Source organism: Prinia subflava, chromosome 2 (genome assembly GCF_021018805.1).
Source record: "Prinia subflava isolate CZ2003 ecotype Zambia chromosome 2, Cam_Psub_1.2, whole genome shotgun sequence".
Taxonomy (NCBI): domain Eukaryota; kingdom Metazoa; phylum Chordata; class Aves; order Passeriformes; family Cisticolidae; genus Prinia; species Prinia subflava.
Window position 1 is genome coordinate 3,161,400 of NC_086248.1, and position 137,402 is coordinate 3,298,801.

Here is a 137,402-nt window from a genome sequence, read left to right on the forward strand (position 1 = left end):
ATATATATATTTTTTTTTCCTAGGGGGATCTCCCAAAATCTCTTACAAACCCCAGTGAAATTGTCTCCCTGGAGCAGGGACCATCCTTTCCATTAAAAGATCCAGGTCTATTCACTTGTGTGAGTCTCCAAGGGTGTCATGAACAGGGAAAGAGTGAAAAACCCCAACCCTGCTCATTGTTTATGGTCACTGCTCCTTTCTGGGTCCTGAGCCAGGTTGGTACAACCAGCAGGAGCCAGGACACCTCAGCCCCCTCCCTGACTCCACCACTGACTCACTGTGCAGCCCTGGGCAAGTCCCTTCACTTATTTTCATAAAATAATGTGGGTTGGAAGGGACTTTTTAGAGGTTTTACTTCTTTCTCAGTGAAGTCTCTGTCCTGATTACAGAGTCTGTCAGTTTTAAGGGAGCGGGATTGGTTGGTCCAGCACCAAACACAACTCATCACCTCCTGCTTCCAGCTCTTCATGCCAGGGTGAAGCAATGCTGGTGCTTAATTAGGGTAGCACTTAACTAAGAATCACCTTTTATCCTTGGATTTTTCACCAGAAGAGTCTTGTCCCAGTGTCAGTCAGTTTTATCCAGTTTTCCTCTAGGTCCTGCCTTGTTCCAAACTTCTGCCACCCTCCATGCTTGAGTGTCCCAAAATTTGCAATGGAGTTGGCTCTGCCAAGAGCTGCACTTCTCACTGAAGCCAGCTTTATCAGGGCTGCATTTCCACGGGGTGACATGCCTGTTCCCAAAATTCCCAGCACACTTCCAGGCACAGACGCCTTTAGAGCCCATTAAACCAAATTAGCCACTCTCCATTGTGCTCACATGCAAGTTTTTTTACATTTACCCCGAATTCAGGGGCTCTGGCAGCCCAACTCCCTGCAGCACGCTGCTGTCTCTCACAGCATCAAACACAAAACACCCCCCAAAAAGATCTTTTCTCTCTGGAGGGGGACATCCTCCCAGGAAGGGCCCTGCTTTGTGGTCAGCTGGGAATTGCAGCAATCTTTCGAAGAGAAGGCTCCAGGGAAACCTCAGAGCCCCTTCCAAAGCCTAAAGGGGCTCCAGGAGAGCTGGAGAGGGACTGGGGACAAGGGATGGAGGGACAGGACACAGGGAATGGCTTCCCACTGCCAGAGGGCTGGGAGTGATTGAATATTCTGCTTGTCCTCCCAGCCTCTTCTCTCACCTCCTGGCACTTTTTAGTAAAGTCTCCTGCTTTGATTTCTCCCCCTATAAAACCCAAGGGAAATCTGCTTCCCCTGAGACTGTAGTGAAAAGGGATTGTCAGCATCATGAAATTATGGTTCCTGGATGGACGTGCCTCTTCCCACTTGGAACAGATACAGATCTGGCCCAAAAATTCCACAAAAGAAGCCTGAATATCTTTAATGCACTGATCTGATTTAAAAAGAAACAGAAACCTGGAGTCAAAAAGCAGGTGGGTTTTATCACCTCTTTCATTATTTAATTTGGCTGGAATGTCCTTTTCTTTTAAGATGAATGAACCTTCTTGCTGACAGCAACTCCCTTACTTTTTGCTTACAAAGTGAAATTGATGAGATTTTAGGGGATTTTCTGCTAGGAAAAAATAAAACACCTTCCTCATTGGAAAGTGTGTTCACCTGTGGTCATGGAAAGCTCTGGAAAACCAGAATACCCCTCTAGGGAAGTTACAGCATGGAGAGAAGGATCATGGAATGGGTTGGGCTGGAAAAGAGCTTAAAGATCATCTTGTTCCAATCTCCTGCCATGGGCAGGGACAAGTTCCACTAGACCAGGTTCCTCAGAACTCCACCTAAAATGGCCTTGAACACTTCCAGGGATGGGGCAGCCACAGCCCAGGACATTCCTGGTGTCTCCTGCCCAAGGTTTGGATAGCCATTCCTCCATTGTCCACATAAATTGGGCCATGATAACGATGGTTTCAGAGGTCCTGAGATCAGGTGAGCATCCCTGCAGCTACATCAGGGCTTGGACCTCTTTAAAGTTCTGATGGGTCAGAGTTTGGGCACTTTAGTCAGTGCCACCCAAGCGTGCATGAACCCCATGTTGGATCATCATAAGCATCACCTCAGTGACAGCTGAGCAGGGATTAACCTCTGGATTCCTGGTATCTCCTCAGTAAAATTCTTTTTTAAGCAGGAAATTTGTGGCTTAACCTCTACACAAATATCCTTCCAAGAAAATGTGTGAGGGCTCAAAGTCCCCCATCCAGCACAGCATAAGCTGGAGATCTTCAGAACTTTCCAGAACAACCTTAGATTTTTTTTTTAATTCAAAAATAAAATTTGAATTTCTTCTAGTTCATCAAATGGGCCTGAATAAAACATACAGAAGCCAGCTACATATTTTCTTTAGACAAGGCTTATCCCAGACAACTGGAGCCTGGACTTTGCTTTTTTCCCATCCTGTGCATTATGAAGGTTTTTTCTTGCTCCAGAAACAGCCTGTGTTTGCTAGAAGCCACCTCTGCATTTCATGGGCTCTGCCAAGTGTACAGGAAATTAATGAAGATTAAATGAAGAGCTGCTCCCTCTTCCAGCTGTCTGATCCTTTCTTTTGATTCATTAAAACCCTGGCAGAGGACTCCTGATCTAATCACGGGAGCTTGCACTTGGTGATCCAATTACTGCCAAGTTTCTGGACTTTGGTTTCTCCTCTGAGGAGAATATTTAAAGGTGTGAAGTTTCGAGGGGCTGGCTGACTGGCTGTCTCTGGGATCTCATTTGGGAAAGGCAGGAATAAAATGCTGTGATTTCCTGCAGATTTGAACGTCTTCAGCCAGAGTCTGGGAATCCTGATAGCCAATGCTCATTTCTGCTCTTACCTACAGGTCTCCACCCCTCTGCCAAGCCTGGCTTGAACAGATTAGTCCATGCAAATGTCATCTGGAGGGACGTGCAGCCAGCACATTCACCCAACCTCGTTTTTAGAAGGTAGGCTGCAGACAGATAGCACATAGACTCTTTTCCAAAAGCCTTCTCCAGCCCAGATGTGCACAAGTTTACAAGAAGCAGTGGCCATAAACTAAAATACAAGAAGTTCCACCTCAATATGAGGAAGAAATTCTTCATGTTGAGGGTGGGAGAGCACAGAAACCTCTGCCCAGGGAGGGCGTGGGGTCTCCCTCTCTGGACACGTTCCTGTGTCGCCTGCTCCAGGTGACCCTGCCTTGGCTGGGGTGTTGGACGAGTGATCTCCAGAGGTCCCTTCCAGCCCTAGGAATTCTGTGATTCTGTGGAAGCTGGGCTGAGAACTGATGACTTCACTTCATGAGAGAGTGCAGGATTTCAGCTCTGGACACTGATTTTCCAGCACTGTTGCCCAAACACTGTCACGCTGTACCCTCAGTCTTTCACGTCCGCAGGCTGCCGCAGCCACCGATCCCACCACGTAGGGGAAAGAGGCTCCCAGGGTCTGCCCTGCGAGATAACATCACCCCAGTGACTCCCAGAGCCTTTCTTGAGGTGCTGCTGCCCAGTGTTTGCTCCTGTGCTCGCATTGTCCCCGGCCCTGATAACTGCTCTGGTCAAGGCTATCAGCTCATCAGCCCCCCACGTTTGGCAGGGAGGACACCAAGCCCCCTCTGCTGATAGACTTATCCCTAATCCCATTCAGGACCCTTTTGATCAATGGACAAATCTCTCTTTGTGTGGCCAGATCCCCTCCTGCCTCATCTGAGGGCTGGGTGTGGGGACAAATGTCCTCAATGTCCCCCTCGGCTCGTGCCATCCCAGGTCCTGACGATGTGGAGAGCACGTTGCAGTCAAGGATTAACCCCGTGGGGCTTTATTGCCTTTATTTGAGCAGATGAGCAGCTGAGGTCCCAAAAAGGGCGCTGTGGCCTCTGCAGAATCCCAGGACAATTTAAAATTGAGCTGGGAATTCCCAAACCTTAAGGACATCCTTCCCTTCCAACAGCACCACACCAGCTCAGGGTGTTTTTGTGCTGACAGCTGAACAGAGAAGCCTTGGCCAGAGACACTTTCCCATCTCAATTCTCAATATCTTTTGGAAGACGTGACCATTTGCTAAGCTTTATTTACCCAGCAACCCTCTTCCAGTCAATGGGGAGGAGATAAGGACATCTAGATATCTTGATCAGGTCAGGACCCACCTGACAGGACAACAATGAGGTGGAGCAGAAGAAAGAACAAAAAGTAAAAATAAAAGCTCTTGATGATGCAGGCTCCAAGAGAGGCCAGATCTGAAGGGAAGAGTTCTCCCCTAAATAATTATCTTTTATTTCTTTCACAAATGTCAGTATAAGGCATTTGGGCTCCAGCACCAAACCAGCAGCAAAAAGAAAAAAATTAGAAAAGCGGGAAAGAGAAATCAGAAAAAAAAAAAAAAAAAAAAAAAGAGAGAGAGAGAGAAATTGGATAACAGCTCTATATCTATTCCTTCCTTTTTTTTTTTTTTTCCCTCCCCAACATGAAAAATATGGAACTGGCACAGAATTATGAAAAAAAAAATCCCATCACCAACAGATGTTTTCACCACATGGTCAGTACTGATGGTCAATGACAAGGGAAGGAAATAAAGAGCATTTCACAAAAGGTTCTGCCCTGGAGGCTCAGCTGGACCCTCTTCAGGTGCTTCTCAGTGGTGTCCAAATTATTGTCAGTAACTGGAGGAGAGGGACAATCCTTGGAGGTTTCCAAGGCATGGTTGGCTGTGGCACTCAGTGCTCTGGGCTGGGTGACAAGAGGGGGATTGTTCACAGGTTGGACTCAATGATCTCTGAGGCTTTTTCCAACTCAATGATTCTGTGATTCTGAGATTCTCTGATGTGATCTCAAGGCATCTTAACTCCCATCACCTCTGCTCTGGTGATGGAATCCCAAGGACAGGCAAAGGGCAGGAAATGAGGCAGGCACGGATGAGGCCCAAAGATGTTCCTCACAAAACCAGCCCCTGGGAAATGGCAGATTCTGGGGTGCCATCAAAAATATCTGTGGTTCAATCCAAATGGGACATGACCAGTGGAACTCAAAAAACCATAGAACCATGAAATTACAGAATGGTCTGGGTTGGAAGGGACCTCAAAGCTCACCCAGTGCCACCCCCAGCCATAGGCAGGGACACCTTCCACCAGCCCAGGCTGCTCCCATCCAGCCTGGCCTCGGACACTTCCAGGGAGCAAATCCCCAACCTCAAGGACAGGAACAGTGAGACCCCTCTGTAACGCTGAGATTTGCATAAAGGAGAGGTGAGTACAAGAAACCTCTGCAGGGGGTGATGGTAGAAACAGGATTCTGATGCCAAAATAAAATTAAAAAAAAAAACCAAAAAGAAAACACCAAAACCAAAACAAAAACCAAAACCAACCAACCAACCAAAAAAACCCCCAAAAATAAAAAACCCCAAAAACAAACAAACAAACAAAAAAAACCCCAAAAACAAACAAAAAACCAAAACAACAACAACAAAAAAAACCCACCCCCCCACACACACACACAAAAACCCCAAAAAAACAAAAAACCAAAAAAAAAACCCCACAAAACAAACAAAAAACCAAAACCACCTTTGGGGACTTCTTATATATCCTGGTATTTGTGGTTCTCACATTTTTAATTTTCCATGTAAGAGGAAAGCAAAGAAGAAACAGTTAAACAGGAACAGCCCCCTTGTTTTCTGGCGCTTTTTTTCCCCTTTCTGTGTTTTGGTTTTGCTTGCAGTTATATAAAATGTAACAACTTTTGCCCCTGCTGTTGTTTTCCCACTGCGCACTGTGAACAGTCAAGGCTTTTTTACTGCAGTAAGAAGGTTGAATTCTGAAAATGTTCTTTATTCTTTATATGAGCCACCCTCCCCCAAAACGAGAAGGAAAAGAATTCAGATTTTTTTCATCTATAATTAGAAAAAATATTACAAACATTTAAGCTTCTTGCTTAGAGCAGTTCAGGCCCAGCTTTTCTTTTTATTGAGTTTAAACAGCAATTAATCCAGAAAGGTCTTAGAATTTTCTTAAAACAAGCAAACCAACCAAAACCAAACAAAAAAATCCCAAAGTAAAAGTAAAATTATTTTAAATTAAAAAGAAAATTGGAAAACAACAACAACAACAACAAAAACAAAACAAAACAAAAAAAACCAACACCAAACCAACCAAACAAACAAAAAAACAAAACCAAAAAACACCAAACCAAACAAAACAAAAAAAAACAAACAAAAAAACCCCACCTCACCAACTATTAAACTTAGGAGTTTTGTACAGCCAGAAACAACAAATATTGAATGTTCTAGTTTGCAGTTTTTGTATTTCCACCTCTTCCAGGTGGAACACAAATGACATTTTTCTTGATTTTGGGAGGATTTTCCACTTAAAAAAAAAAAACAACCAAACAACAAAAACAAAAAAAAGAACAAACAAAAAACCACAAACAAAAAACCAAAACAAACAAAAAACCCACACAAAACCCCACAAAAACCTAACAAAAAACCCACTAAAAAACCAAAAAAAAAAAAAAAAAAAAAAAAAAACAAACCTAAAAAACCCACAAAAAAAACCCCAAACGAAAACAAACCCAAAAGTGTTCCTTAATGAGTTCTACTTCTTTCATGTGTATTTTCCTGGAGTGAACATTACATGTGCAGTTTTACCACAGACTGCATGAAAAGGTGCTAAAAATGAACCTTTTTTTAATTGTCAGAAAAAGACACCTAATCAAGAGCAGGTATTTTGGGAAGGAGCCCTCCGTGGGGTGCCCACATTTCTCCGTGCTGGTTTAGGTATCTTTGGGTGTTAAAAACTGGAATATGCTCCGGTGCCTCGGGTATCCCGCTGGAATTACAGTGAGATTTCACAGCTGTTCTGCCAAAAATCCACAATCCTGTGAAAAGGCACAGGACTAAGTGCCCTGGGAGAGATGGGCGCTGTCCTGGATCTGCTGTCCCCCCAAAAAGGCGTTTATTCCCCTTCCCCTTGTCTTCCCAGATAATAAGATTCACCCACCCTGCAGTGTTGTTGGGAGGCTCAACGTGGTAATCTTTATAAAGTGCCATGGGATCTTTTGGAAAAGAGAAAAGAAAAAGAAAAGAAAAAAAGAAGAAAAATGTGAGATTCAGCCTGATTTTGGTGTCACATGGGCAAGGAGTGACTCCCAGGGAGATACAGATGATGTACAAGTTCCCCTCCAACCCAAAGCACTCTGTGATTCCGTGATTTTGTGATTTTGTGACAAAGACAAGCCCAACATCAGCTCTGTCTGTTCCAATCCTCACTGCAGAGCCCACCCTTCACTTGAGCTCCTGGGTGCCAGCGAGGGTGACACTGCAGTGACATTTTCCAGCCCATGGAAAGAACCTGTCCCTTTGAGATCTTTGCCTTTCTGTACTGAATCAAATCTTTGTCCACCTTGTCCCTGGCAGGTAGGACAAGATGGGGCTGGGGCTGAGCTGCTCTGTCGTGCAAGTCAAAAGCCAATTTCTGCAGAAGGGAATTCTCTGGGCAGATCTAAGAGTCCCTTCCAGTGCCTAAAGGGCTCCAGGAGAGCTGGAGAGGAACTGGGGACAAGGGATGGAGGGATAGGACACAGGGAAGGGCTTCCCACTGCCAGAGGGCAGGGATAGATGGGATATTGGGAAGAAATTCTTTCCTGTGAGGGTGGTGAGGCCCTGGCACAGGTTTCCCAGAGAAGCTGTGGCTGCCCCTGAATCCCTGGAAGTGTCCAAGGCCAGGCTGGATGGGGCTTGGAGCAACCTGGGATAGTGGAAGTTGTCCCTGCCCATGGCAAGGGGGTGGAACAGGATGATTTTTAAGATCCGTCCCAACCCAAACCTTTCCATGGTTCCCTGATTCTGTACAACAGCCAGAACTACACATTCAAGCCCAGCATTCTCCTGTCTCTGACTGGTTTGATGGGATTTTTGTTCATTTCAACTAAAAACCTCCAAAACTCAAACCATTGTCTGGGATTCCAGCTCTCTCCTGCTACACTGTAAGTCTTGGGAATCACATCATTCCTGACCTGACCAGTGCATGAAAACTCAGAGGTGCATCAGTTGTCCAGCAGATACCACAGTTTATTAATAATATCAACAATAATGATTGTTATAATGCAATAATGATCTAAGAACAGCATCTAATTACACATAAATTTGGCAACACACCTGAGTATTCTTTCCCCATGCGCTGCACTGGAGTTCTGCCTGATGATAACAATATCATTTCCTGATAAAACCAACTTTCATCTCATTGTGCCTTTTGCAATTACCTGTGTCATTATTTTCTTGCTTTTCCCCATGGATGACAAAATGCCACCTCCACCCAGGGTTTCCCATCCTGGACAGCATTCCTAGGTGGGTGTGAAGCTGCAGGATGGCTCCAAAAGCCAAAGGCAGGCTGGATTTTAGCAGATTTAAGGGAATATCAACTCTGCTTCTCTCTGGTAACACTGTTGCATGAAAAACATTACATCAGTGATATTTTTATTTACAAACCAAAAGAGGAGAAGAAGAAGGAGTAGGATATTCCTGATGGTAGAAGGAAACTGGGATCTTTATTGTGCAGCCATAAGAATCTCAGTGGCCTAGTCTGAATTCCTGATGCCCTGAGTGACTCTGGGGAAGGCTGCAGTGTTCACTTGGCTGGAGAACAGCAGTGCAAGGGAGATTTTGGTGGGATATTTCTGGAAATTTGTGTGGATGTTAATTAGGAAATTTAAAAAATCCTATGCTGCTGCCCCAGCTCCAGAAATTGTTGTGTAGATGGCATGGAAATTAAATATAATCAAAAGGAACACTGGCAGCTCTTAATAGAACTATGGAATTGCTTAGGTCGGAAAAGCCCTCTGAGATCACTGAGTCAAAAAATTCCCCCAAAACTGCCAAGGCCACCACTGAACCCTGTCCCAAAGTTCCACACCCACACATCTTTTAAATCCCTCCAGGGATGGGAATGCCACCACTGGCAGCTGTGCCAAGGCTGGACAATCCTCTGGGCTCTCCTTTCTTTTCCAAAGTTGAGGCCAAGGGAGCTGAGAGAGGCTGAGCTCCAGCCCAGTGTCTGAAGTTCAGGGAATTCATCTTTTCAGGGAACTCAACCATTTGCAAATCTAGGTGAAGAGAAAAATATTCCCAGAAATTCCCATTGTCCCTTGCTGGAGGACATTGCCAACCTCAGATCACAAATTCACCCTGCACCAGGGAGTTTTTGCCTTTTTGGAAAAGATCAGGCATTTTTTCCATTTTTTTTTCAAATTTTCCTTTTTTTAAAATTGTCAATATTTTGTGGTTTTTTTGACTGGCATCTTGTCCAAGGTGAAATCATCTTCTTGCATTACCACGCAGTCCTGCCAGCACTGCCTGCACATGAAACCTTTCTTGTCCTTTGCTCATGTGAGTGCATTTCACATGGGTTTGGGCTTGGAAGTTCAGTGCTTGGGATTTTTGGAGCATGAAGAACTATTTTGGCTTTGTGGCTTTGCTTTTATGTGAAATTTGCCTCTTGTCTTTTTTGCTCTCCTCTCCAGAATAAGTGGATTAACTCAACCACCAACACATCAGTGCAGAGAGAAAAACAATTTTTTCCAGCCCAGAACGACCTCAGCCACAAAACCTCTATCCTGACCCAGGGGCGGAGGATTCGGGTCAGGACCGGCTTTATTTTTTTCATCGCCACATCCAACCTCGGCGCTGCATCCTCCCCGCACCCGGTGCGCGATGCTCGGAGGGAGCTCAGGGGCATCGCCTCGGGGTCCGGAGCTGCAGCCCTTCCCTTCCCTTCCCGGCGGCGGCGGCGGCGCTGCCCGGGGCGCTGACCCCAGCGCCGGGGAGTCTGGAGCGGAGCCGGCGGCCGCCGCTCGCCGCCGTCAGCCCACACCTCATCAATAGGGGCTGACAGCCCCGGCCCCGCCGCCCCGACGGCACCGCCGCCCGCACGGCACGGCTTGGCACGGCCCGGAGCAGGGAGAGCCCCGGAGGTGGGGATGGAGGCAGCGCCGTCCATCCGGGATGGGGCTGGGGAGAGAAGAGGAGGAGTCGGGGTGCAGGGAACCCCACGAGGGTCAGGCTGCGGGTAAAGCCACAGGGATCCGGGGATCCTGGAATTCCTGCAGGCAGCAGCTCCAGCATCACTGTGAGGGGCTACGAACATCCCAGTGGGGCAGACTGGGGGCTCAAGGGGGCTGGAAGGGGGTACAGGGGTGTAGGGGACCCCGCAGTGACAGGTAAGGACACACAGCGAGCAGGAAGGTAAGACGGGGTGAGAGAGGTATAGACGCAAGGATAAATACGTGGATAAATAAATCGATGTTCTGGCAAAGTAGATGGGCACAAAAAAAAAACCAAAAAAAAAAAAAAAAAAAAAAAAAAAAAAAAAAAAAAAAAAGGCAAATAAGACATGGGAACGAGTAGGGCCTTATGGAGATGTAGGAATATATTATCCATATTATATTATCCAATATATTATCCATCATCTGGCCATATATCCATAGGAATATATGGCCAGATGATGGATAAATGCATAAATGGATAGATGCACAGATGGATAAATGGATATATGGCTAGATGATGGGTAGATGTATATATGGATAGATAATGGATACAGGGATATATGGCTAGATGATGGATAAATGGATAGATGGATAGATGGATAGATGGATAGATGATTAATAGATGGATATATGGATAGATAATGGATAGATGGATAGATGGATAGATGATGGACATAGGGATATATGGCTAGATTATTGATAAATGGATAGATGGATAGCTGGATATATGGATACATGATGGATAGCTGGATATATGGATACATGATGGATAGCTGGATATATGGATATATGGATAGATGATGGGTGTTGATACTGACTGAGGCTCCGCATCCCCAGGCATTTCCAGGCAGGGCAGCCTTCCCCGCCCGATGCGCGGGGCTTTTCCAGCCTCTCCGGGAATGGGAAGGGGTTTTCCATCGCCGCTGCCGTTCCTACCAGACACGAGGGGCTCTGCCGGGGCCGGTCAGTGCCCGGCAGCCGGGATGTCACAGCAGGGCTGTTCCACGCGGGTGGTTTCGGTGCCACCGCGCCAAAGGGCGGTGACAGCGATGACAGCAGAGCCACACGTGTGCAGGGAGTGGCGAGTGGGCGACAGGAGCCGGGCTGCTGAGGCACCCCCTGCATCCCCAGCGGGTTCCCCCCACCGCAGGGGATGTTCACCCACTCGTCCCCGTGCTGGTGGCCCCGGGAAACATCCCATCCACGGGTGACCTGACCTGTGAATCTGTCCACAGATGCCACGCAGGCATTGGTCACAGCCGGGGGAAGGTCCCTCTGAGCTGGGCTTTCGCATCTTCCCACCAATCCAGAGAATTCCAGCCCGGGAAATTCAGAGCCCTGACGTTTTAGGCTCAATTCTCTCGATTTTGGCAGTAAAGCAGCGCATCGATCCACGATGCATTTTCAGTGTTCTCTGGGACACACAGTGGCATAGACACGCAGGGCATCACAACTCCTGTGCTTCCCGTTTCCTAGAGATCCCCGTTCCCTAAAAATGCCCCTTCCAGGTGGGGTTTGGGTTTTGCCTGTCCCCGGATTGCCTCGGCTCTGACCCTCACTTCTCAGCCTCTCCCCTCCTGCTGCATCAGAGCACGGATCGCTGCTCCACGCACCTCTGCACCCCGTGGACTTGTCCCTGAGGAATTCACTTGTACTTTCCACTGGGGTAAAAAAAAAAAAAAAAAAAAAAAAAAAAAAAAAAAAAAAAGGAAAAAAAAGGGGAAAGCAATAATGTCATATTTGGGGGTAGAGGAGGTGGTCGGAAATGCTTTAGAAATTCCCCTGAAGCTCCGTTGAGCCGTGATGCTGCCTGGCCACCCTTCTGCCCAGGGCAGTACCTGGCCTTTGGGGTGGCGGTGGAGGCGGGGGGTTGGTGGCATTTTAGGGCCACTGCCGTCCTGTAAACAGACGTGACGTTTGTTTGGGAAAGAATCTCTCAAGGGGTGACAAGAGCCTTTGGTTGCGCCGGGCCGGGGGTGGCAGCCACAGCGGTGTCCCCTGTGAGCGGCTCACGGTCCCTCTGTGGCGGGGGGGCTGTCCCGCTGTCCCCTCCACCTTTGTCCCCCACAGTGTCCCGTGGGTTTCCCTGGGACAGGGGTGTCCTGTGTCTGTGGGCAGCGGGTGCAGGGGGGTCCCAGAGAGGCTCCCCAGAGAGGAGGGTCCAGGATGTGTCCCCCAGGAGGGCGGAGGGTTCATCCTCCCCCCGCCCGGCTCCAGCAGGGGTTGGCGCTCGGGATTTCGCCGCTTTTGCTGGACCAGGGGAGGGCTGGAGGGGCAGGGCGGGGGCAGCACCCCCCTGTCCATCCCCGGAGCCCCAGACGGGTGGGAAGGGGGCGGGAGGAGGCGATGCCGTCCCGAGACGTCTCCTGGCTCGCAGGGAGCCTCGTCCGCACTCCCGGGCATCCCCCATTCCCAAACCACCCCAGTCCGCCAAAAAAATCGGGGGTGCAGCCGTGCAAGGACCGGCTTGGGACCCCCCTTCCCCTCCTCAGTAGCTCTGGCTGCTCAAACACAAGCCAGGAACAGCCTAGAGAAGCCCATAAATAAATCCCTATAGAGAGGTACCTATGGATAGGTACCTATAGCTGATCCATACCGCCCGCAGATGCCACCCAGCCAAAGACATCGGATTTTTTGGAGCCGATTTCTCCCCTCTCCGCTGCCCCGGGGTGGCCGATCCCCTCCCACAGTTTGCAACTCTCAGATTCCCCCCAGCCCCCTTCTCCCGACCCTTCCCGGCTGCAGCCAAAGCAAGGAATAAATTTAAAAATTAACGTAATATTGATAAAACCCCCAAATACTCCCAAATGCCCAAAACGCAGCAGCCGCCGGCCGCATTTATCTGATTTTTTCCCCTATTTTTAACCGTTTTTCTTCATATTTTTTATTCAATTTTTAGCACAGATAAAAAATTTAATTAACTTTCTCCCCTTTCCCCCCCTCTTTCTCAGTTCCTAGAGTGGTTTTGAGTGATTTTTTTGGTTTTTGTGGGGGGAGGATTGGGGGTTTTTTTTCTATACATCAACACTCAGAACTTTAACTCTAAAACCACCGCGGAACTAAGTTCGATATGGGGAGGGGAAAAAAGACAAAACAAACCAAACCCTAAAAAATAGGCATCGTATGGATTTTTTTTTTCCCTCTTGGGCAGAACTGGAGGCTGGAAAGGAGAGAGGCCAAAGTTTGTTCCCCTGGGTTATTTTCACATAGATTTCGTTAATCGCAAGGAAATAAAAATAAATATTTTTTTAAAAAACTCCACCACTTGCAGAACGGAGTTTTGTGTTTGGTTTGGGGACTTTTTTGTCGCATCACTTTGCTGTGTCCCATCTGCTTTTTCCGGGAGGAACTGTGTCCCAAATCCGTCCTCTCCGTGCCGGTGTTGGATTGCGCCAGGCTGGGCTCGGTGCGGTTCCTCACCTCCCCGATTTTCGGGATTCCCGGCTCCACTGACCGAGAATTCCCCGCAGAAAGAGACTGAGCCCGGCCACACGCGAAACAACCCACGGGAATTGGTTTTGTACCTTTTTTCCTGGAAGCAGAAAAGCCAAAACGAGTCCTTGAAATCTTCTCTGCTCCTGGTATTGCTGCCTGGGCGGGTTTAATCAGTTTAATTTTTTTAAAAAAAAATTTGTCTTTTTTCTTAAAAAAAAAGTAAATAAAAAAGCAAAGAGCTGCTTTTCTGTAAGAATTCAACGAATCTTTAAGAAATCGCTGCTTTGAGAGAGAAAGCCAGGGATTTTGCAAAGGACGGAAAGATGAGTGTCCCAAACCTGGCACATCTGGACCGGCAGCTGGTTCGGAGAAGGGATATAAAAAGAGACATCGATATATTAAATTCTCCTTTCTTTCCCTGTGTGCTGAAAGCCCCGTGTTCATAAGCATATTTTTATATATACATGTATTCATGCATATTTTTAAATATACGCATTTACATGCTCAGAAATGATATATGAATTATTAGACATTATAGTTTATATGTTACATATCTATTTTTATATATTTCATCATTTACATAAATATAAAAACAATACCACAGAGCGTTATAAATTATAACCAATTAATTATTTCGGTATGACAGGACATCTATGTTTGCATGTAACACACATTCCTGTGAATTAAAGCATACATAAAGTCCCGTCTATACTTAATTTTGTACCGATCTCTATAAAATTAGACACCTTTTATTAACTGCATATTTCCCCCCGTGTGCTGAAAGTACAGATACACACAGTGACACCGTTGCTGATGTTTATTTATTATGTATTTCTGTGCTTATAATTTTTATTTCTATACGGGACTAGAATTATTTTAATCACGATATTTGGGGTTATGTCCAACTGCGTTTTCCCACTTTTTGGGGTCTGGGGAGTCTCTGTGGCCCCTGGGTATTCCAGAATAACGTGAGGGCAGAGGATGAGGGGATCCCACATCCCCGGGGACTCATTCCCAACCCTGGAGCACTCCCCAAGTCCTCTCCTCACCTTCCATCCCTTTTCAATAAATCGCTTTCCCCATCCCCTCTTTCCCACCATCCCGTCTCTTTCACACGGAGATTTGAAATTTTAGTTCAATATTTTTATTTCCAAGCACCAAAATCCGCTGACATCTCCCCCCCGCTACCCCCTCCACAGACTTGGAGTAGGAACCCCAAATTTCCACAGGAACCTCCAGAATGTGGGAAATATTAATTGTGTGAGAGTTATTCCCGGGAAATAGGGCAGTGGGACCCCCCCGATATCTGGAGAGACTCCAGGGTGAAATGAGCCCCTGGGAGAGGGGGGGGCTGAGGATGGGGGGCTGAACTCCACGTGAGATTTGGACCCCAAATTTCAGAGGGGTGCAGCACCCCAGCTGCACTTCATCATTAACCTTTAAACCCCTCAGAGCATGGAAGGACAGGAAATGGGTGTCCAGTTTGGGGGGAGCACCCCCAAAGTGGCTGGGATAGAGAGGAGACCAGCTGCCACCTCCTCACTCTGTAATTTGGGATCACGATTTGGGGCAGAAGCACGGGAAAATCTCCTCTGTGCAATATCGCAAACGAAAGGGGGTTGACTCCAACGGGATTGGGGGACTGGGTCTGCACCCCTCAGAAAATCCCCGATTTTTTTATGGGATCCGGGCACGAGAATCCCTGGGGTGCACAGGGATGCGAGGCTGCCCAGCTGGTGGGGCCATGCCCTTGGGGCTGGCTTGATTTCATGATTTTATTTTATTATTTTTTTCCCTTTTTTTCCCCCCTCTCTTCTCCACAGCCATGAAACCTGGCGCCCGGCTGATGGTGCAACAGATACCGGCCACCCCCTTCACCCCCCCTTCCCTCCCATCGCCGCCCACTTCCACGTGACGTGGGAAAACCAGTCAGCGAGTGGGACTGGGCAGCCTGGCCATACTGGGGAGCCGGGAGGGGCGCAGCGCTGCCCCCAGTCCCCCCAAGGAAGCAGGAGCCGGGCATCTCTGAGCCCTCTGCCTTCCCCACAGCCAGGAGGGGGTGGTCCCTGCCCCACGGCCTCGCCCCCCTCCACCCCTGTGCCCCCCAGCACTGAAGGTGGGTAGCGCTTCTCTGTCCCCTGCTCCTCTTCCTCGCTGTCATGCCGGGACCCCAGAGAGCCCCTTCCTCGAGGCCTCCCCGAAAGCTTCCTCCTATTGTCTCCCCGGGCTTGAAAAGTGACTCGATTTTCCTTTTTCTTTTTGCTTGATTTTTTTTATTACTACCACTACTATTCGAGAGGGGAACTCGCTCCTTGTTCCCCTCCTGTGAATCCTGCTCCTCTTTAGGGAATCCTGTGGAAACGTCCCGTCCTAGGCCGGTTACACACCAACCATTCCCTGGGGGTCGGGGGGACACAAATCTCCCTTCAAGCCCCTTCTTCCCGCCTCACTTCCATCCTTACCCCTTCCAACGCTGCCTCCGGCTTCTCTCCCCTTCCTCGGCCGCCAGCCCGTCTCCCTCTGTCCTCCCAGGGTATCAGCCCTTATCTGCTGGTTATCTCTTCTGCTGCTAAATTCAGCCCGGCGGAGGGGTTCGGCCGGGGGGATCTGTTGGTTAAACCTAAAGCAGTCCCCAGAGTTATCTCTCCGGCCATAATTCCCCCCGAGCCCCATCCAACCCTTCTCCCGCTGGGAGGTGGTTTTCATGGAATCCTACAATTCCAGAATGGTTTGGGTTGGAAAGGTCCTAAAGGCCCATCCCGTCCCGATCCCCCTGCCGTGGGCAGGGACACCTTTCTCACCAGACCAGGTTGTTCAAGCCCCGTCCAAGAGGCTGCACCCGTGATTTACAGAGAAAACAGCACCTCAGCCCATCTCAGCCCCTTCCCGCAGCCTCCCTGGGAAAGGGGCTTCATCCCGACCCCTTTCCACAGCTGGGTTTTGGGGTCTTGCCATTGCAAGCCACCCGCAAGGCCCCGATGACATCCCAAGGCCCAAACCCACCCCAAATTCCCCCAAATTTTCCCAAATTCAAAACCAACCCCACACGAGGTAAAGCACGCCTTTCTCCCATCCTGTCCCACCACTCTGGGACATTCGTCCCCATCCAGACCCGCGGCATTCCCGGTCCCCACTGGGTCACCCCACTGTGCTTCCAGCTTCTCCCAGCTCCGCACACGGGAAAAACGGGGGAGAGGGATAAAAAAGCACCCGGGAGCGGGAGTTTCGTGGGGTCTGCTCCCCACTTTGGGCAGCACTCATGCGGCTGCAGTGGGTAATGTCCCCCCCTCTCCTTTAAGCCCCCTCGGCCAGGCGTGGCCGGGCTTTAGGAGGTGCGGACACGCGTGGGGCAGGCGCGGGGTGGGACGGTCGAGCCATCCTTGTCCTTTCCCTCCTTGCCCCCTACTTTTCCCTAATTTAACTCCCCCCCACCCCAGCCCTCCTCAGCCGCCTCCCGCCGCCCACATCAAACGCCGGCCCCGGGGGCCATTAACAACTTAAAGCACCGATCGTACCTGCGGGACAAAGGTTTTTGCTCCGGGCCAGAGGAGAGAGCATCGCTGTCTCTCACCTTCCCGGCTGTGTCCCCCCTCCTTTCACCTCCCCCCTTCTCTAACCTCCTTATCTCCCCGCCCGGGGGGGTCCCGGCCCGGCCGCCGCCGCGTCCCGCATCCCGGCAGCATCTCCCCCTGCTCCCCCGGGGGTGCTGGAAGGGGCGGGCGGGGGGAGGGAGGAGGAGACTGACCGAGGGTTTTAAACAGCCCAGCCTCATGGTGGAGGGCGGGGGGGTGGGGGGGCGGGAGGTGATGGATGGAGCCCGGTGGGAGCAGCTAAATCCAGGCGGGAGCTAAATTTCCCCTCCGGAGGGACCTGGACTTCTTGCTTGGGGTCTGGAAGAGGCGGCGGGACCTGCTGAAGGTGGGGAAGGCGGGCGGTGGGGAAGTGGGGGGGTCCGGAGGAAAATCGCATCGCTGGTGGTGTTTTGGTTTTGGCTGGAAGGCTGAGCCCACGCGAGACCGCTCCGGGGAAAAGTGGAGCCGAGGGTCGCTCCGGACCGCGGCCGGGGAGCCGGCTGGGCTTTGGGGAGGCCCCGCACGAGATGTACCAGAGCTTAGCCATGGCAGCAAACCCCGGGCCTCCGGCGTACGAGGGGACAGGTGGCTTCATGCACAGCGCGGCCGCAGCGTCCCCGGTCTATGTGCCCACCACGAGGGTCACGTCCATGCTCCCCAGCCTGCCGTACCTGCAGAGCACCGGCTCTTCCCAGCAAGGCAGCCCCGTCTCCAGCCACTCCATCTGGACTCAGCCCGGAGCCGAAAGCGCCGCTTACAACCCTGGATCTTCTCACCCTCCCGTGTCTCCTCGGTTCTCCTTCTCCACCAGCACCCCCATCCCGGTCACCTCTTCCCGGGAAGCGGCGGCGGCTTACAGCAGCTCCTTGAACCTTTCTGCTAACGGGAGGGAGCAGTACAGCAGGGGCTTCGGCAGCTCCTATTCCAGCCCCTACCCGGCCTACATGAGCCCCGAAATGGCCACGACCTGGACTTCCTCGCCCTTCGACAGCCCCATGCTGCACAACCTGCAGAGCCGAGGGACGCCCGCAGCCGCCCGCCACGCCAACATCGGTGAGCACGGGGCTGGGACACGGGCGGGAAGTTTCACCCCGTTACCCCCCAGATTTTGGGGCACGAACCCCTCTGTGTGCCCTGCAAAGGGCAGGAGGGAGGAATTTGGGGTATTGGGGTTGGCGCTGTCTGAGCGGCCTCTCTGGCTGGAAAACATTGCGGTCCTTATTCTTACTTATTCTGCAAAATCATCATTCCAAAAACATCCTCAAGGGCAACAGCTTCCAAAAAGTAAATGAAATTTAGGGAAGGCCCGGAGCGGCAAGGAATGATGAGCCGAGCTCTGGAGCGAGGGCCTGCCTGCTCCTCAAACAGCTCGGAGGGGATTTAGGGGCTGTGATGGGGATGACTGCGGGGTGCAGGACGGCGATGTTCCATGCCCATTCCTGAGCTGCCTTTAGATGTAAAACCGGGAGCATTAAGAAATCAAAGTTGGGTCCATGAATCCCAAATCTTCCCTTCGGGCTGTTTTACGTTCTGGTCTTTTAAAAACAAAAATTTTGGAAAGGTTAGTTGGGCTACAAAAAGAGAGAGCAAAGAGAAATTTAGAGCTGAGGGGAGAGATGATGGAGAAGGATTAGAAGAAATGCACCCACGTTTATAAGGGTGTTTTTTTGGGGAATTCGGGCACATCTGAACAACACAACCCTGGTGTTTCAGAGTCTCCTTACCCCAAAAAACCTCACCCCGTTCTCTTGCGCCAAGTCCAGTCTCGGAGGCTTTAATTTCATTAAATCTCTCTGGTCCCTACGATGAAGAATTGGTCCAAATGGCTTTAAATACTGCTTTTATATTTCATGGAGTGGAAGAGGGACAAAAGGGGGAAGAAATGCAGGCATATCTTTGCATTGTGGTTTCATAAACCCTTTTTTCCTTCCCGCCTCGTCTCCGTGAAGGTATTTCTGTCGGCTTTGGGGTCGGAGTTAACAAAGAAAACACCTCAAATTTGTCTGCAGATCTATTTTACAATTGTGTTTTCTGACTCGAATTTTGGAGCGTGATTTGTTCCATCGTGTCCAGCAGGATTTGCGTTGTATTTAGCATTATTTTAAGATGTTAAAAGAAGGAAAGTTGGGCGTTGGTGAAGGCTTGGCCTTGCCAACATCTTGTGCTTTTTCTTTAGGTGCTGTAAAATTTCTCAAAACGAGGAACAGACTAAAGATAAAATTTTAGCCAATCTGACAATGTTTTTTGGGAAGCAACGAGAAGGCAGATCATAGAGGAAAATTCAGGATGAATTAAACGATCAAATAGTAATTGACTATCAGTAAGCACATATGAATATTTGTATTTTACCATGGTGCCCATGGTTTCCTTGGGAAAAAAAAAAATCAACTTTTTGCGGTGGTTGCAGAAGGGCTCTTAATAATAAAAATAACCTAACCCCAAAACAATGCAAATGAAGAATTGCAGTTGCAGAAACACCCATCAGCTTTTAAAGTGGCAGGGGCTGAGCGCGGGGATTTGGGGGTTTTGAGCTTGGTGGTTTGTGCTGCATTTTGATGGCAAAAAAATAGGGGTTTAAACAGCACTGGGAAGAAGGGATGAGTTGAACCAGTCCAGAAAATGGTTTCTAATGAAGGGAGAAGGAGCCGGGACTCCTCTTCAGGGCCAGGTCCTGCCTCGGGTGCCGGATTCTCGGCAGCGCGGCCGAATCTGAGCGGTTCATTAGCATGGGGCTAATTACGCCTCTGCCTTGGATATGGAAAAGCACTCGCATTTCAAAACAGAAGTGCTTGAGTTTTGGTTAAAAAAAAAAAAAAGAAGAAAAAGAAAATGAACTGCCTGAGAGTTAGTGAGAGTTTTAAATGGATTTTTGGAAGACAGCTCCGGGAAGCAGTTTAAGGTCCTGTCCCGTCCCCACTTCTCCCTGAGTCGGGCGCGGCTGCTGCCGGGTCCCTCCTTGAAGCCGAGCGATGCTTTGGGCATCGAGAGGGTTAGTGAAGCATTTAGAGGCTGGCTGCGGGGTTCTGAGCTGGAAAAGGGTTTATTTTAATGATTTTGAGTGTAGAAAACTCTGAAAAACTGAAGGCACTGAAAGGTGTAGTGGGGGGAGACCATTGTGGATTGCTCCCATCACAGACCCACTTCAATCCCACATCCGAGCCTGGTCAGCACCTGAGAAATCCCTGGCATGGAGGAGTTGACTCCTTCTTTGCCTTTTCTTACGGTTAAAAGTAATTTTATTCTCTGCACAGCGAGGAATCTCAAGGTGAAAACGCAATCCTTTTAAATCGAGTGGTATTTGCCGCGCTCTCATTTTCTTTTTCCAGAGAAATAACCACCACGTTTGGGTACTGCTAAATGCTTAGCAGCCCTGGGTTCATTAAAATTCTAATTATTATCACTTTTTTAAAAAATAAAGATAAGTATAGGCTATATACTTATATACTATAGGTATAGCTGAATATCCAGACACGAATTCAGTCTATGCAATTGGGCATGACTTCCCCCCCCTGTTTTCTAGAAATATATCCCTGTAACAATAAAGCAGCACACGGGGAAAAGAAGATTAGTGAAAATGTATTCGAAGAAAATAACACTAAGAGAAATACAAATCTTCTAGGTTTTTTTTCCCTAAATTGAGAATTTTTGGCTCGGGTTAACCCGTTGTTTAAAGGACTGGGAAGGATGGGTAAAACACACGTCCCGTTTGTAGAACTTTCCCTGGTGCGAGTTCAAAATGCCAAATTTGGGCTTTTCAGGGTACGTTTGGTGACTGATTTCATTATCCTGAAGAGCAGGATCAGAGCCCGTGGTCGAGGCAGTGAACTTGCCCCAGGCATTGCCTGGGATGGAGTTACTGTGAATTCCCGACTTAATGAGGCATGAAAAGGACCAGCTGCAGAATCTCCTCTCAAAAGACTTCCCCGCCAGCACCAAAAATCTCTTGAAATCGCTCCCAAAATTACCCTGGATGGGCAGTTTGGCTCTTGCCCCTTCCCCGGGCAGAGGGGAGCGGAGACAGAGGGTCCGAGCGCATCCATCCCACAGCCCCTCGCAGCCTCCTGGACCTTTCCAGGCTGGGGAAGGGCGCCCAGATCCCAGATTTCCATCCCCGTTCCCTTTTATTTTGCTCACAGCGGGGATTTTACTTTCGCTGTGGCATCGCGGAGGTTGGCGTGGTTGGGGATAAATCGGGGCTGTGGGCATTCCTAGTGAGTGGTTTTTGGATTTATATATATATATATATATATATATATATATATATATATATATAAATTTTTTTTTTGCTAAATCGAAGTCAGGGCTCCTCAAACAGGCGCTGCTGGAACACAGCAACAGCATCTGGGGAGATCAAAGCCTGGAGCAGACACTGGGTTGGAAAATGTCCTTTCTGCTGCTGGTGGGGGAGAGATTGGGAACCAGATCTTAAGCTTTCCCACTGGGATGCTAAGAGATCTGCCCTGTCGCATCCCGGGGCTGACATTCCCAGTGATTCATTGGCATTTGTTACAACCCTCTGCCCTGCGAGCAGCCCCTGACCTTCCCCACGCACCGAGGGACAAGGTGGCCGGTCCCTGTGGGGTGCCAGGCGATGAGGGGGACCCAGCATCGTCCTGTCCCTGATCCTGGAGGGATGGGACCTTAGGACGGAGGGATGGGGCCATAGGATAGAGGGATGTGAGCGTAGGATGGCAGAAAAGGCTGTGGGACCGCGGGAAGGGGCTGTAGGACACTGAGAAGGGGCTGTGGGACATCGGGATGGGACTGTAAGACATTGAGAAGAGCTGTAGGACACCGGGAAGGAGCTGTAGGACATCGGGATGGGGCTGTAGGACATCGGGATGGGGCTATAGGACATCGGGATGGGGCTGTAGGACACTGAGAAGGGGCTGTAGGACACCGGGATGGGGCTATAGGACATCGGGAAGGAGCTGTAGGACACCGGGATGGGGCTGTTGGACGCGTCTGCATTTTCCTCCATCCCCCGTTTCGCAAGCGGCCGCATTTCTCACCTCAGCCCCGCCGGCGGGGAAGGTTCGCCCAGGGCTTTGTTCCCCCCTCTGGGTTTGAATCCATCTTCTGCTCTCCTTCCTAATTTAATTGTCACCCGTCAGTCTGGGATTTGGGATGAAACCAGCAGAATCGGGGTTTCTAATCTCTGAGCTAGATCAAGCTTGAACACACAAGTGTTTATTCCCCTCTCCAAGCCCCCAAGCAGTAGAATTTAAATTGTAAATAAATCAATGATAATAATAAAAATAACACCATCACCCCTATTAATAATTCAATTTCTTACTTCAAAATTGCACTGTATTACCAAACACAACTTATGTTGCACAGAATAGCCATGTGGTAGTATATAATATAAATGTCCACAAATTTTTGTAGAGCAGTAAAACTTAAGGCAGTGGATGGTGGTGCTTAATCTAAAACTTTATTAAACCAGGATTAATTATTTTTCACCCATCTGTGTGCATTTCTTGACCCCTGCAACAATAACAGCAATACGTATTTTTTAAGAGACAGCTTATATTTTGCTCTCTACATAATTTTTGCCAGAAATTTTAAAGAAAAGAGGCAAAATTCTTGGAAACAGATGAAGGTTTACCAGGCAGAGCATTACAAAGGAAACCAGGCCCAATCCTCACACCTTTGTGCCCTTCTGATGATGGGAAAATCTTGGCTTGGCCGACAGAAAGGGGCTCCCCAAAACTGGTTCTCCCAAATGCAGAGGGGTATTTTAAATGGACAAACCATTTCATTCTGCAAATTTAAGAATGTATGGAAAAAACACCAACAAAGCACCCAACAGCAAATAAAATTCCAAGTTGGTTGAAAAAGTGGCATTTTATGTGCCTGAAGGTATGCAGCCTGTTATTTCTGGGGGAGGATATTTGCAGGGGCTATTAAAATAAAGGTGGGATTTTAAGGAAAATTCAGTTTTTAAAAAAATGCTTGTCTTGTCCCAAAACCTTCAGAAGTTTTGTTTCTGACCGGCGCAGCGCTCTGGGCTGGAACTTTTGCTCCTTGAGCCCTACGGAGCTTTGCAAGCTTAAGGAAAAAAAGGGAATGCAAATATATCAACTTTGAGAGGTTTTATTCCCAAATCTGCACACCAGCCCGGCGTGTCCTTCCCTCTCTGCAGTTTCTTTATTGAAAAGGAGGTGCAAAATAGGATTTTCAGGAATCTTCCCATGTTCAGTGATTCTCCTGGGGGTTCACGGGACAGAGGAAGCCGAAATCTTGGGTCCTTCAAGGCTTTTGCAACCCAACTATAAAAAAATTAACAAAGAGTTTGCTCCCCCTTTCAGGCTCATTTGCTGCCTGCAAAACCAGGGGGATTCTACCTCAAGAGCTCCGTCCATCGGCTTAGAAAATAAAGTTTTGCTGATGCTGGGAAGGAAAGGCAGAAATGCAGATTTTTGCTGAGCCTGCCACATGTTTCGGGGATGTGTGATCCAAAAAACGCGATTATGCCGCCAAAACCCTTCAGTTGTAATGGCCAGGTTGGGTTGTCACAGGTCTGAGTTGCTTGGGAGTGGGGAATGTGTGTAATTATGCCTGCAGGATTGCAAAACGGGAGATGGGAATATCTGGAAATGCCAAATATTCACCTTGTCGGCGGGTCGGAATCCGCGCTGCCGTCTGGCAGGAAGGTGTAAATTTGCCTTTGGTGTGCGAGTGCGAAACGCTGCTTAAATAACTAAGGAAATAGGTGAGAATTTGCTCTGACCTCCCAAATTAACTCAAATTATAGAAGCAAATTTCATTATAAGGTGGGATTGAGGGTTTTGGGTTTTTTGATTTTAAGAAAAACTGGTCTTTCTCCTTCTTGGGACAGAGCTCTTGCAGCTGTCTACAATCACATCCCACATTATGGCAAAATATGAAAACCTCTCCCGCCTTTCCAAATCTTCCCCACATCATCGGTCACGGTGACCGGGCTTGAGCTGTAAATACATCTGTAATGACAAATTAAACCCAATTATCTGCCAGGCCTGAGCACTGAGGTCTTTTCACACACGGGCGCTTGCACTTGTGTGACAGCCCTCGAAAATAATTCCAGCACCGTTGGCACGAGTGGCATTAGAGGCTCTTTTGAAACGCCTGCGTTTTCAGACCTATTCCAAAAATGTTGGGTTTTTTCCATTTCTTTTCCTTTTTTTCCTTTTTTTTTTCTCCTTTTTTTCCATTTTTCCAGGAGCTCCTTGCTGCGGGGTACGTTGAGTGCGCAGCGCTCCCCACGCTCCTGCACCTTTTTAAACGCTCGCGGCTCTCAGCGGCGATTTCTTTTTCAATACGATAAGCTCGGGCTGGATTTTCTCATCCCCCCATAAAAAGAACTGGCGGGCGCTGGGTCTGCTCCAAAAGAAGAGCCAGGCAGAAATTTTTCAAGCTGGATGCAGATCTGACCCCACCATCAGCACTGAAACGTTTCAGCTTTGGGGATTTGGCAAGACCTGGGTTTTAAAGCTGAATTTGGGGCAGCGTCAACTGCAAGCAAAAATAATTCTTTCTTTTCCAAGAAGTGCCCAGTGATTAATTTTTTTTCTCAATAATTTGCTGGCACAGAGGGGTTTTTTGCTTAACGAGGTAGATACCTAATTGTACAATGAAGTATTTGCTTGAAGGGAGCAGGCTGGGTATTTCCAATGTCTCGTTGCTTTCTCTGTCTTTCTAAGGCCAAACCTGCTCAGGTTTTTAGGATCAGCCATCCCCTAAAAGACAGATTCTGTATGGACTGTGACAAAGGAAAAAACAACCTCAAAAATACCCACGTTCCTTCCTCAGAGCTGAAGCCTTCCCCGATTTAAAGCACAGGGTGGTTCAGTGGAAGCTGGTGTGGGATCAGGCTTATGCAAATAGATTCCATAGGGAAGAAACTCAGCCCACTGCAAATTACGTGGGAATTTACATGTGTTTTCAGGGAGGTGAAACCCCAAAATCCAGTGGGACCTTCCTTTTTTTCCTGAGAAGTGGCCACTTCGTTTATATGCTGCAGCATGAAGGATTTCATGATGTTTTTTAAATTATTTTTAGTCACCCCTAAAGCTTCTGAGACTCTTATCAGAGCCAGCTGGGCTCGAACCACTCACACCAGCCTTGGGAGAGACTCAGAAATTAATTTTGTTTGTGAAAGAGGAAAAGAAATAACTCCTGGAAAGCCAAAAATTAATAATTTTTCCAGCAGAGGTGGGGTGAGGGCAGCCGGATGAGCGATCCCGCAGGGCTGACCTCCCGTCTCCACCAGGGACTGGTACTGGATTGCTTCTGAATCTGGGATAACAAAATTGCTGCCTGGAAATGCTTCCTCCTAATCCCTGGGAATTAAGTTGGTGTCTGCCGGGGGAGCATTTCAGGAGAGGTCCCGTGGTGGGACCGCTCCCTGCTCCTGCTCTCCTTCCCAGAGCTCAGCCCTTTTCCGCTTCCAGCACCGTGGATTTACAGGGGGCTGGGATGGAGCTGGGTTCCCATTGCCATCAGACTCTCCTAAAAGTTTAAAACCCAAATTTGGGGGCAGAGATGAAGCAGGGAGAGAGAAGGAGACCACGCCAGTCTCTCCAAGCAAGGTTTTGCCAATTCTTCCTGGTCTTTCCCCAGGGAGCTCCCTGTGTCCATAATATTTAAGCAAATTCCAGGTTGTCCTCTGACCTCGAGGGCCTCCTTTGGCTCTGCAAACACCTCCAGACAGTTCAGGAGACATCTCCCTCTTGCTGGATTCCCAGCTACTCACCCCTGGCTGTTGCCAGCCCTTGTACTTTGGTGTACCTCAATTTTCCTTCAAGCTCCAGCTTCTGGAGTCCTGTTATCATATGTCAGGCTCTGCTCTTTCAGAAAGGGAAAGAACAGCTTTCCTGGACACGGGAGAGGCTGGAAAACCCTGATCCCTTCATGCTGAAATCCTAGACGAGGCAAAAAAAAACAAACCCTAATATTTATTATTTAAACTCCTATGAGTTTCCAAGCCAGACTCTTGGATTTGCACGCCAGGGAGCCACCATTATTCAACATCCAGGGCTCGCAGTGCTGGAGCTGTAAAAAAAAAAATCAGTGAGGGCCTGAGCCCCAGACATCAGGACTCCTCCGAATGACGTGAGGTCCCAGATGTCTGAGATTATTTTGGGAAGGGAGTGCTGGCCCCAGGGGCTGCCTGCCCGAGGGGCTGGCTGCTGGGAAGGACTCTGGGTTGGGACATGCCTGGGTGATGTGGAGCATGAGAGGGACAGCTGGTTGAGGGGGGGGGATGTCTCTTCCACACATTCCCCTGGGTTGGGATGATGCTCTGGATCCTGGGCATGACTTCTCCCATGTTTTCATCCTTCATTACTTCCCTGGGACAGATGAGGGATGCTGTAATTTATCCCGCCCCTCTGGACATGAAGATCTGGGCTTGAGGGTCTTTTCACTTCCCCAAATAAGTAGGACCACGAGGAGGAGGGTGAAATCCCTCTCGCACCCCCTTCCCTTTGCCTCAAGCCAGGGAAGGGTCCCTGCTCTCCCCGAGCACTTCTCTCCCCAAACCCACATCCCAGGCAGGCTGTGCCACCTCCCTCCACACCAATCGATAACAACGGGTGAGCAGGTTAATTATAATCACAGAATAAACGCCGCGGTCTCAAAGTTCACCCAACTTCAGCAGCGTTTCAAAACGAGCGGACGGCGCCAAGAAACTTTCATTGATTCCTCTGGGGCAGGTGTGGGAGTTTGAACCTGTCCCCAGGCTGATCTTGATTCGAGGCCTACTCAATTTTCCTCCTTATCTCGACTTTCGCCTATCTTATAATGCCTGTTATTTTAGATAAAAAGTCCAATCAATTGGGTTAGAAAAACTGCAAGTTATATGTGGCCCTGATAAGTTCGGTACCTGCCGTTTTATTGGCCTGGGCTGCGAAGTGACCTTTGCAGATGCTTTATCATCCCCTCCTCCCGCCCCGCTCGGGGGCTGAGTTGACTTAACGTCCAGAATAACTAATAAAAGAGGAAAAGAGAAGGGCCAGGGGTTAGACAAACTCGCTGTCCCCTCTAACGTGATGAGCCGTAGTAAACACCTTTTTGTTTGTCTCTGGCTGGAGTCCTGCTGGGAGGCCGGGATCTGGCCTGGCTTGTGCTGGTGCAGATCCTCTGAGTGGGATTTATCAGTGGGACAGCTCTGAATTGGAGGCAGAGCCTGGGTCTAAATCACAGAAATTAGAACAGAACTGGGACAGCAGTTTGGATATGTCAGTCTTGGTCAGTGCTGTCACGCTCAGGGAGGGATTGGACTTGTAGAGCAGTCCTACATATTCCATATATTCCTACACATGGTATAGACATGTCTTATAAAGTGAGGGAGTTTAACAGTTTAATACATCATATATGCTTTACACATATAAAATGAGTTTTTAAAAGCATGTATGTGTGTGCATTTGTGCACATATATATGTATATGTATATGCACACACCATTCTATATAGTTAAGTTTTACACAGTCACAGAATAATAATAATAATTTTAATAGCAAAACCAGGAAGAATTGATTGGAGATGATTCCTAACTTGCTACAATGGCATTCTCAAGGACATCCCAGGCATCCCTTCCTATGGGAGAGGGTCTGGAACTAAATGATATTTAAGATCCTTTCCAACCCAAACCATTCTGTGATTCTAGGACATGCTGTGTATATATATATACAAATATGTGTGGTTTTATATATATATACCACACACACATAGAGATATAATAACAATAATACAATTGACTGTATTTCTACAAGAAAGATTTTGTCCGTTTGCTTTGGATAAATGTCTGTCCTCTTGATCTGGGAAAAAAAATCCAAACAAACAAAACAAAACACCACAATAAAACCAAAAAGCGACAACAACAAAAAAAGCCCCAACCAACCAACCAAACAAACAAAAACAAACAAACAAACAAACCTTTGAGTTTCTGGAGTTGTAGGATTGTAGAAATGCATGTTTTAAGATCCCTAGCAGGACAACCACCCCAGCAGTGGCTGAGAGCACATGGATGAATGGGACGAAGCTTTGTAATGCCCAAGGATGGTCATTCCCCCGTCTCCTAATGAAAACCCAACAGACCAGAATCTTCAATCACTGGTGAAGAATCACCTTGGGGTTGTCCTGTGCAGAGGCAGGAGTTGGCCTCAATGCTCCTTTTAGCTCAGAATATTCTGTGTTTGTGAGATAATTGTTAGCCCCTGGCATGGCCCAAGCACAGACCACCTCAGCCTGAGTCCAGAACCTCCTGGTGCAGCACCTGGGAAGAAGTTTGGATGTGATTGGGGTCTCGGAACATTTAACCATGGCCAGACTCTGCTGGCTGGGCTTAGGGTGAGGCTTCACCACTTACCCAGTTACTGGCCCTGGCTCACCAGGTGCCCACAGCCATAAGGCCAATTCCCATGGCTCAGCGATGGAGCAGCAGCTTGGCAGGACTCCACAACACACCTGCTTGTGGTTCCCTGTGGGGACACCAGGAACAGCTGCACATGATCCATTACCTGTCCCCAACTCAGAAACAGCTGCCCAGGAGGGATCATGACACTGTAAATCCCCAAGCCTTTCTGATCCTCTTCACTTTTTCCTCACTGTCCCTTCCCTGTGGCCATCAAAAAGAATCTCTTGACCGGCACATCTACTTGGAGATGGGCCAGATTTCAAGCAGGGCAAGGCTGTAGCTCTTTTTTTCTTTGTCAAAAGAGAGAAAGACCATTTCCAGGTGCCTCCTGCCAAGCAGATCCCAGGCTGTGGCTGACTCCATCTTGCCCATTCCCTGGGCTCTCCGTGCTAATCTGAGATTTGTTAAAAAATATTTGGACAGTCGATAAGCGGAGGAATCTCCTGTTTATCAGAGGAGCCTCAGATATTTACAAGTGTAAGAACTGCAAGGAGAAGTAAGGAAGGGGAGGTCACCTTGGTGGGTGGGAGTTCACTCAGGCACAACTTGACAGTCAGCAGAAGCTGCTTTTGGACACCAGGTCATTCTCAAAGAGGTGGCCAGGAGGCTCCCACCAAAAGACCCTTAGGGATGTCTGCATTCCTGTCTCCTTCAGGGCAGGCTGTGCACCTTTGGGATGTGGGACATGGTAGTTCAATGTATGTGTGGACTGTCTCTCCACTAAACTTTGGGACAACCACAGGGCTGGATATTTTGGGCCGTGGTGGTTTTGGTGTGCTGGAGAACCATCAGTGCTTTTCCAAGCAACCAGGTCAGCCATTCCCCCAGCTCCTGCCTTTCCCAAAATACTGTTTAGATGTGATTTAGAGGAATCCAGCTTGTTTCCACCCACCCTTCTTCCATCCATTTCTTGTCTCCAGCTGTGCCTTTTGAGAGTTGTCCTCTTGGCCCCCTCCAGTGTCACTCCTTGTCATGGGGAAAGGACAGTGTCACCACGAGACGAAAAGCCTTGCTCAAGGGCATCTTGTTGCAGAGCCAAGACTGAACTCTAATCCAGGCCCAGAATTTGCCCAACCTTCTCATCGTGGCCCTCCTGCACATGATCTCAGCTGGTCCTTTGGCTGCTTCCAGCTCCACCGTCCTTCAAAGCACAGAAAACATATCCATGAAGGAAAGGAGTATTCCTGGCTGCTGGCAATGGTGTGTGCCACAGACCTTGGCTTGCTGCAGGCAGAGCAGGGAGTGCTGCAGGGGAGGGACACAATGTTCCCTTTGCCTTGACGTGAAACATTTGGCCTGGGAAGGGTTGCACGGGAAATGTCTCGCCGTGGTGTTCCGTGAAGACGAGGAAAATGCAGATTTCTTTGCCTTTTGGAAAGTCAGGCTGCAGGGTGAATGTCTCCTCAGCAATAAGTAGGGTCTTTATGTTTTCAGAGGGAAAACTGTCCGGCCCAGGCAGCTAACTGGGTACACAGCCATTTTCTCCACCACAGATATGTCAGATAAACCCTAAAACTTTCTGGAATGGCATCAAGCCATTTCTGTGAGGCTGTACAATGATGTTTTTTGCTTGAAACCCTGTTTCTGGCTAAGCGTGGGGAATTTACCTGGTTCCCCACTTCCTGCAGATCCTCAATCACACGGGTGATGCCTTCTGTTAGTCCAGCCCAGGGGAGAGCAGGGAGCCGCATTCCCATAGCACCCAGCCCAGTGAGGGGCACTGCTCGGACAGGCACTGTCCCACTCCCCCTGTGTTTAGATCCCATTAATCTCTAAAACCCTGGGTGAATTTTCCCCAAATTCTGTTTGAGGGGAAACAGGAAGAGAAGAGAGAGCAGAGAGGGAAACGCCAATGAGCAAACCCTGTTTTTACAGAAACACCTTTGGCTCCATTAGCTCCATCCTCACTTTCTGATCCCAGCCTGTGTGCCAAGCTGGTGTTGTCCCTATGGACAAAGAAAAGGCTCACTGACAGCTTTCCTTTGGCTACAGAGCTCCCCAATGCATAAATTTGGGCTTTTAAAATATGCAGTCACTCCCTGCTCATTCCTCTTTTGTCTCTCCTTTTTTATTTTATTTTTTTTTCCTGCCACAATCCTGGACCAACCAGCACTTTTAACTGGGCTGTGATCTGACCAGAAACCTTTTGGTGGGTTTTTCCCCTTGAAACCTCAGCTTCTGGAATCATGCAATTCATGGAGACACCTCCACCCATTCCAAAGAAACAGAAGATGTGACTTTCAGCTCCTCTATCTGCAGCAAAATGTTGGTTTAAAGGACCCCAAAAAGAGTAGGAAGGATTTCCAAACTGCCACTTTTTAATGGGAACAGTTTTGGGATTTGGGACGAAGTGTCTGGGAATGGTAAATCCTGTTTCCCCTGCCGTGCTGTTGTGGCTGTCCCCTGAAGCAGAAGGTGAGGGTTTCCTGGGTGGGATTCCAGGGTGTCCACGTCCTTTGCCTCAGCTGTGAGTGCCCCTGAGAGTCCATTTGGGGTTTGTGTATACACAGGATCGTGGCTCTCACCTCTTATCATAACAAATTGTTTTAGGAAACTGCTTCTCTGCTGGGAAAACTGCTCTCAGGCTCTGTTTAGAGCCTGTAAGTGGCCTGGCTGTGTTTGAAGGACAGTTCCTCCTTTGCTGAGTTGCTTCATTGGGTTGAGATGACACTTCTGCAGGGGGAACTGTTGATATCAAATATCTCTCCAGCTATAAACAAAACTCCAGTGCTATATTAATGGAAGTCTCTTTCCATTCAGAGAGGGTGAAGGCGGGAGGGGGCTGGAGGGAAGCAGAAGACAACCTCGTTGTTTCTCATGCAGGAGGGTCTGACCCAAACCAGGGCAGGGAGGGCTCTTTGTCCCCTTCCACAGGATGGTCTGGGAAGAGAAATTCATAAACTGCATGCTGGCTCTGAACTGAAGGATTCAAAATTCTTCCTTTTTCTGTTATCATTCCTTAGAGTCCTGATCCATCAGGTTTATGCATTCAAGACGATCTCTCCAATGCAAACAGTTTTAATCACAGAACCACAGAATGGTTTGGGTTGGAAGGAACATTAAAGTTCATCCAGTTCCACACCTGCCATGGGCAGGGACATCTTCCACTATCCCAGGTTGCTCCAAGCCCCATCCAACCCGGCCTTGGACACTTCCAGGGATGTGTTGCTAAAGAAAAGCCCAGAGGTCTGGACTTAGGGATGGATGTAGTGCCAGGCTGGCAGAGTTGGGGTTTGCAGAGATGGTGGAAAGAAGTCACTTCAAGCCACTCTCCAGGCTCGAGCCTTGGGTTGAGTTGCAAGTGAATGGTTCTCCTGTTTGGAAGGCAAAATTCCTCAGACCTTTGGTGAGCCAGAGGTGCTGGAGGTGTGGGCTGGCAGGGCAAGCTCCAATCTGCTTTTTTGATGACCCCAGCATTGTCCATACAAGTTGATCTCAGTGGATGTGAAGGACGCCTCCCACCGACCAAGTGTCACAAAGAGTCACATCCAAGAATTCTTTACTCCCTACCAGACCCCTGTGCCCCGCTCAGGAGTCACTGCTGGCTCCCTGGGAACTGGATATCCCATTGTGGAAAGTATTTCTGACAGGAGCGTACTCAAGGCCTCACCCAAGATTACGAGGCAGTTGTGCAACACACAAGTGACATTTCCTGGCCTGGCGACCTTGCAGTGATCATAAACAGTAGATGTGAAGGGAAAAATAGTCTCATTATACACAGCAAGTTGATGACCAGGATAGGGATGAGACACAATGCATCCTCTCCACTGGTCATCCAGTGAGATTTCATGATCTGCTTTCATGTGAGAAGCTCCTTCATTGACTAAAGGCAGGGTTTTATGAAGAATTAAGTAGAAGGCCATCAGGATTAGTCAACACCAGGGACCCAGCCCATAAAAAGGACTGAATGATCCCAAGATACAAGATAAGGGCTTGGCAAAGGCACGTGGGGAAGCTGAACATTCAAAGAGGGAGATGAGGCCACTCAGCACACACGAGGCTCCCCCAGCCATGGGCTGACGTCCTTCTCAGCCTGATCAGCAAATCCTTTCCTCAACCCTGTCCCAGTGCTGGCCGTACCTGGCTTCGGGAGAGGGTGTAAATCTTTCCAGCAGAAAGGCCATTGCAGAGGTCACCGGATGGACCCATAAATCTCCATTATCAGGCAGCGGCTCCTGTGCCACAGAACGGAAATTATTGCCCTGAGTGGGACTGGGGGAGCCTTTCCTTCCCCCCTCATTGTTCAGGGCCCTCCGGGAGCCGCTCGGGCCATTTGCTGCCTGAATAAACGTTTCCTTTCCCGGCTGCAAAGTACAAGGAGTAAGTGTCAGGGGATCTCATAATGCCAGGATTTAGAGCTCCAGCCCTGAGCCAGAAGCCAAGGAAACACTTTGCTGCTTTTTCCTGGGGAGTCTCCTTAATCCCCATTATTAATAACAGTGACAAATTAAACAATTAGTGCATTTGAAGCCCGGTGACCTCTGTGCCCAATTTAGCTCAGCCTGATGGTGGATCCTGGGTCCTGTGGGCTCTGAGCTCTGGGAACATTTTGGTTTCCTGGGTTCTGGACACCCACCCACATCGAACTGCACATGCTGCAGGTCTTCAGGTGATACTTTCTCATTATTTTGTAGATCTTTAGGGTTTTTCAGACCAGGGGGATGTGTGGCCAGAAGGACAGCTCAGAAAGCTCCCCTCGGCAACTTCATCCTGGAGCTGAGGGATGCTGTGAAAATTTATATATACATTCATCGTGTATATACAAAATAATAATTATAAAAATATAATTTATTCTAGAAAGAAATCCAGTCCCTTGTTTCACACTTCCTTAGGGCCCAAACACCTTTTATTCAATAAATGACATGCACTAAGCCCATATCATCATATCTAAGCCAACATCCAGTAGCTCCTAAGACACCTCCTGTGCCATCCCAAAGCATTCTTTGAAGCAGGTGAGGATATATCTCCTCCAGGTGATATCCCCTGGGTCAAGGAGTTCTCCCTGCTCTGTCAGGGCTGCAGGAATGTTTTTAATGAGGTTGCACTCTGCCGGTGTCATCTGACTCAGCGCTGGGTGGTGCCCAGCGGGGACACACCCATCTGATACGGGCTGTGATACGGGAGAGCCGCCCATGGCGTGGAGCCTGGGTGTCCCCTGGGAACAAAGTCTGTCCCTTCCCATCTCAAACACCAATGATTCCCATTTATGAACGTTCACAAGGATCACCTTTGCCTACACAGCTGAGAGGGGAAAGTCTCACAAATGTTATTGCCATGGAAGAGGAAGGGGACTTTCGGAAACTTCAACTAGTGAAAGTTTGGATGGGGCTTGGAGCAACTTGGGTTAGTTTAAGGTGTCCCTGCCCATGGCAGGGGGCTGGAATGAGATGGGCTTTAAGGTCTCTTCCTACCCAAGTCATTCCGTGATTCTATGGAAGTCCCTCGAGAGAGACATTCCTGTCCAAATCCCATGGAAACTGGGGAAAAAACCCAAAGCCCAACCCAAAGGTGCCAAAGAAATAGCGAAGAGTATTAGTCAAATGCAGATGGAAAAGGGGAGCAGGTCTCAAGGCAGGTTTGCACTGGTCTTTTGCATGTCGATGAGAAACCAGCACTGAAAATAACGTGGCACTGGAGCTGGGTGTCCCACTCCTGGGAAATAACACTCAACATTTGGCAATACATTATTTATTGCCAGAAGATAGGAGACTTACATTTTTCTAAATTCAGAAATAGATCCATACTTGAAATTTTTTCCAGGGACCTTCTTATTCAATAACTATTAAATTCTTAATATTTCTGAGGGACTGTCAGGAATTTCCTCCTTTATCTGCGCTGAAAAGCTTTCATATTTTGGTTTCCTGGTGGAAAAATCTCCAAGAAAGATCATATTTTGTAATTAGTCACAGGCACAACTTAAATCACTCAAGTTTTAACTGTCACCTTTTGATTACTCTGCTTTGCTAAATTCTCCCTGAATTATGTCCACAACTCTTTACTGAATTATTTTCTAAGAAGAATGGATTTTTTACAAGGAAAAAAAATTACTGTGAAAATACTTTGGCTTTTTCTTTGGAAAATTACAATCAAAACCCTCAACAACTTCTAAGATGAAAAAAAAAAAAGTGAAATGTTTTCCTTTCTTGAGATTTTTCAAGGAAACGAGTCCTTTCCTGACCAGCTGTTTCAATCCCTTCTCTTTTTAAGGAAGTTTATTTGATCTAGATTTTGGCTGTAACTCAGTTGTCATTTTAAGGGAGAAAGTGAGGGTTGTTGTATCACTCAATCCTTGTGGACAACAATCGCCTGGAGGGATTCCCATCTTTTTGAAACCACCCAAATTGCTTCAGGGTAATGAGATTTCCCTAAACTGCTGGGAAGATACTGGATTCCTGCTTTTCTGGCTCCAGAGCTGCTTGGGTACAATAAATTACTGCTCTCTACCATTTCCCCATGGGCACAAGGTGTAATCTCCTGCCATTTTTAGCCATATTTTCTAGGGAGAATTAGGCTTATGTGAATATTTGTCTCTGTTAACTGGCGCCACTTCATTAATTTTTTTTGTCCTTTGGCCACTCCATGGTTATGCAGTTTCCTGCAGATTTTCCAAAAATAGTCTGGGGAAAAGAGAAAATAAGGCCACGTCTGAACATAACCCTTACTAGACATCAGAGAATCCACATGGGATTGAGGCACAGCTCAGCAAGAAGCCAAATTTTGTTGGTTTGCTCCTTGGGGAGCAATTGTCTTCCAGCAGGAAGCAGAGATTTTTGTGTAAAAAGCAGGTGGACAAGCAAAAAAATACAGTGAAGTTCTTGGTTTCTGGAAGGGTTTGTATGGAACAGGGAGTGAGTTGTGTCTTTCCAAAGGATGATGCAGTCGAGCTGTGTTGTGCTGACCTTTGAACCTCCTGGTCCTGCCACAGCCAGAGGGACTGGACTGGCCCAGCCCAGGGCAGGGCAGAGAGTGACAGAATGGTTTGAGTTGGAAGGGACCTTGAAGATGAACCATTTCCAACCCCCTTCCATTGGGCAGGGGATCTTCATGTTGTACGTGGGGATTCCTGTAACTCAGGAGATGTTTTCTGTGCAGAGAATGGGGTGAAGGCACACCAGCCTCCCCTTGGGTCTCTGCAGCCATTCCCCCCAGCAGAGGGGCTGGGTGAGGAGCATTCCCATGGGGAGCAGGGAACATGGAAGGGTTTTCCCTGCCCAGCTGAGATGCCAGACCTCTGGGCAGTTCTGCTCTGTGGGGTTTGTGTTTATCCCTGGTCTCAGGAATCTGCCTTGATTGCGGCCAGGGTTGTTTGCCTGCCCCGATCTGCTGGCCCTGGCTATGGCCAGTCTCAAAAATTGGATAACGTCAGAGCAGAAGGGAAAGGTTTCTATTTCTGTCTCCTGGTGTCTGTGTCCCAGCACATCCCTGCTGCCACAGAAGTGCCTGCATGGCAGGGAAGGGAGTCCCTCTTCCCAATAATCCCAAGGGGGGCTTCCTTGGGGAAGGGTGTTTCTTGCAACCCATAAAATCTGAATATTTGTGATTTCTTGGAATGTTCCTTCTGTGCTAAACTGAGAAGCAGAGCAGCAACTAAAGGTACAGCCACCTGATTAACTGAGTCTTCTCCCTTCTCTCCCATCCTGGCAGCAGAATTTTTTGATGATTATTCCGAGGGGCGAGAATGTGTCAACTGTGGGGCCATGTCCACCCCGCTGTGGAGGAGGGACGGCACGGGGCACTACCTCTGCAACGCCTGCGGGCTCTACCACAAGATGAACGGCATCAACCGGCCCCTGTTCAAACCCCAGAGGAGGCTGGTAAGTCAGGATCACACACGTGGAGCGAGGAGGAGGCAAAGAAATCTCGGAGATGCTGGGGTGTTTCAACTCTATCTACCCAGACGTTCAAAATAAGCCAGATTTGCTCATGCTTGGGACACTCCAAGACCTTGCAGTGCCCAGAGCAGTTCTCCAAACATTCAGCCGGGCAGTGGAAGGGGCTGTAGGACACAGGGTGATTTTGGGATTTGTGGTGTCAGCTCAGCAAAGCCAGTGTTTGATTTAGTATCACTGCAGGTATATTTGGAGGAATGGCAACTCTTTCCAGGTCCAGCACAGTGCCAGTCCATACTCTCTTATCCACAGGGATCCCTGGTCACTGCTGGGTGAGCCCCTCACTTCATGGTGACTTTTCTGGATACTTTTTTGGATACTCTGCTCCCATATCTGTTGGGTGAGGTGAAGCCCCCACTGTAGGGCAGGTCAGGGAATCCCAAAGCCTGCGGGGTCAGGGTGGGGTATGCACAAGGAACCTGGGGGACAGGATTGTTCAGCCTGGAAAAGAGAAGGCTTTGGATTGACCTAATTGCAGCTTTTGTGAAGGAAGCCCATAGGAAAGATGAAGAGAGATATTTACAAGGATGAAGGATAAACGGGAATGGTTTCAAACTGACAGAGCAGGTTTAGATAGGACATTAGGAAGAAATCCTTCCCTGTGAGGGTGGTGAGGCCCTGGCACAGGGTGCCCAGAGAAGCTGTGGCTGCCTCTGGATCCCTGGAAATGTCCAAGGCCAGTTTGAACGGGGCTTGGAGCAACCTGGGATAGTGGAAGGTGTCCCTGCCCATGGCAGGGGGTGAAAATTGATGATCTTTAAGGTCCCTCCCAAACCAAACCATTCCATGATTCTGTGAACTCATTGTTGATAACCTGCTGCTCCCTGCATGTTTTGGTGAGGGGTTTTGGGAAGGTCTCTGTGTCCCCAATGACAAGAGTCCATCAGGACAGGCTGAGAAATTTGGGACTGTTCAGCCTGGAGAAGAGAAGGTCTTGTGGAGAGCTCAGAGCCCCCTCCAGTATCGGAAGGGTCACACAGGGAAGCCGTGACTCTTAATCAGGAACTGGAGTGGCAGGAAAGGAGCAGTGGGTACAGTTTTAAAGAGGGGAAATTTATGTTAGGTATTAGGAGGAAGTTTTTACTGTGAGGGTGGTGAGACTCTGGAATAGGTTACTCAGGGAGGCCGTGGATTCTCCAACTCTGAGAGTCTTCAAAGCCAGGCTGGATAAGGCCTTGAGCAACCCGGTCTAGTGAAGAAGCGAAGACGTCCCTGCCCACGGCAGGGGAGTGGGATGAGATGATCTTTAAGATCCCTTCTAACCCCTTAAAATTCTATGATCCTACAACATTCTACAATTCCATAAAGTTCCAAGATCACGAACCCAAGCTAAAAGGAGCCACCTGAAAGCCAGGTTTCCACACTCCTTGTTTTCCACGAGGCTCCATCCCCACCCTGTCCTGCCCTGTGCATCGCTCAGCCCTGTCTGTGCCCAAACCCAGCCGTCCCCTGCGAGTGACAGAAGTGACAGCGGCAGCCTGGGCGCTGCCAGCAGCCGCAGGCACCGAGCGCCCTCTTGTGAGACGCCTCTCCAGACACGGAGTGATCCAGGCAGGCTTGACCCGGCACAAAGCACCTTCCCTCTCATTTACTGCCCTCTAAGCCCTGAGCTTTGAAGGGCTGTGGGAAGAGTCAGGCAGGTGTGGAGGATGTGGCTTCTTCTTCCTCTGCCTCCCACTCTGCTTCCCAGCTCAAAAGTTGTGGGGTTTTTTTGGCTTCAAGCCTGTTGCTTTCTCCTGTTGCTTTCTGAGCCTCACTAAACCTGTTCACCCAGAAAAAGAACTTCATGTCTGCTCCCTGCACTGATTCATTAGTGAAACTTCCTATTAATTATCCCTCTTTATCAAGAGGAGGAAAACGCTGCTGGGAGCGTCTCTTTTTTTTATCTTCCCCTTGAGCTCCATGAGCAACACAGCACAAAGCCAGCAAGGAATATGTAACATTTATGGTATTGGTAACATTTTCTTGGAATAGCCATGATGCCTGGAAGGTTTGGGAGCTGGAAAAGGCAGGATGGCTTGAGATCCAGACAATTTAGTGTAGGTGTGTACACGTGCAGGGGGTTTCTAAGCTGCTACTACAGCTGCTGGAGATCTGGGGCTCTGTCCAGCTGATGTGGGATTCTGGAGAAAGGAGGCTCAGTGGGGACCTTCTGGCCCTCCACAACTCCCTGACAGGAAGGGGTTGGGCTCTGCTGCCAGGAAACAGGGACAGGATGAGAGGACAGAACCTCAAGCTGTGCCTGGAGAGGTTCATGTTGGACATGAAGAAGAATTTCTTCACTGAAACAGTGGTCAGGCACTGGCAGGGACTGCCCAGGGAGGTGGTGGAGTCTCCATCCCTGGAGGTGTCCAAGGAACGACTGGACGTGGCACTCAGTGCTCTGATCTGGTTGACGAGGTGGTGTTTGGTCACAGATTGGACTCAATGGTCTTGGAGATCTTTTCCAGCCTTAAGGACTCTATTTCATGTCTCTGGTGCCATCTGAGATGGCCCAGGAGAACTGAGACCTCCTGGAGCCAGTGGAAAGGCAAGAGGGGCAGAAAGAGGCAGTTGGACAACTGCAAAGGGGCAAAAAGAGAAAAAGCCAGAGAAATAAGAGAGGCAAGAGGAGAAGGAACACTTGAGGCGTGGTGGAGCGAGCTGGTTGGGATGTGGGGCACTGCTGGTGAGGGCACTGCAGGGCTGACGTGTTTCCTTGCTCTGTTGTCCCCACAGTCAGCATCCCGCCGTGTTGGACTCTCCTGTGCCAACTGCCACACGACCACCACCACGCTCTGGCGCAGGAACGCCGAGGGGGAGCCCGTCTGCAACGCCTGCGGGCTCTACATGAAGCTCCACGGGGTAAATCCTCACTGTGGGAGGGTGCTCATGGCACCAGGCTGGGGGATGGCTTCTTTACACACCTCTGTGCTCTCCTGGAGCTGTTTTTCCTGCTGTCCTGTTAGGTTTAGTCCCCCTCAAGGTTACGTCATGTTTATACCTGCGAGGGGGTGTGCATGCTGGGTATTTCTCACATACTAATTAGGTCCCCTTTGCAAATAAGTCCTAAAACCTAATAAAACCAGATCTAGATTCTTCCCACATAAATTCTGGCACCTTGGTTAAAAAAGCCAGGCCAGAAGCACAAACAGATGAGCTGTAGTTCGTTTCTGGCCCTAAAACACTCAATACCATGGTGTGATCTGCCTTCTTATTCCCATTTGGATGCACATCTGGAATCTCTTGACCAGGGAATTTGGGCTCCATCTTGTTGCTTTCAATTAAACCAGCTTGACCACAAGTTAGAACTGGAATCGTGTTCTCTTAGATGACCTTAAGGACATTCAGAAACCAGTGTGCTTTTCTGTTTGGATCCACAGGTTCCAAGGCCTTTAGCCATGAGAAAAGAGGGAATTCAGACGAGGAAACGCAAGCCTAAGAACCTTAACAAAACAAAGGCACCCGCAGGTGAGTGTTGAATGAAGGAATTTATTTTATTATGTGTATTTGTGTGTGCACTTGTATTTCTGACCACAGTGCCCTCGAATTAGAGATCCAATAACAAAACAGGCCAATTTATGAACAATGGGGGATGTCTAAATACCTGAATACACTTCTAACTATTTTAAAATTTGTTTTTACCACCCTAACTTCTGGGTGAGGGGGCACAGCTCTGTGCTGAAAGGTCTTTGGAAAGAGCCTGTTTTACCCTCTGGTTTCTCCCAGGCCCATCCAGCAGCGAGAGTCTTACCCCGACCACCAGCTCCACCAGCAGCAGCAGCAGCAGCACCACGACCACCGAGGAAATGCGCCCCATCAAAACAGAACCCGGGCTCTCATCTCACTATGGGCACCCCAGCCCTGTTTCTCAGGTACAAAGGGGAAAAAATAAAAGAGAAATAGGATGGTAGACATGGGGAGAACATCCTCAAAACTTTACATTTTCAAGTACTTGAAGACAAGTGCCTGAAGGGAGGCTGCAAAAAAAGATGGAGAGAGGCTATTTACAAGGGTCTGCAGTGACTGGACAAAGGGGAATGGCTTCAAACTGAAAGAGAGCAGGTTTAGATTTGATATTGGGAAGCAATTCTTCCCTGTGAGGGTGGTGAGGCCCGGGCACAGGTTGCTCAGAGAAGCTGTGGCTGCTCCATCCCTGGAAGAGTCGAAAGTCAGACTGGATGGGGCTTGGAGCAACCTGGGATAGTAGAGGGTGTCCCTGCCCATGGCAGGGGGTGTGAACAAGATGATCTTTAAGGTTTCTTCAAACCCAAATTGTTCTGTGTTTCTAGAATTAAAGGGAAAGGGAGGGAGGAGGAAAGAGCCTGTCCAAAGCATCCCACATAGGCTGCAGTCTCCAGCACTTAAGGAAATCTAGACATATTTTTACAACAGCACCAGCCTCACTAAAGGGGTTCACATGGTCCTCTCAGGTTTGAAGCTTTTTTCACAGCATTCTCCTTTCTCCATAGGCATTCTCAGTCTCTGCCATGTCCGGACATGGATCATCCATTCACCCTGCGATCTCAGCTCTGAAGCTCTCCCCCCAGGCTTACCAGTCAGCCATGAGCCAGTCTCCTCAAACCAGCTCCAAACAGGACTCCTGGAACAGCCTGGTGCTGGCTGAGAACCACGGGGACATCATAACTGCATAACCTGGCCCTTGCCCCATGAACTCCAGGCTGATATGCTTGAGAGATGAAGAAGATGCCACAAAATCAAGTCAATGTCGTCTCCACCTCCCCTGCTCTCCTGCCTTCTCTCCCCTTGTGAGATGTTCCAGCAAAGAGGTAAAGAGAACTTATCTGAGGTGGAGGGGAGCTCCTATAAAATGAACAGAGAAGACTCAAATCTCAGAGTGACTCAAGGATTTGAAGCCTATTTTCCCCACTTTAAATGAGCCTGTCTATTTGACTGTCACCACTTATTATGAAACAGCCAGAAACACAGAGATGGACACAGTTCTTGAGTTTTATTTAACAAAATCTGGCATTTTAAGACTCAGGCAGTGGTGGAGCAGAGACACTTCTTCTGTCACCACCCACTCTTTTCCTGAACAGAAGAAAATGCCATTGTCTTCTCATGACCCAAATTCAGTGATCTTCCACCAAACGGAGGCAGTTCCAGTTTGCTGAACAGACTTCACTAGAGATTCTTTAGTGGCTTTAGTGGATTTGATATGATGTAGGGCAGAGAAAAAAAGAGACATCCCCATTCCTCCTCAGCTCACACATGTAGAGCATTGTCTTCATTTTCCTAGATGGTCTGGAAAGCTCATGAATGTCCGTATTTAATAGTAACTCCTTTCCTATTTATCACCACGAAATCGTGGGACTGTGTTTTTAGAAGGTTGTTGGCTGAGCCTGGAGTAGGTCTGTCCAAAGTCAAAGAGGGATTTTGGAGGAAGGAACCTTCTGGAAGAAGGTAGATGAGACCCATGCTGGTCATCAAACCCTGGAGAAAATGGCTGGGCTCTTCCCTGATGGATAGCGACAAGCCAGGCTTAGAGATGATTCAAGAGCACAGCAAGTGAAAGATGCTCTTCTAATGCTGCTGTGCCATTGCTTTTCAGACAGATAATTTAATTATTTTGCCTATTTTATGTTGGTTTGGGTGCCACTGGTGAAATCTGACTGTCACTTATTTTCGGGTGTACTGTGAGTGCCCACTTTCCCCCTAACAGCTGGCTCCTGATCATTTCCCACATCTAGTCCTTTAGGATTTCACTTTTTGCAGCAAGCAGTGGCTTCAGCCCCTACTGGAGGTGGCAGGGGCAGTTTTCTTTATCAAGCCTGCAAGAGAAGCACAACTCCATTAAACAAGACTCGACTGTTTGCTTGCCTATAAGGCTCTCAGCTACCAGAGAATCCTGGCAAATGGAGTTGGAAGAGATGCTAAGAGCCCACTGACTCATTCCCTTTTTCCAAAGGGATCAGTCCTGCCTAATCCAGCCCTGACTGCTCTGCCTCTGGTTTAACAAACTCAAACTCCAGCACCACAGATGCCACAGCTCCCCTGGGCAGTCCAAGTGCTTCACCAGATGCTTCCCGTGACATTTGCATCAACATTTCCAAGGAAGGACAGCTTTGCCTGTCCATGCAGAGAGTTCCTGGGAGACCTCATCCTGCAAGATTCTTCACTCTTGTTTCTGTCTGCTCCCAAGCTCTGTTACTCTTCTTGCCTTCCCAGCTCCTCTCTTTTCCTCCCCGCATTGAGTACAGAAATACCAAGTGAAAAATCTCTGTGGGGGATTGTGCAGCCCTCCCAAATGTGCCATCCTCTGTCTCCCACTGTTTAACATTCCCACAGGGAGTGTTCTTCCACACAAACTAAGGCACATGGCTTGGTGAAGACGAGAGCCATGGACAGGTTTGAAACAAAAGAATGGCACTGTGTTGTCTTTGTTTGAAGTCACCCTTTTCCTCCCGGTGGTGTAAAAGCTTCTCTAAGGAGAAGGATTCAACTGGACTGGTCGTGACTGGAGAGTCCTGGACCCTCTCACATTCCTCGTTCTCTCCATAGCTCAGATTTGCAAGGTTTTGGAGGGGTGACAGAGCCTCCACACTCCCTAGAGAAAAACACCATGGCAATGATGCCATGGGAACAGGGGGGTGGTGATTGCACCAGCTCCCACTCTGTCTTGCCGAGCTAATGCAGTGTTTAGCCTCATTAGTGCTAATTACAGATGAGGGAAGGACATTCATGAAACATGAATAAAAAGAAATGAAATTCTGTGATTTTGTTCAGACCTGCTAGGCTTTAGAGAAGAGGCCATAAATAGCACTGAAAAATAAGAATTTGAGGTGAAAACACAAAGGTGTTCCTCCATTGGCAGGAAGATCTTTAACCAAACTCCTTCTTGAAGTAAATCCCTTTGTAAATGGCAGTCGAGGTCTCCCGGGATCTGGCTGTGAATTCCTGGCCATAACACAGCAGCCTGCACCACAAAATGCCACATGGCTCATGCCAGCTTTTGAGATATTCAGAACTACCTGGGAAAGCCCAAGAGGGAGAGGAGCCTCCTGGAGAGGATTAAAAGTCCAGACCAACCACATGCAAGTCTCTTTTTCCATCTGGAGGCTCACAGTGGTTCTGTCTACCTTCCCCTCCCTATTGCTGTGCTCCTCCTCCTTCCTTCAAGGCCAAATTCCCCAGTGGAATTTTTCTCCTGCCCTTAGAACCCACTCAGAGATGCCAGAAAGAACTCTGCTCATAATACCAGAAGGAAAAATCCCTGCAGAATATATCTGCCTTATGTCCCCTTGGTAGAGATTTATGAATTGGATTTTAGCCTTCCTCAAAGCCTGAAAACAATTCTTGAATCAGTGAGGAGCATTTGCAGATCCCTGCTAACAGAACAAGGCATCTGCTTTCAAAAGGTGAAGCTCTGGGTGCTTTAGGGGTAGAGGACAACTCTTTAGGGATAGAAATTAGCTTTTTTGTCCCCCTTTCTGACCCAGGAGCAGAAGTTTGGATACACCAGGTTCTGTGGTTCTTTTCAATCACCCAAAACTGTTGTAGAGCTGCTGTTGGCCCAAGAGATTTTGTCTTTTTCAGGCCAACGCTGATATCAGGATGGTGAGAGACTGACCTCAGATGCAGCATCATAATTTCAGATGGGGTACAAACACATCATAATTGATGGATCCCCTTCTTTAGAGCTTCTAATGATCAAATTACAGAGTAATTAACTCAGAAGGGATGAGATCAGGTCTCTCAAGGCCCTGTTCGGGCAACTTTTGAATATTCCCAAGGATGGAAATCCCACCGCCTCTCTGGGTTCCCTTTCCAGTGTGTGCTGGTTTTGCATTGATTGAAGAAAGCTGTGGCAAAAACCAGTTAGTGATGAGGAGCACTGAAACAACAAGCAGGTAGATCAGGCTGCAAAGATAGAGGTGTCAAAGATAGACTTGGGTTGGCAAACTTGAAACCACTACAGAGTGTTTGACCACCCTCATGCTGGAAATGTTCTTCCAAGAATCACTGGCAAATTCATTGCTCACAGTTTGGGATTCCCACGTGAGGAGTCATTGTGAGAGGCTGACAGTGGTCTCCAAGCCCAGGAATCACTCAGAGCCACGTCTTGCAGGTAGGAGCTGGGATGGCCAATGCAGGATAGCAACTGCAGAAGTGACAGACCAAGGGACACTCACAGGAGAAGAGGATTAAAGTGCTGCCACTTTCAGGACACTCAGCTCCTTCCAGCAAGAGGAGCCAATTACAAAGTTCCAGGTTCCACCTGAGCTCTGCTTTCCTGCTTGTGGTGGGGGAGGTAATGAATTATATCCATTTATTAGAGACCCATTAAGGCAAAGTAATTATTGGTTTTATTATTGCTTTTATTGCTGGAGAACCTAGTGAGATCCATATCAGGTCCTACACAAATACAGGACTGAGAACTATCCCTTCCCTGAGGAGCAAGAGGGAAGGGTCCACTCCTCAGAACTCCTCAACACACTTAAAAATGCATTTGTGGGATTTGTTCCCCTTGAGATTATTCCTAATCAGGAAAATTTTGACACTGAAGGGTTATTAGCACAAAGTTTGGTTGTGCCAAACCAGACCTTGGCATCGGCCCAGTGGCCACCAAAGTGAGATGGGCAGATGAGAACCAGGACAGGGAGGCAAAAAGGTCATTTAACCATTTCTAAATGTCTTTGCTCTTTGTGGAAGTGCAGTATGTTGATCCACTTCTGTTATTCTTTGTAAATTGATCAGACAAGATCCACAGATCACTTGCAATCTTATGGGCTTGGATGGAGAGGGTGCAATCAGGAGGAGCTCAGGAATATTGCAAGGGAGCTTTAAAACCAATCAAGAACTCCAAATGTAACATTGAAGCTGTGACTATGTCAGGGGTGGTGTTTTGTTTTGCCTTTTTTTCTCCCCATGTATAAAGTTTGAAGCTTCCCAGGTGATCTGGGAAGGTCTCATGGAAACAGACACTTATTTGTAAAGGGGAGAGGGAAACCAACCAACTGAACAAGCTGTAATTATTTAAAGATGTAAAAAAATATCTATTATGAAGTAGTATGGCTACCAATCCACGTAACTTCTACACCTTTAGAACTAATGGAAATAAAACAATGATAATAAAACCAGAAAGTTTCTGCTTGATTCATTCTACCCTCATAGGCTTCTTGGGGGGGTAAATGGTGAAATACTGAAAACATGAAATGCACCTGGAGAAGAAATGGTGAAGTGGGTCCTGTCCCAGAGAGCTCACAATGAAAGAATTACAGGGACTTTTAAGTAAGAAAACATGAGATCAGGATTCTCAGAGCCCTGTTCAGTTAAGTTTTGAACATACCCCAAGATGGAAATCCCACCACCTCTCTGCGTTCCTGTTCAGTGTGTGATCACCCTCATGGTGGAAATGTTTTTCAAATCATAGAATGTTAAGGGGTTGGAAGGGACCTTAAAGCTCATCTAGTCCCACCCCCTGCCATGGGCAGGAACACCTTCCACTAGACCAGGCTGCTCAAGGCCTTATTGAACCTGGCCTTTGACACTTCCAGGGATCCAGGGGCAGTCACAACCACCTTGGGCAACCTGTTTCAGAGTCTCACCACCCTCAAAGTTAATAATTTCTTCCTAATATCTAATCTAAATTTCCCCTCCTTAAACTTGCACCCATTACTCCTTGTCCTATATAATATTCCTATATAATAAATATTAGATTATTAATGAGAACCAAAATATTTGGTACATTAATTGCCTAGACCTGGGAATTCCCAAGCAATGAGACATTGCAGGAGAATCAAGTTGCCTCCAAGCCCCAGAGCCACATAGACCCCCCCTCCTACATGTAGGATTTGGGATGGCCAACACAGGATGAAAAACTCAGAGGTGACAGACCCAGCTGGGAGCAACTCAAAGCCAGGCTGGACAGGGCTTGGAGCAGCCTGGTCTAGTAGAAGGTGTCCCTGCCCATGGCAGAGAGGTGGAACTGGATGATCTCTAAGGTCCCTCCCAACCCAAAACAGTCTATGACTAAGATTTTAATATCAATGAAGAAAAGCCCCAGTATTGGTAACAGCCTGAACAGAGCAGGGAAGGGAAAAGTCCTTGGGGACACTTAAAAACCATTATGACAAAGCTTTTCGGTCTTCTCACTGAGTTTTACTCAGCAGTCTTTGTTCAGCCTGAATGCTTCCAGCTGAACTCAGAGACAACACCTTCGAGCCGAAATCAGGCTGTCAGCGAGGGCTGTGTCCTCACAGAGTGGGAGGCGGCTGGGCACAGTCCTCCTTTAAGCACCCAATCGCCCTGCCAGGAACTGCCCAGCTTCCTTCCCAGTCCAACCAGTTTACAGACCGGTACAGCTGGTGAGGTGAGTGAGGCCAGCGCCTGGAACCCGCCCCATTCCCTCCCCAGCAGCCAACTGGGGAGCTCCCCTGCCATTTGGGGAGGGCGGATCTTCCTCCCGTATAAAAGGAGGTGGGTGGAAGGGGTTTGGCTGTAGGAGGTCCTGTTGTGGGTGGGTAGAGGTCCTGTGGGCAGGGGAAGGGCTGTGAGGAGTAGAGGGGAGGCTGCCCAGCCTGCTCCCCAGATTGATGCACAGGGTGAGCCTGGGAAGAGCAGTGGATGAGAGCTGGATGCAGGAATGTGGGGCTTGGGGGAAAAGCAGTGAGTGCCTTCACTGCCCTGGGGCGATGTGGGTGAGAATGGGGTGGGAACTCAGCGCCTGTTTTCTTAGGATGGCTGCAAATTGCTGCTTGGCTGAACGTGAGAAGATGGAGAGCTCTGCACCCCCCTGACTGCATGTGGAGGGTCAGAGCTGTGCCTTCAGGTCCCTGCAGGAGCCTTGCCCAGGGGTGTAAGGTCACAGGGGGCCTTCCTGCAGTCGCTGGGTGCAGGATGGCACTGTGGGAGTGCAGGCAGAGCTGGAGTGAGCTGCATGAGCCTTGTCCTTGCTCTGTTCTGCTGTGGGTGCTGGGTTTTTGCCTGGGAATGAGCCCATACAGGGGGAGGGATTTGTCCTGGAGGCCTGGCACCTGCCCCTGGCCTGCAAAGGTAGCAGCTCAGGTGGTCATGCTCATGGTGAGATGGGTATCATGGCCTTGCAGAGGGCTGGGGGTGGTTTTCCTCCTCTTCCTCCTTGGAGAGGGAAGTGCTTTGGATGAGACTGAAGTGGGTCTAGAGTGAAAGCATGAAATAAGGAGGTACATGGAGATAAGGGAATCAGGTGCATGGGATAAGGATGGCAGATGCTGGTGGTTCTGATGTGCTGGGGAACAGAGCAGCCTTCCCTCTTGAGGAGGAGTGTTCCTTTGCTGACAGACAGGTTAAAGCTGCAGGAGTGTGAGCATTAATGCCTTACAGAGCTCCCAACACTTCCAGTCTCTCACAAGGAGAATGGACTTAGCAGCAGTCAGAGCTCTGCAGATGATTAACTTCCCCAGATGTGAGCTGTGGGTGGTGTGAGCTGTCCTGGGGCTCAATCCATGCTGCCTGACATGAACCCAGTGCCTGGATAGTCAGGGCAGACTCCTTGGATGACCTGTGCTCAGCTGTTTCCAGGGATCCAAACTGTTGCTGGTGCCTTCGGCAGCAGGAGCATCTCTTTAGCTGTCTCTTAAGATAATATGCAGAGTTTTGGATAAAACTGGAGCAGGCTTGTGAATAATCATCACATGCCCTTGAAGGCAGAGAACTAAAGCTCATTCTTTTACCCTTGCTAAATCTAGTTTCGATGACCACTTAATATCTGTACCTGGATCTAAGACATTAAATTAATGTTCCCTAACATGTTTTTCTCTTGAGCCCTTCCAAAAGGGATTTGGCTTGTGCTGCAGCACAGGAATGGCTCTTCTGGTGGGGCACCCCAGGATTGCTATTGATTTTCTCATCAAGCTGTCTCAGAGCTGTGCCAGGTGCCTCAGAGCCCTGTACTGAGTGCTGTGGAGCTTGAAGCTGAGCCTCTGATCAGTGCTGGTCTCTGGGATTAGTCTGCAGGGAGAACTGGTGCTGTGGGATGAAAGCCAAGCTGAGCTTTCCTTGTACACCCACAGCCAGCAGAAGTCCTCAGAAGAACTGCAAGTGACTGGGGCTTCATGCCAGAAATAACTGCTTATGTATTGGTGTGACTTCCTGAAAGGAACTGCAGGATGGTGCTGCTCCATCTCCCCCTCATGCAGAGCCTTCTGCTCCCAGATGCTGTTAGCAGAGTGTAGGAATGCGCCCCAACTGGTTCCACGCCACTGCAGTCAGTGGGGCAAGCAGTGGGTAAAGCAAGGGGTGGAGATGTTCTAATTCCAGGGCTGATCTTTCCATGGGAGCAGCACTTCCCTTGGTGCATTGGGAAAAAGATGAGTCACTGGCCTGTGCTGCTTCTGGGTCACTAATAAAATCACAGAATGGAATGGGTTGAAGGGACCTTAAAGATCATCTACTTCCAACCCCCCTGATGTGAGCAGGGAACCTGCCACTACCCCAGGAAAAAAGGACTTTGGGATATTCCCCAGGCCAAATTCCCCCTTGCAGTATGAAAACTGCTATTGGAATTATGTTGTTCAGGGCTGTGTTGCATTAAATTATATATATGAGCTAGGATGGAAACTCCTCCACTTCCTTGGTCCTATTTATCTTCATGGACTTTGCCACAGGAACTTAAGGAGAATGTTTTGTGTATTTCTGAGTTGCAGCTTCCCTTCAAATCTAGGGCAGAGTGTGACAAGGACCTGCTAATCCCTCCGCAGCTGCTGGAGATGCCAGAGGGCCCGTCAGTGAGGAAGTTCCAGCTGCTGACCTCCCCTTTTATGGGACAAGTGGTGGCCAAGGTGGGGGGAAGCAGCAGGAAGCTCAATGTGAACGATCTGAATGCCCTGAGGCTCCAGGACTCCCAGGTGAGCTGTGCTACAGTTGAATTTACAGATCCATGACAAGTCTGAGGGAAGTCACCATTGTCCCGCACCTGGGTGACTGAAGGTGCAGAACCTGTGAATGTCCCCTGAGGGTGTCACCTGGCTAAGTTGAGGTGTCTGTGCTGTGGGTACTTGTCAGAAGTCATACTGGGATCCTGCTGGGACTTCACACGCCTGATGCCCCCAGATGATGATTTGGACCTGACTGGCCAAACCCTGGTGCAGCCTCACCTCTGATTAAAGGTGGGGAGCAAAATGAAAAGCACAAAATGCACCCAGCACAAAGTGGGAAGATGAATCAGAAGCGATGATGACAAATTTCAAACCCCTGAGTGTGTGTCCTGGTGGGCCTGATGGGAGCCCCTGTGAGGGATTTAGAATTGAGTGGCATCTGAAAACCTTGTGCTTCAGGCGAGCAGAGAAAAGAATCTGCAAGGATCACCCCAGCTCTGATGAGAATGGTTTGGATGCTGATGAATCCCATGTTCAGGGCGGGCTGATGTGTCCTCTAGTAGAGGTTGTAGAAAGTAAGTCACTTGTAGGGAAGCAGCCAGAGGTTTTATCCCTGGAAGTGTTCAAAGTCAGGTTGGATGAGGGCTGAACAACCTGGTCTAGTGGAGATTGTCCGTGCCTATGGCTGGGGGCTTGGAATGAGATGAACTTTAAGGTCCATTCTAACCCAAGTCTTTCTAGTCTTTGACCCAAGTCTTTGATCCTTTATGAATCATCAGCACATCCCACCTCTCTTCTCAGGTTCATGGGAAGAACTTGTACCTGGCATTTGTGGCAGCTGAAGGTCCCTTTGGACCAACTGCAGAAGAGACAGCGCTGCAAAGAGAGGCTGCTTGTGGGGCACACTGTCCTGCCCAGGAACAGCAAGGACATCCCAGTTCCCAGGATGAGGAGCTGCAGGAGCCCCAGCACTCAAGATCTGAAGCCTCAGAGGCAGCAGAGGGTCGTGGCAATTGGCTGCGCATCCACTTTGGCATGTTCGGCAGCGTCCGGGCAAACGAGTTCTCAAGGGCCAACAGAGCCAATAAAAGGGGGGACTGGAAGGATCCTGTGCCCAGGTATTTCCTCATCTCTTTTCTCCCAAACCAAATGTGTGGGGAAATGCTCTTAGCCTTGATTTTTCTCTGATAATTTCTAAGGAATGAGAGAATGTGGGGTGTGTTCAACCAGAGAATCTGCAGTGGAATTGTAAGATGCAATTGCCTGACAATTATAGTACCAGCTCCGCTAAAAGTTTTATTTTGAAGACAGAAGTTTTAGCATGCCAGGCTGAATCATGCCCTAAAAATGCCAGTTTCTCCCAGTTATGTATTTTTGAAAAAGCCTTGGATAAATAGCAAATGTCTCATACACCTGGAGTCACAGGCTGGAGTGATGCTGTTGAAGGCAGCAGTGAATTGAAAACATGGCTATGGTTTGTGTCCTGTGTCCCACTGGAATTGTACAGAGCAAGGGGAACAGCTTCCCAGAGAAGCTGTGGCTGCCCCCTCCCTGGAAGTGTCCAAGGCCAGGTTGGACAGGGCCTGGGGCAACCTGAGGTAGAGAAAGGTGTCCCCGCCCATGGCAGAGGGTGACCCAAGATGATCTTTGGGTTCTCTTCCAACCCAAACCATTCTGTGATTATTTGAAGGATGATTTTATTTCTATACAAATATCTTTAGACAGTTTTTTGTGCTACTTTTAACATTAATTTCTCTTATTTGTGGACTGTGGTGCTGGAGGCTTGGTCATCCAGGGTCACAGGGCAGCAGAAGAGAAAACTCTCCACCAGTTGTGTGGGTTCACACCAAGCTTCATGGGGCAATCATGAAAGATGTCACCGTGCCCTAAGGCAGTGTCCAGCTGCGGAGTATAACAAGTAGTTCAGAGATGTTTCTGATGAGAGTCTCCAACTTCCCTGCTTCTCCCAGGCTGGTTCTGCACTTCGAGAGCGGAGGCTTCCTTGTTTTCTACAACTGCCGGATGCTCTGGTGCTCCTCTCCGAGGACTGATCCTGCTTCTGACATCCTGTCTCTGGAATTCCACCGTGGCCGGGCGCTGCGTGCCCTCTGTGCACCCAATCCCATCTGCTATACCCTCCTAGACCAAAGATATTTCTCAGGGCTGGGTGAGTTCCAGGGAATAGGGGCAGGAGGAGGAATGGAGGAAGGTGGGTGGGATGTGTGCAGATGCAGAAGTGCATGTCTGGGCAGTTTTCTCTTTAGTCTAAGAGCTTTTGGTTGATCCAGCTGAGGGCATGTGGTCATCTTCAAGGTCTGTAACAATGGTAGAGGGAAGAGAACCTCTTCCAGTCCAATCCCAGCTCCAAGTCTACTCTTTGGATGCCACCTCTGGAACAGGGAATGGTGTTGCTGGCTGGGAATCTTGAGGCAGAAATCATGGGTTGGAGCCAGCAGCCTGCATTACCTTCATTAGGAATATTCTTACTGTCTCCTTGTTTCTGACCCCTTCCAGGGAACATCATTAAGAACGAGATCTTGTACCTGGCCAGGATCCACCCGTTAACACCAGGCTCTCTCTTGGCTCTCCCAGATCTGGAGCGTCTGCTGGACTGCGCCGTTCAGTTCAGCTCTGAGTGGCTGCACAACAAACTGCGTGGCCAAGGGCTGCACCCCCAGGTGTACCAGAAGGAGCAGTGTCCCCTGGGCCACCCGCTGATGAAGGGCACTTTTGGACCCTCGGGTGGCTTCAAGAGACTTACGTGGTGGTGCCCACAGTGCCAGCCTGCGGTGCTGCCAGGGGCTGGGGACCCTTCCCCAGTCACTGAGTGACCTGTCCTGCAGGATGCTGGCTGCTCTCTGATCCATGCTCTTTGTTGTCCTAGAAGGTCTCTGTGGTTTCTTTGAGGCTGTTGAGTTTGGCCCTTAAGGAGCTGGCACAGTTCAGTGCTCAGTGGAGGTCCCAGGTCCCCTGAGTGGCTGCAGAAAGGAAAAAGTGGCTGTCCATGTTTTTTTGTCACAGTGGCACAGCAGTTTAAAGAGTTTGAGTTCTGAGGTGTTTTGGTTGTCCTGTTCAGGTGGCAGTGGATGGGAAGTGTAAAGGGTCGAGCAGGGGATTGCTGTGGTCTGCAGTGACCTTGTCCCTTGACCCTGGAGGAGTCAGCAAAACAGAGGATATCCCTCTGCCTAAACAGCTTGACTAATTAGGAATTAAATAATCCTGCCTCTGTCTGGAGCTGTATACTTGCGTGCTGGGCTGTGACTGGGCGTGGTTAAACATGAGGGGCTGTTCCCTGTGTCAGATCTGACAGGAACAGCTCCCTCCTTCCATGTCAACATATACAAAATATACGTCAGCAGTGCTTGGGTGGAGCTCACCTCTACACCCACAGGTTTCAGCTTTGTGGCAAACTGCCAATTCCAGATGTCACTTGTAAAAACAAAAAAAAGGAAATACAGTGTGTGACAGTGTTGCATAAAACTCAGGATCTCCAAGGAAACCTGAAAGCAGAAAGGTTTGGAAATAGAGCTGTGTCTCTATACACTAGGTGGGAAGTGCTGCTGTCCTCTCTCTCCCTGGATTTGAGTTTATTTTAATATTAAGTTGTTGACTTGAGCAAAAACATTAAAGCTGGAATTAGGATTGGTGATACTCACCTGAAGTGTGTCCTTTCTGGCAGTTTCTTGGTTAAAAACTGGGCTGTACATGGAAATTTGAGCTGCCTGGAGTTGGTTAATAGCTACCTCTTTGGTGCTGCCTGTGGTACCTGTGACTTTCCTTAGCTGTGTGTTCTCATTAATGGGAGCTGGATGTAAAGATGGATTGCAAATCAGCTGGGAATGCTGGAGGTAAACACCTCCGCTGTAGGCAGCTATTCCTAGGCAAGACTTGCACAGCCTCTCCCCTGTGAACTGCAACGCCTTTGAGTGGTTGCAGAGTATGAGATTGCTGAATAAACCAATTAATGGGGTTATGGGGCCAAAGAAGGTGGTTAATGTCCCTTCTGCAGGGTGTTGGCAAAGTCTTTCTGAAACAGAGAATCACACAATATCCTGTGTTGGAAGGGACCCACAATGATGATCAAAGCCCAGCTCCTGGAAGAAGACCACTCACAAAAAAGAACCCCAGAAGCTGAATCTTGTGCTTTGAACAAGGAGGATGGAGCTGGCTATGTTTTGGGTTCTTAGCACAGGAGGGATGTGGACTGTTGGAGCAAGTCCAAGGAGGCCATGGAGATACTCTGAGGGCTGGAGCACCTCTGCTATGGAGACAGGCTCGGAGCTGGGGGTGTCCAGGGTGGAGAAGGCTCCAAGGGAGGCCTTAGAACCCCTTTAGGCACTAAAGGGGCTAAAGAAGGCTGGAGCGGGGCTTTGGGCAAGGGAGAATGGCTTCCTACTGCCAGAGCAAAGGGATAGATGGGCTACGGGGAAGGAATTCTTCCCTGTTGGGGGCGGGGGGGAGGAGCTGGGATGGGATTCCCAGAGCAGCTGTGGCTGCCCCTGGATCGCTGGAAGTCTCCAGTACAGGGCTTGGAGTAGACTGGGACAGTGTAAAGTGTCCCTGCCCGAGGCAGGGGGACGGAACTGGAAGGTCTTCAAGCTCCCTTCCAACCCCAACCCTCCCGCGACTCCATGGCGGCGCCGCTCCCCTCACGCTCACACGAGCGGCTTCGGGGCCGCCGACTCCTTCCCGCTCCGCCTGTGGCGACGCGCGCCTCCGCCAATCAGCGCCCGCCGCCGGCCGTCACACCAGCCGCGCAGCCTTCCTATTGGCTGGCGCTGCCCTGGTGCGAGCGTGCGTTCGCCAATCGGCTCCGCGCCCGCCCCACCGAGCGATGTTCCGAGCGCTGTGATTGGCTGCGGGGCGGGGCTGGCGCGGCCCCGCCCGTGCCCGGTTAAGCGGCGGATTGGGGGGGCGGTGGGAGCGCGCGGCGGCGGCGGTGGGCTCTGAGCGCGGCCCCCATGGAGCTGCTACGGAAATGGCTGGGCCACCCCGAGGACATCTACAACCTGCTGCGCTTCAAGATGGGCGGCTACCGCGCCGTCATGCCGCGGATGGACCCGGTGAGCGGCGAGGGATGCGCGGGCGGCGGGATGCGCTTCGCTGTCGCCGGTGCGCGGTGCTCCCGGTGGGGAGCGGGGTACGGGAGGAGGAGGAAGTGGGGGGCACTGTCATGTCCGGGCGCGGATACGGTGTTGCCATGGGTGACCATCCCATATCCAGCGTGTATAGGACCTGACCGCCTTTGTGCGCCTTGTGTGCTCCTCGGTGCTTCCCGGTTGCACCGGCTCCGGGCATCCTATTGCATTTCTCGTACCCTGCGTGCATCCCGCCGGTTCCGGGCATTGCACCGGTTCCGGGCATGCTGTGCATTGGTGCTTCCCACCGGTTCCGGGCATCCTGTGCGTCAGTGCATCCCACCGGCTCCAAGCATCCCTGCATCGCTCGGTGCCGGTACCGTGCGTGGAACGCACTGGCACTGGGCATCGCACAATGCCGGTGCTTCCCGAGCATCCCACCGGCTCCGAGCATCCCACCGGCTCCAAGCATCCCTGTATTGCTCGGTGGCGGTACCCTGCGAGCATCCCACCAGCTCCGGCCATCCCACTGTATCCAAGCATCCCTTGCATTGCTCCGTGCCGGTACCAGTGCCGGACATCGCAGAGTCCCGGAGGTACCCGAGCATCCCGCGGCCCCGGGCATCCATCGCATTGCTCGGTGCCGGTATCCTGCGAGCATCCCACTGACTCCGAGCATCCCCCTGGCTTCAGGCTTCCCCTGCACAGCTCGGTGCCGCTGCCCGCATGCATCCCGCCGGTTCCGAGCATCCCTTGCGTTGCTCGGTGACGGTGCCCTGCGCGCATCCCCGGGGCTCCGGCTATGGCACGGCCCCGGCGCTGTCCGTACATGGCAGCGTCTCCGGGCACGGCATGGGGCGGGTTAAGGGGCGGGTTTCGGGCCGGGGCGGAGCGGCCGCAGCCCCCCGCCGCCGCCGCGCCCCCATGGCGGCCGGCTGCCGGGCCGTGTCCGTGCTCCGGCGGACCCTGACCCTGTCCCCTCCGCGGAGCGCCCCGCGGGCAGCGGCCCGGCGGCGGGGACAGCAGCACTGCGGAGCCCCCGCGGCGCCCCCGGCCCCGCCGCCCGCCGCCCCCCGCCTCCAACCCGCGCCCCGCGCCCCGCTCTGCCCGCAGGACTCGCTGGGATGTGGCCTCCGCACCTGCTACCGCTACCTCAACCAGACCAGCCGCAGCTTCGCCGCCGTCATCCAGGCCCTGGACGGAGAGCTGCGGTGAGCGGGGGAGCCCTGCGGCCCATTGGGGGTCTTTGGGAGGTGCAGGTGGGGTGCTACCCCAACTCTGGGGATCCTCGGGAGGGGCTGAGTGCAGCTTTTCCCCCTGGCACCGGGAATCCCCTGGAGATGGTGGGGGAATTCTCCTCCCTGGGAGGTGGTGGGTACAGCCACCCCAACACATCGGGATCCTTGGGAATTTAGTGGGTGCAGTGGCCCCCCGGTTTCAGGTCTCCCCACAGGAGCTGGTGGGTGTGGTACCCCTCTATACCAGAGCTGGGCCCATGCAGTGCCCCCAAACACCATTTTTCTCCTTACCATCTGCTCTGGATGCAGATTTGGGGTTAAACAAGTGTTTTAACTGTGCTGGGTTCTGGAATTACTGCTGATTCTTCCCTGGGCATGGTGTCCTTGTGAGAGGTGCCTCTGGGATGGCATTCCAGGTTCTGCTCTGCCTTTCTTGGTGGCTCCTGGGAGCGGGTTGGAGCCTGGAGCACTGCTGGGACACGCTCCCTCTCCCATCAGGAGCTGTCTGGACTGGCTCAGCTCAGCCCCACCCCGTACAGCAGGACGTGGGGATTTTCACGTCCCATCTGGCTGTACCACATGCCCCCTCTGCACCGCATCCTCCCCCCAGACTGGGTCTCTGGGCTGAGCCTCCTGGCCAGCAGAGTGTTCAACACAGGTCCTGGCAGTGTGCCGTGTGTGACACCCTGCAAATGTGTCCTGGCACAAAGGCTGGAGGGAGGAGGTGAGGAAAAACCTGGGGCTGACCAAGCTCCTGTGCCTTGCCTGGGGAGGGCTTTTGGAAGCAGCTGCCTCCAAACCTGCGCAGTTGTCACAGTTTGGTTTGTTGCACGCTCGTTTTTTGCTGTGCAGATTTTGCTGCCCCGTGCAGAAAAGCTTCAGATAGGAATAGTAACAGAGGATGTAAAGCTCAGCTGGCCAGGGGCCCTTACGCCATTTAATCATTCTCCATATGATTCCTTACATTCATTTGACAATTACTGATCTCAGTTTTTAAATGCCCAGTTAATCCTGAGGTGGGTTGATGATCAAATTTAGGGGTTCTGGAAGTTGTTCCAAACACATCTGATGGCTCTGCTGAGCAGTTGCAGGCACCACCCCGAACACTGGGTGATCTGTGGGGTTTCTGAGGCCTGGGTTGGCATTTTGGATGGTGCCCCATAGCTGTGTCCAGTGTTTATGAAGTGATGTTTGCAACCTGGTTGACAGGAAAGGCAGAGAGTTCGTTCAGTGGTTTGGCTGGAATTGCGTGGAAAAGTACGAGTGGGGCCAAGAATTAAGCTTTTTATTTTCCATGCTTTTTCTGTGCAGGAATTAAGAAAAAAGATTAAGAAAACACTATGAAACCTGTTAGCAATGTGCCTGCCTTGTGCTTGCCTCTGTTTGTCTGTTTTTTGTTCTTTAATCCTTGCCCTGCAGCCTGCTGGGATCGGGATCACCCTTCAGGGCACAGAAACTTCTGCCTGGCATCTTAAAAATGCTCTTGCCTGATCTTTGCAACCCACAGTTGGGCAGGGATGGTGTTTGGATTACAGCTAGTGGCTCAGGAGAGACTCATATTCAAAACCCAGGAGCTCCATTGAAGAATTTAGGGACAAACAAGGAAAAAACAAAATAGGAAGGATAGAGAAATAGGCAAAGCCACAGCCCTACAGAGGGAATTAATTTTGCTGGATCAAACAAGTTCTTGCATTGATGTTGACCCCATCAGGGAGTTCAGCTGAGGCCCTGTGGCATCCCAGAAGGGCTGCTGGAAAATAGGGAATTTCTGGAGGAGTGCTTGGAGCAATGCTTCCCTGGCCAGACAGGGTATTGGTAGTTGAGCTGAAATGTCTGATTCCTCCTTTCTTGTTTTTTTTGGCCCCATAAACCACCTATTTTGCTGGCCAGAGCCGTGTCCAGCTCGTTGCTCCATGGTTAGGGCATTTTCTGGGAAGGTGGGAGGCTCAAAACTGCAGTTTCATCCACGGCTGAGCCAACAGTGTACTAAGTGCTGGTGGTGGAAGAGAGTTATGATCCAAGCTCACAGCTCCTCTCCTGGTGATGGAGAGGAGCAGAGGGATGCTTCTGCCTCTCTGCTGCCAGTTCCATGATCCTGCCAGTCTCTGGAACTCTTCAGGATCTGTTTCTGAAGGTTCAGCAGAGGCTGCATGTCCTGGCAAGGAGAAAGGAGCAGGAGGGAGCTGCACCCAGGTCAGGGCTGGAGCTCGAGCTCTGGAAGATCCACACTTGTTCTGGGTGCTTCCATTTGTGCCCTGTCCAGCCTGACCCTGAATGTTTCCAGGGATGGGGCATCCACCACCTCCATGGACAACCTGTGCCACAGCAAAGAATTTCTCACAGCAAAGAATTTCTTCCTTTGATTTGCCAAAATTGCCAAGGATCTAAATTCAGCATGCGATGGAAGTTAGGGAGGCAAGCAAGCTCTGGATGCAGAATTGGGGTTAAATAAGTGTTTTAACTGTGCTGGGTTCTGGAATTACTGCTGGTTCTTCCCTGGGCATGGTGCCCTTGTGAGAGGTGCCTCTGGGATGGCATTCCAGGTTCTGCTCTGCCTTTCTTGGTGGCTCCTGGAAGCGGGTTGGAGCCTTGGGCATTTGCATCCTGTTGGATGAATGTTTGCAGCCTGGCTGGAATGGAAAAACTCAGTCATGCAAAGGAACAGGAGCACGAGAGAGCTGCTCATGTGGTTTGACAGAGGTGTTAAATACCCTTCTAATCAAGGAAAAAACACCAAATTTAACACTATTGGCTCTAAGAGCAAGTCAGTTTTCCCTGAATGCTTAATCACTGCTTGCACATTGTCATTCCCAGAGTACAACACTGTCACCTGGTAATTAACATTTAAGCAGACCAAGCTACCTTCCATTTGTTAAGCAATTAATAAATGCCTCATCTCCTTGGCAAATATCCCTGTGCTCATGGAGATCTGGGGATTATTTTATATAAATCCTGGAGTTGCAAACAGCATTTCTTGCCATGAGGACTTGTTTTTAGGGTGGTGGTGTTTTTTGTTTTTTTTTTTTTTTCCTTCAGCTGCAGAAATGTGGAGGCAGGGATAGGGAGGAAAGCAGGGATGGTGGAGGCAGGGATAGGGAAGGCAGGGGTGGTGGGAGCAGGAGGGGAGGTGGCTCTGTAGCAGCTTCCTGCTGGGATGCTGGGACAGATGGGCTGCCTCCAGTGTCTTGTTCCTGAACATATAAAATACAGTGTTATTTTGGCTCTTCCTGCTAGTCCTAATGTTCCTGTTGCACAGTGTGACCCCTTTATTCACCCCCAGCAGGGTAAAATGGTTGCAGAGAAGAGGGAGTGATTTTTTTTTCCCCTTCCCTAGTTTCCATCTGCTTTTCCCAATAAGCTGACCTTGGGCTCTGTCCTCTGGGTCTGGGTGAGCCCTGGCCTTGCTTGCAGGGTTGGATCTTCCCTGCTCAGGGAGCTCACAGGCCTGACCCTTCCCTGATACACACCTTAGGAAGCCCCAAATCATGCTGTAGTTCTCCTCATGAGGGAAAATCCTGAATTCCTAGCCTGGCCAGTGTCTTCCAAAGACACCAAGGACCTGGCAGTGCAGTGTGTGACGTGCTGAGCTCCAGGTTCCTCTGCTGAGGGCTCTGTGGTTGATCCCAGCTGTTTGTCCTGCCTCATAGGCACTCCCAAATAAAGGATTCCTCTTTTTTCTCCCCTCCCAGACATGCAGTGTGTATATTCTACCTAGTTCTCCGTGCCCTGGACACTGTAGAGGATGACATGAGCATCCCCTTGGACGTCAAGGTCCCGATGCTACACGAGTTCCACTCCCATCTCTACCAGCCAGACTGGAAGTACACAGAGAGCAAGGAGAAGGACAGGCAGGTGCTGGAAGACTTCCCCACGGTAAGGCAGCCTCCTCCTCGCTCCTCATGGCACCTCTGGGTGCCTGGTTGTCTCCATGTGGTGCCTGCAGAGCTTGCTCAGTCCCACAGATCTTCCCAAGGGTCCATCACCTCCTTGTGGTGACAAACCCAAGCACCTGTGCAAAACTGAGCCAGCCAGAGGGGATCTGTGGGAATGTGCCAGCCCTGGAAAGTGGCTTTTTGGCTCCTCTGCTGGAAGAGCAGGTGACCATTGTCTTGTGGACAGAGATTTGGGGTTGTTACCCCACAGGGTGCATTGCCTGTGTGCACAGCAGGAATGTCCCTGCCTGTGGCAGAGGGAGGAATGAGATGAGCTTTAAGGTCCCTTCCCACTCAAACCATTCCAGGATTCCATGATAGAAGACAAAAAGCACTCTCACTGTTATTAGTAACAATATTGCATTGATCTTTTTATTATTGAGTTGAATTTTTAGAATTTTTTCTTCACTCTGTTTAAGAAAAAATATAATAGTTCTGGTGAGGAGCATCTCATTTTCTGAGGATGTTCTGTTTTCTTCAAGTTTTTACCATTTCTAATTTATTCTACCCTTTTCAGGCTTTCCCTAGCAGTGGGAATGGGGTAATTGTTTGGAGAGCTGAGGTGTGTTGTGAGTTTTGATGCTCAGGTTTGGGGTGACTGTGGCCGTGGCCTGTCAGAGGGTGGAGTGTTACAGGGGATGTCTGTATTGGGATTCTGGGGTGTAGGCATACAGAAGGTATGAAAGTGGCTTTAGAAGAGCTTTTGAGAAGGTGTTTGTGGCACTTTGCTGTTCTCTCTTGGTGTATATGTTATTTATTTGAGACAGTCCATGCTCAGGTGTGATTTTAATAATCACAGAATTGTAGAACAATGGAATTGTTGGGTTGGTAGGGACCATAAAGCTCATCCCATTCCACCCCCTGCCATGGCAGGGACACCTTCCACTTGACCAGGTTGCTCCAAGCTCTGTCCAGCCTGATCCTGAATTTTCTGGGGGGCATTCACAGCTTCTCTGGGCATCCTCTGCCAGTGCCTCACCACCCTAATAGTAAAAACTTCTAATAATATTTCCTAGAGGTGCGTTTGCAGGCTGTTCTGCTCTGTGTAGGGGACTGAAGCCACAGAGACAGAAGCAGAGTGGATACATTTATTTTACAGATGAACCCTTATTGCACACAAACCCTGGGCTGGCTGCATCACTCACTGATGGAGAATAAAGCCTAGCACAGTAAAACATGATGCTCCACAGTTTTGGAAAAGGGAAGATGCCCTTTTTAATATTTTTTTTCAGTGTGAGAGCAATTGAGACACTGCAGGTGTCCCTGCCAATAGCAGGGGAGTTGGAACTAGAAAATCTTCAAGATCCCTTCCAACCCACCCCACTCTGTGATTCCATGATCACGTTACTGGACATGCAGTAGGATTCCACACTTCCCTCACTGCTTGGTGCCTTTCCAGTTGTGCCAAATGTGCCCTGTGAAGCCAGAGCTGGAGAGGGCTGGGGAGAACAGAGCACCAGAAACCTCCCACGGGTCTTTTCCCGTGGCTGGTGTGATGGAATGCTCTCAAATTACAGAGGAAAACAGCTCTGTGCACCAAGTGCAGTCAGTTTTGTCCTGCAGCTCCCAGATGATACCAGTCCAAGGCCACAGAGCCTTCCCAAAGATTTTGCTGTGTCTGATCTCCTGCCAGAGACCATCCAGTTTAGACTGGGAACAGGCTGAGCCTGAGCTCCAAGGACCTTGAAACAGCTCAGGTTGGGGGAGTTGTCCCAGATCTCCAGCCAGGGCAGGACTAGAGCCTGGTAAACAGTATTTTTCTGTTTTCTTAATAAATGTTGAGCTCTGCTGCTTTTTTTTGTATTATTCCTGAGCATTCTCTTTCTGTTTTACCGTGCTGCAGATCTCCATGGAGTTCAGAAACCTGTCCAAAGTCTACCAGGATGTGATTTCGGATATTTGCCACAAGATGGGTGTTGGGATGGCAGAGTTCCTGGAGAAAAAGGTGGATTCTCAGCATGAGTGGGATAAGGTGAGTAGACCCTGACAGAGGAATGGACTGAGCATGACTAAGGTCATGGAGTTAAGGTTGAAAAAGCCCTCAAAGATCATCAAGTCCAGCTATTCCATCAGCACTGCCAAGGCCACCACAGAACCATGTCCCCAAATTCCACATCCACAGGTTTTTTGAACACTTCCAAGTAGGGTCCACCTTGGAAGCAGGAGACAGAGCATCCCTGTTTGGGAAAAAGTGTTTATTTTCAACAAAAAAATAAACTTAAAAAAAAAATAAAGCTTTGGGAAAGCTGAGACATCCCAGGGAGTGCCATGAGAACTCGTATCAAATAAACTGTCAATTGCTTTTTGTAAAACTCACTGTGGCAAACAGGCAGCTCTTTGTAACTGCTCCTTTTATCTTGTTTTTCTCCCCCTTTCCCAACTTGGCACCTCCTTGGCAGTATTGTCACTACGTTGCTGGGCTGGTGGGGATTGGCCTTTCCCGTCTCTTCTCTGCATCAGAGCTGGAAGATCCCATCGTGGGGCAGGACACAGACCTGGCAAACTCCATGGGCCTCTTCCTACAGAAAACCAACATCATCCGTGACTATCTGGAGGACCAGCTGGAGGGAAGGGAGTTCTGGCCCAGAGAGGTGAGGAAAAACCTCATAAAATCGCTGCTGTTGGCTCTACATCTTCTTGGTAATAGCAGTTCTGATGACAGCTGTCTGCAGCTCTCTGGGTGCAGATGTGGGGACAAGGTGATGTCACCACACACTGCCAAGAACTACTCTGGCAGCATTTTCTCCTCTCTGCTAGGTTTTCTCTAGGAATGAGGGAGGATAAGACTGGCTGAGATCCCAGGAGGGTACCTGGTCTGCTCCCAAAAGCAGGATCAGCTCTGCCTGTGCCTGACATGATGTCCATAAATTTTTCTCCTCCTTTTCCATGTGGCTTGGCTGTCTCACAGGGCGTTTCTTGATGTGTGACTCACCTTTTCCTTGCCCTGCCTAGGAAAGGTGTGGAGATCAGTTGTACCCTCCATCTCTTTGTGTGCTCCAAGGCCACTGTCACATCTCCACAGCCTGCCCTTCCTGCTTTTCTTGATCCCAGCGATGCTCCAAGGCTCTTCTGTGGGGGATTTTGGTGGTCCTTGTTGCTCTCCCAGACCTGGTGTCCCTGTGCTGACATCAGTGCACCCTCCAACTCATGAGCACTTCCCTTGGTGTTCAGGTTTGGAGCAGATACGCAGAGAAGCTCTCAGACCTTGCCAAGCCAGAGAACATCAACGTGGCCGTGCAGTGCCTCAACGAGCTCATCACCAACGCCCTCCACCACGTCCCCGACGTCCTCACCTACCTGTCCCGCCTCAAAAACCAAAGTGTCTTCAACTTCTGCGCCATCCCCCAGGTGAGCTGAGCTTCCAGGTGGTTCCTCATCCTCTACAGCCCAGCTGGTGAGGAGCTGGAGGTGGTTCTGTTGGCTTTTTGCTGATTTCTTGGATTCTGTCGTTCCTGCTCTTGTGGAGGTTGTGTCTCCACTCCGTGTATGTCACTGTGGATGAGGTGATCCCGTGGCCAGTTCCTTGCAGTGCAGTAAAGGCTGTTCCTGCCTCTCCTCAGGTGATGGCCATTGCCACGCTGGCTGCCTGCTACAACAACCAGCAGGTGTTCAGGGGGGTGGTGAAGATCCGCAAGGGCCAGGCCGTCACCCTCATGATGGATGCCACCAACATACAAGCTGTCAAAGCCATCATGTACCAGTATGTGGAAGAGGTAGGCCCAGCAGTTTGCTTTGAGTCATTTCTGGCTCTTCCTGTCCCTGTTCTTGGGGTGGAACTGGGACTGCACGGTGATCTGTTCATTTTGTCCTTGGCTCGGCGGTGGTGGGGAGTGGTGACCCTGAGAAGGGAACAGAGCTGGGGAAGGGTCTGGAGCACCAGGAGTGGCTGAGGGAGCTGGGGAGGGGCTCAGCCTGGAGAAAAGGAGCCTTAGGGGGGACCTTATGACTTCCTCCTGACTTCGGGGTCCTGTGGAGATTAAAAGTTTATGTGGAGAGTCAACTGGTGGGTGGTTTTGTGGGGGGAAAAAAAAGCACCTCCCTCCCTAAAACCCAATTCCTGTGAGGGCTATTAAATAAAAAGACTTCACTTCGGCAGCAGGGAGACACCAAACCATGTGTTATTAATTAGATAATAACCCTTGTGAACTGGCTGATCCCATGGCAAGGGACAGTGACACTTTAACCCAGGAGAGGGTCTCTGCTTGTGCCACCTTGCTCAGACTCCTGCAGATGAGTACCTCAGAGGCCATGAAAGGAGAACCCCAAATGCCACAGAATCAGGAGATGATGTGGCTGTTTCCAGGCAGGAGCATTCCCACTGGTTTGAGGAGGGCTGTACAGGGAGTGAGGATTGCAGGGTGAGAAGTCCTGGTCCTAGTGACACCACTGGTCCCAGTAACACCACTGGGGGTTGAGGGATCGTGCCCAAGACCGTGTGGTCCGTGTCCCATCACGGGCTGCCCTCAAGAGGCAGCCTGGCTTAGTGCACCTCCCAGGGGAGACAGCCCTGGACTCGTCCAGCTGTCCCTTCCTTCATGGCACTCCAACACTGAGGTGGCCCTGAAAACTTCAACCTCTCACTGTTTTCCTCCTCCTAAACCTCCTATGGGAGCTGTAACTCCTTGTAGGGGAGTTGTGGCTGGTTGATGAGAGATCTCTGGAATCTGGGCAGCTCTTGAAATGTGGTTTATTGCATAGGGTTGTGAGTACAAGAGCTCTGCTTAAAGCTGCCACCCACAGCTAGAAGCGTGCCCAAGAGAGAGCAAAAGAGAACAAGAGAGGACCAGCAAAGAGGCCTGAGTTCTTGTTACATTACATCTCTTTTTGTCTTGAGTATGCTAATTTACAATCATCCAACCAGCACAAGATACAAACCCTATAGAATTTACATACAGCCTATAAGAATTACTACATTACCATATTGTATTATGTGGGGTTTCAACATTAAAAGCTAGTTTCTAGATCCTTTTTGCTCTTCCCTACAACATTGGCAGGGTCTCTCTGACCCTTGGACCCTTGGCATCCCTTTATTTGCCAAGGATATTGTTCAATCAAGGGGGATTCCCCTTCAGCTGGCTAAAGCATTGTTTCCTGGTTTTTCAGTAACTAACAGCTCGGCATCTTACACTTCAAAGCTCGCCTTCATTTCTACTTTGCTTATAGATTTCACACTCTCAAAATGCTTTGCCAAGCAATCATATTCATCAGGCTTTCCTGTTTCCCAACATCTCCTCCTCCCTCCTCCTTCAGATCTACCAGAAGATCCCGAGCACAGACCCCTCGTCCAACAAGACTCAGCAGGTGGTGGCCTCCATCCGCGCCGCCAGCTTGCCCGGTGGCCCCATGGCCTCCCGCCACCACTACTCGCCCATCTACCTGTCCTGTGCCATGCTGCTGGCTGCCCTCAGCTGGCAGTACCTCAGCACTCTCTCCAAGGCCACCGAGGAGTACCTGCCAGCAGGGGACAACTGAAGGGCCGGCTGGGGGGACAGGCGGTGGCAGACAGGCAGCAGGGCCTCCTGCTCCCTTGCCCTGGGGGTGGCCCGGCGCTGGGCACTGGGACGGTGACAAGGAGGGGACACCGGGGAGCTGCAGCCCCGGGGTGATGGTGTGGCAGTGCTGGGCTCCGTCCTCACCGCCCTTGTTGTCTGCTTGGATGGCTGCAAATGCTGATTGGAGTCTTAGTGTTTGGGGTGGAGTATTGTTTTTTTCCCATTTTTTCCTGTTTACCTGAATATTTTGGGTTGTTGGGTTTTTTTGGTCATTTTTTGGTTTTTTTCCCCTTTTCTTTTTTTTCCGTTAGGATGGTTTGAAATAGAAACTCCAGTTGTTTCTTTTCTTCCTTGAGATGTGAGGCATCTTTCCAGCTCAGAGCTGAGCTAAACCCTGAGGGTTTTGCCTCCGTTTCTTAGGCAGCCTCTTCGCCCTCACCTCTGGTGCCTGCTCTGTGCTGGAAGGATGTTGCTTCAGCTGGGAGAGGAACGTGCTCCCTTATCCAAGGAAAAAGCTCTGGCCACTTTCTGGCCCTCAGTGATTGATATCCTGCAGCCTGGAAACAGGCAGAGGCCACAGTCACGTTTCTGTTACGCTGAAGGATGCTGAAATGAGCCCTTTAAATATTAAATATATGGGAGGTGAGGTACTGTGTCCACCTGAACGTGCCCCTAGCTGAAAGGCAGCTGTGCAGCTCCCTGCCTGGGGACAGGTGGCCCCTGCAGTGACACAGCTCTTGTTTCAGCACTGGGGAGGTGGCAAGAATGAGCAGGGACCTGCCAGCACAGCCCTGAGCTCATAACCCCAGGCCTGGCTCCACAGCAGGCTCTGGGCTCTGCGCTGGCTCAGCCCCAGGGGATGGGTGGTCGTGGCAGAGCAAGGCAGGGGAGTGAGAGTTTGCACGCTGCTGTCCCTCGTGGGATGCTTTTTTAGGGGGGCACTGATCACCCTGGAAGGCAGAAAGGATCCCTGCCATGAGCTGGGAAGGCTGGAGCCACCGAGGGCTGACCAGGGCAGGTTTCCCTGGCCCACTTGGCTCTGGTTTTGGGTCAGACTGAGCTGCAAGAGGCTCCCACTGCTGTCCTCAAACGCATCAAGCTGGACTTACAAGAGGAAACAACACTCTAAAGGCAAGTCCTGTTCTCCTAGGGTGGATTGTTGTTTTCAAGTCCCTGCCCACCCCCTTCAAAGCTGCTTTGTTGTTGTGAAGGGAAGGAGAGCCCATGTCCTGGTCCAGGACAGAGGTACCAGGTGCAGGGTGGTGGCCTTGGCAAGGCCAAGCCCTGTGGCCAGGCTGTTACTCAGAAGGAGAGCCCCTGCTCCACAGTTCCTGGTGTAGATAGTTTTAAGCTGTTGTTCTCAAGAAACTCGCGGTAGCTCTCTTTGTGCAGCTTCCCGTCTTGTTGAAATTAAAAGTTTTCTTTGGGAAAAAAAATTTATTAAAGTGCTGGATCATCTTTGTATTTTTTTTTAATTTGCAGCTGTCTTGTCTTTTACATCACTAATTTCCCCACAAGTAACAAGCCCTCAGCTCATGAAATTCCCGTGCTCCCTTGGTGCCAACTCTGGGTATCAAACTACAGCCCCATGTGCCAGACCTGGAAGAATTTTAACCACAGGGACAGCTGAGGGTCTGTAAATTCACTTTGAAAGGAGCAGTGGCACAGCCCTGGGCTGCTGGCATGTGCTCCAGGGCCCTGGTGCCTCCTCAGGGATGCTGGGGACAAGTCCTGGCTGCTCTCAGCTCGGGGTGGAAGCACCTTCCCCACCAGCAGCACACACCCCAGGGGTGGCTGTCACCAGCAGGGCCACAGGACAGGGCTGGCAGTGACCACACTTGCACAAGGGAGGGCATTCTGCCCCTCTGCCCCCTCAGGTGAGACCCCACTGCAGAGCTGCTTCCAGCCGTGGGGCCAACAGCAGAAGGACGTGGAGCTGCTGGAGCAAGTCCAGAGGAAGCCACAGAGTTGCTCTGAGGGCTGGAGCTCCTGGAGCCAGGCTGAGAGAGCTGGAGAAGAGAAGGATCCAGGGAGAGCTCAGAGCCCCTTCCAGTGCCTAAAAGAGCTCAGGGAGAGCTGGAGAGAGACTTGGGATAAGGGATGGAGGGACAGGACACAGGGAATGGCTTCCCACTGCCAGAGGGCAGGGTTAGATGGGATATTGGGAAGGAATTCTTGGCTAGGAGGGTCAGAGGCCCTGGCACAGGGTGCCCAGAGCTGTGGCTGCCTCTGGATCCCTGGAAGTGTCCAAGGCCAGGCTGGATGGGGCTTGGATCAACCTGGGATAGTGGAAGGTGTCCCTGCCCATGGCAGGGGGTGGGACTGGATGAGCTTTAGGTCCCTTCCAACCCAAACCATTCTCTGAAGACAGAAGGGTCTCACTTGGCTTCCACTCCAGACAACCATCTGAGGTGGCAAAAGCCAAGCAGAAGCAACCAAGAGCCAGGAGCCAAGACTCTGGAGAAATCATTTATTGGCACAGGTGTTCCAGCCAAGTACAGCACAGCTCTGCCTCACTGGTGCCTGAGCAAGCAGAGGTAAAGGGGCTATTTTACAGTGCATGGAGAGCCTGCTTCACACATTTCAGACCCATAGCCTCAGCTCAGTAATATATTTTGAGTTTTTAAATCAAAAAAAAAGCTCTTTGCTATATTAGTGTTGGCAAATCACGATTCCTCCTTTACACAACCTATTACACCTCCCCCCAGTAACAAAAATAAGGTTTTTTACCTTCCTTAATGCCTGTGGCTCAAGAAAAAAAAGCTTTAATCGTGTCCAAGTTAGTGAGACACCTCCAAGCATCTACTTGAGCTCCCTGCAGCAGACTAGGGAACCATCCCTCAGCTCAGCCCTCAGCACCTGCAGCCCTAAAGCACCCCAAATTTGGCTGCTGCACCTTTGCCCAGGCATGACCTGCACACATGAAGCTGCTCAGCCACAGAGAAAAAGGCTTTGCTCTTCCCAGCACCCTCCCAGATGCTTGCAGGATATTTGACCAAAGGCTCATGGAGCTTCAGGCAGGCCCTTCCCCAGCATCAATAACCCTAGACTACAGCAGATAAAAAAAGCCAGTGAAGAGTTGAGGAAGAAGTGGTTTAAAAAGCCAGAAGGATGGAGCAGAGCAGGCAATGCACAAAGGATGTGGTGCAGGCATCTCTGGTCAGAACCACCCTCACATCAAGTTCAACAGTATTTTGACGTTAATAGGTCTAATTGTAGCTGATTCAAGGCACACACTCACAGGAAATTCTTCCCTGCTCGTTCTGGGTGCTAACAGTCAGATCAACCCATCTGGGGGTGCACAAATCACCCCTGGCCATGGCTTTCCAGCAGCATCCACCTCTGCTACCCCACCAAGTCCCTAATTCCTCACAAAGTTCCTGTTTCCTGCCCTCCCAGTAGCAGCCCGAGCTGGAAGGGGTCCAGGCTAACCAAATTCCAAGAGGCCAGTGAGCTCTCCAGCAGTCCTCTGAGCAGGGAATGCCCCAATGTCCTGCTGTGACCCACCAGAAGCAGGAGGCTGGCAGAGAGCAGTTCCACCTCCAGCTCCACCGTACAATTTAAAAACCAAAAACAAACCCAAAAATTAAAAAAAAAAAAAAAACAAAAAATGGGGAAAAAAAGAAAAGATAAAAAGCTTTAATAAAGTAACCTGAACTAGAGTCTCTTTTAGAAGGGGGGGGTCTCTGCACCCAACCCGCTATCAGTTAAAATCATCAGGGACTCAGGATTATTTGTGGTTTGATCAGAGTTACATCCTCTTCCAGTACTGCTCTGTCCTGGGGATGCCGGCCACGACCTCGGACTCGATGCCACAGTGGTCGTCTCCTCGCAGGATTTTGAAGAAGCCTGGGAGAACACCAAGAGCCAAAAACAAGTCACCCTCTCCATCCATCTGAGGGGAACAGGGTGGGGAAATGGGGTGGGGATTGCCCTTGGTGCTCACCGTTCTCCCCCCAGTCGGTGTTCCAGGAGTTGGCCACCAGCCAGTAGGGAGTGTCGTTCTCCACGCCCCAGCCCAGGATGCGGATGGCGTGGCCTCCCACCTGCTCCCCAGACACGTGCTGGTAGACCCCTGCAAGGGAAGAACGCCCCAAAATGTCAGCAGGCAGCTCCTGTCTATCCCACAGAGCGCTCACAGCCTGGGGGCCACCCGCTGTCACAGCCCCCAGAGTGGCTGAGGAGGGGTTTTTGGTTAAATGGGAAACTGAAGCTTGGTGCAGAGTCTGGAGGAGGGAGTTCTACACGGGGACATGGTGACAGGACAGAAGGGAAAGGTTTTAAACTCAAAAGTGGGAGATTTAGGCTGGGTGTTAGGAGGAAATTGTTCCCTGTGAGGGTGGGGAGCCCCTGGCACAGGGTGCCCAGAGAAGCTGTGGCTGCCCCTGGAAGCATCCAAGGCCAGGCTGGACTGGGCTGGGATCAACCTGGGATTGTGGAAGGGATCCCATGGCAGGGATTGGAATGAGATGATTTCTTAGTTATTATCTCCCCATCCAAACCACTCCACGATCCTGCCACCGATGCTCAGCACCAGCTGAGCACCCAGAGACATTCCCCAAGGGACTCAAAGGCAGTTCAGAACAAGAGTTTTGAGGTCCTAAAATCGGAGCTGTTGTTGTCAGCTGGAATTTGGGGTGCTCCCCGTTAGGGCTGCTTCCCTGATCCAGTCCCAAGAACGATTACTCCTGCTATGGATACAGGAGATGGCATCTGCCTGTGTCCTCACCACGCCAGACACCCCAGTGTGAGGCTGAGATCTCCGAAAAGACAGACCAGCCCCACAAAAGAGGGATCCTATGGATGAAGCAGGGAACAGGGCTCCCCCCACAGCCCCGCTGCTGCTGCTCACCGGATTTGTACATCAGGAAATCCTCGTAGACAATGAAGGCTCCTTCCACTGGGCCATTCTTGTAGATCTCAGCCATGATTTCCTTCTCACTGCGAGGGACTCCGTAGGATGTGATGCCTAAAAGGGAAAGAATCGCCACCATTAGGGTGGCACAGTCAGGCCACCAAGCCTGCTCAGTGTGAGCCTGCAGGAGGCCTTTTGCACTTTAATTCAGGTTAAATCCAAACCCAGCAGCTCCAGAGGGGCTGATACAGCCAGGCAGGAAAAGTTTATTTTATTTATCAGAGGGAATTATTTAATCTGAGTCCTACTCTGTACCCAAAGATCTATTCCAGACAGCTTTAGTGGGAAGGGACATTTTTCCCTTGCACATTCTCCTTTTTAACACCCCAAAGACTCAAGATGAAGATAAATCTCCAAGAAACAGCCAGATTATCCTAAATGTACAGAGCTGGCTGCTGCCAAGGAGATTTGGAGGTGGCTTTGACACCAGAGGGGGCTCAGCACCCCACTCTTCAAGCAAACCACGTGCACCACGAGGACTCAAACCAGTTCCACCAGTTCCCCCTTCCCAGCTGAGTCTCAGCAAACACAAACTGTGCATCTGCCACACTCAGGTTTGCTCCAGGACCATCCCCTCCAGGGATGGGGCACAGGACAAAAAAAACCCACCAGGAATGGGTTCCATCCTGCCAACACCTCCCAGCTGCCACGAGGAGCAGCTCTGGGGCTGCTTTGGAGGCCACCTCCCTTACCATAGTGCTTGTCCTCCTTGTATGAGGGTGAGTACCCAGGCTCGCAGTGGCGGCTGCACCTCGGGGTGCCCCCTCCCTCCCCGGTGCAGGGGGGGCGGCTGCCGTTGACGTGGTGCTCGCAGGGTGGGATGGAGTAGGGCCGGCAGCCTGTCCAGGACAGAGGTGACATCAGCTGGCTGTCCCCAAAGATCCCAACAGCCACGCTGGAGAAAGCACTAGATGCCCCAAGAAAGAACCTTTCTGCCCCAGGAGCCCCACAGAGCAGTGGGGCTTCCCCTGCCAGGTGGGCAATCCCTCCATGAGAAACGTGTCTCCCACCAGACCTGCCTCCCAACATCTCCCTCTCCAAATGGCGATGGAAAAGGTGGAAACATGACCCAACTGATGGTCATGACAGGGGGAGGCAGAGGGTTCCAGTCTGGAAGTTATTTTTTGAGGGGGAAACACGTCAGGAAGACTCCTGACCTTATCCAAAGTGTAGCAAACTGGTTGAAAACCAGCAAAACCACAAAATTCACAGCCTGATTCGCTCCTGCTATGGAAGCAGGAGCCTCAGGGGGGTGTTGAGGGCTCCTGGCTCCCTTCCCAGATGGGTCTCCTGCCTCTGGGTGCAGCTCAGGGACCTTTGTCCCAAAGGAGTGACTAGAAGGAGCCACAGGGGCAGGGGCAGGGGCAGCAGAGGTGCTCGAGCTGAAGGAGGGAGCAGCCCCAAGGATGCAGACCAGGAGAGAAGCAACCCAAGAAACATGAACCTTAACCAAGCAGAGGTGCTCCTCCTTGCTTCCCCAAGGGTGTCTGCCAGGACTTACCCACGTGGGAATCGTAGAGACCCCCGGACACGAGGCCCCTCTCTGTCCAGTACCTCCAGGCGCCCGAGGGGTAACCACCATTGCACCTGCGGGAGAGGCACCAGCTCCAGCCCCAGCCACCCCATTCTGGGAGAGGCAAGGGAATGGAGCCAGCCTGGGATGGTCCAGAGGAAGGTTTGGGCACATTAAACATTTTTTAAGTCTGTTCTTTTCTTCCCCAGGATCTGCCTTGAGACATCAAGGCCTCAGGCAAGGAGGTAAAAGCTCTCATGGCTCCAAATCCCCAAGTGTTTCCTTACTGTGTCCCTGGTCAGCTTCTGCTGCCAGGAGCAACAGGACTTGGAGACTCAACTCCCTACCCTGTGCTCAGCAGCTGGGAAAGCCACAGGCAAAAGGCTTGTGCTGAAAACCAAGGATGTGGGACCATGGAAAGGTCCTTCCTGTGGCTTTGGCAGCTGCCAGCTCTGAGTGGGAGAGCATCACTGTGTGACTGCAGCCCTCACCATCCACTGTGCTGGGGACAGGATGTGTCCCAGTCCCTGGAATCACCTTTATGTTCCTCCTAACTCCCTCATCCACAGCACAAACCTCTGCAGGAGCTTCGTGCTGGTCAGGGAGGTAATGAAGGCAGGGCTGAAGCCATCAGCACCTCCAGGGTCTGCCCCTGCTCCCCCCAACCACCCTCCAGGTGCACAAGGACCATGAGCAGCTCACCCCATGCCACACTCAAAGCCACAGCACGACAGCAGGTCCTCGGCTGAGACCTCCACGCTGACCTTGGCGTTGGTGTGGACACAGATCCGGTCTGAAATCGCTTCCACGGCGCCAAAAGCCTGAGGGCAACCCCAAAACACCCATTAGAGCTGGCCAGGGGAGAGAAACCAGGAAACCTCCTGGAAATGAGTGCAGCAAGCATGGCCTGGCTGGGAGAAGCCACCCAGAAGCTCAGACACTGCAGGATCCCACAGTGCCCCCTCACAAAGGGCAACAAAGATGCTCAAGGGCTGGAGCCCCTCTGCTCTGGAGCCAGGCTGGGAGAGCTGGGGGGAATCCCCTGGAGAAGAGAAGGATCCAGGGAGAGCTCAGAGCCCCTTTCAGAACCTAAAGGGGCTCAAGAAAAGTTGGAGAGGGAGTTGGGACAAGAGATGGAGTGCAAGGACACAGGGAATGGCGTCCCACTGCCAGAGGGCAGGGCTAGATGGGATATTGAGAAGGAACTGTTCCCTGAGAGGGTGGTGAGGCCCTGGCACAGGGTGCCCAGAGAAGCTGTGGCTGCCCCTGGATCCTTGGAAGTGTCCAAGGCTGGGTTAGACAGGGCTTGGAACACCTTGGTCTGTGGATGGTGTCCCTGCCCATGGCAGGGGGTTCAGCAGCAAATACAAAGGCACAGGTTTTGCCCAGTAAATTTTATGAACACAGCACTAAACTTCCCCTGTCCTTACCCAGCAGGAGCCACAGGAGCCCTGGTCTCTGATCTCGCTGATGGTGGGACAGTTGGGCCACTGCGTCCGCGAGTCAAAGTTATCGGGCAGCTCCACGTCTGCAGCAAAATCCACCCTGTGAGGAGAGGGAAATCCTGTCTCAGAACACCAGCAGACCACAGCTGGGTGCACTGCACTCTCCAGCCTCCTCTGAAGGTGACCTGGAGGATGAGGGCTGTTGTTTGCTTACTGAAGGAGCATAAATACTCGTGTTGTGCTCAGACCATGTCAGCAGCTCCTCTGGCGTGTTCATTTTCAAGGATAACAAATTGAACACGGCACAGGATGGATTTTTCCTTTATGTGTGGTCCCTGCTTAATTCCATGAACAGTGTCCACCGAGCCCACCCTGCTGCCCACAGCCTGCCAGGAGAGCCCCTCACCCACTCCAAATGCTCCTGAAGGATCCACACAAGTTTTACTGGAGCTTCACCTTCTCCTGCCTGCACTCACCTCTCGGGGAGCTTGGGCCCACCCAGGAAGGTGCCACAGAGCTTCTTCACATAGCTCATGTCAGCATTGTGAAAGTTGTGCCCTGCCTGGGGAGAGACACACAGAATTGGGACACGACTCTCCACAGCCACCAAGAGCATCTCTGGGACCACAGCCCGGGGCTCCGGAGCTCCCTGAACCCAACCAGAGCCTGACACCAGCTGCAAAGCCCAGGGGCCAAGAGCCAACCACCTACAGACACAGAACAGAGCCCAGGATCAGCCCATCAGGACCAGCAAGGTCCATCTCGAGGCTTTGGACACAGCAAACTGGCCAAGGAGGGTCAGGTCACCAGGAAAGGGACACTCGCTGCTTGTCTCCAGCCTCCTGCAGAGTTTCCTCCTCTTACATTGCTCCTGTTCCACAAATTCATCCTGCTCTGCTCCAAAGAGGAGCTCCACAGTTCCTGTGGCTGCAGGAACTCCTGATAGCACCACCTCACTGGAAAAGTCAGCTGGGACCAAGGCTGGATCGATGTCACCACCATGGTGACACTCCCGAAGCTCAGCCACTGAACCCCACAAGGAGACTGTCAGCAATGCATCCCCAAAAAACCCCGAATCAGCCCAGTACTCACCTTCCAGGTGGTGTTGAGCTTGTTTATGTGGTTGACCAGGTCATCTGAGAGAGGAGGGAAGTACGGAATGCTGCGAGCGCTGGCCAAGGCCACCAGGACACATAGGAGGGACAGGGACGGCCACATCTTGGCTACTGGACAGGACACCCCACCTGCAGCCAGATTGGAGCAGTGTTTGAAACACGCCTCAGGTGGGAGGATAAAATGTGTGGCTGCACCAGATCCCCCTGTCCCAAAGGTCAGGAGAGAGACACAGGAACAGAGTAACAGTCCCCCCCCACAGCTCAGGAGAAATCAGGCAAGGCAACCTTGTTTGTTGACCACTGCAGGATTAGCAGCAGCAGGAAAATACCTTCTGAAGCAGATCCAAGGGATTTGGAAGGTATTAAAGCCTGTGTTTACTCCCACAACAATGGAGAATAAGGACCAGGAGAAGGAATAAGTGACATGCCATGTCCACACCAAACATCAGGCATGGGATCTGACAGGCCCTGGCCTTGCTCTTCCCTTTAAAGATATTACTCCAAATCACATTTTTGGAGTTCAGAGGCTCGTTTTGGCCAGTCTGTTGCCCTGGGGGTGTCACAGCCCCAGGTGTGACCCCCTGTCCATGCACAGGGGGATCAGCATGCACCAGAGCTGGCTGTGCCTGCTGTCCTCTGCTTCTCCCCAGGGAGGTGCAGGGCATGAGGACAGCCCCGGTTTGGGGATCAGAGACACAAGGGAAATCCAAGAGGCAGTAAAGAAATGACCAGAGCCTCCCCACAAGCACCACCCAGCCCACAGCCACCCCAGGGCCCTGTGGTTTCCCTGCTTTCCTTTAACCTAATTCACATCGAATTGCCCAACTTCAGATTAACCCCCAGCGACTCGTTCCACGTCCCCACGCCTGACTCAGACACATCACGAGGCCACGAGCTCCTTTATCTTTGCAAACACAGCAGGGCACCCTCCTCCTCCTCCTCCAAACCCTCCCAGCTCCCTCCCACCAGCCCCACATCCACCCCAAGCCTGGGGAGTGCTTCAAGACCTCAGATCCTGCACAGCAGCGATATTCAGGCTTTAATTCCTGCTCAGCTCAGCGAGCTGAACGTGGAATCACCTCTGCAAGCCCCGGCTTAAAGCGGGCACACAGCTCCTGCCAGCAGCAGAGCTGGACGGGCAGAGGATGGTGATGGAGACATCCCACACCTCCCTGCCGGCTGCTTCCACCCACTCACAGCCAAGTTTAGCCTTTCCAGAGAAGAAAACCCAGCAGGAGTGTCCTACTTTCTGCCAGCAGTCAGCCCAGGAGGCTGCAGCTCGCTGTATAAAAGGGCTTTTTTTTTTCCTCCTTTCCCACCCCTCCTTCCACTATTTAGTTATTTGTTCGCCCTTTTTTTTTGTGCTTTCAGTGGGATGCTCAGCCCAAAAAAAAAAACCCCAAAAAAACCAGCTGAGTTTCAGCAGCATTTGGTCCTCCCACTCCTAAATCTCACCTCTTTGAAGGGGTTTTATGCATATTTTCAAGGGTTTCATGAATATTTTCCTGCTTAGAGGTTTCTGCAGGCAAGGGACTTGCTGGCTGTGCTCTCCTGCTTACACAGCAGGAAGGAGGTTGAACACAGGAAAATAAATACACACTTTAATACAACTGTGCTTTTTGCCCACAGCAGGCCACAGAAAGCCTGCAGGTAACCAGCCTGAGCTGAAACACATTTTAATGAAAAAATCTTACGAAAGTAATAAAAAAAACTGCGCACACACAAATATCAAACCCCAAAACCCTCCGTACTTCCTGCACTCAGCTCGGTGTTTTCCCTTAGCAAAGGCAGGAGGCGTTTTTGAAGCCAGAAGTCACATGATTACAATTTTTTTTTTTTTTCCCAGCAGGATGTTTGTAAATCTGCTGACAGGCTGAAAACCTGCCAGGCATCGATGTGCTGCTCACACCCAGCTTTTGAGGGACAGACACGGGACATCTCCCAGCCTCGGGTTACCAGACCACACTCTCCAGGCAACCCGAAACCAAAGTGAAAATAGATCCCAGCAGTTTCCCCTTCAACAGGCAGAGTTTCAGCTCTGCTGCTTTGCATCTGCACCATGGACATGGCCCAGGGCCAGCGAACCCAGCAAAGCAAATAGCTGGGAGCCAGATGGCTCTTCAGGCAAAAAAAAATAAAATATCCTCTTGCCAAGTCTCCTGTGGGCATGGAGCCTCCCTATGGGTCATGAGAGAGCTGGGGGTGTCCAGTTTGGGGAAGAGAAGGGGGACTTAGAGCCCCTTCCAGGGCCTAAAGGGGCTCCAGGAGAGCTGGAGAGGGACTTGGGACAAGGGATGGAGGGACAGGACACAGGGAATGGCTTCCCACTGCCAGAGGGCAGGGATAGATGGGATATTAGAGAGAAATTGTTCCCTGTGAGGGGGGTGAGGCACTAGAACAAGTTGCCCCAAGAGATGGGGGGTGTCCCATCCCAAAAAACATTAAATGCCAGGTTGGACAGGGCTCTGAGCAAGCTGATGTATAGTTAAAATATATAGTTAAAGATCTCCCTGCCCATGGCAGAGAGGTTGGAATTAAATGCCCTTTAATTAAACACCCCTTCCAACCCAAACCTTTCTATTATTCTACAAGGTCTCCTATGGCCATGAACTTTTGGGTGGTGGGAGCTGACACTCTCAGGGGGCACCAGGTATCCCAAGATCTGCCTGGAAAAGGAAGGGGAAATCCTCACCCCCGTGGGATTTCTTGCTCCCTGACCCCTCCTTCTCCTTGGCTTTATCCTGTGTGCAGCAGGTCTATAAATAGGACACGCAGGCACGGGGCTGGCAGGACGGATTCCCACCGGCCGTGGGTCATGTGCAGCCCAATTACAACAACCCCAGAGCCCCTACAGTGACAAAAAGCTGCTGCTTTCCTCCCTCACCCCCCTGTCCCAGCTGATCCAGGCAGCAAGAGCTTCCCCTGGCAGCCTTATCACAGTGGTGCCTCACACAGCACTGCTATCTGCTCCTCACACCCCTCCTCCTCATAAAAACCTCACGGCTCTTTAAACCCCAGAGCAGCAGCCCCAAAACCAAAATTGCATCGCAGCTGCTGCACCCCAACATCTGCTCCCCCCTCTGTGCACAGCAAGCAGGGCAGAGGAGTTTCCCCTGGAACCCCAGCAGATCCTTTCCCTTTGCACCCCAAAACGTCTCCAGAGGTGCCTCAGCTTCAGGATAACCCTGGCTAAGGCTGACCCACAGCTCACACCCCAGCACAGCCCGTCAGCCTGGAGAAACAAGGCTGCTGGGCTTCTCAGACACCTCAGCCTCACCCCACAGAATCCCCCAGGTGGCAGGAGGATATTTGGGGCTTGCAAAGAGTTCCCCAGGTTGCCCCTGGACCGAGAGCAGAGAACACTCTGAGATCCACAGCATCTGCTATTGCCATTTCTTGAAGGATGAGCAAGAAATAAACACCCACCAGCACACCTGACCCTGGGCGGGACAGGACACTCACGATTCAGCCAGCTGGTGGCTTAGAAAGAGGAAATTCGGGCCAGCTGAGTGCAGCCCCTCTCCGGGCAGTGAGGAGGAGGCGGCGAGGCCGAAGGCTCTGCAGGAGCTGCTCAGAGCAGCTGCAGCCTGCAGGGAGGAGAGCACCCCAAGGGCTGTGGCTGTGCTGGTGCTGCAGCATCCACCCACAGCCCTCTGTGCTGTCGCAGAGGAGGAGGAGGAGAGAAGGAGGAGACACCACCCAAGTGCTATCTCCATCCCTCCTGACCAGAGCTGGGAGCCAGGGCAGCTCCCTGCCTCTTTTCTCACGGACAGAGCTCCTGGCAGTCCAACCCCGATGTTCCAGAACTCAGCAGGATCCCACATCACCCTCCCAGCAGCCAAGGCAGGCACACGGTGCCCACAGCAGCGAATCCCTTCACCTTCGCACCACAAAGGTCTCCTTCCCCGAAACAAAGCCCACAAGTCCCATTTATTTCAGAAAAAGCAACAACCCAGCCCCCGAACCGGCTACCCCGAGCCCAGCTCACATGACTCGGTGTCAGAGCACAGATAAGTCACAGCCCTGAAGCATCTCGCAGCTCCTGCCCTGTCTGGGCCAAGCCCCTGCGGGCACAGACGGAGGCACCCACACCTTCTCCAAGGCTCCCAGGAAGGTGAGAGCTGTCCCACCCTCCCTCCGGGGCCAGGGGTGCTCAGCACAGCCCGAATCATGTGTCCTGCTCAGCACCAGCCCTCAGCCTGGGCACAGTTCTGTCCTTTGTTCTCTCTGCCAGGGCTTGTGACTCCGAGCCACAACAAAGCGAAGCCAGAAAGGTTCAGCCGCAGCTCCCGATCCAGCTCAGCCTGCTGCGTCACCAGGTGAGCTTGGCCGCACCAAACCCATGGTCTGCTGACTTCATTACTGCACTACCAAAGCCTGAATTATTTTTTCATTAAGAAAAAAATAACATGAGGTTCTCCTCCCCACGCTTATTCCATTCTGGCAACGCCAGATCACTAACACGGGTCAGATAACAGAGTCCTAGAGAGGTCTGGGTTGGAACAGATCCTAAAGATCATCTGATTTCAACCCTGCTAGACCTGGCTGCTCTGTATCTGACAAAATGATTCTCTCCTGAGACAAGCTGCAGCACTCACCTCTGCAGCTTCCATGCACAGAAAGCACAAGATTCCCCTCAAACGAAGCTGCACTGATTTTTTTTTTCCTCTTCTTACAGACCAATCCATAAACCCGAGTCTTGCACAAGCCCCCGCACACCCCGCGCTGCGGAAATCCCTTCCCCTCATCTGCAACCCAGAGGGAAATGCCACAGGGAAGCGATCTTTGCTGTATCACGGCCGCAGAGCATCCCTGAGAGTGGGATATGGGGATGGGAGATTCCTTCCAAGCTTCTCCAGCGCCATTCCCAAGCCGTGGTCCTGTTCCAAACCCCGGCATCCCGGGATGTTCGCAGGGGGGCCGAACCGGCCCCGGCGGCAGCTGACGAGCAGGGCTGCGGTGTTTCTTCCTGTCTCTAGCACAAAAACAATGTTTCCTGTCTCCTCCCGTGACCCTTCCTGGAGCTTTGGTGCGATTTGAGGGTTCATTTTCCCTGCCACAATCGGCGCCGCAGCGCACCCCCCTCCCTCACCGCGCATTCCACACCCCGCACTAGCCACGCACAAAAATCCCCCAAAACGGCGCTGGAAAAAGCGGGAGACGCTGCTGCTGCCGTCCCTGCGGGGTGTTCCGTGGCCGTGGAAGGGGGTGCCCCATGGGGGTGTCCCCTGTCCCTAAGCATCCCCCCCTTATCGGTCCCCACCGCGCCCGCTGCGCTTCTTGTGCGCGTCCCCGGCGCTCAGCGGGACTCACTCAGCGGGACTCACCGGCATCCACGGGCACTCACGGGATTCACAGGCACTCACCGGGACTCACGGACACTCACCGGGACTGACGGCCCCCTGAGTGCTCGGTAGCCACGGCCGGGGCAGCTCCCGGAGGCTGAGTCATCCCGGGCCGGCCCGCCCCCGGCGTGACAGCATCCTGCCGGCTGCCCGCCCCCCGAGCCCGCCTCCGTCCCTCCTTCCATCGCTCCATCCATCCCCGCTCCCGGCTGCATCGCTGCTCCTCACTGCCTCCCTCCTTCCTCCATGCCTGCTCCTGCCTGCGCGCATCTCTCCTTCTGCCTCCATTCCTGCTCCTGCTTCCTTCATCCTGCCTGCATCCCTGCCCCTGCTTCCGTCCCTGCTCCTGCTTCCGTCCCTGCTCCTGCTTCCTTCATCCTGCCTCCATCCCTGCTCCTGCTTCCTTCATCCTGCCTGCATCCCTGCTCCTGCCTCCATCCCTGCTCCTGCTTCCTTCATCCTGCCTGCATCCCTGCTCCTGCTTCCGTCCCTGCTCCTGCTTCCTTCATCCTGCCTGCACCCCTGCTCCAGCTTCCTTCATCCTGCCTGCATCCCTGCTCCTGCTGTCCCTCCTCCTGCCGACCTCCATCCCACCTAGTTTTCATACCTCCAACCTGCCCGCGTCCTTCCTCGATTCCATCCAGCCCGCCTGTATCCCTCCTCCAGCCTGCCTCTGACCTTCCTCGATCCCACAGGTGTTCCACCGTCTGCCATCCCATCCCATCCCATCCCATCCCATCCCATCCCATCCCATCCCATCCCATCCCATCCCATCCCATCCCATCCCATCCCATCCCATCCCATCCCATCCCCTTTCTCCTGCCTTTCTCCCTTCCTGCTGTACAACATCCCATTTTGTTTTCATCTTCCAATCTGCCTGCATTCCTCCTCAATCCCAGCTGCATCCCACCTGAATCCCTGCATAATTTCATCCACATCCTTCCTGCTTCCTTATTCCATCCTGTCTCCATCCCATCTAATTTTCCTCCAGCAACGTGTCTGGATTTTTCCTGAGTCCCACCTGTATCCTACCCTTTGCTATCCTGTCTCCATCCTGCCTCTATCCTTTCTGTTTTTCTCCTCCAGCTGGCCTCTCTCCCATCTGTTTTTCCTCCTCCAGCCTGCCTGTATCCTTCCTAAATCCCACCTGCATCCCACATCCATCCCTATTCACCTCCACCTGCATCACACAGGGTGCCCAGAGAAGCTGTGGCTGCCCCTTCCCTGAAGTGTCCAAGGCCAGGTTGAATGGGGCTTGGAGCAACCTGGGATCATGGAAGATGTCCCTGCCCATGGCAGGGGGTGGGATGAGATGAACTCCAAGGTCCCTTCCCACCCAAACCATCCTGGGATTCTTTGATCCTCCTGCCTCCCTCCTCCAGCCTGCCTCTATCCCATCTAATTTTCCTATTCCACCCTCCTTGCATCCCACCACTCTTCTGTCTCCATGCCACCTCCATCAGTATCCCTTGAAGTTTTCATCTGGAAATGCAGAAATATTCGACTGTGTTACTGTGCTGACTGTTTTCCCCTCATTTTAGCCAATTTTCAGGAGTATGGACAACAGAAAAATCATCTCAGTAGCCAGTTTCAAGACCTGTTCTAAACCATAATGACACTAAAGTGTCTCTTTAATGAATTTTTTTATTATTATTATTTTCTCACCCTTCTCTGTGAGGAGGAAGGAAAAACCATACTCCCCACCATTCTCAGAAATTGAAAGACCATGTGGCCTGGAACCAAAAATAATTAATCAGTGATCAAAACCCATTGTGCATATTCCTTTTTTTCCCCTGGTTCCATTTATATCAATCAATTTTTGGTCACCCTCGCATTTTAACGATTGTTTTTGGTTTGAGAAGATTTCCTAATGAAGAGATGAGAAAAATCAGAATAACACTTAATGCACTTGGCTGCACAACCCAGCAGTAAAATTGGAGATGTTTTTGATGCGTTTAAATGTTTTTATTCTTCAAAGCTCTGTGTGCAATGGCCCTTGGATCACTGCATGCCTTTGCATGTAATATTTAACCAACCCTTCACTATGTTTTATTTGTGCTTTAGCAATTAAAATATTTTTTTAAAAAAACACTTGTAACCTGCCTAACTTCCCTCTGACTCCACAGGATTTCTTCGCTCTCCTCCTGAAGGTTGATTTCAGTTTTCCACATTGTCTGCAAGCTTTTCTTGACACAAAACACAGGAGAAATAACCTGGATTTTGTCCTGCCCTTTGTACAATCCGGCTCCAAAAGCCTCAGTGCCTCCAGTCATGTGGAGCTGCAGCCAGGACATCACTTAACACTTATTTCTCCCAGCAACTCAGTCAGTTCCCTCTGAATTTCCCACGCCTCCTTACTTCCAGCTAAATTTTCATTCAGAAGCCACAGAAGAGTGATTTTAATCCTGTGCAGTCCCATAAAACACCTTTTATTTTGCCTTGCTCTGAGTCAGCAGGGAGCCCATCCTTCAGGCTCTGCAGGTGTTCTCTGTGGGTTGTTCAGGAGGGAGAAGCCACCTGTTTTTCCTGCAAATACTTGGTGTATTTTTTCAAAACGAAAATATGAACTGAAGGTTTGCACACACTGCTGACTTTCCGCCCTCTCTGGGGAAGTGTCAGAGTTGCTGCCCCTATTGCAGTTGGTTTGGGCTGAAAACATGTCAGTTTTTGAGATAAGCTGATAATTTTTGAGATAAGTTCTTCACTTTTGAGATAAAATGCTCCAAGGGCTGGAGCCCCTCTGCTTTGGACTCAGCCTGGGAGAGCTGGGGGTGTTCCCCTGGAGAAGCATCCAGGGAGAGCTCAGAGCCTAAAGGGGCTCCAGGAGAACTGGAGAGGGACAGGGGACAAGGAATGGAGGGACAGGACAAGGGACAATGGGCATGATGGAATGTTGGGAAGGAATTCTTGGCTGTGACGGTGATGAGACCCTGGCAAAGGGCCCAGAGAAGTTGTTGCTTCCCTGGAAGTGTCCAAGGCCAGGCTGGATGGGGTTTGGAGCAACCTGGGAGAGTGGAAGGTGTCCCTGCCAGTGGCAGGGGTGGAATGGGATGAACATTTAAGGTCATTCCACCCCAAAGTGTCCTGTGGTTCTATGACAAGATGTTTTTATATATGATGCTGAATGCAGCCAGGAAAGCTTCCCCATCTGAGACTTCCCAGAGAGTTAAAAAATCCCCTGTGTGTTCCAACTAGGCATGAAACAACCCCCCTTTTTTCTCATGGCATTTTTTTAGTGTATCAGAAGAAATGAATGGTGTTTGCCGAGGCTTTGGCCTTTGGAGCAAAATCCACCACTACAGGAACAAGATAAGGAAATGGGTCAGGAGGCCTTGGGCAAACCTCTCTTATCACTCGTTAAATCAATGTTGATTGAATCATGGTGCCCCTGCTTCAACACTGAACATCAAATAGCTCTTAAAGAGCTGCTGCAGGGCCAACATCTATAGGTTTTAGAAAAAAAAAAGTTTCTATGTATATTCATCTCCTACTGTGATTTTTTTATGGTTTTAATTAATGCAGGTATGGCTTTTTTCATCTTCAGGGTTTAAAACCATCATTGTTTACAAAAAAGGTATGAAATGCAGGTTTATTTAATAACCAAATAGCTCTGCTTTGCTTGGGGTAGGAGTGAATTGTGCTCCTCCCTGAACCCAAAGCCTGTCCAGCTGGGCTGCCAGATCTCCTTTGGGGAATATCCACCCTGATTTTTCCTGATTCATCCTTTCCAGATGCTTTTAAACACTATAATTTTACTGCTGAAGCAGCATTACAATATTTGCCTCTGAGATTCTTTTATTCTTGGCTTTGTGTCCCTCTCTGAGCCTCATCCCTGGAGGTGTCCAAGGCAAGGGCTTGGAGCAACCTGGGACAGTGGAAGGTGTCCCTGCCCAATGGCAGGGGGTTGAAATGAGATGAGCTTTGAAGTTCCTTCCAACCCAAGTATTTCTGTGATTCTGAGATTTCTCTGACATGATTTTGCAGCAGACTCGCTCTCCCTGGCAGCAGCAGAACATCTGTGAGGCCTTGATGGGAATAATGATGGTTATTACACGGCTGCATCAGCTGCCAAGGTAAAACACTCGCCCAGGCAGAACTAAAACAGGGTTCTGTAAAGCCATAATGCTGCCTGATAAATTCCTTGCTGGAAGGGTTAGGCACCAACATAATCCTCACCTCTGCATGGTGAGGAGACTTTCTGTATTCCTGCTTGCCCTCCTAACTGCATGGGCTGCACGGAGAAGTGACTCCAGAAGGCCAAAAATAAAAACCTGAGCTCAAGAGTGTCCCCATGTCTGGACACCACATATCTTAGGTTTTTTGAGGTTTTCACAACACCCTCAGAGAGAAGGGAAATGATTATTTCATCATTTGTGAGATGAAAAGGTACATTGGGAAATCCTGCATTTTTGTATTGGGGAAAGCCCTGGGAGCTAGGACATCCTGAGCTCAAATGCTCACCCTCCAAGCATTCAGTGTCTGCCAGAGTCACCACTGGAGCTTTAAAAAGCTCACTGAAACATGCCTTGTGTGGGTTGTTGTAATTCTGATGGATTTTGGCTTGTCTGGTGGAAGTCAGGGTTTGTTGACCGGATTTTTCTGTCCAGACAGAAGATGTGCTTTGCTGCCTCGTTGAGCAAGAGAGGCTGTCCTGGCTGGTGGGGACTGCGTGCTCCTGGTACAGTGGATGGGAGATAATTTAGGGTGTCAGGGGGGTTTGGTGTCCTACACCCCCTGGACACCCATCAGCAGCACCTTTAGCCGCCTGCTGCTAACGCTGCTGAAGAGGCTGAAAGCCTCTTTTACATCTGGAGGGTGCTGCAAAACCCTCCCCCCTTCTTCCCGCAAATCCTTGCAGACAGCGAGCTGTGATTCCCTGAAAATCCCTGCGAACAGGGAACTCCGGTTGCACAACCCCGAGCCGCGGTGACTCAGCCGGGCTGGCTCACGAGGAGCCCTGTGACCCGCGGGAGGTGACTCAGGAACGGGTGACAGCAGCAAAAACTTCTCCCCACCATCGCTGGCACCAGCCGAGCCCAGAGCTGGGCCAGCAGCGAGACCTCGAGGGCTGGACTCACTGGCCCTGGGATGTGACCCCTTCCTGCAAAGTTTATGTCTCTCTTCAGGGTGACAAAATTGATCCTCAGCCACCAGCATAGGGCAGAGTCGTTGTCTAGATTAAACATTAATAGTCTGATGTATTTTTATAGAGAATCTTTCCTTGGTTCCGTGCTCCATCCATCGTGTTTTCCTGGGGTGTCTCTGGGGTGTCTCCCCTTGTAATTCTCCCAGCAAACATGGTCAGCTGAGCCCAAGGACATGCCCAGCTGCTCTCATCCAAAGGTGGAAAAGTTTTTCTTTATATCTCGTGCATCAGAGAGGCAGAGAACACACTTGACCTGTGCCTTGCTTGAGACAGAGCTTTGCAGAGCTCTGTGAATGTCGCTGCTCAGCATAGCCAGACCTGTCTCAGCAATTTTTGGTTGCAGCACTCCTGCACCCAAAGGTGGAACTTTGTGTTTATCAGAACTGAGTTTTCCTCCATGAATCTGACAGATTTTTGAATCTGTGTCAACTTGTTCCATGTACTTTCTCTGCCCTGGCAAGGGATTGTGTTTCTCATCTTTTGGGGCTGGGGCAGCTCCCCAGAGCTGTGTCCCCATCAGTGTGGGGCTGCTTAGGGCAGCTGCTCTGGCCCCAGATAGTCCAGGCTGTTCCTTTTGGAAATGCCTTAACTCCAGGGCACCTTTGCCATGTGCTTTCCATACAAGGTGTCACAGAATAGTCTGGAAAAGCTCTCTGAGACCATCAAGTCCAACCATCCCCCAGCACTGCCAAGGCCACCACTGACCCACATCCTCAAGTGCCACATCTACATGGCTTTTAAATCCCTCCAGGGATGGGGACTCCACCATTGCCCTAGACAGCCTATGCCAGGGTTGAAGAACCCTTTTGGTGAATAAATTATTCTCAATATCCAACCTAAACCTCCCCAGGTACAACTTGATGTCATTTTCTCTCGTCCTGTCCCTTTTCCCTGGGAGCAGAGCCTGATCCCCCCTGGCTGTCCCCTCCTGTCAGGAGTTGTGCAGAGCCACAAGGTCCCTCCTGAGCCTCCTTTTCTCCAGGCTGAGCCCCTTTCCAGCTCCCTCAGCCTCTCCTGGTGCTCCAGCCCCTTCCCCAGCTCTGTTCCCTTCCCTGGACACGCTCCAGCCCCTCAATGTCCCTCTTGTCAGGAGGGTCCCAGAGCTGCCCCCAGGGCTGGAGGTGTCCCAGCAGAGCCAGCACAGGGGACAGGCACTGCCCTGGTCCTGCTGGACACGCCAGTGCTGGCACAGCCCGGGTGTCCTTGACCTTTTTGCCCACCTGGGCACAGCTGGCTCTTGTCCAGCTGGGTCAGGCATGTTCAGACACTTTGGAGCAGACACTGTGATCTCTAAACCCTCTGTGGTACACGCCTGACTCTGCTCTTGCTCCTGCCACACTGCAGCCTCCAGGGAATTCAGGAGTGGTGGGAAATGCTCAGGACTCAGCTGCTCTGTCTGGTCCTGACCCGATCCTGACCTCGTCCTTCCCCTTCTTGCTGAGGTTGTGCTTTTGAGCCACTCAGCTGCAATCTGTGTCCATCCACCCTGGCTTGTGACAGAAAGCAGGGCCTGACTTCCCCTCTGTGCCCCTCTGTGGTCACCCACTGCATAGAGGACAGCTGTAGGATGGAGTCATCTAAGGATGAGAACAGACCTTATGCTTCATAAAGAAACCCTCAGCTGGCTCCAGAGGAGAAAATCCACTGAGAAGAAGAAGTGAGAGAGAAGTGGGGACAGTGACATGCGAGAATTTGCATCGAAAGCACTTTTCTGTGGGTGTTGTACAGAGAGAAAGCAAAACCACTGTTCCGTATCCTTTGCTCTTCTGCATGACCAGAAGGAACTGTGTCAGTCCCTTCCAACCAGGGCAACTTTGCCATCCTGGCTTTCCTGGGAGAGCTCTGGGCACAGCTTTCTGAGGGAGTGTTTCACAATTTGGCCTTTCCCTGCAGGCTCAGAGATTGACCATGGCCCAGATCAGAGCCTGAACAAGGCGATCACCAGAGCTCTTGGCTCCTCCTACCCTCACCTGAGCCTTCCTCACAACACAGAGTTGGGAAGGTGTTTTCCCAACATGTCTGGCCAAGGAATGGGGCTGTGATTGCCCCTGTCTATTCCAAGAGGTTCCCAGATTCTCATTTGTGTCTGTGACTTCATCTCCTGATGTCTCCTGCTCACAGCATGACACACCCATTGGTTGGGGGTTTCCCGAGGCCCAAGCATTTGCTCTGTGTTGTTTTTGGCTTGAAAAGGTGATACAGGGATGGAGACTGTGTCTGGTACAGGCAGAATTTCACTTCAGGGAGAGAACAATTTCTCTGCAGAGCAATTTTTGGTTTCTTCTTGGGAGAAGGGAAACTGAGGCAGGAAGGTTCCATCCCTTGGAGTCCAGCTGGAGAAAGCCACAGTGCTGGAGAGCCCTGCAGCAATGACTTCATTGTGCTGCTGGCACCCTGTGGCTGCCTGCAAAGCCAAAAGAGCTTCTGGCTCCCAGCAGGAAGGGAAACCTCCCAAGATTCTTCGGAAAAGGGTGTTTTTGGTGCTCCAGTGAAAGGTTATCTCATCAGGCACTGTGCCAGGCTCCCGGTGACGTGGGGAGGGTCTGTCACATGCCACCGGCCACTCGGGACCCATTTTCTCCTGGCAACCCTGTTTATCCCTGTTCTCTGCTTTGTTTATGCATGAGCCTCAGGGGGGAAATGGAAATAGGAGGAGAACTGGTGGGGCTGGAAATCGGGGTCATTCGTAAGGAGCTGGGGCAGGAAGGGCAAAGTGCTGGGAGGGTTTTCTGACGGTCAGCAGCAAGGGACCCGTGAGATGGGAGCTGTTTGGGATGTGGGAGAATCTGGAATTGCATTGAATTTAATTTTATTTATTTAGAAATAAAAAAAAGTGCAGGACGAGGGAGCCAACAGGGAGTTTCCTGGGGCAGAAGTGACATTCCTGTAACAAGAGACACGCTGTGCCATTCATCCCAGGATGAACCTCAGAAAGTCTGGGTTTGCTGGAGGAGGCCAGACCAGAGGGAAAACCTGTCTGGCTCAGGCTGCCCTGGTTTTTGATGCCATCTCGTGGTTCGGGAAGGTTTTACAGAGGGGTGTGTGGAGCGTATTTCCTTGGCTGAGCAGAAAACTGCGGAGTCGGGCAGCTCCTGCTGTCACTTCTCTGGCAGAATCACGAAATCTGCCCCGGCCCTGTCACTTTGAACAGATCTCATTCCTGGAGGATGATTTCCATCACCTTATCCCATGTCTTTGGGAACTGCATTCCTGAATACCTCAAGGGAGCTGGGCTGTCTCATCCTATCTCATTTTAAACTCTGAAGCCTGGAGCGCCTCTGCTCTGGAACCAGGCTGGGAGAGCTGGGGGTGCTCACCTGGAGAAGAGAAGGATCCAGGGAGAGCTCAGAGCCCCTTCCGGGGCCTAAAGGGGCTCCAGTAGAGCTGGAGAGGGACTGGGGACAAGGGATGGAGGGACAGGACACAGGGAATGGCTTCCCACTGCCAGAGGGCAGAGTTAGATGGGATATTGGGAAGGAATTGTTCCCTGTGACGGGGGGTGAGGCCCTGGCACAGGGTGCCCAGGGAAACATCCCAGCACAGAAGGACAAACCACATTCAAAGCCCAAAATGCCAGGGGTGCATGCTCTGGGAATGAAGAGGAAGCTGAGCACCACAAAACCTCTTGGTCCACGAGGTTTGATCCTGTGTTGCTGCAAGCCTGGTTGCCCAACAGCAGCCCACGTGCTGTGGTATACAGCAGGAATCTCTTGCACAGCTTGCTCAACATCTGCAGCTGCAGGGATTTGAGGGAGTGCCTCCAGGCTGGCACGGACAGGGCTTCCAGCTGGGAACAGATCTTCCCAGGGGATGCAGAAAAGTGAGGAGCAGACACTGTCCTGTCTCACTGTGGAGATTTGGGAGAGGCTTTGTGTGTTGTTCTCCTCTGATCTCACTGCTACAGGAGAGCGTGGGGGTGACAAAGCTTTTTTAGGTACTCAAATGCACCGATCTCACTTTTATCTGTGAGAATTCCCAGTTTAAGGTGACAAAAAAAAAAATTTTGAACATCTCCTGGATAGAAAAAAAAAGCGGCAGCATCTCTCCCTGGAAATCTCTGTTTGGAGATGAGGATTGTGAAGGTTTTAGAGGGTAGCAGGTCCCCAGCACAAGGACAAGCACAGAGGTGCCAAAGACTTATAAATTATCTGCAAAGCATGAGGAATTCACCAGCTGAAGAGCAGCCTCCCAGGTTTACAATGGAATTACCCCGAGGGGGATGTGAGACCATCTCAAAACAGCCACATGGGCTTTTTGAGCCGGCTCCAGGTTTTTTCCCATGGCTGACCTCCAAGGTGGCTCCACCCTTGCTGCCTCCCCAAGCACTTCCAACCAGCCAAATCCTCCTGATAAATATAGCAGGAGGAAGGCAGCAGGTTTGGCTGGGGACAAGTGGAGGGAACTGGCTCTGAGACAGCTTCGTGCTCATTGCAACAGAGTCACGTGTATGTGTTTAAACCAAAACCAAGACCTAAGTGTAAAGTTATGCTGTGCTGGGACTTTGGAGAAGTCTTGGGGTTTGGAGGGGAAGTTGGCAGCTGGGTGTTTTTCTCAGCTGATGGGGCAACAAGTCAGCTGGACTGAAATGGGCTTTTTTTAGTTTTGAGGTGACTTTCCTCTCCAGGGGACAGGGTGGCAAAGGTCCCAACACACAGCTGTGGTGCACAGTCATGGAACCATGAATCATTTGAATGAATTTAATGGAATGGAATGGAATGGAATGGAATGGAATGGAATAGAATAGAATAGAATAGAATAGAATAGAATAGAATAGAATAGAATAGGATTATCTCCAGCTATGCATGTGCTGAAGGAGTAGCTGTGATCTTAATTTCCCTCCCACCCCCCATTATTCCTCAATATTCCTATCCCAGGGTCTTTTATTTGTCTGCCAAGGCATCACTTGGCTGCAGGAAGTTCCTGGCACGGGGAAAGAGGTGGTGACTTCTGGCTGCAGCCTCCACTGTGCCAAGCCACCTGGTTGCCTGCCTTGGGATGGATGTCAGGGTCTGAGAGTTGACAAAATACCACAGGCTCTCCCAAGAGGGGCCTTGCTGCATTTTCCAAGCATCTGCAGCCTCTCTAAGGACTTGTACCTGGAAAACTCTATTTGCTGGTGCTTGCAAGGGCCACCAGCTCCTGAGACTGCCCCACTAAGGGTGGACATCACCCATGGGAGTCCCCACACTGCAGGCAGCTGTCCATGGGATGGCCTGGGACACCAAGTATGTCCCATCTGAGGGCTAAGGGATAGCCCTGAGTCTTTCCAGCACCAGGCACAGCAAGGTCCTAACCCTGAACTGGCGCCCACCCAAGGCAACAAACACCACAAAAAGAGGGGTTCCTCTCCTGGGAATTGCTGTGACAGGGCTTGGCTCTCCCAGCATTGTCTCCCCACGGCCTTGAGCGTCTCCCTGGTGCTGAACTGCACGTTCCAAGGTGAGCGAGGCTGAACAAACAATTGCCCCCCAAAACGACGCTGGCGCCTGCTGGGGGAGCCCAGACCAGTGTTTGCGCCAGAAGACGCACAAACATCTCGGCTGAACAGCCCTGACCTCCTCCTCCTTCCCCCTCTTTCTGCTTATCTGTGCACCCCTGGGGTAGCCCAGAGCAGAGACATTCCAGGAGCCCAGCGCTGCCGTTTCCTGCGGCGCAGGGTCAGCACCGCCACCCTCTCCCGGCGGGACCCCACGGGATGCCCGCGGCCCCCCGGGATGCTCGGGGCTATCTCTGGGAGCACCTCGGGCAAGGGAGGAGGAAACCCCTGGACAGGAGCCCGTGGTGCAGGAGCCGGGCAGGCTGGAGGGTGCCGAGCAAGGAAGAAAAACAGGAAAGCGGCGGCAGATAAGGAAAAGGACCTGGAAGAGGAATACTGAGGAGTAATGGGGGGTAAGAGGGAAATGAAGATCGGAGCAGGCGTTGTGCTGAGAGAGGAAGCTGCTGAAAGGGAAGCAGCCCAGAAATATCCTTCTCATTGTGCTGGGAAAGGGGTGTCAGCCTCACAGCACAGCGATGCTCGGCACGTCTGTGTGCAGGGGTTGTCACACACCCACGGGGTCATACCTGGCTGGAAACTCCAAGAAGAGCCCTGTGTGAAAATGGTAATTAGCCCGTTGTGAAGACTGTTAATTAATCTGTTAGAGGCCTATTTACCATTGTTGTGAGACTGAGCCTTGTGCATGCTGTCCCTAAAGAGGGACAATCCTGGTGACAGGGGCAGTGCTGGAGGCTGGATGGGGCTCTGAGCAGCCTGGTCTCGTGGAAGGTGTCCCTGCCCATGGCAGGGGTTTAGAACCAGATCATCTTTAAGGTCCCTCCTAACCCATTCCATGACTCTGTGCTTCTATGATTCCATGTTTCTATGACTCGGTGTGAACCAGTCCCTTGGATCTTGCTGGAGTGAAAGAAACCAGAGAGAGGGGCTTGTGTCCATGTCCCAGGTGTGTCCTGCCTCAGGTTCCCTGTGCAGGTGTCCTGCTGCTTAATCTTAATGTGGCAGAACACAACAATTGCATTTCCTGGGTGGTTTTCTGCAGACACCACCACTTTCTGCTGTTCCCTCAGGCACTGATCACTTCCACATTCTCACCTTGGAGCAGGTCACACTTGTGGCACATGGAAATGTCATCATTACTCCAAGACACTGCCTTTCTTCTACATTTACATGGATAAAACCCCAGTCCAGATCCATCCTGATCACGGCCATAACCTGTGGAGGAACCCTCCTCAAAGCACAGATGGGTGTACTGGAGACACATCTAACCTGGTGTTCCTTCAGAATCATTTCTTTGGGACCTCTTCCCTACAGGAGCCTGTTGGGAATGTCCTGATGGCCAAACTGTGCTGAGGGCTTGTTTAGCTCCGTGCTCACTGGTCAGAGCTAAAAGCAACGAGTGACTGATTTAAAAGTGCAGAAAAATTTAATTCCCTCCTGGATGGGAGGGATTATCCCTGTCTTGCCAAGGTAACTTGCCAGCAGTGAGGGTCTGGTAGATGATAACCCCAGAGAGGAAGAGGTCAATGCTTCAGATACAGCAGAGGTTGAGGAGACATCCGTGGTGCCAATGTCCCCCGGGATGAGATGGGATGCAGAACACCCGACTCTGCTGCCAGACAAGGGGTGTGAGCAGAGGAACCTGAGCAGAATCATCCCCGTGACCTGATCCAGGAGCCATCACTGGCAGTGCTGGGGATGGAAACTGAAATTCCAGCCTCAGAGTCACAACCACGAGCACACAGGGAACGTGACCAGGATGTGGTTGGTGACACATGCTGGACATGAGATGGGATATGAGAAAGTGGTGCCTGGGACAAGTGTGAGACAAAACTGCTACTAATTAGGGAAAAAGAAGGGCTCAGTGAGTTGTTTGTGCATGGGCTGCAGAGAGGAGCAGCCTCTTCCTCCAACATAAAAAGAGTGAAGTGAGAGATATATATCGAATCCAGCTCCTGGGTCATCAGCACAGGAGAGACATGGACCTGTTGGAGAGAGTCCAGAGGAGGCCATGGAGATGCTCCAAGGGCTGGAGCCCCTCTGCTCTGGAGCCAGGCTGGGAGAGCTGGGGCTGCTCACCTGGGGAAGAGAAGGATCCAGGGAGATCCAGAGCCCTTTCCAGGGCCTAAAGGGGCTCCAGGAGAGCTGGAGAGAGACTGGGGACAAGGGATGGAGGGACAGGACACAAAGAATGGCTTCCCACTGCCAGAGGGCAGGGATAGATGGGATATTGGGAAGGAATTTTTGGCTGTGAGAGTGGTGAGGCCCTGGCACAGGTTTCCCAGAGAAGCTGTGGCTGCCCCTGGATCCCTGGAAGTGTCCAAGGCCAGGCTTGGATCGACCTGGGATAGTGGAAGGTGTCCCTGCCCATGGCAGTAGGGTGGAATTGGATGATCTTTATGGTCCTTTCCAATCCAAACCATTCAACCCTGAAAAAACCTGATTTGAACAGAACCTGACCTTGAACACCCTCAGGGATGGGGCAGCCACAGCAGCCTGTACCAGGGCCTTACCACCTGCCTTGCAAAAACCTTTTCTCATATCTAAAATTGACTCCCCTTTAGTTTAAAAGCATCATCCCTTGTCCTGTCACAGCAGGCCCTGCTAAAAAGCTTGTCTCCATCTGTTTTTGCACCACCTTCATCCACAAACCTCATTTCTTGGTCAAAGGCTGACGAGAGAGTTGCTGCTGCAGATTATCCATGGGAAACCCACCCATCTCTGTCCCATGCCCAAGTTACAGAAGGTCTCTGCACATATTTTGGGGTCCACTTTTGCCTCAGGATTGTCCTGGTGAATGACAACGGCTGCTGGGATGGCTTCCCATCTCCGAAGGCATTTTTGCAGTATTTCACCACGTGACTCTGGTGAGTGGCAGGGCTGTTGTGGGGGCTGATAACTGGATTAGCTCAAGCCAGAACTGCTTCTGCCTGCACTCAGCAGGACCTCGGATCATCCCCCACCGTGTCAGCTCACAAAATCCACAAGCCCCTTCTCCAGCCCGGGCTTAACCCACCACAGTCTGTCACCCCCCAGGGGACCTGCCAAACAAACTGTGCTTGAGGAGCAGCATCTCCCAGCAGAGAGCAGCTCCTGAGGGAACAGGCAGCCTGGGAGCGATGATGCCAATGGTGAAACCTCCCATTAATCACAGGAGCACAGCCACCACCTCCCCATCCCAGCTACCAGAACTAATCACAGCCCCGAGTAGACAAAACATCCACATTTTTCCCCTCCCATGTGTTTTCCCTCCGTGTGCTCTGTGTCAGGAGTTGTCTGGTGCTCAGATAGGGCTGCCCCTGGGGTGTGGATCTTATGTTGAAGGATTGTGTTGTCATCCAGCCTCATCCTTGGAAACATCAGCCTGGAGAGTCCATAATGCAAATCCTTAACTGTTCATGGTGCAGAGAGTCCACCATGCAGATCCTAACAGGCAAATCCATAACTGTCCTCCTTGGGGAGATAAAGCTGTTCCCATGCCAGCAAGGGGGACCTCAGCTTCACCTTTGCTTCCAGAGCTGGTTCCTTTGGGCAATTACCTCCCCATGTCCTCAAGACACCACTGCTGGATTCCTCACCTTGGATAAAACCAGGTCAGCAGCAGCCTGGAGGGAGGGATTATTTAATGTCTGTGTTTTTCATCCCACCAACTGTGTTTCATTTGAAGTGGCTGCTGTGGGCCAAGCAGACACCCAGAGCCTTGGGAGAAAAGGGGTTAATGGCAAACTTGGGATATGAACTTGGAGTAAATGTAGTGATTTCCAGAGCAAATGTACAGAGCCTTTGAAATTAGGAAGAAATTCTTTACTATAGGGGTGTTGAGGCTGCCCAGGAGAGTTGTGGGCTCCCTATCCCTGGAAGTGTCCAAGGCCAGGCTGGATGGGGCTTGGAGCAACCTGGGACAGTGGAAGGTGTCCCTGCCCATGGAAGGGGGTGGAATGAGATGGGCTTTCAGGTCCCTTCCAAACCAAAGTATTCTATGTAAAATCACGTCTGTATTTTTAGCTTGTCCTGCAGACCTCACTGGGACGTGTAGCCCTTGCAAGTGCTGCCAGCTCCACATCTCCATCACCGAGTTTTGCATTCCCTAAAATCTTCCCATCACCCAGCTGCAGGTTTGGTTTTGTCCCCACGACTCCTGCAGCACAACCTTTGCTGTTTCTTGGTGCCTCAGGACCGTGGCATCAGGTCCTCCAGGCTGGGGATCAGCTTCCAGCCTTAAAGAATCATTCCCTATTTCTGCTCCCTCCATCTCCTCCAGGTGAAGACTGGGAAGGGCAGGCTTCAGGTTCTACTCTACAAACCTGGGTTTTGGGCCCAGGGCTTGAGGAAAGTGGCAACAGCAGAAACCCAGCGAGATGAAGCACACAGTTCACAACCATAGATGCAGTGATGGGGTCCCAGTATCTCTGTTGTGGTCTGATACAGCTATTTCCCACATTAATGTCTTTCCTGCTGGCTGGAGCTTCCTTCTGCCCTGGGAAGGATCTGCCTGACACCCAAGAGGGGTCAGACCCCTTGGGGTCCTGCTGGCCCAGCCAACATCCTTGCAGAAGCTCTCATTTGTACATAAACCCAAATGAATTAAGAGATGTGTTTGCAGGAAGAGTGTTTTTGGATCTTACCCGAGGAATTTAGGACTGGCTCAGGAGGCCTTGGGTCTGACACAACTGCTTTGACAACACCTTGCTCCAAAGCTCTTTTCCCTCTCCTTCTTCCATAGGTGTGGGATCATGGGGTGGGTGGAGGATGGGCTGGGTGGGCACTCATGCCCATGCCCCTCCCCTGCTTCCCTCCTCCTCCTCCTCCCCCCATCACCCTCCCCAACTCCTTCCACTCTTCTCAGCCACGATAAGCTCACCGATGGAAAAAATGTTGTCACACATATCTCACTTCCAGTGTGTGGGAGTCGCTGATAACGGCGCAAAGATCTGGACAATAAAGACTCCTGACAGCTTTTGTGTCCGTCCCCAGCACGGGGGGATAGTCCTGGAAGAAGACCTGAGTGCCTGTGGGATTTGGGGAAGGAAGCTGTGATCCTGGGGGGGAGGTGGAGAGGGGAAAGGGCTCATCCACCCTCCTCATTTGGGGTGCAGTGTCATTCCCCTGCACCTTCCCCAAATTCCACCCTGCTCTGGGGCATCTCCAGACTGAGAGCCAGGAGATTTTGGCTTCAGGTGGCTTTGCTGTTGTGCTGTGGAGCAGTCCAGCAGCTGCTCACCACCGTGTTTGTTTTGGAGCTCCCCCATCAGCCAGCGCTGCCTCCTTGGGGAGAGGGGGCTATGCTGCTCCAGCGCTGCCGTTCTTCCACGTGGAGCTGCTGAAAGAGCCCGGAGCAGCTCGCCAGAAGGGTGAAGTCATTTATTTATGCCTAGGAAAAACGTGTGCTTTATTACACAGCTCTGAGATGCTGGGGCTGAGCCACTGCCAGGCTTCAGTGCTGATGGAGAGACGAGGTCGGCATGGAGCAGTGCCTGGGGCTGTGTTTCTTCCCAGTCCCCTTGTTGGGATGTACGGACAGGGCACCAATTTATTCATGGAAAAAAACATGCCAGGGTTTGGCTGGCAGAGGTTCATTCAACACAGAATCACACAATCACTGAGGCTGGAAAGGACTTCCAAGACCATCGAGTCCAACCCATGACTGATCTCCATCTTGTCACCAGCCCAGAGCACCGAGTGCCATATCCAGTCATTTTTTGGATATCTCCAGGGATGTGGGCTCCACCACTGCCCTGGGCAGCCCCTTCCAACCCTGACTACCCTTTCCACAGAGGAATTCCTGCTGGTGTCCAACCTGAACCTCCCTTGGCACAGCTTGAGGCCATTCCCTTTGATTTTACAGCATTCATAGTTTTTGGGTATCCATTTTCTCACTCTAGTTACAACAATTGAGAATGACTTTTGCAGAAAACCTGATTTATTCCAAGCAAAAGAAAATCAATTTTATAAATTTTCCAGCTGGAAGGAGACCTACCAGTTGTTTAGATTTCTGTCCCAGTCCTTAGAGGCTGTAGATGTTCTCCCCAAAATCTCCCTTTTCCTTCATAGCACTGGTCTCCAAAGTGAGCATGATGATCCATCAGAATGGGGGGAAAATATTCTTTCTAACATTAATATAATACAAAATTAAATTTATTTTAAGACCATTGCTGTAGGGAACTGTCTCTCTTCTTGGGCTCCCATGTCCCACAAGACTTTTCCCTTCTTAGGGCTGTGTTGCAGGAGATAGGAAGGGCAGTTTTCCATGGATTTAGCCAAAAATATTCCACACTTTTCTGATCAAACCACCTTTCTGAGGGAAAGAAGAAAAGGGGAGGTGATGTTCATGTTTTCTCTATTTTACAAAGAATGAAGGTTTTCCATTCCACCTTGGAGAAAGTTGCCAAAACAAGAGGAGGACACAATGGTCCACCCCCAAACCATTTCCATGGTAAATTCGTACCCAGCTCTGCCTGACAGCACTCCAGACCCTGAACTTTGGGTATGGAACAAATTAATTTATCTCCCTCCTTCTCCTTTGATGGCAAGGGGCACCTTCTAACCTTTTTCGGATGACTTTTCCAGGCTGTCTGCCTGGGATACGAGAGGTTAAACCCTCCCAGGAGCAGGTCGGGGTGACAGCATCGCCCTTGGCTTGGCCGGGCTTTGGCGCAGATGCGCTTTCCCCTTCTCCTGATAGCCGGCTCCATCCTGCTGGGAGCCATCCCCCTGCTGCCAGCGAGCTCTGACACACACACAGACACATCCCTGTGCACCCCCGGGTGTGCACGCCTCTCTCAGGGCTCCCCACCTCCCTCCCCTCCAGCTCCGGCATCCCGGCCCCGGGATGTCATCCTGCCCCTGATAAGGCGCAGGGGCGGCTGCCAGAGGAAGGCTCCCAGTTGCTCCCGGCGCCAGGCTGGGTAGAGGCAGACGTGTCTGACCCTGGCTCCTCCGAAGGGCCAAAAACAGATGACATCACCCCCTCATCGTGTCCATCCTCCCCCCAGAGTCCCTATCAGCCCCACGGAGAGGTTGCGCTTGGAGCAGCGAGGAGGAGGAGGGAAGGCAAGGGGGAGGAGGCCGGGGAACGGGAGGGAAGGCGAAGGCTGGAGCTGGAAGTTGGTTACTTTGGCAAAAAGACAAAGTTCTGCAAAACTTCACCGGCCAGACTTCAAAAAGGTGGAAAAACTGGAGGCTCGGTTCTGGCAGGTCCTGTTATCAAGGGGAGCCTTATCTCTCGATGGGGCTGATGGCTCATGCGAGCCGCAGTGGCTGCTAACCTCTGGCTGAGCTTTCCAAGGTCCCTGAGGAGCCAGACTGTCACTCAGCAGAGAGGAGAAGCATCCAGGACAGGGGACTGCATGGAGGCATTGCCACCGTGTTTGCAGCCTGCAGAGCCACAGGAGCAGGGATGGGATATCCCAGCACAGAGCCCAACAGCCCCTCACTGCTTCAATTCATGGTGGCAGGAGGAGTGAGGGGACTTTTCCCTGCTCACAGTCCAGCCAGAGATGGCTCAGATCTCCACTGGGCGTCAGTTGGGTCACTGGTTTCAGTGGTTTCCTCCAGGGCAGGACTGGTGCCTCTGGGATGGAGAGCAGAGTGGGTTTAGGTTGAAGCCAGGTGTGTAGCTGGGGCTTTTAGGCTTGGAATTTTGCCCACCTCATTTCTTCCGTGTCCTAAGTACCACACTGGGTGTTTTCCAGAGATAAATCTTCCAGCTTTTCCCTTGGGGAGATTTTCATACTCTTTCAAGCCATCTCTCTACTCACAGCTCCAAGACATCTCTATTCCTGCTCGCCCTACACCACCTCCTGTCCAGCTCACCACCTCCAAGGTGAGGACTTGCTTTGGGGGTCCTGCTCCAGAGCACACCACGGGGGGCAATGCCCCTTCCCTCAGTCAACAACAGTGCACAGCCAACAACTCTCACTCCCTGGTGAGGAGATCCTGGAAGTGAACCTGGCCTTGGCTCATTCTCACTCATTACTCTACTCAGTAAATCAGCCTGTGCAGGACAAGAGACAGTGATACCCCTCGGGTGATACTGGGATAGAATTTGGAATAATTTGCACTATTAAAGTAAGATTTTGCCTGGGAATTGCTCCATGAGGGAGCAGGGCAGATGCTGAAATCCCTGTGAGACTGTGTGAATTGTTTTCCCCGAGGGATTTCTCAGCCTTACCCACCTTTACCTCCTCACAGAGGTGGACCACAGAATCATGGAGTGTTGTGGGTTGGAAGGAAGCTTTAGGGGTCATCTAGTTCAGCACTCCTGTAATGAGCAGGGACATCTTCAAGGAGGTCAGGTTGGATAACCTGAGTCACCATCCAGGTTTACCTCTTTGCTATGGGAGAGGAAGAGGAACTTCTTGGAGGGAAAATCATACCTCTGTCTTGGATCCATCCCCTTGAAGAGGATGAATCCTGCCATGGCCTCCTCTGAACAGAGCTGGAAATTGAGGTTGCTAAAGGCAGTGACTGACACAGAGGTGGAGGAATGGGTTCAAAGAGAGGCTTCATCACTGCTTGGACCAGCCCAGCAGATCCCTCTCTCGCTGCCACTCTGGCAGGGCATGCCATGCTCCTATACCCCACCTGCCACCTTTGTGCCGATGGTTTGGATCCCCTGGTGCTCCTCCAGCACCATCAACCCCCAAGAGTCGGGCAGGGTGATCCGTCTGAGGGGAACGCACGGCCGCACCCCGACCCAGCAGGACATAGAAAACCAAGAGGTGTTTATTGGCAGCGGACAAACCCAGCTATGAGCGGAGGCACGGAGGTGTCTGAGGGCAGGTTCTGGCTGCAGGCTCACTGGGCTGGCTCTCCTGGGGCTGTCACCGCCCCGGCGTGGCCGCTGTCACCGGCAGCAGCGCAGGCGGCCGTTGCTGCAGCTCCCTTCCCAGCGCTCCATGTGGAAGCAGAGCCTCCGGCAGTGGCCACGGTTGCTTCTGCACTGCTGGCTGTCTGAAAGGCCTCTGGCTGCTGGGGAGAGAGGATGGCAGACCTGGTTAGGAGAGCTGGAACCCAGTCAGAGCCCCAAAACCTACTGGGAATTCCAGCAGTGTTGGTGGCTGCGCCATGGGATGTTCTCTGTCAGCAGCAGGGAAATTCAGCTGGTTCCATGGTGAGGATCAGACGTGCCTGGGAGGAGCTTCTCCATCCAGCAAGCACTGGGAGTCTCCTAATGACTGGCCTGGGTGAGACAGCCAGGTTTGGGCTGGCTGTGTTAGGTTGGATGAGTTAGGTGAGGTTGGACAGCATCAAAAGACAGAGAAGTGCCTTTTGGAATGGGTGTTTCACCTATTGCTTCGTTTGGAGATTTTTTGGTTTCTTGGTGTCTTGGGGTTTTTGTTTGCTTGGGTTTTTCAAATATTTTGCTGTTTTGATTAAAAGGGCATGTCCTGCTTCTCTTTAGACAGAGCAGAAACACCAAGTTTGGGGGTTCTGGAGGGTCCACCACCAGTGGAGTGGGTAAACTCTTCTCTCTCCCTTCATTGTCCCCAGGACTTTAGTTAAATAAAAGACAGTATAAACAGGCTAAGCAAGTAAATCTCCTCTTCTTGGTTATCAGGTTTGCCTGCTGCAAACGTGAGGTCACCAAAGTCCTGCTAACCTCACAGTGACCTTTCACCTGAATGAAACCTGAATCTCTGATGTTTGCATACAAGCAGCCAGTGAAATGCCAAGCCATGGAATATTTTTATATCAAACCAGAATCCCAGAGGAAAACAAACAAAAAAGGTAAATTATCTGCCTTTCCCCCTGCTTTTTCCCCCAGAAAGATGGTTTGGATTTTATAGAATCCAAGATACAGAGAGTGATTTCAGTTGGAATGGACATTAAAGACGAACTTACAACCTTCTGCCATAGGCAGTGACACCTTCCACTATCCCATGCTGATCCAAGCCCCACCCAACTTAGCCTTGAACATTTCCAGGGATGGAGAGACCACAGCCTTTTTGGGAAACCTGTGCCAGGGCCTCACCACCCTCACAACCAAGAATTCCTTCCTCATATCTAATTTACACTCACCCTCCTTCAGCTCAAGACCATTCTCCCTTGTCCTGTCCCTCCATCCCTTGTCCCCAGTCCCTCTCCAGCTCTCCTGGAGCCCCTTTAGGCTCTGAGCTCTCCCTGGATCCTTCTCTTCTCCAGGGGAACACCTCCAGCTCTCCCTGGCTCCAGAGCAGAGGGGCTCCAGCTCTCAGAGAATATTCATGGCCTCCTCTGGACTTTCTCCAGCAGCTTCTGATACTGGAGATCCCAAAGCTGGAGGCTCTGTAAGTGAGATTTTACCAGAGCAGATCAGAGGGTGAAAATCACCTCCCTCAACCTTGTGGTCACGCTTGCATCTTCCTGCATTTGCCACATCTGTATTCCACTCATGGAGTATTTATTGGCATTCTCCTTGTTTTGTGGCAGATGAGCCTTTCATCCTGCTCAGGAGCAAAGCCCGGGCTCCTGGCTTAGGCTCAGCATTTCTGGGTGAGTTTTGAGGGCACAGAGAGGAGGGAATGCACAACCTATGAACTCTGGACAGGAACTTCATGCAGACCATCTCCAGAGAAATATTTTTCCTTGGAAGCACTAGTTAGGTCAGCCTTGACTTGAAAACCCTGCCTTATCCTCTTCTACCTCAGTGTAGGAACCTGCCTTTTCTCTCTCCACAGTCCTGCAGGAACCCCTGTGAGAGTTTTGTCCTTACCCGGAGCGCCCTGGAGGAGGAGAATGACAACGAGAGCAAAGAGCAGCTGGAGAACCCGCATGGCTCGGCGGGGGCGGAGGTTCCACCCCGAGCAGGAGTGAAGGGCCCTAAAGAGAGGGAGAAGAGGGAAATCCTGGATTTATAGAGGCCAGGGGGGGTTGTGTAATTCCCCCCGGAGTGGAGGGAACTTTGTCAATCTCAGGTGCATTTCAACACGACGGCAAACAGTTGCACAGGGTGTGCCTGCTCTCAGTCACATCGTGTTACAGGCAAAAAGTGTAAGGGGGAAATAAAGGAAAAAAAATAGAAGGAAAAATACTAAAAGGGAGGGAAAAAACCCAGGGTTTTGTTGACAATTACTCTGAGCACTGGGGAGTCTGCTACTGCTTGCTGCTGGAGACAGGGTGTTGGGACTGACCCAGTCTGGCTCCGTGTTTGTAGCATGTGATGTTAAAATCCAATACAAGTGTTTGCAGTATCACAGTGCTGTGGTTTGGTGGTTTTTTAAAAATAATTATTATTTCCAGCCCTCACTCTGTGTTTAGCACTGACACAGTCAAGTGTGAAAAAATCCAGAGTCTCCTTCTCAGCGCTCCCCAACACACAAAGCTGGCTTGAAAAGAATGGGATCTTTAAAAAAAAAATCATGGGTCTGCTTCAATTTCCCAAATTCCAGGCTGCAGAGAGGATGCCTGCCAAGGTTTTGTTTACAACTGCCACGAAAAACCAGCAATTTAATATTTTATTCATTTATATACTTGTTCAATGGGAAATCTGGGATACCTCCCTGCAATATGCAGTGGCCTTAGGAAAGCTGGTGGATTACAGCTCTCCCAGGGATCCTGGCAGGCTCTCAGGTTTGTACTAATTCTCCAGGTCAGTTCCAGGAAATCAGTAGAGGTGAGACCTGCGTTTTAACTTGGGAAAACAACACAAAGCAAACAACGAGCAGGAATGTCCCCCAGCCAACAACAAATGGAGGAAATATGAACTTTATAAAGGCCTTTTTTACAGTGATGATGCAGCAGAGATGGACTTGGCCACCACCAAGTCTTTCCTTTTCCCTTCAGAAGTCACCTCGATGGATTTTTCTTTGCAGGCTGGATGCCAGGGAGTGCTGGAAAATGCAAAGCCCATGTCCTTCAGGCTGCTTGAACAGAACAAGGATCACCTTCATCAAACAGTGCAGATAAAGGGGCCTTCACCAGTCAGACTTTGGAGTAGGGGACACTGAGCTCTTAACCAGGGCATCCTGCAAACCGGCCACGCACAGCCTGGGCAGGGAGAAGGATCTGGAAACCCACCTGGGGGAGAGCTGGGTGCAAGGATGTGTGTGAGCCTCTGGAAGAGTGTTGGTGCTCTGCCTGTCTGCTGGCACTGCTTGGGTGGAAGGCAATAACCCACCCTGTACCTCTGGGGTTGGCATCTCCTTTGTGAGAGACGGTGCAGTGGGATTTAATGGAATTATGGAATCACAGAATGGTTTGGGTTGGAAGGAACGTTAGAGATCATCCAGCCCAACCCCCTGCCATGGCCAGGGACACCTTCCACTATCCCAGGTTGCTCCAAGCCCTGTCCAACCTGGCCTTGAACACTTACAAAGATCCAGAGGCAGCCACAGCTTTTCTGGGCACCCTGTGCCAGGGCCTCCTCACCCTCACAGGGAAGAACTTCCAAAGGAAAGAATTTGGGCAGAGCTTATCCAGCAGAAAGAAGATGGAGGTTCCTGAGCTACAGTCCAAGCAGGGAGGAACATGTGGATGCTGTGAGTGTCTTGCTCTGAGTGTGTGACCTGAAGAGCCAGAACATGTGTGTGCAGATGGCTTGGTGCTCTCCAGAGAGGATGTGGAGCACGGAGCCAGGGTACCACGTGGCCATGGTGTTCCCAACGACGGATGGCAAAATTCCAGGTGTTTGTCTCCAGCTCAGCTGCTCTTCCGTGGTGGTCACAGCAACACTGCAGAGGGTGATTTGTGCCTGGAGCTGTTTGCGTTCTGTAAGCTCTGTGGGGACCAGGCTGCATCCTCCACACCACCTCAAACCCCTGCTCTGTAGCTTGGTACATGGCTTGAGTTGCAGAACGTGCCTTGGGAAAGAAATCCAGGACTACACAGTACCAACAAACCCCAGATTTCCTCCAGAAATCAGGGGCAGGAAATCTCTGTCCCTCGGGCAGCTGCCTGTCCAACAGCTGGTCTTATTCTCCTTGGCATGGTCCCGCTGCCGTGTTGGCCTCAGCCTCTGGTGAGCCTGCTGGGGCTGGCTCAGCAGCCCCCACCCTCCCCTGCTTCCCAACCTGCCAGCAGATGTCTTTTCTCAGGGCTCGCCATGCACAAAGGCTGATCTGTGCTCAGAAACGTGGCACAGGAATTGGCCCCTGGGTTCTTGAGGGGTTTTGGGGCTGGGAGGAGTGGAATCAGTCTGTATCTGCTGTCTGGCCCCAAACAGGAGGGATGTTTCCACTGACTTCATTGCCTTCAGGGCAGGACCTGAGCAGGCTGACTTTTAAATGCATCCTGGGATAAGTTTTGGGCAGCAGGAGCAATTCCTTGGGTGAATGAACCCTTTTGCCAGCTTGTGATGCCACCTCCTACTCCCAGTCCCACTGGCAGCATTTTGCCAAACAAGCAAGCACTGATAGAGCCCTGTAATTCAACCTGTGGAGAAATGATTGTGGGCTCAGCTCTGGGCTCAGCCCTGGTCCAGAAACCCACCATGGCTCTCATTCCAGGCCACTCTTCATGGCCTTCTCAGAACTCTCCTCAACTGGTCCAAGTCTATCTTGAGGCCCCCCGAGCTGGACACAGCCAGAAATGATGATTTTTGCCCCACAGAAAATGATCAGAGCACACCTTGTGCAATGAACTTCTCCTTTCCAGTGCAGGGCCCCATCCAGGTGTCAATTATGGATCATTCCTGGCATGTGCCCACCCCCAAACTGTGCCAAGGAACAGTGTGGAAAACAGTTCATTTTTTGACGTTTGAGTAGCCACTGATTTCTGAGCCTCACATGCTTTGATTTTCTCGTGCAGGTTCAGCCTCTGGATCCTGACCTGTTTTACCTCCCCAGCACACCCTGGAGCTGTGCTGTGGTGATTTCTTTCACCCCGTGGGAGCTGGAGGAGCTCCACGTGAGTGGGTGCAATGTTGGAATGTGACCCCTTTCCCCTGCGTGGGGGGTGGAGGAAGATCCAGGCACGCAGGGGGTTCCCCTGGGATTTGTTGGGATTGCCAGGGATGTGACAGACAGCCTGGATCCAAGGGGCTGTGGCACCTCAGTTTCCCCAGGCAGGAGCCCACCAACACCATCCTGCTGCTGATTGCAATCACAGTGACGTTTTTGGGGCAGAAGAGGAGGATTTGGCTCTCTTTGCCAAACAAACACTGGCCTGTTGCCTGGGGACAGCAAACAAATCCCACTGAGGGAATCCACGCCGTGCTTTGATGGACTAAAATCCCCAGGGATCCAGGAGGCTCGTGCTGGTTGACAGACCTGGCATGAGAGCAGAGCTCTATCCTGGCTGTCTGCATGCCTGCAGAGATCCCAAATACACATCCCAAGGTGTCTGGATGGTTTTTGCATCTCCTTTAGATATAGGTCTGCTAAGGTAGCACTAAAGAGCCCCCATTTTTAGCCTTCTGAGCTCTATCAGGCACAGAGAGCTGGAGTTCAAAGCTCAGTCAAGAATTTCCCACAAAAATCCTCTTCTTCATTTGGCTTTCACCTGCCCATGGCAGGGGGGTGGAACTGGATGATCTTTAGGGTCCCTTCCAACCCAAACCATTCTGGGATTCTATGAGGATTTCCTGATTCTTCCTCCTCCCCAGGGTTACAGGATACTCCAACTAGGGTTTAATTAATTTGAGCAGCATTCCCTGTTAAACACTTACACCAAAGTAGCTCGTGCTGCTGTTCAGGCAACTCCCCATGAGCTGAGCTGTTTGCTTTGCCCCAGACGAGTTCAGAGGTCAAGAAACCACATCCAAAAACAGTTTTAAATGGTCTGGAAGTGCCATTCTCCACCATCCACTGTGTCCTTGATGCTTTCTCTCTCCTTCCTCTGTGTGAGACTGGAAGGGAATTCAGCTCATCTTATTCACTGGGCAGAAATAATGATGGAATTTTGTTCATTTCTGTTGTTGTTGGGTTGTGGTTTGGGGTTTTTTAAGGTTGTTTCCATCCAGATCAGCAAACAAGGGAACACACAGCAGTGGGACAGCGGGACCATGCCTGTGAGCATGCCCATGAGTGCCAGAGGGAAAATATTCCCTATAAACTGAGCATTTCCACCTTTCCTGGTGGACTGGACAGTAGGTCCAAAACATTTCAGGGTCACAAGGCCCAGTGACCATGAGGGAGGTGCGCAGGGTGAGCTGCAAGAGCCCACTCTCCACTTTCCTTGGAATCCAGGCTGTAACCACGCTGGCTGAGCATTCCCAGATGAGAGGCACGAACAACGAACCCAGAGGATGAATGTGAGAAATAAACTGTTTGATTTGGAGAGATGCCTGGGCCCAAACCCCTCCCCGTGCTGTCCTCGTGCATGGGCGTGCGTCAGAGGGACGGGCTGGAAATGGGCAGGAATCCGGCCCTGGATTCAGCCCTGCCCCTGTTTGCAGCACCAATTCCCGAGCCAACAGCCAGCTCTGGGTAATCTGGCTCTCCCGAGGGTTCATCCAACTGCAGGGGATCTCCAGGGGAGCGCTGGCATCTCCCTGTGTGTGCTGGAGTCCCAGTGATGACCCGAGGCTGCTCATCAGCGAATGGAGGCGCTTGAATGAATGAGCTGTTGGCCCTCTGGCACTGGGACCTGACCCTGGTGAGGTCAGTGAGGAGTTTTCCCATTTGATTCATCAGAACAAGAATTTCATCTCCCAGGGAGGACTTTTCCCTGGCTCTGTGTGAGCAGTGCCTCAGCTGGTTGGCATAGCTCTCTCATTACATCATTGTTTCCTTGCTTTCACAGAAATGATTGACCCAGAGAGAAATATTTTACCTGGAAAGGGAGCCCAGGAGCTGACAAAGGCAGGGGAGTGTCAAATATTTGTGTTGAAAAGATGCAGAAGGGCTGAGAGTGGATTGGGACAGAAAATTAATTTAGGCTGAGGGAGCTCATAGGAAGAAAGCTGCAAGGGACAAAGAGACTGATTTCCTTGGGACTGGGTGACAAAAAGGGAGAGGAGTTGCACCAGAAATGCAGTTCATGGGTGGAGAGGGCAGCCTATCAGGGCAATGGGACACAGCTTTCAGATCCCCTCCCCACCAGTTTTAAAACAAGTAAACCTGGGATCTTAGGGGAAAAAAGAAATTGTTTCCTGTAAGGGTGGTGAGGCCCTGGCACAGGTTGCCCAGGGAAATTGTGACTGCTCCATCCCTGGAAGTGTCCAAGGCCAGGTTGGATGGGGCTTGGAGCAACCTGGGCTAGTGGAAGGTGTCCCTGGCCATGGCAGGGGGTGGAACAGGATGATCTTTCAGGTCCCTTCCAACCCAAACCATCCTGGGATTCCGTGACTGCCTTGAGAGCCTGGCACAGCCTGGAAAGGAGAAGTGGATGGGGCTGGATCTTGCCTGAGAAGCACACACCACACTCACCTTTATGTCAAACCAGGTGCCTTTTGCACCAAAAGTGATGCCAAAAAGACTTTCCCCATTGCAGTTTTCTCTGAGAAGGGAAATAAAGGGACAGAGTTCCCCTGGTGGAATGCTGTGGTCACTCCTGGTCAGTGGCATCCCACCACTGGCAGCGTTGCTGACTCACAGGTGGGCACTTGCTGCTCTGTTAAACCTCAGGTTTATTGGTTTCAAGTATGGAGAAAGGCAATTTTTCACCTGTGCATGTCAGATAACAATCAGAGTCCCAAAACAGGGCAACAAATAGTTTGGGTGGCCCCAGCTTGTTCTTGTCACAGTGTTTCCTAAAAAGTTACAGCAAAACCGAAGTGTTCAGGAGTCCTTGAGTGAGTCCACAGCCATATTCTCCCAGGGGAGCAACAGTCACAGCAACCACAAAATCTCCTTCCCAACAGCTGCCCGTGCTGTGCCAGTGGAGCCTGCAGCTGCAGCTGGCTCCTTTGGAAACCTTCAGCTCTCTGTGGTGGCGGGTGACAGATTTTTGCAGCAGAGAATGATGGGTTCGAAGCAGTACTGAGCCAGGTATTCACCAGAAACACAGGTCCCCACTCGGCACAAGCCCCCTCCCTGGTTACAGATGTCTGGTCCGTGAGCAACTCCTGGACAAGGGAGCAGCAAATTAATGCATAAAATTCATGGGGTTCCTTCTGTTCCCAGCTAACCAAGGCAGCCCTGGGAGCACACAGAGCGCCTGGGCACTTTGAGCACAGCTGGGATCCCCATCCCACAGACAGGTTCAGAGATCCATGTCAAAAACCCCAAACTGCTGAGCCAACCTCCCCCAAGGGGTGTTTTATCACAGAGTTATTTTCTCAGGACGTTGGCAAGGACCACGCATGGGAGGTCAGAGGGGTTGTCCTCCCCTGCCAAGGAGGCAACTGCAGCCTGAGAAAAGGCAGGAACATTCTCCCAGAGCTCAGGGCTTCTCCCTTAGGGCTTCTCCTAACTCAGGGATGTGCCCCATTTTCACAGCTTCCTCCCTGCTCATTTTTTGTATATCCCAAGGGATTAAATCCTGAATTTTCCCAAAGTACCTCACCCACTCTCTCACCCAGAAAACACCTTTCCTCAGGACCTGCAATATCACATAGCAGAGAAAGATTGTCCCTGTTCCCAGACATCCTGCTCACCACCCCAGGCCTTCCTGGTCTTACCGTGCTGGGTCAGGGAGATGAACATGAAAACAAGCACAAGGATCCCCATTCCTTTGGCTCTGCTGGAAAATCCCAGGGCTGGAAGTGAGATTTTGCAGAGGCCTCTGTGTGCTGCTGGCATGCTGGATGGCATCCGGGAAGAGGGGAGGAGCAGGCAGGAGTTAATTAAATTCCAGTCCCCCGCATTACATTTGCTGCTGAGAAACCCTTTGGTGTCGTTCTGACCCAGCACTGCTGCTCCAAACAATGTTGGTTTTTTTCACATTCACTGGCTTTCCTGATTCCTCTCCTTGGCATTTTGGGCTGGTGGAATTCCAGCTGGAATAAAGAGGCTCAGAGGGATCCTTTACCCTTCACCTGCAGCAAAATCCCTTGGAAGTGACAGGGAGGAGGGAAGCAACCTTCAAGGGAAGACTCCTGAGGATCTGCAAGGAGGAGAAGGATGCAGGCTGGGAGTGATTAATTTTTAATCTGAGCTCATGTGAATATTTTCTCCAGCTGAAACCTGGATGTTATATTTTTTCCCAGCTTTGGCTTCTGAGGAATTTGGGAGGCTTCATTCCTGAGTGTGATGAGCACAGGGTGCTGGTGGAAGAGCTGATAGCTCAGCAATGCACCCCGTGGTGGTAAATCTGTGGTGAGTGTGCAGCTCTGGCTGTAAAATGTGATATTCCAGCGGCCCTGTCTGGTCCTGCTTTTTGCTGTCCCTTCAGCTATGGTAATAAAACTGCTCTGTGAACACATCTTAAACTTTCAGGTGAAGGTTAAAAGTCCCTTTCTCCCTAAAAAATACCCAAACAGAACAATTTAACTAGAATAATAGAGTAATTTATGTGGGAAAAGGCCTCCAGGGTCATCAAGTCCAACAATTCCCTAGATCTCTCCTCAAGCCACCACTAAATCACATCTCCAAATGCCACATCTATCTGCCTTTAAAATCCCCCAGAGATGGGGACTCCACCACTGCCCTGGGCACCCTGTTTTAATGCTTAACCACCCTTTCCCTGAAGAAATTCTCCTGATGTCCAACCTAAATCTCCCCTGGCACAGTTTGAGGCTGTTTCCTCTCCTCCTGTCCCTGTTCCCTGGGAACAGAGCTTGACCCCCCTGGCTGTCCCCTGCTGTCAGGAGTTGTGCAGAGCCACAAGGTCCCTCCTGAGCCTCCTTTTCTCCAGGTTGAGCCCCTTTCCCAGCTCCCTCAGCTGCTCCCTGAAGTGCCCAAGGAATGACTGGATGTGTCACTCAGTGCTCTGGGCTGGTGACAAGGTGGAGGTCACAGGTTGGACTCAATGACCTTGGAGATCTTTCCCAACCTAAGTGATTCTGTGATTAGTGTGTCCTCAGTCCCCCAAAGCCCCCAAGTGCAACCATCCTCTTTCTATAAATAAATGACTGTTACACTTGGTTATTTAGCCTTTATTGCCTTCTTTATATAAAGAAACATGTCACTTCTAGTTAATGACACACTTTGCATGTGGAGAACACCAGACACCTCTACAACACTTGGAATAAAACTTGTTTGCTTTCTTGGCTGCTCATTTCCATGGTTTTCTGCAATCCCACGAGGTCTTTGTCACAATTCTGTGCAGCACTTCCATCCTCTGCGAGGGCAGAGTCCCTCTTGCTCCTGCAGACATCTGATTTCTGGGGACACACAGTGGCCCCCCTCATGTTGGCAGAGGTGGAAGTTGGATGTCGTGTCTGCAATTCAGAGGGTTTAAGTCAAGCCAGGAAACCTGACACTGCCCTCCAAACCACCTCATACACAAAAGTTTCTGGGAATTTGTGGTGATTGTGTCTCCAAAAGCAAAGACACAAAGATGAACTTTGGGGCTTATCACAGCACTTCTGTAAAAGAAGAAATTTGTGACTCACCAGCTTGGAAAAGGATTTACTGAGGGAGGGACATTGTAAAGCAATGAAGAAGATGAGTGCAAAATTACCCCATTTCAAGTAGGTGGCATTGAATAAAACTGTGAGGGATGAGGTTTTAAAAGAAATGGAAGGAATTCCTAACCTGGGGGAAAAAAAATCCAGTAAGGACTTTTGAACACAAGAATGCCTAAATCTAAAAATCCTGAGCTGCAGTTTCGTGATAGCCACAATAATATACAAGGAAATGTAATCATATGGTTGTGGTCACTTTACACACACAGAGTAATTGTGAGGAAATATTCACCTCTGGCCACAGACAAATCCAGGATGCTGGATCAGAAGAACTTTAGGATTAGCACAGTTGCTTCTAAAGTATATATTTATTAATGATTTATGTTGAGCACTAGCTATTGAGGAGCACCAAAACCAAGCAATTCTGGGAATATTTAGATAAAATAACAGGGGAGAGGTCAGTTGACACCTATTAAGCACAGCAGGGTGGCTGCAGCCCCCCAGCAGATGATTATAGGAAGATTTACCAAGGAAGGAGAACTCTCTGTGGGCCAAAACTTTTATTTTATTTCCCCAGCTGGAGGTAGAGCTTTGGGTTATTTTGGCCAGCCATCTTTGTATGTGGAAAGAGATGGCTTAGACCCCGTGCCTGGGAGTGTCCACAGCCAGGTTGGACAGGGCTTGGAGCAACGTGGGACAATGGAAGCTGTCCCTGCCCATGGCAGGGAGTGGCACTGGATGAGCTTAAAGTTCCTTCCAACCCAAACCATTCTGTGATTTGGAAGCAGTTTCTTTTGCTGAGCTGAACCATTTCCCCCCCATTTTTCCCTCCTGGGCAGGGCTCCCACACCTACCAACGCAGCAGGTCCTCCGGCGCCGGTAGCAAGTTCCAAAGGCAGCAAACGGCTCTGGGCAGGATTTCAGGTGGAAGCAGTAGCCGTGGTGGTCCAGACAGTGCAAGGTGTCTCTGGGCAAGCCGAGACCTACAGGGAGAATGGGATTCCCATCCTCATGGTCCTCCTCCTACTGAAACCCCACAGACCCCAGCAATGACACAAATACCCCCAAACCCAGAAGTTCTGAGGTACCTCAGGGCATTTCAAGCAAGATTTTTTTACAACTGGAGTGAAACACAGAGGTTGATGGCAATTTTCTGAACATATCCTGGCCATTTATGCTATAATGGGAAGGGACAGCCCAGCCTTAGATGCTTCTGAGTTCTGGGACTGCAGTGCTGCAGGGACATGCAAGGGACAGCATGGTCATCACATGCCCTGAAAATAAAATTATGACTTTTAAAAGCCCCCAAAAGCAGGATCTGGCTCAATTAACAGGAACAAGCAGTTTGCCCAGTTCCTTCTTTCTCTGGAAGCCTCTCTCCAAGGTGAGGAGTTTCATCAAGCATGAAGAACAGGTAGGATAAAAGCACAATCAGAAGATGAGTCAGTGCAGCAGAAGGGCTGAGGAAGGGGAACCAGAATATCCAGAGATCTGAAGTCAGTGGTGCAGTTCAACATAAGCAATAGCAGGGACCACCTCTGCTCTCCTCTGCCTACACAGAGGGGATGATTTTTAACCCTGGGGTTAGAAGAGGAGGTGATTTCCATGGTACCACCATCCAATAGTGCTGGAAAGTGGCATAAAGAGACTCAAGGAGTTATAAGAGCCAACACCTGGCAGAGGCTTCTGTGGGGAGGTTCTGGTGTGATACCTGCTCACCACAGGTTAACTTTTCACTTCTGCTTTTAGACTGAGAAATAGGGAACTGCTCTGAGGAAAGGAGCTGAGAAGAAAGTGCTGCACCACCACAGGAGTGAGCTGTGCCTCCTACACAGGCAAACCCCAGCGTGGGGCTCGCCCCTTACCTGGAACAGCCTGGAGGAGGAAAAGCAGGAGAGCCATGAGGCAGGAGAAGAGCTTCATGGTGGAAGGTCTCAGCTGCAGAGTGGAGACAGGGCCACAACGCCAGAACCCTTGAGCAGGGGAGGAGGGAGCACTCTGGCATTTATAGGGCAGTGGAAGAGCCGTGGCTGTCCAGGGAGCCTTGGCAGGGGTGGCAGGGGAAGGCAGCGGGTACAGCCTGACCTCTGCACACAGCTGAACCTGAACAATGGCTGGGGGCACAAAAACAAGGGGACAGACAGCTGTGCCTCCCTGCCTGACCACTGGGAAGGCTGCTGGGAGGGCCCTTATCAATATGGATCCACCCAGAGAGCATCATTAACACTGAAATATCAGTGTGGTTGGTGATGAATTATCTGGAGGAAAGTAGCCATTGTTTGGTGGGAGAGAGGGCAGCTGGAACATCAGAATCATCATGGAATCATAGAATAGTTTGGGTTGGAAAGGACATTAGAGACCATCTAGTCCAACCCACTGCCATGGACAGGGACACCTTTCACTATCCCAGGGCTCCGAGCCCTGTCCAGCCTGGCCTTGGACACTTCCAGGGATCCAGGGGCAGCCACAGCTTCTCTGGGCAACAGAGAATATCTGATCCTGCTGCATGTCCTCTGATGCAGCAGCTGTTTCCAAGAGAAAGAAATAAAGGATAATGATCATTCCATACACAAACATATAAAATAGCTGTACTTTTTTCTGTGGAAGGTGCTGTGAAGAAAAACAAAATCTGGTCAAGTGGAAGGTGTTCCTGTTCATGGCAGGGGTTTGGAATGAGATGATTTTTCAGATCCCTTTCATCCCAAGCCCTTCTTCCATTCCGTGTTTCTGTGATATATAAAGTGCAGATGATCAGTTTTCAGGTGTCACCCACAGCACCTTCAATTTTGCAGGTGCACAAAGAGCACATGACAAATGTGATTCATGAGTTTTCCTCAGCATTTGTCTGTACGGAGCTTGAATAATATCAACAGACACATGGAAGTGGCAGCTGACAGCTCAGGTTCTCCCTCATTTATTTCAGCCTCTTTCTCTACAAGATATTTATTGGTGTTGTTCTGACCCAGCAGCCTTGATATCAACAATACAGACCTTGCCCTCAGTCATGTGCATTGTTCTCTGTCTGCCTCCCTCCTTTCTTTGTTTGCTTTCCATTGCAAGTTTGCAGGCGCCATCCAGTCGTGCAGCAGAGGTGTTTGTGTCCATTTCCAGCTACTCCAGGGACAGGGATGAAACAAAGGCTGTAACAAGAACCCTTCAATTGGCTCAGGTTCCCACGGAATCCATGAGGATCCTAGCTGAGATATTAATCTCAGCTCCCAGACAGGATCTGTCATTGTGCCATGTCAGACTGGAGCAGGCACTCAGCTTTCTCAACAATTTTCTTTAATTGCACAAAAAATAGTCCTGTTCTGTAGTGATGGACTGGAAATGTTTGCCTTTTAAAACTTTATTTCCGTGGGAGGTGAAGTACAAATCCAAAACCTCAAGAGTGTTAGCAGTCTGGTGGAAGAGGAGTGTAATCTCACACTCAGAATCCTTCTCCATCATTTCCAGAATGTCCTCACTGTCAGACCACAAGTGCTTATACAATCACAGTCCCCTTCAAATTAGGAGCAGAAATTATCACAGATAAAACCCCAACTCTTTGAAATTCAAGTACCATCTCAGTCTGCCTTGATGCCTCTGCACTTTGTTTGCTCTTTTTTGTTCTCCTCCTTTCCCAGGGTAATTTCCCAGGTTACTTTCCCAGGTTATTCCAGGTCACAGGCATGTTTTATATGGATCACAGAAGAAATGCTTCCACACAGTGGAAGTTCTGTCCCTTGCCTAAGGATCTCTTGTGAGAAGCTGCCAAGGGAGCTGGGAAAGGGGCTCAGTCTGGGGAAAAGGAGGCTCAGGAGGGACCTTGTGGCTCTGCACAGCTCCCTGACAGGAGGGGACAGCCAGGAGTGGGTCAGGATCTTCTCCCAAGTAAAAGGTGATAGAGCAAGAAGAATCACCTCAAATTGCACCAAGGGATGTTTAGATTGGATATGAGGAATAATTCCTTCACAGAAAGCTCTGTCCAGCCCTGGCACAGCTGCCCAGGGCAGTGGTGAAGTCCCTATCCCTGGAGGGTTTTGCTGATCTGGCCTGGGACTCACATCCCTTTGAGTAAAGGAGTTTTTATGAGAAGACATCTCTTTCATTTTGACATTTTCAGTCATGGGACAGCTATGACAATAATACCTGGGATGCCAAATTTATGGGAAACATCTGCTTTCCCAAAGCACTTCACCAGATTTGAGTTATGGCAATGTAAATCAGCAGGATTTGCTGCTGGGGTGAAGGGGTCCTGGAACTGGCTGAAAACCTGACTTTATTTACAACATTGCAAGGAGTAAATGACAGAGTGGGATGGGTGAGGAGAGGTCTCACTGGGGGTGGTCAGCAGGGAAAAATGTAGGGGGGAAAATCTAATAGCAGCCATTGGGATTGAATAGACAAAAAGTTTGGGCTGTGGAGGAAAAAAATCCTGTGTTTTCAGGAAGGAAACAAGCTGAATTTCCAGTCTAGCCTTGGGATGGATGATCCTTCGCTGAACAAAATTAATCTCCAGCCTGATTTACAGCTCATGGAGCTCATGAGCTGGTTCCTGGCTCCCTCTTGTGGGAAAAGGTGCTGGAGGAGGAAGGGACCTAGTGGTGCAGGATTTGCTCAGGTGGAAAGGTAAAAGCAAGAGGAAATGCCTCTTTGCTCCATCCTCAGCACTGATAATTCACAGGGTAAATGCATGGTGATTATTAATGTTCAGAGAGCAGGGATGGGATTTGGTTTCAGACATCAAATTTTACAGAGAAATTGAATTTTTGGAGGGAGTCACATTCAGGGTAAGTGTTTAACTATAAAGTTAATGTTTTCTAACTTCACATAATTTTATAACATTTCTATTACTTTAAAAATCTCTGTAACTATAGTAAAACTGAGAGCTCTGCTCTTAGCAGGATTAGGTTGAGCCAGGGAGGAGTTTCCTGGTGCTTTGCCCATCGCACTGCTGGCCACAGCCCCTGCCTGTACTGCCCCTCTCCAGACACCCTGGTACCCAGCAGACTGTCTCCAGCCTGTCTCCCATGGGGTGGGAATGAAGCTGGGAATGGAGCTGGAGAGGGGTAAGGAAGGTTTCACCTCCTTACTGGTACTGTTGTCCACAGCAGCCTTGCCTGAAGCACCCATGAGGGAAGGACTGGGCAGCTGGAGCTGGTGGTGGACCTTGCCTGCCCAGGTGGGACATCCTGGGCTCCTTGTAGGAGGTTCAGGTGCCACTCCCAGCCAGCACAGGGCTGTGGCTGGGGCAGGACATCAGGAGCTGTGACTGTCCTGAGCCCATGGGTGCTCTACTCCACCAAAACCATTTCTGGGCCCACAGCCAAAACCCACCCTGGGCTGTCCTGTGCTCCCCCCTGAGCCACCATCCTCCCTTGGGGCATCCCTGACCCTCTAGGTCCTCTCATCCCACCCCGTACCTGTCGGGATATTATGAGAAATGGGACTACTGGGAGATGTCTTAAAACATGATTTATTGCCTCAGTCTCATGGAGTGAGAACATCTTCACTGCATACACCAAGAGTTTGTGGCCAGTGGTCACAAGGCCACAGGTTACAAGGGGTTTTAAAGGTTTATTAGCCAATAAACTACTGCCACATATATTGTTTTTAATTTCCATAGCAATTGTATCACACGTCCTGCCACAATGCCTTTTACCCAATCATACAGTGACACACAATCTTACAGAACTACACCTCAAAACTCCTTGTTACCTTTATAACTACTTCTACAGCTTAACTTTAAAACCTTAAAACTCTCCACTACCTAGCTTAACATGTCTCTGTATTACAAACCCACATTCTTGCTCACAGGCTCTAAATTTGGAAGCCTTTTCCAAGGCCTCAAGCTGAACCCTGTATTCATTTCTGTGTTTGAGCCTACATGCACAACACTTGGGGAATTTTCTGTGCCTGGAATTTCCACGTGTGCCTTCATCCTGTGTAAGAGCCAGGCGAGAGAGATGTGGGGATGACAGGCGGCTCTTTTCCAAAATGCTCTTTATTGCAGCAGTCCTGGGTCCTGGGTGACAGAACCAAGCCTAAAAGCTGCCAGCTACAGCTTATAGGCAAGCCTAAAGTCACCTTACTTCTGGGTACAATGCATTATATATTTTCTTTACTGAGCATCTTAATACATAACAACCAACCAGCATCTCACACGATAACTTTACAATAACTTCTCACCTCTCCTAACTATTATCATTATCATATTATGATCACTACTGTCCAATCACATGAGTTAGTATGTTACAGTTTAAGCTTAAAGTTGTTTTGCTGTTTTCTTGCAGTGGAAAATTCTTCCTACTTGGTAAAAACATGGTTTTTGTTTGCCAATGTTTTCCTGATATTTCTCTTTACTTGGTAAAAACATGTTTTTGTTTGCAGACAACTTATCCCTTGCTGTTAGCCATGAAAGTTTCCTTCTAACTCATCCCAACCTTTGTCCAGTAACAACTAACTTAGCATCTTTTATTTTTCTATACATAAACTTGCCTTCATATCCAGAGAACCTTCTGCTAGGCATTCATATCTGTAAAACTTTCCTGTTAAGTTTTCATCTTCCCCAACAATCCTGCAGCCTGGACCAGTCTCTGCAGCCAGACCTTGGCCACCTTCCCCTCAGGTTGCCTCTCCACAGCCACAGCCCTGCTCCTGGGGTGCAGGGACACCCTGGGGTGGTCTTGTCTTGGGTTGAAAAAGGTAACCAAAAATGTGTATTCTGTTTTCATCTGTTGAAACTGGTTGGGAGATATTGTTCCTTATCTCTTGTAACTCTAGGAGGGGGGGAAGAGGGTGGATGCCTTCTGTTAATGGGACACCTGATAACACCAGATAAGGCAGGGCCGCCTTATCTCTTCCTCCACCCATCCTCCTCCGAGGGACATCCCCTGTGAATGGGCCATTGAAGGCTCTCACATGGCTGATAACATCACCTCATCCCATTGGGAGATGCTCCACCCAGTGGGAGCAGCCAAAGCCTTTCCAACAGGATAAAACCTGCAATCCCGAACACTGTTGCTGCTGGTTTTCTACTGAATTCTTGGAGGAAGACTGGACCCATCTCACCAGCACTGGACCCTTTTTTTTTTCCTACAGGATCATCTCTACTTCACAGAACAACATTTGTTACTCCAGGAGGATTTATTTAGACTGCTTCCAACACCCTGACAACAGGGTGTCAGGTTGTATCTCTGACTCTGTCAGGGTTTTCTAGGGCTTTTGTTTGTTTGCTTGTTTTTTTTTGTACTACTGCATTTGTATTTTTTAATATTCCTAGTAAACAACTGTTATTCCTATTCCCATATTTTTGCCTGAAAGCTCCTAATTGCAAAGTTGTAATAATTTGGAGGGAGGGGATTTTTACATTCTCCATTCCAAGGGAAACTCCAGTTTTCCCTGACAAATACCTGTCTTTCCAAACCAAGACAGGTCCCCATGGAAAGGACATTCCCAGCAGCCAGTCTGAGGCACCTGGAGCCCTCTGCCCTGACCTCGTGGCGCAAGGGCAGCGCGTCTGACTCCAGATCAGAAGGTTGTGTGTTCAAATCACACCGGGGTCAGCCAGGGGAGCCACAGGCACCCCTCTCCTTTTCTGATGGGCTGTTCTGGGAAAGGGGCAGGCTCAGGGTGTGGGGCATGGATTAGACCTCATGGGGAACATGATATCCAGAGCTCTCCTGCGAGCAGGGAGCTGTGCTGGGTGAGGATGAAAGCAGGGAGGTGTTGTTTTGGTGGGTGTCTGCCATAATTTACATCAAGAAAGGAGGTAATGCCTTCCACAGTGAAATTCAAGAAACTTTTTAACTACAGGCTCACTCACCTTTAGAGGACCTGGACACGCTTGCCTGGCAGGGTAACATGAGGCAGTGTGGTCAGTCCAGGGGATATCTGGAGGGGAATCAAGAGCAATTACTCTGTGTAGGATTATGGAAAAGGGGACAAGTTTCTAATGAGCAACATGGCAAGATTTTTTCGAGAATATTAAGAAGGACCACCCGGAAAGCTCTAGTCTGGGCAATAACAGCTCTGAGTCTGCTTGAACACTATGGAAACAATCCCTCAGAAAGCCATGCCCAAAAGGAGGAAAGATGTGAAAACGACTGGAAAGCCAAGGATTTACCAAAGGCAGACCACCTTTGCCCAAAAGAATAAATTTCTTTGCAGAGATGATTTCTTTGGTAGTCAAATGGACACTGAGGAACATCATTTATCTTGGCTGTGGTTTCACCTCTGACAAGGCCTCCCAGACGTGTCCCTGCAGCAGGACACACACACAGAGCAGCTGAGCTCAATCCAAAGGCAAAGCAAAGGGCCAGGGCCCGGCACTGAGCGGGCTGGGGTCCGTGGTGGCAGCCCAGGGGACCCTTCACTGCTGGATGCTGAACTGGCTGTGGTTTGGGGTCTCTGTGGTGGCAGCAGAGGCTGCTCCACAGAAGGAAGGACATGGGCAGGCTGGCAGGGACACAGGGGTGACCAGGCCACAGGGCCAGTGGCGCAATGGACAACGCGCCTGACTACGGATCAGGAGATTGCAGGTTCGACTCCTGCCTGGCTCAACACTTTTAGCCCAGGCCAGTTCCTCCTGCTCCCTTGGTGAGCCCCTTCCTTCTCCTGCCCATCATCATCCTCCCTCAAGCTCCTCATGTCTTGTCCCATGCTCCAAAAGGGACAGGGCTGGAGCCCACCAAAGCCAGGGCCGCACAGCAAATGCAGCCACCTCCTGAGCTGCTGTCCTGCAGCCAGCACAGAGGCAGCACTCCCAGGATGTCCTGGCACCTCGTGTGCCCTGGTCCCCAGCCCTCTGCAATGCTCCCTGCTGGTCCTGCTGCCCTCTGTCACTGCCTTGCCAAGTTCTGCATGTGACAGCGATGGTCTCAGAGTAGGACAAGGTCCCAGAGAAGCTTTGGAATTTCCATCCTCGGAGATAATTAAGGTTTGACTACAACCTGACGTCAAAGACTGTTGTGCTCAGAGCAGGGATTAGATCCCCTGCTTCCCAGGGATCTCCGCAAATCTATTTATTTCCATTCTTGATTAATTCTGTCACAAAGCCCACCCAGCGATGGGAAGCCCCCAGGGCTGCAGGAGGGCTGGGCCAGTGGCGCAATGGACAACGCGCCTGACTACGGATCAGGAGATTGCAGGTTCGACTCCTGCCTGGCTCGCAGTTTTCCTGCCCACGGCCTGCTGTCACATTCATGGTGACAGGGGACGTCCCTCTCCATGGTGCCCTGCCTTGCGCCGGAGTTGTCCCCTCTTGGCGGGCTTCCTGCACAGTGAAACTCCCCTCACATCAGGGGAGGCTCTGACTGGACACACTGGCAAAAAAAAATATTTTCTGTGAGTTGGTAAATCACTAAGAGAGGAACACAGAGTCTGTGGCCTCTACATTCTTGGAGATATTGAGTCTGAGTGTGCAGTCCTGATCTGTGTGTTATAAATTAAGCAGAAGTGTTAGGGTGATGGTAATGGTTGGGGTGACTAGAGACAGCCACGTGTCATTTCCAACATGAATCACTGTTATTTGATGTAAAATTTCTCTGTGAGGTGGTAAATCACTAAGAGAGGAGCCCAGAGGCTGTGGCCTCTACATCCTTGGAGATATTCAGAGTCTGAGTGTGCAGTCCTGATCTGCGTGTCAGAAATTAAGCAGAAGTGTTAGGGTTGGGGTGACTAGAGACCGCCACGTGTCATTTCCAGCATGAATCACTGTTATTTGATGTAAAATTCCCGTTTCCACGTCCTTTTGTTGTTTCATCTCACATTTGCACACTCATGGTCCTGTCATCACTGTTTTGTACCTTTGCTGTGTCTGTGGCTTGGGCCAGGGAGGTTGGAGGTGTCCATGTGCAGGGTAGCCCAGAGCAATTGGCCAACAAGCAGGACCTTGCTATAGCCCACCTGCCCATCCCTCTGTCACCAGGCTGGGGTGAGTCACCTCCCTGTCACCTCACCAAAGTGGCCTTGGGCTAAGCTTTGCCCTCCACTGGGCACCACAGCTCCAGTGGGTTCTATATGGTCTGGGAAGTTTATCTACACGTCCCATGAGGAAGGGAAGATGTGTCCTCCAACCCGCCAGAGCAGCTGAGCCAAGCCTGGAGCTCAGAACAGGCATCTCCTCTCCTGGGTGGTGGAACTATGCAGGAGGGCATTTCCATACCTGGGCAGGTGTTTTCTATATAAGGGAAACAGTTTCAGCTTACCTTAGAACATGTAAGGAAATTAAACTAGATTTTTCTATACCCTTTTCATTGTAATTGGCTCAGTGCCAAGATCAAAACACTGCCAGGTCTCTTTGGCTGTTCCTCAGAATGTAGCTAGATTCTATTGGCATTAAGCCAAATTGCCCCTCCTGGAACATTAGATATTTAAGAAGGAGCACAAGAGAACTCATAAGCTTTTTAGGGTGTTTTTAGCAAAGTGTCAGAGGTTTCTCTAACACCTGTGCTCTTTTTTTTTCTGGCTTTCTCTTTTGTTTCTGTAACATTTGTTATTTTTCATTTATTAAACCTTTTGCTTTACAAAACACCTCTGAAGAGCCGTCTCACTGTTATTAAGCTATTTTGAGAAGAGCTGGACACCCTCAGAGACGTGATAAATCTTCGTGTAGCTTATTTCTATTCTGGCAAAGATTTCATCAGAACCAGTGGGAGCACAGGTGAGGAGGGCAAGGCTGACATGGAAGGAGCAGGTGGGAGCAAGGTGGGATCCTGCCACTTCCCTTTAACCACCAATAAATCCAGGTGGTCTGGAAGTGAGGACAGCAGGTGGGATCAGAGGCTGGGGCCAGTTGCTCAATGGAGTATGAACACACCTGACTATGGATCAGGAGACTGCAGGTTTAAATCCTGCCTGGATCGCCGTGACACTGCTGGAGGAGGTGACAAGGGACAGCTGTCTTCCTGAGGTCCTTAACCTTCCAGGCTTTTTTTACATCTCTCCAACATCACCATCACAAGAACATCATTTTGTGACGTCAAAGCTGTGAGCAGGGCACTCCTTCCAGAGCAGAACTTGGCAAGGCAGTGACAGAGGGCAGCAGGACCAGCAGGGAGCATGGCAGAGGGCAGAGGGCACATGATGGATGTGCCAGGACATCCTGGGAGTGCTGCCTCTGTGCTGGCTGCAGGACAGCAGCTCAGGAGGTGGCTGCATTTGCTGTGTGCCCCTGGCTTTGGTGGGCTCCAGCTCTGCCCCTTTTGGAGTGTGGGACAGCACATGAGGAGCTTGAGGGAGGATGATGATGGGCAGGAGAAGGAAGGGGCTCACCAAGGGAGCAGGAGGAACTGGCCTGGGCTAAAAGTGTTGAGCCAGGCAGGAGTCGAACCTGCAATCTCCTGATCCGTAGTCAGGCGCGTTGTCCATTGCGCCACTGGCCCTGTGGCCTGGTCACCCCTGTGTCCCTGCCGGCCTGCCCATGTCCTTCCTTCTGTGGAGCAGCCTCTGCTCCCACCACAGAGACCCCAAACCACAGCCAGTTCAGCATCCAGCAGTGAAGGGTCCCCTGGGCTGCCAACACGGATCCCAGCCCGCTCAGTGCCTGGTCCCAGCCCTTTGCTTTGCCTTTGGATTGAGCTCAGCTGCTCTGTGTGTGTGTCCTGCTGCAGGGACATGTCTGGGAGGCCTTGTCAGAGGTGAAACCACAGCCAAGATAAATGATGTTCCTCAGGGTCCATTTGCCCATGGAGGAAGAAATTGTGTTGTCCTAGCCCAGAGTGTTCTGCCCTTGGGAAATCCATGGTCCTTGTCTCCAGCCATCACCACATTCTTCCTTCATTTCAGGAACATTCTTTCATAATCTTCACCTGGCCTTCGAGGTGAGATGGACCAGACTCTTCTTTTTGACTCTTTTCTTGAAAAAAACTCGTTGTGGTGTTTATCAGGAAGCTCTCTCTATTTCCATCATCTTACACCGAATTATTGCCCTTAAACACTCCAGGAGTCCCCTGGACTGACTGTACCACCCCACCCTGGTCTTCCAGGGAAATATGGCATGGAGATAAGTCCAGGTCCCCCAGGGGTGACTGAGCCTGCAGCTGTGAAGCTTTTTCCACTTTTCAGAGACAACCTTCACTCCCTTCAGCTTCCTCATGAGGCAAAGTGCAGCAAACACCCACCACACCTCCTGCTTTGTCCTGCACTTTGGTTGTGACCTGTGACCTGTGAATCACAGTTTGATATCCATGCATCTTCTGGGTGAATGGGGCCTGTGTCCCCAGGGAGGTGCTGGGCCACCATTTCTCCTGTCCCTCTGGAGACACCATCTCCAGGAGTCTGTTTCTCCTGGGAGAGGCTCTGCAGGGCTGCTCTGGGCAGTGGCAATTTTTGGCCTTCTTCCTCTGAAGTATCTCATTTAGATCCCTCTTTATCAAGGCAAGGCAGGCAAAGATGGTGCCACCCCTCTGTCAGGTGAAACAAACTTCCCATTCCCTCAAAAAATGCTCCAAATTCCAGGATGATATATGAGTGGAATGTGTCCCATCCCCGACCTCGTGGCGCAAGGGCAGCGCGTCTGACTCCAGATCAGAAGGTTGTGTGTTCAAATCACACCGGGGTCAGGAGAGGGGAGGTGTGTGTGCATCTCCTGGACACCTCCTTTTGCTCTCCCACTCCGTAACTCTGCACCCCAAATCCCTGCTGAAGGGCAGGGATGAGCCATGGCAGAGTGGTCTCTCCTTACTGGATGAGTGTTCAAAGTATCTTCGAAGTTATACTCCTTCAAAGTATAACTTCAGCCTTCCCTTATCCTATGTTTGCAAAGCTGACAGGAATAGTGGGTGCCTCAGATGTGGCTTTATGTCTGCATATCAGTTTTTCTGGTCCCAAAACCCCTTTGTAAGGGCAAGGACCTGTTAGGGGGATAAGATCCTTTTGTATGTTCTTCCTCAGATTGAATAATCCTAATTTCTCCTCATCTCTCCTTGCATCCCCCACATCCAACTCCCCCACCACCTTGATGGCTCTCACTGAATTTGCTTCACTATGTCAGTGAAAGTGATTTTTTTTTTTATTCTGTTGAGACACCTGGCTGTAGGGAGCCTAAACTGAGCCATCAGGACTGGTCATCAGGATCTTTAATCTCAATTTAGGCTTTTCTTGATTCCCCATGGTGAGATGGACAGAGGGGATGGAGGGCTGGAAGAAAGGCTTGAATCTGCAGGAATGACCTTATATGAATTATAATTCATAAAAAGTAGTTGAACCCCCTTTAGGGCTCTTTCAAGGTGAATTTTAAAATATATAAACAGGAAACATACTGAGATAAGACAATGGATCAATAAGAAAGAACCTAAGATCCCTTATCCCATAACTCCCGGAGTGCCACCAAAGGGTTGAGTGAGCAGGGATTTCCTCAAGATGTCGCTGCCTCACTGCTTTCAATGTCACAGAATCATCGAGCTTGGAAAAGACCTCAAAGATTATTTAGTCAAATGTCCTTGTCTTTGTCTCAGTCTCCATAACGTGATTTTCTGTCCCTTTGACTTCTCAGAATTGAAAGGAACTCAGGTAATTCCTGTTGCAAATCTTCCGCAGGTGAAAAAGCCCCAAATAGTACAATTTTCAAGATGCTGTTGTTGGGACAACTGGCACTCTCTTGAAAGGATATCTGGTAGGAGGCATTATTCCTGTAGACTTCTCATCAGAAATATTTTCATTGCAGGCAATGGGAACAGTTTTACATTTCAAAAAAAGTTCTGAGTTTACAACTAGTCTCACTTTTCAAAGGGCTAAACTCTTAAGACTCCTGAAAATCTTTTTTTTTTTTTTTTTTTTTTTTTTTTTTTTTTTTTTTTTTTTTTTAAGCAGGAGAGATTTGAGTCACTATCTGGGGAATGTCCCTGCCCATGACAGGGGGGTTGGAATGAGAGGATCTTCAAAGTCCCCTTTCAACCCAAACCATTCGATGATTCTATGAAGAGCCTGTTGATGAGGTTTAATCAAAGGGACACTTCAACAGAGAGTAGAACCTGATGTCTCCTATTCAAGGAAAGTTGTCATAAACTACTGAATAACCAAGATTATTTCATAATCTTGAGACTCTCTGAATGTTTCCAGTTAAAATACTCTGTCTTGCATAAACAAGGAAATCTTTGAGGCCATATCAAATGGGGAAATGTGAGGGAGAAAGGCTTAAAATATTCCATATTGCTGTAAATTCCTGTAACAAATGCTCTTTCCTACATAACTTTATTTTCCAGTGGAAATCCAGTTCTCAGGGAATTGTGATCAGCCCTACTGAGGTCTGTTACACAAAGTAGTTTACTCTGAATATTGACAAAGAAATAGCTTGACAAGAGGAGGATGTGAAACCTGGAGCTGGGACTCCTTCACACAGTGACAGACTGGGTTCAATTCTGGACTTTTTGTGTTTGGTGGAAATGTTTTTCTGTAGAAAGTTGAACTATGATTTGTCAGGCAACAAGGTTGGTTTTGGTGTGGGGTTTTTGGGTTTTTTTTTCTGTCTGTATAAGCAACAGTGTCACTCTTGTGTCACCAGGCTTCCTTCTAGAATGATCCCATGACTGTTCTGGAAGCTGAAGTTTCGTTTTCATTTTTCTCCACCCTGTTGGCTCAAATCTCAGTGTCCAAGTCGAGGACAAGGTCACATCTCCCTGTGAGGGACCAAGGAAAGGCTGTTTTCGGTCTGCTGGACCTTTCTGAGGATAAAGATCACAGACACACAGAATGGATATGGTTGGAAGGCACCACTGGAAGTCATCTGGCCCAACCTCCCCTCTCAAGTAGGCTCATCCTAGAAGACATTGCACAGGATTGTGTCCAGACAGTTCTGGAATATCTCCAGTGGGGAGACTCCACAGCCTCTCTGGGCAACTTGTAGGTCCTCCTGTTTGTGGAGGGAGGCTCATTCCATGCCAAAAAAAGTTCTTTAACTTCTTCATTCCCTCAGTACTCAAATCACTCAGTGAGGTGGCTGCTGGAGAAGGGATGGAGGAATCTATTAACATTTAGATACCAGGAAGAATTTCTTCATGGAAAGGGTGGTCAGGAGTTGGAAGGGGCTGCCCAGGGAGGTGGTGGAGTTTCCATCCCTGGCAGTGTCCATGGAATTACTGGACGTGGCACTCCGAGCTCTGGGCTGGGTGACAAGGTGAGGATCTGTCACAGGTTGGACTCAGTAGTCTGGGAGCTCTTTTCCAGCCTAAATAATTTAGTGATTCTGTGACTCTAACAGACTTTGTGTCTCTCATTTTATCTGGCCAAGCCTGTCCCTGGTGCTCTCATCCCTTCCCTGCTTATATCTTCATCTCACTCCTCTCTTAGTGAGGGGCAGGATGGAGGTGCCAGGGCTGTGCTTGCCCATGGGGTACCCCAGTCTTCCATGTGGGGATGAATTTTTACAAATATCTTCAGTAACAACATGTAAAAAAAAACCCAAAGAGCGGGGGTTTGGCTATTTTATTTCAGGTATTTAAAAGCCACACTGACAGCAGGGAACTTCATAAAATGGAGCAAGTGGGAAAATATATAACAGAAGTACAGGGGGGTAATGGATTTAGGGGAAAATAACCCAGGTTGTGACACTGCTTAATTTAATTTCTTTCCCAATGTACATTTTATTGACAGCGTGTGGTTGATATTTATCTTTCTCTGCAATCAGCAGGCAGAAGGTTTTTCAGCTCATACACTGATATCTTTAAAATCAGGTCAAAAACCAGTATGGGATGGATTATCAGCTAAGAATCTTCAAGATAGAAATATTTCCTTGGATTTACTTCAGGCAAAACAACAATAAAAAAACAATTCTTATCTCTATTTCTGTTGCAATCCCAAGCTTGAAAACTGTCAAACTTTTTTGTCGTCAGATTCCAGACCTTAATTCATAATTAATTTCTTGTAAACTCATATATTTTTTTTCTATTTTTCAGCTCTTTTGCCATGTGCAGACCCAGGATGTACTCATGAGTGATTTTCAGGTGGCTGTCTTAGGAGCTGGGTGAATATCAGAACAAATTCCAAGAAAACTTGGACAAAGCACAGGGATCACCCTTGTAGCAGACACCAACACTGGCAGTGAGATGTAATCAAGAGTAGATTTCAAAAATGAATAAGTGTCTAAATGAATTCAAGCCAGAGCTCACCAGTTTGTAGGTACCAATCCTTCTAACTGCATTCCATGCTCTATCACAGTCCATCAGCCTTTCAAAGGCCCAGAAGTGTATTAGACACTTTTTATGCCTAAAGTTTGCAGTGAAAAAGTCGTGATGGGAATTTTTCCAAAGAAAGGAAATGGCAGGATGAGGCTGGAGCAGATGGCTCAGCACATCATTCCCCATCTCCCAAAACTGTTAAAGAAATAATACAGCTCTTAGACTTTTGAGCATGGAAAATCAACCAAATTTCTTTCCTTTGCCTGAACTTTTCCCTGGGATTTTGTCCCTTATGTAAGAACAGGAGCTGTCTGCAAATGGGATTTGATCCAACAGCTTGGCTGCTTCCTTCCTTCCTTTATGGTTCTGAGATTTTATATCACATTCCTGTAACCAAAACTGTTCTTGCAACTAAATCACTGCACAAGACTATGTCCTTTACATGGAGGAAATGGCTGATTAAATACAGAACTGCTCTAATCTGAAAGGCCAATTAGTTTTTAGTGTAAAAGCCAGAGATTTCACTTACTTGTGGTGTGATTGCAACAGCTTTGGTCTAAATAATGTACCAGCAGAACTGCTAAGTGTCCTGGGGCAGGAGGAGTGAGTGGAGGGGAAGGAGGGAAGGAAAGTCTGGGGCAGGAGGAGTGAATGGAGGGGAAGGAGGGAAGGAAAGGCTGTGCCTACCCTCTCCTGTGAGAACATCCATAGCAAAATGTCCTGGAGCAGCACCGTGCCCATGTTGACAGTAAAACAGTGTAGGCTACAGGGCCTGGCTCTGCTAAACTGGCTCAGTTTGGGCCCAGACCAAACTGTCACAGATCCATGGGGGCTGGTATGGGCTAGGAGCCACTCCCCGTGGACAGTTTTAATCCACCCACCTGTTCCTGAAGGCGAAGGAATTTAACAGTATGGATGTGGCCAGCCACCCTTGTTGCCTCAAAATCAGAGTGGTTTGGGCTGGAAAGGACCTTTGCACCCACACCCACAAACTCAACCTCACTGCCCCTCTGGAGGGCTGGAGATGGGGGTAAAAGGTGGGTTAAACTCTGTTCTATACCCCCAGCAAAGGCGTGGGAGTGAAAATGTCCAGATGACTCTTGAGAAATGCAGCCCTTAATGCTGCTAGGAAGTCTTGGCCTTTCCAAAGGTCAGTCTCCTACAAGTGTGTGGCTCATTAGCCAGCAGGAATCCCATCCTTGGAGGAGGGGGTGAGGTGCTGCTGTTCAAGACGTGGTTTCCCAGGAAATTCATGCACAGGGGAGCAGGAGCTATGGGCCCTGTGTGGCTCTGTGGAGACCTCTATGCAGAGGGGGCTTGGGGTCATTGAAAATCATCTTGAACATTTTGTAAACTTCAGCAGATGAGGTGGATGGTTTGTGCTATGTCAACACGTCTGTGAGGGAGATCAAAAATTAACAACTCTGTGACTTCCCTGTTTTTTGAGGAATTTTTCCATGCAGGACTGTACAGCTGCTGCAATGTCAGCCTCTCTCCCAGCTGAGGTTGGAGCAAACCTCATTCCCCAGCACAGAGACCAGCCTAGTGGGGAAAAAATATCTGTGAATGGAGAGATGAAATGAAAAAGATGAAATGAAAGGAGAGGCAGAAAGGATATTTACGTGGTGCTCCCAGAGGTTCATCTGATAGATCACAGAATAGAATGTTTTGGGTTGGATAGAACCTTAAAGATCATCCAGTTTCATCCTGTGCCATGAGCAGGGACATCTTCCACTATCCCAGGTTGCTCCAAGCTCCAACCAACCCGGCCTTGGGCACTTCCAGGGATCCAGGGACAGCCACAGCTTCTCTGGGCACCCTGTGCCAGGGCCTCCCCACCCACATGCTTATCTCAAGGAGATATTTAAAGGACATAAGATATCAAGAAAATGCCCAGAGTTCTCTCTCTATGACTCCTAAGAATTAACATAATCATCTAAAAAGTGCTTTGAATCCACAAAGGGTGTAGTTCCAGCAAAAAACTAATTTCAGGAAGAAAAGCTTCAAGAAAAAAAATTAATTGAAATTTAAACTAGAACCCAAGAAGCAAACAATTAGGTGATGTAGGAAGAAGTGAAGAGCCAGACACTGCCACTTCTCATCCCCAGCAGATGTGGCCCATTGGGTGGGAGAAAGCAAATTCCACCTCCAGCTCTGGCTCCTGCGTTACACAATGTCCTGACTGGCTCATTGGAAATTGGTGATGTGCTTGGTGATGTCATGGCTTGCACAACTGGCTTTGTCCCTGATACTGACCTTCGAAGTTGTGGGCTGCTTTCCAGAGGGCTAGAAATGAGGTAATTGAGTAAATCAAAGTATCTCATTATTTCAGGTGACTCCTCCAAGTAGCTGGTTTCCTCTGTTCTTTAGAAGTGTCCAAGGCCAGGCTGGACAGGGCTTGGAGCAACCTGGGATAGTGGAAAGTGTCCCTGCTCATGGCAGGGGATGGAACTGGATGTTCTTTAAGGTATTTCCAACCCAAACCATCCCATGATATTTCAAGTCATCTTTTATAACTGAATGGACCCACTTGTTTATTAGATTAGTGATACCTTTTCTTTTAGTGTTATCCCTCACTGTGGGATCTGTACAAGTGGAGATCTGGAGTGGCTGACTCACAGAGTGGGATTTAGACATCCATAATCACTGTGATTTCTCTTGGCATCCAAGCAGAGACAGGAATGAAACTCCCTGCAATTCCAAACTTTGATCAGGACACTGACCTGTGTAGAAGACAGATGTTTAGATCTCAAAAAAAAATTATTATCAGTTATCATTTATAGCAGAAGAAAGATTGCTAGCAATAGGACAGAGAAATTCAAGACAGCTGAGCCACGAGGAGGGGGATTAGGACACTTGATGAAGCATCTTATTAAAGGCTCATTTGCAGCTGGTGCCAAACCAGACAAATATGAATAATTGTAGCATGATTAATTGTAAATAAAGTCTGGAAAGCTTCTGGACTCGTAACAGTGCCTTTCTCTGGGTTCTGATATGGCAGCATTTGACCATACCCATATTGTGCAATTCTTGGCTTCCAGTCCAAGGTGATCACACCAGGCTGTCTGCTGGAATGGTTCCTGGCCAGGACTAATCACTGAAACAGCCCAGGAGTTTTTGGCAGAGGGTTAGCAGAAGACAAAACTGCGAGGGCTGTTCTGATAATTGAATATTGCGGGTGGTGAGTTTTCAGTGGTCATATCCTGAATCACTGCTCACACTCTGCTACCTGAATTAGCTGCAGCTCAATAAATTGGAATGTGATCTTGGATGTGGCAGGCACAAGGGGGTTTTCTGCTATAGATGAAAACAAGGAGAAGGCCAATGCCATGCTGACCCGGCTAATTATAGATATAAACATATATAAACCCAATCCTTGTGGCTGCAGCATTAGCAGCTCCCTACCTAACAAGAACCAGTGGAGTTCCATGGGTCTGTTTTTGATGTTGATGGTGCCAAAGGCAACAGAACCTACCCAATACACCTCAGGAGCAGACATTTAAATGAAGCACAGAAGGAAGCATTTAGACCCTGCTCACTGTCTAATGAAGACGCTTCTGGTGTTTTAGTTTTTCATCAACTGCACAATAACTCTTAAAAATTAAGGCTTCTGTTATTCTGTTATTCTGTTATTCTGTAATTCTGTAGGATACCATCCACACAGAAGTCTCAGTATTTTTCAGGAAAAGCAGCAGCACTAGGGCTGATCAGGGAACTCCTCATCAGGACCATAGCCTTTAATAAGATGCTCCATCTTTTCTCCATAACCTACAGGAGATCCTGCCTTCCTCCTTTCTCTCAAACCCTCATTAATATTCCTTCTCACCCTCCCCTCCACAGAGGAATTCCCCTTTAGCTTGGAGGCACAGAGGACAGTACATTCTCCCAGCTGGTGTTCAGTGCTGTCACTTAAATGTCTATTTAATGTTGACTCAGTGTCTGGATTGCAACATGAGGGCACAAGCAGCTGAGATCAAAGCAGCCAAGGGCAGGTAATAATTGACCAGGTTCCCAGACCTCAGCACAGCATCATCCCTGAACCTTAAATGTACAGGGGCCTCCCTTGGTGCCCTTTCAGTGACACCAGAGAGTGTCTCACACACCAGGATTCATTGACTGATCTGCTGTATTTTTCCTCATCTAAAAGTTTTAGGCTATTTCTTTAGTAGGAGACCTTTGTCAGGGCTGATGGAGAAACAGAGGTAAAACCTGCCCTGTGGACACATTTAGCCCATGGGAAATGGCACAAACCACTCTAATGACAAGTGATGTGTGGGAATATTGTGTGCAAGAGCCAAGTGAATCTGTTAGAGGATGTCCACTAACAAATCTTCATGGATGAAGCAACCTTGGCCCTCCTTTTCCCGTTCTCATTGTGCCCTTAGCAGGATGATGCCAAAGGGTAGAAATGTGGACTCCCAGCATGGTTTGGGTTGGAAGGGAACTTAGAGACTGTCCAGTTTCAAACCCCTGCCATGGGCAGGGACACCTGCCACTACCCCAGGTTCCTCTAAGCCTCATCCAGCCTTGTTTTGAGCAGTCCCAAGGATGTTACACTTCCCATTAAACCAGACTGTTCCAGATGGAGCAGCCTGGGATAGTGGGAGGTGTCCCTGCCAATGGCAGAGGTGGAACTGGATGAGCTTTAAGGTCCCTTCCAACCCAAATCATTCCATAATTCTATAATAATGATTCGTGCCATAATTAGGAAAGCCAGGAGAATAATGGATTGTGTTTTAGCATGCATTTGGTTTTATTGGAACCTAAGCACATGATTTCTTAAATAACCACGTGCCTATGAGATTTTAAAGGCAGATTTAGAGTTACAATGGTAAAATGAAGTTTTGCCACCATCCAAATACATGTATTCTATTTTAAACAACCTTTCTCAAAAGCATAGTAGTTCTTAGACTTCTTTTCATTTGTCATTAGATGATAAGTCAAACATAAGAGAAAATAATGAGGTAAACCCTTCCTATATAACATCATGTATGGTGCCTGCTGTGAATTATTATGGGGGTAGTTTGTTATCCAAGGAGGGAACAAGAGAAAAAAAATCCTCTACCTTGCAGAAGACTGAGAATTTAGCTTGAAATGCTGTTTACAAGGGTTTTCCCCATTCAACATTTCAGATTTTCCTCACAGTATCACTTTTGGAAAGCGGCTGCTGGGGCAAAATTCAGGAAAATTGAATTGAAAAGTCCCCCCAGCTCCTCTTTGCTTAGTGAACTTGATTTCTTTGGGATAGGTACCTGCAGCTCCTTGAATTCCCAGCTCATGTGTGGAGGTTAATGTTCAACAGAGATGCACACACTTCCATGTTCCAGCCCCAGGTCACTGCTGTGCTGCCTGAATTGTTCTGCTCCTTGCCTGTTCCATACAAGTTTTGCCCGGTTTTAAGCAACCAGTTTGCACCTGTCTTTGTTTTTGTTAGAAGCCAAAGTCATGGAATTTTCCTCTTGCTCTGAGTGACATTTTCGGGTTGCCTGTGCTAGCAGGGCTCAAAGTGTTGGTCACTCTCACAGAATCATGGAATCCTTGAATGGTTTGGGCTGGAAAGAACCTTAAAGCTCATCTCATTCCAACCCCCTGCCATGGGCAGGGACACCTTCCACTGGACCAGATTGTTCCAAGCCCCATCCCTGACTGTTTCCAGGGGCATCCACCACCTCTCTGGGCAACCTGTGCCAGTGTTTTGCCACCCTCACTGTAAAAATCTTCTTCCCTATTTCCTAGAGGGAAATTTCCTTCTGCAAGAAAGGAGATTGTTCAGCAAAATCTGAGTGCTGTGGCAATCCATATCAATGAAATTTAAGTAATTTAACCCCACTAATAGATTGACTCTGTTCCAGAGGAGTGAAAGAGTAAAGCCCTGGAAGTGAGTGGATCTTATTCAAATAACAAGAAACAATCACAACCTTCCCCAGTGCCACACTCTGATTTTATTGGGGAAAAATACTCCTCCTCCCTAACATGGATTTCTTATGGACAAGGGCTTCCTCTTGTGCAACATTCCCACACTGTTCTGTCTGTATGAAAAACAGGTGAGGAGAATTCACATTTCAATGGGTCTTGAGAAAAACAAAAGGGTTTTAGTTTTTGATTTATTCAGTGTTGCAGGTCAGGTGTTTGCCTCTTTGTATCCCACTAAAGAGAAAAGAGAAGGGTGACAAATTTAATTTCTTCTCCATTAGAAGTGGGGAAAGCTGGAGAGTTACTGGCAAAGGAAAAAATCACTTTCAAGGCAAGGATACAACAAAAATACAAGGGACAAAAAAGGAGCACTTGGTATTTCTTGGTTAATTAGATTTTATGAGTAGAAGAGGGAAATCAGTGTTTATCTTGCTGTTACTTGCTGCATAAACTCACCCTGTTGCCTCTCTCTCAGCTGCTCTAGCTGACCCATTACCGTGCAAATTAAACATAAACCTCAGTAATGTTTTAATCCTTCTAACAATTCTTGGAACAAAAATGCCATTAACTCTGAGTTAAATATAATAAACGAGGTAATAAGGAAGCAAACCACTGAACCAGAATGTCAGAGGTAGGAACTGCAGGAACACCTGGGCTGTGACAGTGTTTAACCTGTTTATTAACCCAGGATTTGGTGAAGAAGAACCTTCCCTGCACTGATGTCCTTTTAAGAAAATTTACAGCCACAAAAATCATGCTTTGAAGTGAAGCCCCAGATGATGTTGCCTTTCAAAATGTTATGTCAGACACAACATTGTGAAACTGTTGTGGAATCAGCCCATTCTCCCAGCTTTTTGGGGCAATAAGAGGGGAAATATTTGGCATTGCATCACAAACTTGGGCATGTGTTTGAAGCAGTTTATTTCCTTTAAAAGAAAACAGATATATTAGTGAGTGTTAGAACTCTTAACTCCTGAGGTTTTTAATATGGACAAACTGGAACTGAGTGCAAAGAGGTCAGAATTTGCACCTTAAGGCTGAAGGTAAAGCAGTGGGAATGATTTGGGATGAAATGCCAGGCTGAATGGAACTGGGAGCAGCCTGTTCTAATGGAAGTGTCCCTGCCAATGGCAGGGGCATTGGAAGGAGATGATCTTTAGGGTCCCTTCCAACCCAAACCACTCTGTGATTCTGTGATACAAGTGAGGACTGAAGGAGGGGGAGAGTTTTGTGTCAGCCCCCTGCAGGGGATGAGGCTGTCCTGAGGCCTGTTTAAAAAGTGACAAAGAACAGTTGCATCACCTCAAGTCTTTGCCAATGCTTTCCTCTGCCTTTGACATCATCCACCTGGTGATGGGATGGGGAGATGGAGACAAAATGTTACCTGAACTGTCAGTGAGCGACGAATCCAGGGTGAAAACTGGGTCCCCACTCCAATAGTCACTGACTTCAGATTCCCCCCGACCCACCCTGGTGTCTGTGTTGGGAAGAGGTTTCCAAAAGCCATGAAAATTGGTGGAGCTCAGTCAGGCTTGGCTGATGGTCAGATTATATAACTGACACATGAAGTGGAAATTCACCCTTGGGGGATTGCAACACATTCACTGCCACCTGCGACAAGGGGGATGACCAGCCCCTCTCCAGAAGGTTCAAGGCAGTTACTCATTGACTTGTCACACTTGCACAACCCCACGGGCCCTATAAATACCAGGTGTCTGTCCAGCCCTTCCCCAGGCCAGCTCCAGCCACCATTGGTCTCTCAGACACTTTGCAGGACCTCACAGTCCACAAGCAGCTGACAGCCATGAAGATCCTCTACCTGCTCTTCGCTGTCTTCCTCCTCCTCTTCCAGGCTACTTCAGGTGAGAAGCAAAAATCAACAGCAAAAGGGTTTGCAAGCAGAAGAATGTTCACTTTAGTGGGGGAAAGCCACCATCAGCTGAAGGGCAAAACCTGGGATGGTGCAGTGGGTGGGACCAGGAGCATCTGGTGCTCAGGATTGCTAAAAAAGACAACACATGACTTGTTGAGCATTCACCTCTCATCATTCCAGGCAGGAAGCCGAGATTTTAACTCCTGCCACTCCCCACAGGTTCTGCAGACCCTCTTTTTGCTGACACTGTTGAGTGCCGGAGCCAGGGAAAATTCTGCCGCGCCGGGGTGTGCCCACCCACCTTCGCTGCCACCGGGACGTGCCACGGGGGGATGCTGAACTGCTGCTCCAAGTAAGGGACAAAACACCTCAGAAGGTCCCCTGGTTTATCCACTGTTCCTCTGAATAATCAGCAAAACCCCAGGGTGGCTTGCAGGGCAACCCTCACTGGGGAAGTCCAGAGGGAGGAGGAACGCGTGCGTGTTGTTGATGTGTGTTTAGGGAGAAAATTCATTGGAATGGAAGTGATGTGTGGGAGAAAGGGTTCAGAACGGTCAAAATTCCCAAGAATTCAGTGTTTTTTCGCTTTATTTTTAATTTTTAGGGGGAAAGAAAGGACGTTTTTTCAAGAAATGATTAGGAAACCACTTCACAGTATTTATACCCATCAGGGGAAATATTTTATTGTCCCTCTGTTTTTATTTTAAAATTCACTTAGAAATGTACATTTAAAGGGGGAAAAGCATTCACAGAAATCTGCTTCTCAGCCTCTCCCCAGCTCTCCTTCCTCCCACCACTGCACAGCTCTTAGAAAGGTGAAGAACAGTGAATTTGTCAGTGAGTGGAGACTTGGGTGTGCATTTCACTTTTGACCTTGGGAACCACTTTCTAATAATGTCTGGAGTTTCCCTGATAGCCAGATTTTTTTTTCTTTCCTTAAGGTTTTGAACATGCTTTTAGGCAATGTTCTTCAGCTTAAAATAAAACATATTCTCCAGCTACTTAATTCTTAGAATAACATTGTTCCATTAATGGCTACGAGATGATCCCTGCCAGCTGCAGTGACATTCCCACCCCCCAAATTCAGTGCCAAATTAGGAGAGGTTCTTGTACCTTTGATGGTAGAGGACTGGTGTGATGCTACAATTCATCCCAGCCATGATGTTCAGGCAGATCTCCTGCCACTGATGTGACTGGACAGAACTTGGCTCAAAACAAAGAGAGAGCTAAGATCTGTGATGTCTGAATTTTCCAGAACTCCTTCTTCTGTAATTTTGTTATTTTTAGATTTGCCAGGGTTTAAAGGTTCCCAGAAAGTGAAGAAATCTGATGAGATAGTTCTAGGAAAAAAGTTTTACACATTTATTCAGCAAAGGAGGATCCTCAGCGGTTTCAGAAAACCCAAGTAATTCCAATAATAAGACAGTCTTGTTGACAGGAGAATAAGATGTTAAGGAAAAAGATGCTAAGGATGCATTTGGGAATTCAGGAAAGTAAATGGAACAGAAGGAACCTGATATTAGATGATTTTACAAAGGAGTGATGTGATCCCTCAGTTCCTGTGACCACTCATCCTCCTTGGGAATCAATTTCCACTGATAGCAAATGGATTGGTAGGAGCAGATGGATGATCTCCAACATCTCTGAATGTCTGTCAGAACATCTGCTAGACCTGACCAAAAGAAAACTGAGCCTGGGAAAGGAACAAGACCTCTTGAGTTTGGTTTCAGGTGTAATTTTCCTACAGAAATACTCTGTCTTGGAAGAAAGTACCCAGTACTGATGGATGTTAGTGGTCAGGATTAAAATTCTTGTATTGGCTGATTTTCAGCTGAGCTGACCAATGCAAGAGTAGAAGTTAAAACCAACAGGGTATTCTGAGGTACAATATAAATTTCTTTTTCCAGTTCAGGTTACTTGAAAACAAATCTTTGAACTTAGACATGAAGGGCTTGGTTCAGCAGGATACATTGAGATGTTTAGTGGCATTTGAGGTACCTTGGAGTATTTAAATCATATCAATGTATCTGGCTGAGTTAGCTCTAAGGGAAAACACTGATTTTCAGAAAAGACAGATGTCTGGAGGCCAAGCAGATACCCCAGATCACTTCAGATGGCACTAGACTTGTGTGTTCAGTAACTACATCAAATCCCCAATCTTTATTTTGGTGTAAACCAAATAAAAAGTGTCACCACAAGTGGTCATATAACCCATCTGCCAGTGGCCACAGTTCTTACACACTGGGTATCTGCAGATCTGGACATCCCACACGCACACAGAGATGTAGGTTTTTAAACCTGCAGGCTGAACACACCCTGCAAGTTCATTTTGAAAGGTAATTAGAAGGTATTGAGGCTTTTAGAGAATGAGTGGAGGTGGCACTGCAGCACAATAAGAAGATTGTTTGTATCCTTGCAGGGTTTTGGCAGAGTAAGAAGAAAAGGCTTTCCTGGATCAGAGCCCTTGTACCAGCAACATTTCCACTGCCTTGAGGAGCTGATTTTCCTGGGTTCCTCCTCTATCTAAAGCCTCCTGCAAATGAGCATGAAAAGAAGCTTCCAGAGGGCATGTCCTGTTAGCACACCGCTTCTGGAGATCCGGGTCTTTCCTCGCTGAAGTCACTCCCTTTTTGCTTTTAATACTCAAGCCACTTTGGCTCCTTGGCTGCCTGTTCCAGCCTACCTCACAGGGGTGTTTGGAGGTTCAATCACTTCAGGTTCATGCAGCTCTTGGAGGATGTGAAGCAATATATATATTATTATTTTATTCGCACTTGAAAATAAAGGTCTTCTTAAATCCATGATCTTTGTTATTACAATAATTTTCTCTCTGGTTTTGACTCAAGACTCAGAGTGATGCAGGGTTTTTTGAACAAGTGAGCCTGTTCAGTCTCACATATTCCCAAGGGATTTGGGAAAGGGAATAACTAAAAGAGCAACCAGTTTTGGTGATGGTAATAAAGCATTTAGGATGACAGGAATGAAAGCTGAGTGGGAAGAACTGCCCAGGCAACTCTTGACAGAGAATAATTGCATGACAATATGGCAGCCAATAAACACTTGCAGTATTGCAAATTTTATGTATACATAAAATATATTTGCATTAAAAAATATACATACACCCCCCTGAATTTATTAACACAGTGATGAGGTCTGCACTATCCCTCCAGAGGGACAAGATTTTGGGTGATGTATAGACTGGGTTTTAAAGCATCAGACCTGTTTTCAACAACAGTCACAAAGTTCATTATTTAAAGAACACAGCGTAGCAAGGACATCTCACTGCCCATAACCTGGTCATGTCCAACTCACAAAACAGGCACTGAGGATCTGTTGTACATCCCTCAAGCTCCTTCTGTGGGCTGGTTTTGGCTGGGATGGATTTAATTTAATTCCCAACACGGAATGGAGGTTTGATTGGTGCTGGGAACAGTGCTGATAATTCAGGGATGTTTTTGTTATGGCTGAGCAGGACTCAGTCAAGGCCTTTTCTGCTCCTCACCCCACCCGAGGGCTGGGGGTCACAAGGAGTTGGGAGAGGGCAGAACCAGGGCAGCTGGTCCCAGGTGACCCAAGGGATATTCCAGACCATTTGGGGTCATGCTCAGTAATAAAACTTGCAGGAAGAACAAAGAAGGAAAAGGTTTTTGGAGTGATGGAGTTTTTCTTCCCAAGTCACTGTTACATGTGGTGCATTCCTGCTCTCCTGGGGATGGCTGGACACCTGCCTGCCCATGGGAAGTGGTGAATAAATTCCTTGCTCTGCTTTGCTTGCACAGCTTTTGTTTTAGCTAATAATCTGTCTCTATCTCAATCCACGAGTTTTTTCTCTTTTACTCTTCTGCTTTTCTCCCCATTCCATCAGGGCAGAAGTGAGCAAGGGCTGCCTGAAGCTGAATTTCTGGCTTGGGTTAAACCAAAACATAGTGAAGAAAATCTCTGGTAATAAATCTGGATAAATTCAGATCAGACTGAGCCTCAGATTTCCCTGCTACCCCAATGAAACACCTCTCTGGTGTATAAATCACAGAGGTGTAATTCCAAATGGGATTGTCTCCATTTCTGTCTCTGGATGCTGGACCTTATGTCCATCAAGGTCTGGCATTTCAGCCCAGCAGCCACCCTCACTGCAGGCTCATTCTTCCATTTGTGCCAAATTTCTGTGGAGCCCTTCAGTGTCCATCTCACCTCTGCACTCCCCATGAACCTGTGTGGAACCTGGGCTTGGCCTCACGTGAGACAACTCCCACAGCTCTCCTCTGCTGATGGCCCTACAGGGATCTGCTTCTCCCAACCCAATTCCCTGCCCTGTTTCTCTCCTGCAGTGACCACTGAGAGTTCTTCCCAAGAGTTTC

At 49.9% G+C, this 137,402-nt stretch overlaps 7 protein-coding genes and 5 non-coding genes across 17 annotated transcripts; 8 read left to right on the forward strand and 4 right to left on the reverse strand.

Moving 5' to 3' along the window:
• Positions 1-17,390: 17,390 nt before the first annotated feature.
• Positions 17,391-45,359, forward strand: GATA4 (GATA binding protein 4). Of its 2 annotated transcripts, none has more exons than XM_063423280.1 (6): positions 17,391-18,055; positions 36,044-36,213; positions 39,007-39,132; positions 39,651-39,738; positions 39,997-40,142; positions 40,740-45,359. In XM_063423280.1, exons 1-6 carry the CDS (start codon positions 17,530-17,532, stop codon positions 40,920-40,922), a joined length of 1,239 nt encoding a protein of 412 aa, XP_063279350.1. In that variant the 5' UTR covers positions 17,391-17,529; the 3' UTR covers positions 40,923-45,359. The 2 variants fall into 2 exon arrangements, with proteins under 2 accessions (XP_063279350.1, XP_063279357.1); XM_063423287.1 differs by having other exon boundaries at positions 36,047-36,213.
• Positions 45,360-48,434: 3,075 nt separating this feature from the next.
• On the forward strand, positions 48,435-52,790 carry NEIL2 (nei like DNA glycosylase 2). Its single transcript, XM_063391802.1, has 4 exons — positions 48,435-49,115; positions 49,887-50,203; positions 51,056-51,252; positions 51,600-52,790. Exons 1-4 carry the CDS (start codon positions 48,822-48,824, stop codon positions 51,914-51,916), a joined length of 1,125 nt encoding a protein of 374 aa, XP_063247872.1. The 5' UTR covers positions 48,435-48,821; the 3' UTR covers positions 51,917-52,790.
• Positions 52,791-53,969: 1,179 nt separating this feature from the next.
• FDFT1 (farnesyl-diphosphate farnesyltransferase 1) lies at positions 53,970-68,436 on the forward strand. Its single transcript, XM_063423294.1, has 8 exons — positions 53,970-54,148; positions 55,277-55,374; positions 59,091-59,274; positions 61,177-61,305; positions 61,733-61,924; positions 62,505-62,681; positions 62,894-63,046; positions 64,584-68,436. The coding sequence occupies exons 1-8, from the start codon at positions 54,047-54,049 to the stop codon at positions 64,803-64,805; spliced, it is 1,257 nt and encodes a 418-aa protein (XP_063279364.1). The 5' UTR covers positions 53,970-54,046; the 3' UTR covers positions 64,806-68,436.
• CTSB (cathepsin B) lies at positions 67,282-79,332 on the reverse strand. 3 transcript variants are annotated; one of them, XM_063423310.1, is made up of 10 exons: positions 79,200-79,332; positions 73,791-73,942; positions 73,175-73,260; positions 72,684-72,798; positions 71,956-72,074; positions 71,242-71,327; positions 70,433-70,579; positions 69,678-69,794; positions 68,772-68,900; positions 67,282-68,674 (listed from the first exon to the last, which is right to left on the reverse strand). In XM_063423310.1, exons 2-10 carry the CDS (start codon positions 73,914-73,916, stop codon positions 68,577-68,579), a joined length of 1,023 nt encoding a protein of 340 aa, XP_063279380.1. In that variant the 5' UTR covers positions 73,917-73,942; positions 79,200-79,332; the 3' UTR covers positions 67,282-68,576. The 3 variants fall into 3 exon arrangements, with proteins under 3 accessions (XP_063279380.1, XP_063279373.1, XP_063279384.1); XM_063423303.1 differs by having other exon boundaries at positions 79,141-79,296; XM_063423314.1 differs by lacking the exon at positions 79,200-79,332 and adding an exon at positions 77,240-77,373.
• A 19,172-nt stretch (positions 79,333-98,504) lies between these two features.
• LOC134564469 (gallinacin-13-like) lies at positions 98,505-107,857 on the reverse strand. Of its 3 annotated transcripts, none has more exons than XM_063423335.1 (3): positions 107,278-107,857; positions 100,492-100,598; positions 98,505-98,765 (listed from the first exon to the last, which is right to left on the reverse strand). In XM_063423335.1, the coding sequence occupies exons 2-3, from the start codon at positions 100,550-100,552 to the stop codon at positions 98,644-98,646; spliced, it is 183 nt and encodes a 60-aa protein (XP_063279405.1). In that variant the 5' UTR covers positions 100,553-100,598; positions 107,278-107,857; the 3' UTR covers positions 98,505-98,643. The 3 variants fall into 3 exon arrangements, with proteins under 3 accessions (XP_063279405.1, XP_063279415.1, XP_063279423.1); XM_063423345.1 differs by lacking the exon at positions 107,278-107,857 and adding an exon at positions 106,085-106,571; XM_063423353.1 differs by lacking the exons at positions 98,505-98,765; positions 100,492-100,598 and adding an exon at positions 106,265-106,722 and having other exon boundaries at positions 107,278-107,514.
• An 820-nt stretch (positions 107,858-108,677) lies between these two features.
• Positions 108,678-111,187, reverse strand: LOC134564461 (gallinacin-11-like). The gene is made up of 3 exons (XM_063423323.1): positions 111,030-111,187; positions 110,019-110,147; positions 108,678-108,978 (listed from the first exon to the last, which is right to left on the reverse strand). The coding sequence occupies exons 1-3, from the start codon at positions 111,085-111,087 to the stop codon at positions 108,851-108,853; spliced, it is 315 nt and encodes a 104-aa protein (XP_063279393.1). The 5' UTR covers positions 111,088-111,187; the 3' UTR covers positions 108,678-108,850.
• Positions 111,188-116,639: 5,452 nt separating this feature from the next.
• TRNAW-CCA (transfer RNA tryptophan (anticodon CCA)) lies at positions 116,640-116,711 on the forward strand. Its single transcript has one exon. It is a non-coding gene; the product is annotated as a tRNA-Trp (tRNA).
• A 923-nt stretch (positions 116,712-117,634) lies between these two features.
• On the forward strand, positions 117,635-117,707 carry TRNAR-ACG (transfer RNA arginine (anticodon ACG)). Its single transcript has one exon. It is a non-coding gene; the product is annotated as a tRNA-Arg (tRNA).
• Positions 117,708-118,243: 536 nt separating this feature from the next.
• TRNAR-ACG (transfer RNA arginine (anticodon ACG)) lies at positions 118,244-118,316 on the forward strand. The gene has a single exon. It is a non-coding gene; the product is annotated as a tRNA-Arg (tRNA).
• Positions 118,317-120,457: 2,141 nt separating this feature from the next.
• On the reverse strand, positions 120,458-120,530 carry TRNAR-ACG (transfer RNA arginine (anticodon ACG)). The gene has a single exon. It is a non-coding gene; the product is annotated as a tRNA-Arg (tRNA).
• A 1,107-nt stretch (positions 120,531-121,637) lies between these two features.
• Positions 121,638-121,709, forward strand: TRNAW-CCA (transfer RNA tryptophan (anticodon CCA)). Its single transcript has one exon. It is a non-coding gene; the product is annotated as a tRNA-Trp (tRNA).
• An 11,174-nt stretch (positions 121,710-132,883) lies between these two features.
• Positions 132,884-133,403, forward strand: LOC134547654 (gallinacin-10-like). Its single transcript, XM_063391804.1, has 2 exons — positions 132,884-133,036; positions 133,267-133,403. Exons 1-2 carry the CDS (start codon positions 132,979-132,981, stop codon positions 133,401-133,403), a joined length of 195 nt encoding a protein of 64 aa, XP_063247874.1. The 5' UTR covers positions 132,884-132,978.
• The last annotated feature ends 3,999 nt before the right edge of the window (positions 133,404-137,402 follow it).

What these genes read in the sequence shown, in the direction of transcription:
- LOC134547654 (XM_063391804.1), top strand. Translation starts at nt 132,979, where the DNA reads ATGAAGATCCTCTACCTGCTCTTCGCTGTCTTCCTCCTCCTCTTCCAG. An exon ending in CCTCTTCCAGGCTACTTCAG is followed by an intron (nt 133,037 to 133,266) that starts GTGAGAAGCAAA and finishes CACTCCCCACAG; the next exon opens with GTTCTGCAGACCCTCTTTTT.
- NEIL2 (XM_063391802.1), top strand. Translation starts at nt 48,822, where the DNA reads ATGGAAACTCCTCCACTTCCTTGGTCCTATTTATCTTCATGGACTTTG. An exon ending in TGAGGCTCCAGGACTCCCAG is followed by an intron (nt 49,116 to 49,886) that starts GTGAGCTGTGCT and finishes CTCTCTTCTCAG; the next exon opens with GTTCATGGGAAGAACTTGTA. An exon ending in TGGAAGGATCCTGTGCCCAG is followed by an intron (nt 50,204 to 51,055) that starts GTATTTCCTCAT and finishes TGCTTCTCCCAG; the next exon opens with GCTGGTTCTGCACTTCGAGA.
- LOC134564469 (XM_063423353.1), bottom strand. Translation starts at nt 107,410, where the DNA reads ATGCCATCCAGCATGCCAGCAGCACACAGAGGCCTCTGCAAAATCTCA. An exon ending in CATCTCCCTGACCCAGCACG is followed by an intron (nt 106,723 to 107,277) that starts GTAAGACCAGGA and finishes TCCCTTGTCCAG; the next exon opens with GAGTTGCTCACGGACCAGAC.
- GATA4 (XM_063423280.1), top strand. Translation starts at nt 17,530, where the DNA reads ATGTACCAGAGCTTAGCCATGGCAGCAAACCCCGGGCCTCCGGCGTAC. An exon ending in CGCCCGCCACGCCAACATCG is followed by an intron (nt 18,056 to 36,043) that starts GTGAGCACGGGG and finishes CCATCCTGGCAG; the next exon opens with CAGAATTTTTTGATGATTAT. An exon ending in ACCCCAGCCCTGTTTCTCAG is followed by an intron (nt 40,143 to 40,739) that starts GTACAAAGGGGA and finishes CTTTCTCCATAG; the next exon opens with GCATTCTCAGTCTCTGCCAT.
- FDFT1 (XM_063423294.1), top strand. Translation starts at nt 54,047, where the DNA reads ATGGAGCTGCTACGGAAATGGCTGGGCCACCCCGAGGACATCTACAAC. An exon ending in TCATGCCGCGGATGGACCCG is followed by an intron (nt 54,149 to 55,276) that starts GTGAGCGGCGAG and finishes CTCTGCCCGCAG; the next exon opens with GACTCGCTGGGATGTGGCCT. An exon ending in CTCAGCATGAGTGGGATAAG is followed by an intron (nt 61,306 to 61,732) that starts GTGAGTAGACCC and finishes CCTCCTTGGCAG; the next exon opens with TATTGTCACTACGTTGCTGG.
- LOC134564461 (XM_063423323.1), bottom strand. Translation starts at nt 111,087, where the DNA reads ATGAAGCTCTTCTCCTGCCTCATGGCTCTCCTGCTTTTCCTCCTCCAG. An exon ending in CCTCCTCCAGGCTGTTCCAG is followed by an intron (nt 110,148 to 111,029) that starts GTAAGGGGCGAG and finishes TTCTCCCTGTAG; the next exon opens with GTCTCGGCTTGCCCAGAGAC. An exon ending in CCGGAGGACCTGCTGCGTTG is followed by an intron (nt 108,979 to 110,018) that starts GTAGGTGTGGGA and finishes TCTGAATTGCAG; the next exon opens with ACACGACATCCAACTTCCAC.
- CTSB (XM_063423310.1), bottom strand. Translation starts at nt 73,916, where the DNA reads ATGTGGCCGTCCCTGTCCCTCCTATGTGTCCTGGTGGCCTTGGCCAGC. An exon ending in GGGCCCAAGCTCCCCGAGAG is followed by an intron (nt 72,799 to 73,174) that starts GTGAGTGCAGGC and finishes CTCTCCTCACAG; the next exon opens with GGTGGATTTTGCTGCAGACG. An exon ending in TCTCTACGATTCCCACGTGG is followed by an intron (nt 70,580 to 71,241) that starts GTAAGTCCTGGC and finishes TGTCCTGGACAG; the next exon opens with GCTGCCGGCCCTACTCCATC.